We start from the raw sequence: 143,502 nt of genomic DNA on the forward strand, positions 1-143,502 counted from the left end.
CGGAATTAAACAGATTATTGTGAAAGAGACAACAGGAGAAGTAAACGGACCTCTGACCCTGGCGTGATTGATGGTCACATCCTTCCGTACTCTGCTGATTTCCTGGGAAAAAGTATTTATGTTGTGATGAGAGCGGCTGAAAACCCCCTGAAATACAGGAAAACATTGCAGTGTCTTCTGCAGACGATATCATGGTTTCCTGTACGTGGAAGGGTCAGATATGCACCGCAGCTGATAGCTGCCCTTAGTGGATGTCTTACACGGGTGAAACCTTGACATCTGACAATAACCTATAATCTAGCCGTGGTAACGCACTCTCAGATTGCAGGGAAGTCAGTCCATCTAGTTGGACAATCTACAGTTTGCTATAATAACCCAATTTCCAACTCCATTTATTAATGGGTCAATGTACGTCCTAGCGGGAGCCCGCTCCATACGCTGCGTATGTCCGCTGTATATTATGTTCTAGAGGGAGTCCCAATTGCACAATCTACAGGGGGGAGGGGCTTATGTACAATAAACAAAAAAAAATAAAGATTTTTGGTATCACTGTCTCTGTATTGTAAAAGTCTGAACTTTTACAAAGTCATTTATCCCCACGCTAAATGGTCAAAAAAGAGAAAAAAACTGCTGTTTTTTTTGGTGATTAAAAAGTCACATGCGCCCCAAAATGGTACCAATGAAGACCACCGCTCGTCCTGCAACAATCAAGCCCTCATACTGCATCATCGACAGAAAAAGTGTTACGGGTCTCAAAATGTGGCGACACAAAACCTAATTATTTTCAACAAAATTGTTTTTAAAAGTAGTGAAAAACCTATGAATTTGGTATCGCCGTAATCGTATTGACTTGCAGAAGAAAGTTAACATGTCATTTTTACTGCAAGGTGAAAGCCATAAAATCAAAACCTGAAAGACAATGGGGTAATTGCTGGTTTGTTTGTTTTTTTTAACTTCCCCATTTCACCCCACAATTTGTAGTTTTTCATTACCTTATATCATCCATTAAATGGTGCCATTAAAGGGGTTTTCCAGTCCTAAAAAATTGATGGCCTATTCTCAGGACTCCCAGCACCCCCCACCAATCAGCTGTTTTGAAGGGGCCGCAGCGATTCTTCCCCCTTCATGCCTTATCTGCTTGTACAGTGAATCGCCGACACTTATAGTGGCGTTTCACGGTATTACAGCCTTGACCCATTCAAGTGAAGGCTGTAATACTGTGAGTCACCACTACAAGTGTCAGCGATTCACAATGTGAGCAGTAAAAGTAATGAAGGGGAAGCGGCGCTTGTACGAACGCTACAGCCCCTTCAAAACAGCTATCCGTGGGGATGCCGGGAGTCAGACCCCAACCAATCAGATATGGATGACCTATCCTAAGCATAAGCCATCAATTTTTTTTTTTAGGATTGGAAAACTTGTGCTGCGAGAAACAAGACCTACAGGTTTGTCGACCGAAAATTAAAAACGTTTTGGAAGGAAAAAACAAAAAGCATTATATGAGACATTTTTTATAATGGAGGTGGTTTCCAATCTTTGGCTCTTCAGCTGGCTCAAAACTAAAGGCTTTCAGGACATGCTGGGAGTTGTAGTTTTTCAGTAGCCGTGAATAATTTAGTGCAATGTGGTAACTATCATAGCAACCAAATTCCTGCTTTTTATTTTCAAACCTGTTTTCTTTGTTTTGTATCTAGCTGCTATGGGTAACACTTCCATGACTGCGGCTCATTGTCTTCAAGAGTATTTTATTGAGAGCTTCTATGTTCTGTAGTATTGGTCCTCATACACGAACCGACGTGGGCCGTGTAAACGAGCGCCGATCAATGAGACAGCTCGTTGATCGGTGCTCGTTTGCTCCTTTCACAAGGCGCTATGTATGGCGACGAGCGATCGTTACCACAATCACTCATCTCCATACATTTCCATCATGTCGGCAGCGCGTCTCCATGTTTACACAGGAAGATGTGCTGCCGACAACGATAATATTTCATGCTGCATAAACGATCAGCTGACGAACATTTGCTCGTTCATCGGCCGATAATTGGCCCATGCAAAAAGGTCTTTAGTCACCCGCCCCTCATCCAATTTAGTCAATGCATTAATGTCCTGAGGCAGGAAAACTTAAGGATGGTCAGATAAATTGGATTACACCGAGCAAATTACGATTTTTAGGGTATGTGCACACACACTAATTACGTCCGTAATTGACGGACGTATTTCGGCCGCAAGTCCCGGACCGAACACAGTGCAGGGAGCCGGGCTCCTAGCATCATAGTTCTGTACGATGCTAGGAGTCCCTGCCTCTCTGCAGGACGAATATCCCGTACTGAAAACATGATTACAGTACGGGACAGTTGTCCTGCAGCGAGGCAGGGACTCCTAGCATCGTACATAAGTATGATACTAGGAGCCCGGCTCCCTGCACTGTGTTCGGTCCGGTACTTGCGGCCGAATTACGTTCGTCAATTACGGACGTAATTAGTGTGTGTGCACATACCCTTAGAGTTCCCTCGGCTGTCTAAGAGCAGCGATCAGCGAGACAGCTTGTTATTCAGCGCTCGTTTGCTGTTATCACGCGGAGCAATGATTGGATATGTATAGGGACGAGCGCTTGTCCTCACACATTGTTGGCTGCGGCATCTCCCGCCTACACAAGGAGACGCGCTGCCGACAACAAAGACAATTCTGCATAAAAGAGCAGTTCAGTTGATGGACGAGCGTTTGCCCGTTCTTTGACGGTTGCCTTTATCACACGGAGCAATGATCGGGAATGAGCGTTTATATGAAGACTTGTTTGTCTGATCTTTGGCCCGTGGAATAAGATCTTTATAAATGACTGATAACAGTTCAACTTTATCTGCAGAAAGGAAACGATGAATTCCTAGAAGGGTTGGTTTAGTCTTATTTTTGGCCCCTATAATCGCTGAATATTTAGTCTTTGCTATTTTCTGCTGGGATCTGTTCCCAGTTTTGGCAAAGAAGTCTACAGAAGGAACATGGACCAAAAAATGCAATCATGTAAACGAGCCCAAGAAATCTCAATCTCTAGCACACAAAACAATAACTTTTAATTAAGGCGCAACCATCTTCTAGAAGCAGGTGGGGATGTCACGATACCAGAATTTGGACCAAAACTATACTTTGCCAACAGTAATAAAAATTTTTAAAAAAGTGCCATTTTCTGATGAGGTGCGTGGTGTGAATTTTAAACCTCCATGTGCCTCACAATAGTAATTAACCCCATCATGTTCCTCAGTCATAATGGACATTGGGTTAATGTGTGAGGTACATGATGGGGTTAATTACTATTAATGTGAGGCACATGGAGGTGCAAAATTCATAATACCTCGTGCCTCACAATAACAAGCGAAAGAAAGCAGTTTATTTTAGAACCGCGTAAACATCATAAATGACGCTATAAATGTTATTACGGTCGCAACGACACAATGTATTTTATATATTGACTTATTTTAATGTTTGTTGTAAAAAGTGTGTATTTTCTTTATTTAACATTACTTTAATGTACTGGCATATATCTATATACTGATAGTACACAGGCAGTTGTTAGGACATACCTTAGCATGCCTTAACAGGTAATATGGTCAGACAGCCCTGGGATCCTTCAATGGACCCTGGGCTGTCTGCCCATATATGGCATGTCCCTCAATCGCATCATAGGGATTCTCTGTGATGCAATCCAAGGGGCATCCCCCCCCCCCTTCTCATTTTCCCCTTGAATGCTGCAGTCAGCTTTGATCGCAGCATTCAGGGGAATAGCGGCGGAGATGAGAGGTTCTCTGATCTCCGCCGTTAGAGCCGGGCTATGATTGTATTACAGTCATGAGGGGGGAGGGGTTGTGTTTTTTTTTGTTTTGTTTTGTTTTTTAAGGGGACCAGACAGCTCTCCTGACTCGTCTGTTTTAGTAAATACTTACATTTCCTTTAGAACAATTCTGTATAATCCATTACGCTGTTATTCTTCTTGGAAATTGACAACTGAGCATTTCCAGTCCTATTGTCCATGGGGCATGTGCCTTTCAATCAGCGTATAGGGACACAACCCTATTGACCAGAAGAAAGATATTGCCCAATTGTTAATTTATTCATACATTTCCCGGAGGAATAACTGAGGAATGACACAATGCAGTGTTCTAAAGAAAAAGTCTCCAGAACTGTTACTTTTTGGGAAATAGTCGTTACCAAAACAGGTGGCAGGAGTGGACAGGACCTCTTTAAAAGAAACAGAGCAAAACTGATACCGTTACTCCTAGTGGAGGGATGCCAATATACACCAGAGAGTCCCTGTGTCATGCTCCACCCACAGCATCACATTAGCTTTCTCCAGAATATTTCTGTAAATGTGTGGTTTTATATATGAGAGGATCGTATAGGTGGGGATCCCCCCCCCCCCCACACAGATCACTAAAATGAAGGGGCTGGTGCATTCCTCAGAGTCCTTCTAGTCTATTTCACAGCAGCAGCTGACTTGGTACTTTAGAGTACTCCGTTCTCTCCATTACAGAGATTGTGAGGGGGCTCAGCCCCCAGATCTCCCACTCGTATTTTCTGGCACGTCAAAAGAAACGAGAGAAAAAAAAAATACCAAACAAATAAAAGCTCAGTATCGGCTGCTACAGGTTTAATCAAACATAAGACATTTTATAAAACAGAAAAAAAAAAATCAAAAACTCAACCTGCAAGTAGTCACTGATTTGCATATCACCTCACAAATAAAACTACCTACAGTTTATAACACAACTTATTCTTACTAAACTTCATGTAACAATCAATCTAAATCAAACAACACGGCGTTCTCAAACTTGAAGGCACATTGCGTTCTGTGGTCGGAGGGGATGTGGGCGGAGCCATCTGAGGGATCGACTTCCTTTAGGATCTGCTCTGTGATGGAAGATTTGGGTGTGGGGTGTTTGCGTTCCGTACCCTCCGGGAGATCATCCTCATCAAATTCTCCGACTGCTGTAATCTCTTTGAAGCAGATCCCCTCATCTTCCTCGGAGAAGTCATCTGTATCCAGCGGCTGGGCAGAAGTCTGTGCAGTGGGTGAGGTGTGACACGGTGGCATCGCCAGGTGTGGACTTTGCTGTCCTTCCTCTGCTGTTTCACCAGTGTCAGATGGACCTGAGTTGTCTGACTGACGGCTGACCTGCTCCGGCACCTCGATCACTTCTGAAGATTGTTCTTTATCAGTCGGATAATGTTCTTCTTCCAGTTCAGGTTTCTGTAGGTGAAACAAACAAGTCGTGAATTATTCAATAGGAAAATGTTGATCCTGTTACACTTTACTGGGGAAGGTTTTAGGGTCTGTTGATTTTATTTTTTGAGACAGAGCGGTTAAGAAAACGGCGGTGGGGCAGAAGATTAGCGCTACGCTAAATAACTGGAGGAATCATTGCGTCACAAATGGTCTAATAGACACAATGCATTTCTATCATTTTTCGGGCTACGCTGAACAGTTAGGGTATGTGCACACACACTAATTACGTCCGTAATTGACGGACGTATTTCGGCCGCAAGTCCCGGACCGAACACAGTGCAGGGAGCCGGGCTCCTAGCATCATACTTATGTACGATGCTAGGAGTCCCTGCCTCGCTGCAGGACAACTGTCCCGTACTCTAATCATGTTTTCAGTACGGGACAGTTGTCCTGCAGCGAGGCAGGGACTCCTAGCGTCGTACATAAGTATGATACTAGGAGCCCGGCTCCCTGCACTGTGTTCGGTCCGGGACTTGCGGCCGAAATACGTCCGTCAATTACGGACGTAATTAGTGTGTGTGCACATACCCTTACTGCCAAGTTTCCCCAAAGGTTACAGCTGTCCGCTGTGGGGGGCTCAAAACACACACACTTATGGGAGTTCGGCCCCATGCACACGACCATATTTGTCATCAGTAATTACGGACCCATTCATTTCTATTAGCCACGGACACCTTTCAGTATTTTTACTGATGGGTGTCCGTGCTGAAAAAGTTATAGAACCCGTCCTATTCTGGTCAGTAATTAGGGCAAGGACTCTCCCATAGAAGTCTATGGGAGCTTCTGTAAATACGGACGGTATACGCATGTGCATGGTATACCGTCCGTATTGCTATGCAACATGCTGATGACAATTTGCATCCTCCCTCTTTTCACAGACCCGTATATACATATGGAATACGAACCGTATTTACAGACACCCATCCGTATATACTGATGAAATAACGGATGCCTACTGATCCGTATTTACGGACAGTATTTCGGGATAGATGAAAATACTGTCGTGTGCATGAGGCCTTAGGCCCCATGCACACGACCGTGCCCGAAATTGCGGGCACGGCCAGCTGTCACCCGCATTTTCAGGCCGTGCTCCCATACTAAGTATGGGAGCACGGCCCGCAAAATGCAAAAGAACGGACATGTTCCATAATTTTCTGAACATTTCTACGGCACGGACGCCCATCCATAGCGCTACGGAAAGATGTCCGCGTTCAATGAAAGTAAATGGGTCCATTTTTGCGGTCCGCAAAAACTGAGGGTTTTTTTACGGTCGTGTGCATGAGGCCTTACAGAGTAGCTCAGTGGTTTCCGGATCCCTGATCACCTCTGCAATGATTCCACACCTGGATACAGCAGTCATCTCACCAGACAGGGTCTCGAGATTGGTACCCGCATCTATCAGACATTTATGGCATCCATAGGGATATGTCAAATGTCTGAAATCGTAATACCCCCTTTAAAACATGGCCGCAGTCTGAATGCAGGCTACACCTCGATAACTTGTGTGATCAGAATACGCCAATTGTTCAGGTGTTCTATACATACACAACACGCATAGTAAGAATATATATATATATATATATATATATATACACGCTATTCCGTCACAGCGTTCACTTCTACTCCTCGTCTTAGGTCAGGGCTTACGTTCAGCTGGATGTGGGTCCTTCTGTCAGTCATGTCCAGGACATTTATCAGCGGCTGATCCTCTAGAGTTGACCATGGAATAGTAGAAGGGCGTAAACCACTTTCTAAGAACTCTGCTACATTGTCTTCATTAATAAACCTTCTTTCCTACAGATTAAAAAAAACAAACAAGTGTCGGGTAACATCCTGCGTAAAACCGCGTACACACAGTGGGGATTCTCGCTAGTTAAACAATGAGAGGGTATTTGTTAGGGAAACCTGTTTAGTTTTACCCCCAGGGAACCAACGTGATCACGTTACCTCACAATGGACAACCCCTCAGCTGCTTTGTTTCCATGACTTTCGTTAACGTAGGCCTGGGAAAATAAAATGCAAGAGCAGCACGGATAAGGGGGATTCGAAAAAAAACTTCAAACCCCTTACACATGAAACTCAGGAGGTCTGCCATGTTAACCTAATTAAAAATGGCTGCTTAGATGTACCCGCCCTTCCTACAATATATTTAGCTGCTTCCTCCACATGCCGACAGCTGATTGGTGACCTGCTGAGCAACAGTAAATGTGATTGGTTAACACCCCTCTGAAGCTCCAACTTTAAAGGCCTTGTTCCCACAGTGCAGATTTTGAATGCATTTTTTAAGCCCAAAACAAAAAATTGGATCCAGTGGAGCAGACCTATAAGACCATCCTATATATTTCTAATATTTAGGTTCTGCTCCTGGTTTTGGTTGGAAAAAAAAAATACATGCAAAATCTGCAGTGTGTGAACAAGGCCTAAGGACTCCTTCACACGGCCATATTACCACGTTCCATGACATTGTATGGACAGAACTAGTGTTTCTAGGGGAGAATGTCGCCGTACATAAGACGCCTGATTGAGTATTTACAGCAGTACATAGAGGCTGTACGGCTCAGTAAGTTAAATTCAATTACAATATACTTTTGGAGGTAAATCACTGTAAGGATAGGTTCACATTGTGCGTTGTTTTTTTCATTTAGATTGATGAACGCCCTTTGAGAGACATGGGAGTTGTATCTGCCAAAACAAAAACCACATGCTAAAAACCCCGCAAAAAAGCACCGTGTGAACACAGCCTCACTGTGAAAGATTACGGTACTTTCCTATATACCAAGGTAATACAATCAAAATGAAAAACAAAATAAAAATAGCACTCGACGCCACAAAAAAAATAATAGATATAGATACACATAGAGATACACACACCCCAATAGACCTACTTATGTGCTAGTAAATACCCACCCAGCCTCTTAATTGCATATACCCACAAGATCTAATATATCTAAGATTGATACAAAGTATATATAATAAACAGGCACTGGATAAACCCAAAAATAAAAGTGAGAGAAAATAAAATAGCGCAATAAAATTCAATGTTGACCCAAATCCTGATACATATATACTGCATGGCCTTTGCGGTATCGGTTATTGCTTATAGCTCACCACCAATAGATGGCAGCACTATCAATACGTAACTGCATGTGGTCAACTAAAAGCGCAACTTCTTAGGGAACTACAAATACTGCAATCCCTGAAGTTAGTTTTACAACTTCATATACCAGCCGGGTCAATAATAAAGCTGGCCATACATTTTGGATATCTGTTTAACTACTGCCATAAGGAGAAAGAGATAAGCCACAGTAATACCACGCTAGCGCCGCTTATCTCCGGCAGGACAAAGAATGGCACAGGTTGAAATCTATAGTTGCGCCTCTCACCAGATGGTTCACATCCAAGTCCCCTCCCCCCATAAGTATGGACATCCAGATAGTTTGCACTCTTCTGACCATATAAATGCTGTCCACACTTCCCTCTGCTGGGATTAATCCCTATTGTGTGGGAAGACGGAGTGGAAAATACACCCAAAACCCAACCCCAATAATATGTGTCTTACTATTATAGAACATAGAATTACCTGCATAGAATTGCTATTTACACCAAAGTAGAGATTTTTCCATAGTCCAAAGCACTCCGAGGATTTGGTCAGCTCAATAACCATGTTGTCCTCCGATACATTCACAGCAATATCATTTGTATTCAGGTTATACTGCGGCAGAAATTCTACAAATAAAACGTAAGGGATGTTGGTAAACGTCACGCAAAACCGGATTTCGCACTGGTAGCTGCTGACTTCGGAACTTATACTGTGCTCATCAATATCTTTCACATGTATGACCAGAGTCAGCGACGTGGCGTCCTGGCAACAAGTGAATATGGGGCATTCGGGAGGGTCCTGGCTCAGGGAACTTTGTTGGTCACTATCTGCCGTTGTATCTTGAGTCTTTTCTGTTGTGGGGGGCTCCGTGGTCACGTTGGGCTGGGGGGAGATTTCTTGTTCTTGGCTGGTGGGTTGATTTGTTGGTTCAGACTCGGACGTGTGATCCTGCATCAGTTTGAGGATATTCTGCTGGACGACGGGCACCGTAATCACCAGCTGCTTCTTAATCTTATTGAACTGGGCCGCCCCCCGCTCGTCCTCCACCAGGTACGGTAGTTTGAGCTGCAGTTTATATGCCGGTTTCTGGGATTCTAGTCGGAGATTCTTTCCTTCAATGTGAAGGTCGAGATCAGAAGCGGAGCTCAGCAAGGGCAAGTCTACAGTAATCACCAGCTCCTTCGGCACCGGACTGGGCGCAGAGTCCCTGGCGTCTCGGTAATCCTGGAGGTCCACATAGGAGCGGTGTCTGATGGTGTAACGGGGGACGGTGGGCTCAGGGCACAGCGTTTTACATTCAGCATGGGATTTATTGGGCGGGTGCCGGCTGTTTTTCCGGCTCTTGTTCTGATATTCTGGGACGTCATAAGGATAGGGGAAGCGGAGCGGGTCGTTGTGGTCTTGCAGTTTGGGGGTGTCTCCAGCAAGGGGTTTGCGGATCACAGTTGCTTGCGGGACCCCCTTATATTTTTCACTCAAAGTCCGGACATTTCTGGTATCAAGAAGAACATTGAATTGCTGGGACACGGTGTCCAGGGCAGTGAGATCCACCATGGAGCGGAATTTATCATTCCTGGAGGCCAAGAGTATGGTGTCCGGGTGGAAGACTACGTCATAGATTACCTCCTTGGTGCCCCCTGGACTGAGCTCCTCTCTAGGGGGCGTCAGGGTGCAGGGGAGGCGCCAGTGCTGTCCAGACCGGCCTTCCTGGTCTGTGCCGGGCTCACAGCGCGGTTTACGGACCAACGGGTTACTACACACGTTGAGATAACACGTCTCCCGCCCATTCACGCTCGTCTGCAGCACATGCCCGGGCTCCGGGTGGATGAACTGGATATTCACCCCTCTCTCCCGCTCCATCTCACTGATCTCCTGCTCATAGCGCCGCCGGTTCTCAGGATCGCTGATCTCCTCCGCATACTGTGAGAAAAGCTCCCGGAACCTCGCATCTTGGAAGGCGGTTTTAAACCGCTCCAGCTCCTCCGAGGTCACGTTGAGCTCCTCCAGCTTCGTCGCCATTCTACTCTACGACTGATCACCTAGGAGACGGGCGCATGGTGATGAGATCAGAACAGACCTGCGACTAGGCAGTGATTGGCCGAGGCGATAACACGTGGTGCGGAAGTCATCCGCCCAGCCAATAAAGACAAAGCATTGCATTGGTTGACATAGTGAGCAAACACCGCGGTTATTTACAGAGGAAGCGCGGCTAGAGAACGGAACATGTGCACGTACATGGGATGTGTAGATACAGGCATGATGGGAGATGGCTCTGATCGAGAAATACAAGTCCCAGTATGCACTGCGGTAACGTGCCTCCACAGAGATCTACAACAGCTGCAGCGCTTCTTATGCTATGTTTAGCGTGGGCCACACCTGTTGTAGCGTTATATGCCAGCAGGGGCTGCCAGTCATGGAGGTAATGGGAACAAATTATGACCCTGTCACATATAGAGTGAAGATTAGAAAGTGGCCAAGAAAAAGAAATACCAACAGGAAGAAGTCACAGAAATGATCTTCAGAATAGTCTTCAAGATTGAGACAATCACAGGCGGCACAAATAGCGGTTGTCTCATCACATCATTCAATTTCAGAGGAATCGCTGTGAGGTCCTGCTCCCGAGAATTCTGGGAAACAGTTGCTTTCGTTTTGTTTTTTTTAGGGGTATGAGGCCTTGTTCACACAGTGCAGATCTCACATGTATTTTCTAAGCCAAAACTAGGACCAGAACCTAAACAGAAGAAATATACAGTCACGTCACATTATTATGATCACCTCCTACTTTAGACGTCGGCAGCGCGCAGCCCATGTAGGAAGTGATGTGTCCTGGCTTGGTGGGTATATAAGGCGTGTGGTCGGCTGTCTGGTCACATATTACTCGTTGTTGTCATGGGTAACGGGAGATTTATCAGAGTTGCTATAAGGGATGATTATTGGTTTTCGGGCCGGGGTGTCAGTATTTCTTACACAGCGCAGTGTGTGAACTGTTCGCGTGCTGCTGGGGTGAACGTGTATCGTGAGTGGACAAATGGCAGCATTGGGAATAACCGAGGTGGAAACTGCGGAGCGCCACGTGCCATTGATGTGGGAGAACGTCGGCTACGAAGAGTGTGCGAGTGCCGAACCACGCGCTACAGTGGAGCAGCTCACCGCGAATATCAACCAGGGGGCTACCGGACATGTCTAACACAACAGTTCAGGGAACCCGACTGCGTATGGGGCTCCAAAGCCAACGGATGGTCACTGCTCCTATGTAACAAAGGTGCATCGGGGAAAAAAGGCTTCAATTTGCACGGCAGTATCGGAATTTGACCACCGATGATTGGCACAGGGTTGTCTTCTCCGATGAGTCACGGTTTCTGCTTCATCGAACAAACACCCGGCAATCATTGCTGGAAGAACACAAGCCGGTGGCGGCAGCGTTATGGTCTGGGGGATCCCAGCAAGGCAATGCGACATGTGACACAGCTAGAAATTTCCGACAGTGGCTGGAAGAGCACGACCAAGACTTCCAAGTACTTCCCTGGCCCCCTAATTTGCCAGACTTGAACCAAATTGAGCACTTGTGGGACCTCGATCGTCTTGTTTGCTCTATGGATCCTCCCCCACGCACCCTCCAGCAAATGTGTGATGCTCTGCAGTCAGCGTGGCGCCAGATACCGGAGACCCCCGACCAGCACCTTATTGATCGTTCCCAACCCATCTAGCTGCTGATGGTCATAATAACGGGACTCAACTGTGTATAAAGGGAGGTCTTCTAGCTCTACTCTACTGAATCTAATTCTGGTTTTGGTTAAAAAACAAAACAACAAACCACATTCAAAACCTGAACTGTCTGAACAATGCCGGAATAACAGTCCAAGTAATACAGCGACAGCTCAAGTGCTCCAGAACGGGAACTGCTGCTAGCCAACAGTTAACCGATCTGGCTTATAGAAAGAGGGGGGGGGGTGTCAAGTGCAAGGGAATCCCCCCGTTTTTACATGCATATGTCCTAATAGGGATAAGGACAGAGGTTGTCTGAATAGGGAAAACCCATTTTATGGCCTCATGCACACACCAAAGCCATATGCACAGAGTATGTATGGTGGCACACAGTCCATACAGCACCCCAACCTCCCGAGAAGGCAGGCAGAATATGGGTACGATCAAATGATGCAGTCACGTTGGTTCGGGGTTTTTTTTTTTTTGCCAAAAATGCCACAAATTTGCAAAAACTGCTGGAAATGAACTACAGTTTGACTGCAACGTGTGGACATACCATATCTGTGAAAAACTGCACCTAATGGAACAGCCCCCATATATTTTTTTTTTCCCTCTGATCCTACAAATATCTGCATACAGAGGGATTATCAATATCTATTGCCAACGTATTACAGATCTACAATACGGATATATATATATATATATATATATATATATAGCCTAAGTTCACACGTCGCAGATTCAACACAGATCTCATCTTTTCCATTGCAAAGTATAAAATCTGCAGTGAAAAATCCACGACATGTGAACTCGGCCTAAGCCCTTATCCAGACGAAAGTGTGTCAAGTTGGCCGTGAAAAACTGCCTTTTGTCACGGCCAATTTGCATCCGCGTGGGACCAGTTTTCATACACTTGATTATTGAGGGATCCGTGAGAACAGCCAAAAATAGGACGTCTCATTTTTTCACGGGCCTTCACACGGTCCGTTAAAAGAACGGCCGTGTGAATAGCCCCATAGAAATACATTGATTCTTATGCAGCCGTGTGACGGCCGTTAAAAAAACCATCCGTCACACGGACAATTTCAACATTTGTCTGAATAAGGGCAAAGACTTTTATCGGATCTTGATATATTCGCTGCTTCCAGACACAGATTCAGCCTATTCATTTCGCGTCGATTGGGGTGCAGTGCCCTTATGGAACGCTCCTCCCAATGATTAGATCTGGGAGCCACCCAGTTCTCAAGCCCTGGTGGTTTGCTTGCATTACAACCAGGCAGATCCCAGGGCACAGAATTCGTACGGGTTTGGAGGGTTAATGAAGATTATGGGCACTTTGCCTTTGGACCTGTAGTAAACCACATACTAGTGCACCTCCTGTTTGACAGATGTTTGTTTTTTTTCTTTGGGTCAATTAAAGCACACAAAAAAAAAAATAATACGACTGAATATTTGTATTGCCCCATATAGAAAATTCTTAGCTGAATGGTCAAAACACCAGAGAACAGGATGAATGCAGTCACATGTCTACATCATGTGAGGTCACTGCAGTTCTATCGTTTAGATAGATTTCCCAATGTCTTTTATTCATTAATGCATTTACGCAAAATCTATATATTTTTTTCACTCACCCTTTGCTAAGCAGTGACTTTAAATATGCTTTACAGATTAAAGGGGTTATCCGGGTTTTTAAAATTGATGGCCTTTCCTTATTAGGTTGATTGAGGTCCAACTCTCGGCAACTGCAGTGATCATACGCGCGCCGCAGCCTCTTCATTGTTTACATAAATTTCATTTTCGTTTGTACTTGCACCCGCTGTTACATTCATAGCGGCTGTGCAAGGTAATGGGACAATGCTGCACAGCCGCTACGAACGTAGAGTGAGAGTTAGACCCCTACTGATTTATTAATGGCCTACCCATCAACTTTAAAAACCCGGATAACCCCTTTATAATATTCAACTTGTCAGATCCTTGTTTTCACCCGACAGCAGATAAACACATATATATATATACACACACACACACACACACACACACACACCTGTAATGTATATAAACAAATGTCTATAGTATTACAAGCCATTGTAAATATTTCATGTAAATCTTTTGCATCGATTGTGAACCCAGTGTAATACATTATACAGAATTATTTATTACAAAACATTTTCTAATTAGCCAATACATAAAATACAGACAGAATGTACATTAAAAAAAAAAAAAAAAAAACATTTTTTTTTTTTTTACAGAGAGGGTCCTAAAATCTTCTGTCGCCACAAACTTATTTTCATCATCCAGTCAAACGCTCTGCAGTTTGCTGAAATACAAATATATGAATGTTACTTTATATCATATCCGGCGTATGTGAGAACTACTGATATAATTTTGATGCGTTGTGTGCTTCCATAGATCCATACAGTCTAGTGTAAGAAATAAAGGAGATCTGGTACAGGCTGTTGTGGATCTAAATCTTTCATGAAGGTCACGGATTTCTCACCTAATCTAAGGTCATGGACTATCTCGCCTGGCTACCAAACACTCCAGGCAGCCCCTCCCTCCCACATCGACTTAGTAACTAGAATTAGGGAAATACGTACAATGGAACATATGACGGCCTCTATTGACAATGAACTGGACAGGTTCAAAGTGGTGTGGGATCCGTGGGACAAGTATTGGATACAGGGATCTCAAGATTAGGTGGTAGGTGGAGCTCCGACTATCCCCCCCCCCCCTCACACCCTTAAACCCCTGTGTTTTTTCCCAAATGTTTTGTCTGTCTATTGAAAGTTACTGTCTTACTATGTGAATTGCATGGCCCTTCATGCTGCTCTAAGTTATATGTATGTTTTAGAAAAATTTTCAATAAAAACACAGTTGAAACCAAACACTCCGGGCCTCACTGGCAGATCCGGAAATGTGATCACCTGGTAGGTTCTTATCTCGGGAGAATCACTTTACAAAGCATCAGAGTGTGACGACATGTGAAAGTTAATTTGTTCCCGAACAAATAAATTACCACTCTCCAATATAATGCTGAGCCAGCGAAGGTAGCCGATGTTAATGGTGAAGTGCATGTAACCGGTCATTACTTTGGTGTTGTATAGTAGTTGCATTTAACCTGCGTATTGCAGACCACTCCCGACCAGATGTCTCATTAAGGCTACATTCAGACTGGGAACGTCAGCAACCTCGGATGTGAAAAACTGAAGTTTTTCACGTCCGAGTTGCACCCATGCAGGGCGCGTTGTCACGGACTAGTCTATGGAGGGATGCGTGAGACGCAGCAAAATAGAACATGTCATATTTTCTCACTGATCTTTCACACGCTCTGATGAAACAACGGTTGTGTGAACGGTCCCATTGAAATACATGAGTCCGTGTGACTGCCGTTGGTTTAACGTGATACCCGCTCGTCTGAATGAGCCCTAATGCAGCGAGTTCTGTCCCTTGCACTACAGCTGTAAACTGAGAAACATCTGCAAAGACTTGTAACGAGGGACTCTTACCTGTCTTCCGCTGTTCTATTGGATGGGTAATAGACCTTAAAGGAAAATCCACTTCTTGGAAATGAACCCTGAATTAAAAAAAATAAAAATGGAGCAAAGGAACTCAAATAGTTACATTACATAAAGAAAGAAACCCCCTACCTCAATGCAATGGACTGACCGATGTTTTTTGAAAAAAAGTTTGTAGTTCGTTTACATAGATTCATATTTTATTCTTTTAGCATGATCAGTATTATGAAGCTTGAAGAATACTTGCCTCACCTCACAAAGACATTTTTTGGCCATATACCCTCAGACTACAATTTTACTCATGGTTACGTTCTGCTGGGGAAAAATATTAAAAGGGGTCTCTGACCCCCTAAGAGTAACGTCTATTGTACCCCAAATATCTAAAACTAACAAAATGCAATATCGATCTCGGCAGATCAATGACAAATAGTACCTGGACATATGAACACAACAGTTAATCGCAGGCAGCATTGGTAACGTGCTGTATCAACTGATATCACCTCTGCGGCCAGCGATTGGTTGTTACTAGTCACGTGTCCATGTACAGCAAATCATTACGAGGCAGGAGACCAGATCACTTGCGGCCCGGAATTAAAACAACGTTCTTAGATGTCACAACCGTCCTGCATCATCCAGGCGGAGTGTGACCGTTTCCGTAACCCTCATAGGAATCAATAGAGAGCAGAGTGCCCACCTCCCAATCGGTTCTCCCGTGAATGCAGTGGCCACCTGAGGGCAGGTGAACCCCGTTCTGGAAATAGATGCGGGTCCCAGAGCTTGAACCCACATCTATCAGACATTTATGGCATATCTTATGGATAGGCCATAAATGTCTAAGGTGTGAGTAACTCTTTAAGGCATATCTTAGGAAGCACGATAGCTCTTTATGGGATTGCCTCATGAGAGACTGCTTGTTACTTTCATTTTTCCAGAAAAATGAAGAATCCTGCATTTTCGGTGCTACTTTGCAAATATTGAGAGCTGAAATGGTCTCCCTCCGTTCTCTGCCATAGGCAAAACCAAGTAATGGTAACAAAAAGGTTTTCTTACAGGGTTGATAGTGAGGCATTCTGTATTCGAGATGGAGAAAGGATCGTATTTATCTGCGATGACTACTAAATCAGGCAGAGGATATAAGCGCAAAGCATAATCATATGCCCAGTACACCGGACTGACAAAGAGCGGAAGAGGCGTCAAGTGACCCTGAGACAGGATCGTTTTCACAAACTACAAAATGAAGCAAAAGGGGAGAGAAATGTTAATGAAACGTAACACACTAGACGATGTAAGAAAACTAGTGAGGACGAGAGCAAATAACATACATGATTTGGAATATCCAAACTGCTGCTAGGGAAGCGCACACAGTTCCTGCACATTTTGTTCACCAGATCCTCCCGAAACACGACAATTTCCTGTGTGCAGTATTGGATTCTGAGAATTGAGAGAAGTTACATTAAACACAAGGCTGGTCATTATTGCCAGTTACTTACCCATCATTCATTTTGAGGGAAGGTTTTCCTAATGAATTTCTATTTGGTGTTTCTATGGAAGTATCACATTTAAAAATGGACTGCATTGGGTTCATTGCTATTGCATTATACACTTGAATGGCAAAATTGGTAAAATAAATCCAAATATTCAGTCCCTAAACGGATTATCTGGATTGGAGCAGATGTCAATTCAGCCTGTTATTCACATACGAACATCCCATGTGCATGTATAATACACACCACACATATTTGTAATTAAACTTTTAAAAACCATTTGACATGTCAGAAGTTTTGATCAATGGGGGTCCGAGCACTGAGACCACCACTGATCACGTAAAACACCGCTCGCTCGGCTTTCCGAGGAAAGCCGATCAGAAACTAAGTGGCACAGCGCTCACCCGAGCGCTTCTGCTGCTTCGTTTTAGAAATCGGTGGTGGTCTCAGCGCTCAGACCCCCACCGATCAAAACTTCTGGCATGTCAAAACTTTTTTAAAAGTTTAGTTACCATTTAAGAACTGCATAAAGTCACAGACAACACTGATAAATATCTGTACAAACCAAGGTATGATTTAAGTGACAAGTTAACCCCACCTGCAAGGATTTGTAGTGAAAATGGAGAAAGGCACTCGATGTCTAAAGTCCGCTGTAATGTGTTCTGCGATAGGAGGCCTGCAGAAAATGTTACGAAAGAAAGAATTAAAGTTCAGCAAAAATAGGATTTACTCACAGTTATCCATGAGTAAATGATGAAATTAGACAGCAAAATATGAACCAACATTGAGATGTAATTCTACCTGGGCAGGATGAAACCAGGGCCGGGGTCCTCAGGACCAGGTACAAACACAAACCGGCTGCTGTTAAATGTGAAACAAAACAAACATTTAAAAAGGGAAAACTTCAGAAAGTGATGGATCTGTGTGAAAAAAACACATAGAAACATCCAAGAATAAAGCAAATAAGAAAGGTTTACCTTTTGTGTATACTTGGGTACTCACATATCACATCTGCGAGAGTCTTCAAAGAGTCTAAAAGTTCAGGGGGGAGAAATTAAAAACATTCCCTAAAGTTTCTTTGAGTAACAAATAACCGTGACCAGAAATAACTAGTAAACATACAAACCATCAGGAGCCTCTGCCATTTAACAGATAATATAAATCATATAGTCAGACGCTATTGTGATATTTTCGTTTTCTCATAAGTCTATGGTTCTAGTCACACTACTGTCTTATAGATACAATATCATGTTACAGGTCATCCATTTATCAGATGTAAATAAACCAGAAAGCCATCAGCATGCAGCATGATCGAAAACCAGAATGATCAAGTATCCGTTGTATAATGTCCGTGTATTTTCTCATGTACACTAATGTACCTTTCAGTGACTGATTTTGATTTTTCCCATAGGGCGCTGAAGAGAAATTGCCACAGAAGATGAAGCAAGTTGGCGGAGCTGTGGAATAGCCTGAAAAGAGGTAAAAATACATTTGCGGCTTTAATATAAAAATATCTAAAAAGGTCACGGGTTGCCTAATTTAATGAGTTTGAAAAGACAGCTGGCACTAACTAGGCGAAGGCAGATTTTTTTTTGTGTGTCTGTGGGGGGGGGGGGGGGTGTTTTTTTTTATCAATAGGTCACTGTGCACACTGATTGAATTCAATTGAACGAAACCTAAGGTCACTGCCTGAAGAGAACGATTAAAATTATTTTAATAGTATTATTCCTAAAATTGGCTCTTAAAGGCCAAAAGTATCTAAATGCAGGCACAAGCAGATGGTCAGAACGTGTGAGATAGGTCTATGGGTGATCGATGATAAACCCACAATCTCTATTTATGATATAACGGATACACTAAACCAACTGCTACAAAATAAATCTACGCGTTTCAGTACCACGTGTTTTAGTGGCACATCTGATAAAAAGGGCGGCCATTTTTATCAGAGTCGTGCACATGCCGGGAGGCTTTTCCAGTACGAAAATAGGGCTAACCGGCATGTAGCGAAATTCAATAACATAATCCCTGATGATGTACCACTAAGACACGTGGGACTGAAACGCGTAGGATTATTTTGTAGCAGTTGGTTTAGTGTATCAGTTATATCATAAATAGAGATTTATAGGGTTTATCATCTATCACCCATAGACCTATCTCACACGTTCTGACCATCTGCTTGTGCCTGCATTTAGATACTTTTGGGCTTCAAGGGCCAATTTTAGGAATAATACTATTAAAATAATTGTAATCATTCTCTTCAGGCAGTGACTTTTTTTTTTTATCAAGGAGTAAAATGGCTAACAACTTGCTCAACAGTTACTATAATAGATGTATAGAATGCCAAAACTACAGTTACAGTCCATAGGAACACATTGCGTTGCACGTAGGTGCTTATTTATGAAAATCCCAAGAAAGTTGCGAGACTTCTAATTGAATCCCAGCCTACGTATTATACTAGATGACTGCATCATTGTAATTCCCAATCAGCAGGAGCAATGCGGATAATACAGCAGGTGGAGAACTATTCCCCCTTAGTGTTTAAAGCTACTTTTTACAATCCCTCCGTTCACGGAATTTGAATTCACCACTACGGCCGACAAGCTCTACCAAATCCTAATCAAAGGAGTGAATGACGGAAGTATACTGTGGCACTGCCGACTGCTTACATTTCAGTGATTAGTATCGAATATCTAATCATCCTGCCCAGTGACCGCCATTATAAGTTGTATGAAGGGGAAGGGTCTGTATCGAACATTCAAAATATTATTGCGGTCAAGACTGAAAATACCTGAGAACATGACATGAAGTTTCTCCATCACTTCCACCTGATCCAACCACAGATCAGACAAAATCACAAACATGGCGTCCTCATTCTCCTCTTCCAGTTGTTTAAGTTTGACTGAAGCCTTCACGGATGTTGCGGATGGTCCACCAAAGAAATTGGTATTACCGTAATATGCCCTAAGAAAAAAATGATTGAAAAGGGATTTTACCTGTACAAGAAAGACTATGCCCCATTTTTCACAAAGGAGGGAAAACCTGGTGGTTGATGTTTCTTTAAGGGTTATTCCTATCCGATCCCAAAGGAACTGCAGCACAGCTCCATTCAAGTTAGTGGGGTCGTGCTGCAGTCCCCTGCACCGCCACAGTGAATTGAATCTCAGGATCGGCAATCAGACCCCAACCGATCAGAAAGTGATGGCATATCCTAGCGATATATGCCATCACTTTGTGACGAGACTAACCCTTTGAGGAATGATATACTTTCACAAATTGATCAGTTTAACAATAGATCTTACATTTCCATAGCGCTAAAACAATATTATGAGTTGCCCCAATATATTCAGAAGGCAAATTTAATGCAACAATAAAAAAAAAATCTCCTTACCGTGTTGTGCTGGAAGGTTCAGTGGGAGGAAATCCAAAAGCATTTACATAAAATACTTTGTCTTCATACCAGCCTGCATAAAAAACAAACAACATATTACATATCTACTCTATAGAGTAACGAAACAAAATCATGACGTGCTGTGATCTTACCTTCTGATAAAACAAAGCAGGACTCGGTGTACAAGCCGCTATGGAACTGGTGCAATGATGTTAAAGAAACATATTACTAAATAGCCAAAATACAGTAGAGAGAAGAAAAAAAACAATGCAACGATGTAAGGGTCCTGAACACAACCGTCGACGCAACAGCAGCGTTTACGTTTTTGTAGCAAACAATATATTTGTGATATTATAAACGTATTTTTACCTGGATACAGGTTAGCGCCACTTTTTTATATTTGGGTCAAGTTTGCAAAACGCTGGCAATATAGAATGCCAACCCTGCAGCCGCTTGGTTAAGATGCTGGGCTAGACAGCCAACTCAAAAATTGCTAGGAAAGAAACCTAATATTTGGTACGACTTGAAAAACAGACTCATTACCGTCTAAAGGATTGAGACTGGTGAGAATGAGGGTATGTTCACACGCACTAATTACGGACGTAATTCGGGCGTTTTTGCCCCGAATTACGTCCGAAAATAGCGCCTCAATAGCGCTGACAAACATCTGCCCGTTGAAAGCAATGGGCAGACGTTTGTCTGTTCACACGAGGCGTATATTTACGCGCCGCTGTCAAATGACGGCGCGTAAATAGACGCCCGCGTCAAAGAAGTTACCTGTCACTTCTTTGGCCGTAATTGGAGCCATTATTCATTGACTTCAATGAATAGCAGCGCCAATTACGTCCGTAATGGACGCGGCGTTCAAGCGCCTGCACATGACGTTACGGCTGAAATTACGGGGATGTTTTCAGGCTGAAACATCCCCGTAATTTCAGCCGTTACAGACGCCCTCGTGTGAACATACCCTAATGGTAAAAACGTGTTTGCATGTACGGTACAATGGAGAAGGCAAAAAGAATTCTGTGTAACATTCAAGTTATGGTTTATAGGAACACACCAAATAGAACGTGATCCATAAGAGGGCATGTCATTGTCAAAATTTTAAAGACATAAAATAAAAAAAAATAAAAAAACTATATATATATATATATATAAATAAAAGAAAGGATATTGCTTTGCTGAGATCAAGCTGAACTGTTCCAGTGGGATCTTCCAGGAAATATTTTCCCTGTCAATAGAACATAAAAGATATTAATACAGATCAAAAATCAAGACCAATAAATTAGTGATTTTCATCAATAAAGTATATTAACTAAATACAACAGATTCATCGCTACGTTCAGGCCGGTCAAATAATTAAACAACCATCACATCCAGAAGTGCTGAATTACTGGCAGTTTAGTCAAGAGTGTGTTTTTCTCTCACCTCCTTCAGCTGCGTTATCATTCCGAGTACAATCACATCTCCCAACTTTGATGCACTGCCTAAGAGGTTTTCAACAGTTTTGAGCTATAAAAGACACACACAAAAAAAAGAACTAAATATGTCACATCTGCGTAACTATAAATGGCTTTATACAGGGGGATGTATATAGAAAAGCGGCTGTCTCAACAGGACGATCCCTTCTCTTTAGAAGGCTATCAAGGCAATTAGCCAATATCGTAAGGGAAAGTTGGGGAGTCGGAGATACCTCTCTATGAAGTCCGTACGCTCTAAATAAGACATTTAAACAGCGCTTGTCCAGAGTCCAGCAATATGTCCCTCCATTATACCTGAAATTTGCTTCTGCTCTCATCAGGGTTCGCTCCAATGACAGGCGGTGTGAAGAGCTCATGTCTGTGAGTCCTCTGTAATACACAAAACGCACATCAATTCTAGATCACATGTAACCATCTTTACTGTACAAATACAGAATTCATCCTTCCACTTGAAATAGGAATTTCCTCCCACATGTATCTGCTTATAAAAACATGCATCTGACTATCCTAAGGGGTATTCTAGTTTAGCAAATCATGTTTAATTGTTGTACAATGATATGTTATGTGATTTTCTCATATACTTTATTAAAGCGTCCCTCCGGTCCCAGCACAAAATTATAAATAATGACGGAGGTTTATAGAGTTATATTACCTGGTGCCCTCCAGTTGCGCCCCTCTGCTGTGGATCCGCTGCGTTGGGGTCCCCTCTGTGTTGTCCCAAAATGGGCACAGCGCTTTTCAGACTGAGTCTAAGACGTTCCCTTTGTTCTCTGGTTGCCCAGAACTCCTCACGTGAGCAACTCTGGCCAACCCAAGAACGGTGGGAGTGTCCCAGACTCAGTCTAATTAGTCCTGCAGCCATGTTGGAACACAGAGGGAACCCCAATGTGGCAGATCCACAGCAGAGGGGCACAACTGGAGGGTACCAGGGAATAACTCAATTTTCCCCGTCATATTCAAAATGTTGTCGCGGGACTGGAGGGTCGCTTTAATTTCTCAGCTCTGCTTTTAATTATTTCATGGGACTCTTCATTATTTACTCCCAGAAGCGGAGAATCTGGCCACCTCCTGTGATCATCACACAAGTTGTTGTGTAGTTACTCAGTATCAGAAACAATAAGGGCAGGTAGTTACATTTCGACATCCAGCCATCTCACCTGCTGAAGTATTGTGTATCTCTCTCGGAATAACTCTGCTTTGTCTCTCGCACTGCCGAGCAGGTTGGGTTCAGGATAATTAACTATTTTTATGCTGCAGAACACAGGAAAATGTATGCAGATACGTAAAAAGTTTAAAACAAATCGCATGTTTACAGAACTACACGGTGAATGGTTTCGTTATTACAGCGCATCTAATGAATGAGAAGCGGTGGAGTATACGGGCAATTGAAATCATTTTTAATTTAAAGTCTCCTTTGTGGAATATGGAAATGAACAGCGATAAAAAAAAAACAAAAAAAAAAAAAACAGATTCACTCACGGCAGGAATTTCTTTCTTTCGCAGTTATAGATGAATCGTGGGATGTCGTACGCTCCAATAATGTTGAAGATGTGCTCTCTGGAACACACAAAAAGAAGATAGGCAATCCAACGTAACACATGACCAGTGGTGGATTAAAATAGTAAATATATGGTCCATAATATGTAAATCATTACTACAGTCATTGTTTTAGTAATGTGACTTAACAGAACTCAACTGGACTACCTAATGGGGTTGTTCTATAAGGACCAAGTCCCTATGCCCGGTTACAGAATACAGACGTCTGGAAAGAGAGGCTCCCACTCTGAAGGACTGAGCACAACCATGTATTTCTTGGTTGTCCATGTATTAGAATGGGGGCCATGTAATACGAAATTTCTCCTGCAGCAAAATATGTGGCCATCCGCCGCATCCTCGAGCAATCACAGCTGATGCAATAGAATTTGAGAGACTTTACAGTGTATAAGGGGGGATATCTCATCAAGACAACTTCTCTTTAAGGCCTGATTCACACGAGCGCTGCGCATCTCAGACATGAAAAACTGCAGTTTTTCCCGCCCGTGGTGCATCCGTGCTCAGCACTGCGGTACGTGATGTCACGCATCCCCCATAGTTGAGAGTCTGTGGAGTGATGCGCGAAAAGAACGGACATGTCCTATTTTCCCACGGACCCTTCACACGGTCTGTTGAAACAACGGCTGTGTGAACGGCCACATTGAATTACATAGGTCCGTGGGACGGCCGCTGTTTCAACGGCCGTCCCACAGACGTTTAACACGTACGTGTGAATAAGGCCTAAAATTAAGCTTCTAAAACCTCTGATGATATCCCTAGGGAATGCGCCGGCTGGCCATACGTTGCACCTGCAGCGGCCACTGCTGGTGAAATGTTTTATTACAAATTCAAATATTTAGTCGACCATATAACACAGTGACCTGCGTTTTGTTAGTGGCGATCCACTCTGAGGAGTCCTGAGTGGGGCACTGCCCTCTATGACATCCATACGACCCATCATTTATTAAACTGGTCCTTCATAGAATAGTTTCTTCTAACCCGACCAGCATTATAAAGTTGGGGCAGATTTTGGTAGTTAAAGGGGAATTATATCTGCAAAGGGAATGATTCTGTCCTTTCTTCCGATGTATTTTCTTGCCAGGGTCTATTCATATTATACTTATAAAATGGATCAGGCCAATATCCCCAGGAATGATCATAAACGTTATCTTACATGGTTTCATCACACGTGCGGCTGCATTCCTGTACTGCGGTCTCCACTGCCGACTTCTCAATCATGTTAGAAGACACTAGAACGTTGTAATAGTCAATCAGAGAACACACAGTATATAATTATCACAACAACGATACCAAGTGCTCAGAAATATTAAAAAAGGATTATTTCCGTTTCTACAATGTCCAAGAGCATAATTCCAAGTCGCCATTTAAAGCCGTTTTCCTGAAATAAATTTTTTTTTTTTTAAAAAAAAGGGGGAAATGCCATAAAACAATTTAAAAAAAAAAACACAACGGGGAGAGAAAAAGCCACGGCGCCACTTGGTATGGATCAAGAAGGTGGTGTAAGGTGGTGAAGAAATATAAATGCTCACCGTGTAGGTTAGAAGAGTTGAGCACTGGGGTCCACGAGGTAGCTGCTGCCAGATCCGGGCCGGTCGCCAAAGGAGACCGCTTGGGTACGAAATTTGCAGATAAAAACAAGGATCTATACGGCGCTGCTGGTTTGTAGTGGACACATGGAAATCCTGAGATCGGGTAATAGTTTTGTAAAAAACTGTTTTAATTGCAACGCGTTTCAGCACCGAACCGGCGCTTTCATCAGGCATAGGTTTACAGAAGGAAAGAGGCAGGTTTATATAGCGCCAGTTCAGACTGGATAATTGCTCAGAAAAAACCGCGAAAACACAACATCAGGTCAAAGTTCAAAAAAATGTGTATATACAATCAATAGACGAATCATAATATAAATACATGGATGATAAAAATAAAGATAATAACAAATAAAAAATAATAAAAGAGGCTGTGTACTCAACAAAAGGATCGTAGCAAGTTAAAAACTAAATTGTGTAAATAAATGTCATCGTTTTATTCATATTTTTATTAACAGGAAAAATGCATAAGGTGTCATGGGAAAAATGGGGTGGGTAAACGTTGTTTGACTAAGGGTTTGTATGTATTGTTAGGAAGTGATACTGTATGTTATGTTTAGTTTACATGTCGCCACGGAGACCAGAAGGGTAACGGAAGCCGAAGCGCTCCAAAACCAAGTGGAACGCAAGATGGAACGCAAAGCGCGAGAGGAGGAAGGGAGGCTCAGGAAGGACCGTCGGAGGCTGACAGACCGGGACAGAGTGTGAGCATCAGACGGTGGGTGAGTGAAAGATGATTACCAGATATCAATGTGTAGCAGGGACTAAGATTAATAGGTAGGTCTATTACTTGTGGGTATTGGTCGTGTGTCCACAACAGGAGGGTATGTTTGACTCCGTGTGGAAAAAATGGAACATAAGTTAGTGTAGTAGAACATGTCATGCTGGGAAGATCTGAAGGATAGAAGGTTTAATTAATCTAAGGATGATTCTGTAATATCATTCAGACCCAAAGGGTGAAGAGTGTTCAATTTAAAAATCCAATAGTTTTCTCTCTGTTTCAATTTGCTAAATCTGTTTGGGACGTCACTGCTGATGTGTTCTATTGGAGTAATATTAATTTTATTGAATTCGCAGTTATGCATACGGAAAAAATGTCTAGAGACACTGTGCTTGAGATATCCGTTATTTATATTGAAACGATGGTTATTGATTCTGGTTCTCAGACACTGAGTGGTTCTACCAATGTATTGCAAATGACATGGACACTCTAATAAATAGATGACAAAAGAACTGCCACAATTCAGCAGAGACTGTATACTGAAAGTTTCATTGGTGACTGTGGATGTGTAATTCAATTTTCTGTGGCTAATGGACTTACAGCAAAGGCAACGTGAGTGTCCGCATCTGAAGGACCCTTTTATACTAGAAAGAAAGTCTGTGTTGGTAATAGGATGTTTATTAATTCTGCTGGGGGCCAAAATGTTTTTAAGGGATAGGGACCGTCGGAAAGTAATATTTGGTTTACATCGTAGTGCGTTTCTTAAATACGGATCAGTCCTGAGGATGTGCCAATGTTTGGAAAGTATGTTCCTGATTGTTTTGTTACCCCTGTTGAAGGTGGTGATGAAATTGAGATGGGGATTAGTTGCACCCAATTTAGGAATCTTAGCTGAGGGATTGAGGCAAGATATATGTGTTAGCTTAGAAGCTTTTAGTCGTGCACCTTTTATGAGGTTTTTAGGGAAACCTTTATCTTTGAACCTTTTTTCAAGGACCCCGCATTCTTTGACAAAGTCGTTGTTAGTACTACAGTTTTTTCTTATCCTACGGAATTGCCCAAAAGGTACGTTTTTCAACCAGGGACGATGATGGGCGCTTCTGAAGTCAATATAGCTATTGACATCGACTAGTTTAAAATGTGTCTTTGTTATGAATTCTTTTTATTTGTTATTATCTTTATTTTTATCATCCATGTATTTATATTATGATTCGTCTATTGATTGTATATACACATTTTTTTGAACTTTGACCTGATGTTGTGTTTTCGCGGTTTTTTCTGAGCAATTATCCAGTCTGAACTGGCGCTATATAAACCTGCCTCTTTCCTTCTGTAAACCTATGCCTGATGAAAGCGCCGGTTCGGTGCTGAAACGCGTTGCAATTAAAACAGTTTTTTACAAAACTATTACCCGATCTCAGGATTTCCATGTGTCCACTACAAACCAGCAGCGCCGTATAGATCCTTGTTTTTATCTGCAAATTTCGTACCCAAAAAAAAAAAACACAAAATCATTACTCACATGACCAATCCACGGCGCTCCGGTGCTCTGCGGCGCTCTATGTTGACAGTGCTGCAGCGATGACGTTGGTATACGGGTAAGTCATCGATGCAGCACAGTCAACAAAGAAGCGGAGAGCACCGCAGCGGCTGCGCTGGATTTGGTGAGGTGAGTAATGGGTCTTATTGTTTTATAGCATTCCACCCTTTATCCGAACTAAGAAAACCCCTTTAATGATTAGAAGAATTTGGGTGCCCAGGCACGCTGGGGTCATGCGCCTTGCGGCTTGTACAGGTAAAACAAATAATTTCAATGTGCTTCACCTGTACAAGCAGCGCGGGCCGCATTGCAAGACCGCAGCAATGTGCGGCAAAACTGCAACTGCAGCACAGAAACAGCATGAAGGGGCACCCTTAAAGGGGAAATGTATACAAAGAGATAGATACAGGTCAGCAGATCACATTGGTGAAGTCTGGGAGCTCCGAGCACAATGGTCACATATCATTTCCTTTGCCTCCACCACAACATACCAATGAAAGCAACTATTGGTTTGTATGGAAAACGGGGCAAAGGAAGGTGCACTATGTATCTACAGCAGTCTACGGACATCGCATTACTGCACCACGGAATACAGCAGTGTGCACGAGGCCTAAAGCAAGTAAGGTAAAAATAAGATACTTACATGGCTGCTTCTCCACGGCATCGATGACACTGTCTATGACATCCTCAAGTTCTACTTCATTTACAGACCTCAGCGCTTCACTTAGGTACTTGCTGGCCTCCCTAAAAAGAATACATTCAGGTGAAGAGAATACACAATTTCTTTGCACAGTTTTTTAATTAAAGAATATCTGCACTCCTCAAACTTTTGATAGGTCATAGAGACATATCAAAAGTTTGGATCGGTGGAGGTCCAGGTACCGAGACCCCCAACGACGCTGAAACGAAGAAGCAGAAGCGCTCAGTGGAGCACCCGGCATCCCCGGCTGTGATCAGCGCTCCGTCAGGCTGAAGACGGCTCATGTGGACATTCTAAAAACATATCAAAAGTTTGCTGAAAGTGCAGTTACTCTTTAAAGTGGCACAGAGCACCCCTTAATATAGGAGCCGCCACGGGTCCGTCCGTAGAATCACCCAGAAAACAGCTGATTTTACCAGGGGAAGCCGAGGATAGCCGGACACATCCCCCGCAGTGGCCACTGATGTATGGCTGACTGTGTAACACCCGCTCAGCTCTGGCGTATAGAGGGGGTCCTGAGCAGGGAACCCCCTCTACCATATCCATATGCTGTAATATGGGCTTTATGAGACAACCCCTTTAATGTCTGTCGGAGTTCTTATTGCTGGACCTCTAGCGATGTCAAAATAGCTCCTGGCGGGTCCCGACCAGCATCTGAAGTCTGCAGAATTTCGATCATTCCTGATATAAGTTATCACAAAAAATGGCTCATCGTAACGTACGACCACCGCGCACACGCGTCCTATGTATCCTCCCCTAGAACGCTTCCTTATACCTCTGCACGGAGTCTGATGGAGCATGCCACCATTTTTTTTTCTGGCAGGTTCGTACAGAATCCGAAAGAAATAAAATCCGCAAATAAAGCGCAGTCATAAGGTTGTGTTCTAGAAATGAGCGAACCGATTGAATTTGGTCCAAATTTCCCAAAAGTTTCTGATTCGCCAAAATCCCATTCCCGCTTCACCAACAGCAAAAAAAGCAGGCGTTGAGGGATGATGTCGTTTTGTCCCATGTGACCAATGCAGCCTGTGATTGGCTGCAGCAGTCACACGGAACAAAATGACGTCATCTCAGAAGGCTAGCAGGGACGACTCGATACGGAAGACCAGACGAGGATGGAATCAAGTGCCCGATTTCCCTGTCTGACTCTCCGAAGTCTTCTAGGACTATATGCAACTTGGACATCAGTCAGACGGGGCAATCGGGGCGCCGTCTATTCAATCCCAATAAATTCCCCGCAAGTCGCGTTTCAGGAAACTCGCTCATCTTTACCCTGTACACATCTCGGTCACAGATTCCATCCTATTTGACGTGAAAAATAACGACACATTCAGCTATTTTTCCCGTCAAAAAGACAGTTGTTATAAACAGAAACCAGGTCAGAATTTTATCATATACTTAGTGCAATTATTGAATGGGATCTTTCATGGTTAACTTCCAGAGGATGAAAATCTGTCTGGGTCACGTGATGGACACACAGGTGCAGGGCTCGTTACAGTACAGTTATCAGAGCGCTCTACTGTAACAAGCCCTGCACCTGTGTGATCACACGACCAGGACAGACTTTTATCCTTTAGAAATAAACAAAAGGACAAAATACAATGACAGCAAGCAGAGGTGTTTAAAAAAAAAAAGCTAGAAATTGAAGCACAAACTATAATAGAAAGTTGCAGAACTTTATTTACTGAAACTGAAGTAATACATAATTACACATAACCTATAATCACACCATCATACATCAAGCTGCACACTATATTAGGGTTACTCACGCCCGCAGTAGGAGGCCATGCATTTTAAAGGCGGAGGAGACTTTACTCTTCAATCTATCAGCTGCCATCTCGAAATGTTCGCGCCAAACCCCACAGACAGCTGTGATGACGTCATTGCACTAACATCCGCTCTAGAACACGAATAGACTGACACTAGAGTAGACACTTTGTTTTCCTCCTATGTCCGCATGATGTCGCCATTTTGTCGAAGACCAAACTTTGCTAGGCTCTAGTATGCATTGCATATGTCATTTTTTTTCTTTCGCCACCAGCTTTGATATAGTGCGTGTCTATAACCAGAGTGTGATTACCAACAGATCTAGGACTACAAGTTCCAGCCTAACTTTATACTATCCTCAGCATGACCTGCATAGAACAACAAGCCCGAACATGCTCTGTGTAGAGCAACAATTCTCAAAAGAACAATACTCCCACACATAGTATAGGACTACGGAGTCGGTCATTTATTGAAATATATCTCTCTCTCTCTGAGAAGAGACGTTATTTATAAACGCGTCAGGTGGTTTGTCCCTCGCAGCCACCCGTCCGTCTGTGTTATTACTGTACACGGGATGATGTTGACAGTTGGGGATCACCTCAGACTTCACTGACAGGTTATGGCCGCTGCACATCGCTTCTGTGTGGCGGAGGAGAGGAGCGGTCACTGCGCTGCCGTGGACCAGCACTGTCTCTATGTATGGGGGGGATATGTGGTAAGAGGTGGCCTGGAGCTCTGTGCAATTCACACTATGGAGTCATTTATGCGGTACCGGCAGACACGCTGGTGACGCATTACCTCAGGTTGACCTAATTTGGGCGGGAATTTGGTCAAGGATCTGTCCAACGTTCTCTGACAAATCTGTAAACCCCGGTGTCAGTGCCACAAAACATGACCTGTGACTGAAGGGTGTTTGAAATATGCCCCCCCCCCCCCCCCCCAAAAAAAAAACAACAACGCACAGACTGGTTATCTTGCCGTTGCCCATAACTACCGATTTCATTTGTGTGAAGTGCCGCAATCCTGTCATACAACACGACAAAACGTATAAAAAGGGCTGGGGGGGGGGGGGGTCGTGCTTTACCTTGTAAGGGCTCATTCAGACGAGCGTAATACTCGTCCGTGTGCTTGCGTTGAAATCACTGGCAGCACGCGGACCCATGCAATTCAACGGGGCCATTCACGCATGCGTTGTTTATCACGTCGCGTGAAACACACTGCAATTGGTGCGTTTTCACGCACCCGGTCACCCATTGAAGTTTATGGGTGCGTGAAAACCACGGACGCACATTCGCGTGCTGTCCGTGTTTCACGCATCAAATGCATAGAATGGCAGAGAAATAAATGTAAAAGAAAAAATGAAGCGCTTGCAGGCACGTAATAAACCCAAGCCACACGCAAAGCACACTGATGGCAACACGCAACGCGCACGGACAAGAAATGTAGGAAAAATGCTGCGTTTTTTACACACGCAAATCGGACACGCTCGTCTGAATGTAGCCTAAGGCTAAATTCACACTTTGAAAACGGCGTCAATTTAAAATGCAGAAAAACTATGGTGGAATTAAAAAAATGTTTCCATTCCCCTCAGAGGAAGTTTATAAAGTTATGTACCCCAAAATGGTGCCATTAGAAAATACAACTGGTCCCAGAAAAAAATCAAAAAGAAGTTATGGCTCTTGGAAAGCGCGGAGGATAAAATAAAAAAAATGACCCCAAGAACGCGGCATTAGAAAGGTCAAAACTAACCGCGGCGGAAAGCGGTTAAAGTCAATGGGAGAAAAATATAGATCCAGTCGTGAGTTTGTTCTCTTTAGGCTTTGTTCACACTTGCGTCACTATTTCCGTTCTGCTCCGTCATAGAAGCAGAAAATAAACAAGCGCCAAATGCGTCGCATGGTGGACACCAACGGCGCCTGACGGAATCCATTGATCTATTTCCGACAGGACCCAAAGATAGAGCATGTGGAGTTGTTTTATTTATTTTTTCAATCAAGATTTTTTTTTAGTTCTCTTAATAAATTTCATTGTAATGTATGCGGGTATGTTCACACGCCCTATTTACGGACGTAATTCAGGCGTTTTACGCGTCGAATTACAGCTGAAAAAACGGCTCCAAACCGCCGTAAAAAGACGGCCGCCTCAAAGAAGTGCATGTCACTTCTTGGGACGTAATTGGAGCCGTTTTTCATGGACTCCAATGAAAACCAGCTCCAATTACGTCCGTAAAAGACGCCGCGAAAACGCGTGCACTTGTCAAAACGTCTGAAATTCAGGAGCTGTTTTCGCCTGAAAACAGCTCCGTAATTTCAGACGTATTTGGCGTTGTTGTGTGAACATACCCTGAATCTCATGCCACAACGATGCCACAGACTTGTTACTGGATGAGATGTCCATCTACAGCGCCAAATCTTCCACTACAAACCCCTCCCATTGGGCTTCCTTCACACACAGTTTTAGTGTGGCGTTTTTATGGCCCAAAAAAGCCCTAAAGTTTTATAGTAAAATAGTTTATGCGTTTTTTGTGGCGATTTTGCTGGCTTTTTTTTGCAGTTTTACTACCTGCGTCTTTTGTAGGCGTGTTGTTTTTTTTACATTGCTAATCATGTTTCCCAGATCACGTTATGCAAAGATTTTTCGTCGCAACGCGTTTTATTCCGAAAAAAAAACGCCATAATAAAACATCACGCACATTGACGAGCACTTTTTTTTTAAAAAAAAAGGGACCTAAGGAGGTCTGTGGGAGAAAAACGCAGATAAATGCTGAAAACAAAAACAAAGCCAGCTTGGCAGATTTTAAAAAAAAACGCAAAAGAAATAAAAAAGTCACCAAAAAAAACCACACTGTAATGCGTTAAATAATTCCCTATTGACTTCAAGTTAATATCTGGCCGCTGCGTTTTTGCGTCAAAAAAAGCCACTAAATACGTGACATTTTTCCTAAAAACGCTGCATGTGAAGCCACCCCTATAGGGGTATTCCGGCCTTGAAGGTTTATAACCTATCCATGCGATAAGTGATATATTTTTGATTGGCGGTGGACTCCGGTTCCTCACCACTCCCCGCCCGGCAGGCAGATCCCGGGGGGCACCTGGTGCTTATTTTTTTTATACAGGACTAAATAAAGATGATATTTCTTCTACAGACAATTGAAGAAAATGAGGTTTATCTACCACACGATGAGATCTGGGTCTATGACACTGAAAGTGGTTTATGGTAAGTAGTCCTGGGTGTTATGTAATGTATACATTCAGCTTCATATGTGTGTGTATATATAATTATTCAAGAATAATTATTCAAGAATTATACCTTCTATCTACTCAGTGTTAGGGCAGATACAGACGGACGTTGCGTTTTTGCGCGCGCAAACAACGCTGCGTTTTGCGCGCGCAAAAACCATTTGACAGCTGCGTGTGTCATCCGTGTCTGATGCGCGGCTGCGTGATTTTCGCGCAGCCGCCATCATAGAGATGAGGCTAGTCGACGCCCGTCACTGTCCAAGGTGCTGAAAGAGCTAACTGATTGGCAGTAACTCTTTCAGCACCCTCGACAGTGAAAACCTGTTAAAAAAAAAGAAAAGGTTCGTACTTACCGAGAACTTCCCTCCCGGCCGTTGCCTTGGTGACGCGTCCTTGGTGACGCGCCTCTCTTGACATCGGGCCCCACCTCCCTGGATGACACGGCAGTCCATGTGACCGCTGCAGCCTGTGCTTGGCCTGTGATTGGCTGGAGCTGTCACTTGGACTGAATTGTCATCCCAGGAGGTCAGACTGGAGGAAGAAGCCGGGAGTTATGGGTAAGTCAGAACTTCGTTTTTTTTTTTACAGGTTCATGTTTTTTGGGATCGGTAGTCACTGTCCATGGTGCTGAAACAGTTTAACTCTTTCAGCACCCTGGACAGTGACTAACTCCTGACGTCGCGTACCGGACATTTTTTTGCCGGGTTCGGCCAAAACGAGTTCGGCCGAACCCGGTGAAGTTCGGTTCGCTTGTCCGGGTTCGCTCATCTCAAAGACACTCTGTTTGGATGTTCGGAAACAGAAAAGCACGTGGTGCTTTTCTGTTTACATTCATCCTTTTGACAGCTGGTGTGCTGTTTCAGTCGGTTCGCACGGAAGTGCTTCCGTGCAACCTGCGTGGTTTTCACGCACCCATTGACTTCAATGGGTGCGTGATGCGCGAAATACGCAGAGTTATTGAACCTGTCGCGTTTTGTACTTAGCGAACAAACGCTGCGCAAAAAGCACGGACTGTCTGTACTGCCCCATAGACTTGTATTGGTCTATGCGTGGTGCGTGAAAACCACGCGGCCCGCACGGACCGAATACACGCTCGTGTGAATCCCCCCTTAGGCCTCATGCACACGACCATAGCCATGTGCACGGCCATAATTTTCGGGTCGGACAGCCGCGGAGTGTCACCTGCGGGCCACCCGCAAATCGCGGGCCGTGCACATGGCCACGTGCATTAACTTCTATGAGCCTGGATCGCAAAACACGGCCGTAATAAGACATGCCCGTTCTTTTTGCGGTTCAGGCTCTTGGGCCATGCACGGACCGTGGAAACCACGGTCGTGTGCATGGGCCCATTGAAATAAATGTGGCCGCAATTCACCCGCAGATTCAATGGGCCCATGCACACGGCCGTGGCTTCCACGGTCCGTGCATGGCCCAAGAGCCTGAACCGCAAAAAGAACGGGCATGTCTTATTACGGCCGTGTTTTGCGATCCAGGCTCATAGAAGTTAATGCACGTGGCCGTGCGCATGCCCGCGATTTGCAGGGCGGCCCGCGGGTGACATTCCGCGGCCGCCCGACTTAATAATCACGGCCGTGCACATGGCATGAGGCCTTATTCTTTTCTCTTGGTTGTTAATTGTAGGCGGATGCATCTAACAGACGGTGACCTGCCCCCCTCCATGTCCGGCAGTTGCGGGGTGTGCTTGAATGGAAAACTGTATATATTCGGTGGATATGATGATAAGGGTTACAGCAATCAGGTAATGTTTGATTTTGACTGACAGAAAAGCATCTACTATGTGCGATCTTTGCGAGCTATCTGCCTGATGGCTCCCTACCAGAGCTGTACACAGAAATCATAGCGCCCCACAGCAAAGCACAGAATGGCTCCCATTCTCCATTAAGGGTATGTTCACACGCTGAGCCAAAAACGTCTGAAAATACGGAGCTGTTTTCAAGGGAAAACAGCACCTGATTTTCAGACGGTTTTTGAGCAACTCGCGTTTTTCGCGCCGTTTTCGCGCCTTTTTTTCTGCTGTTTTCAATAGAGTCTATGAGAAAACGGCTCCAAAAACGTCCCAAGAAGTGTCCTGCATATAATGTATATAAGTGTCCTGCACTTCTTTTGACGAGGCTGTATTTTTACGCGTCGTCGTTTGACAGCTGTCAAACAACGACGCGTAAATGACAGGTCGTCTGCACAGTACGTCGGCAAACCCATTCAAATGAATGGGCAGATGTTTGCCGGCGTATTGGAGCCGTATTTTCAGGCGTAAATCGAGGCATAATACGCCTCGTTTACGCCTGAAAATAGGTCGTGTGAACCCAGCCTGAGAGCTCTGCCAAAAATGATTTTATTAAAGTTCATGTCTATCATTCCGTTTATTAGGTCCAAAATTATCTGCTGATTAAATTTGTATTTGCGGGCTCTGTTTTCGGACTCGATAATTGAAATAATTTTGCCCACTACTAGTAGGGGGGCTAACTGCATATGGATTTATACAGCTTGTATTGAACTCAATGGGATCTGTATGAAAAGAGTTCCTACTAGTGGCCCCTGCAAGTTCACCTCCCTCCACGGGCCACATAGCAGTCGTGTGCACGGCCTCTATGGTAGGTTTGCTACTGTACTCTACTCAAGGAAATGTTATATACTTTTCGATGATGGAATGATAATCTGGCACTTATCAGTTCTTGTTAGTGTTGCATTAAAGGACATTTCTTATACATATGTTATACAGTAGTATTTTATTACATGAAATTGTCTATTTTTTGTTTGTCTTATTGGTGGACACAGACCGTGGCAGGGGCGTAACTAGGAAAGACTGGGCCCCATAGCTAACTTTTGACTGGGCCCCCCCTCCCATGGGTGCCACACACAGCCCACCTTGTAGATAGTGCCCCCTGTAGATTGTGCCATACAGCCCCCCTGCAGACAGTGCTATTCAGCCCCCCTGTAGTGTCACACCCCCTTGCAGATAGTGCCCCCCTCCCCCTTGTAGACAGGCCCATACAGCCCCCCTTGTAGATAGTGTCCCCCACCTCCCAATTGTAAATAGTGCCATACAGCCCTCCTGTAGATAGTGCCCCCACCTCCTCCTTGTAGACAGTGCCATACAGCCCCCCTGTAGATAGTGGCCCCACCTCCAACTTGTCTATAGTGCCATACAGCCACCCCAGTAGATGGTGCCCCCACCTCCCCCTTGTAGATAGTGCCATCCAACCCCTCTGTAGATAGCTCCCTCACCTCCCCCTTCTAGATAGTGGCATACAGCCCCCCCTGTAGATACGCCCCCACGTAGATAGTGCCATACAGCTCCCCTGTAGATAGCACCGCATAGCCCCCTGTATATAGAGCCACACAGCCCCCCCCTGTAGATAGCGCCATACAGCCCCCTCTTGTAGATAGAACCCCCCCCCCCCTGTAAATAGCGCCTCCCAAACAAATAAAACAAAAAAACTTTATACTCACCTAGCTCCATTCCCACGACGAACGGAGCTCCCCCAAAACATCAACGACAAGATAGTTGTGTAGGACGGCGTGATCCAGTGACGTCATCATGTTGGTCTGCGCAGGGTTCCTGTCCCTGCACCTGATAGGCTGCAGGCCGAATGGCCTGTAGCCTAGTAAATGGCAGAGTGGGGAGATCAGGGAGATACGCAGACACTATTGTGGCGTCGCTACCGCTGTAGCAGCTATAGCGGCTGCATCGGCCATGCGATGGCCACTGTCGGCGGTTGGCACTGGCCTCCTCATGCCACGGGCCCCATAGCAGCCGCTATGGCTGCTACAGCGGTAGTTACGCCACTGGACCGTGGGTATATGCTGTTGCCACTAGGAGGCATGACACTAAGAAATAAAGTATTGATTCCTCCTATAGGATATACCCCTCCTACAGAGATTGAGCTAATTCAGTCTTCGCTAAGTGTTTGTAGGAGGCTGGTACAGCGGGCTATCTTTGCTTTTTTTTTTTGTTAGTTTATCTTTTCCTCTGTCTTTCAGCTGGAAAACAAGGGCAATGGTATCCCCCTGTTTTTCCCATCTAATGTCGGGCAGGTGGAGCGGACACCACTGCACTGTTGTCCCCGTGCCAGTGAAGACAAGAACGCAAGCCCACCAGCCTGAGGGTCACAGTGGAATGTGGTGACCCCTCTACTGCCATGTCAGACACCAGAGGAGAATCCTCCTGACAGGCGACTATTTTAACTTACTATGCTTGCTTCACATTTGGCTAAAAATGTTCATGTGGCCAGCCTACTCTTCTTTGCGATGCATGCCGGCCTCTGAACAAAGCATCCATGCCTCCATCAATCCCTCTTTGGACTTTCCATTCATGTCTTACTCATAGGCCCCAAAAATGGGTTAGATCTTCTAGTTCTGGCTCACCATCTGTATCTCCTATCTCGTCAGTCTCGTCCCTGCCCCTTTCTGGGGAGCAGTCTACTGCTTCCTCCCCTCCTAGTAGGATTTTGTCTGAGGGAAAAATTTCAGCTTCCATCTCAAACTGGTTGAGGAGTAGTCTTCCAAACTGTCATCTACAGTGGACAGTTTCATCAAAGCTGTCTGAGACATCACACAGATCACTGACCTCGAGCTTCCCTCCTCACCCGAGGCGATCACTTTCCGCCGACCCACACGGTCCCACAAGTCCTTTCTCTCTAACTCAGAGTTTGAGGAATTGGTCTCCAAGCAGTGAAAACTCCCTGACAAGAAGTTATCCTATATTTCTCGGTTGGATCGTATGTATCCCTTTTCTCAAGATATCGCCTCCAAATGGGCTAAATCGACAGCGGTAGACCCTTCTCTCCCTCATCTAGCCAACACGATTACTATTCCCATGTGGATGCAGCCTAGAATCTTTCTCTATGTTCTCTTTTGAGACTACTAGCTCGACCTAGTGAGCGATTCTTGCTACTGCTTGGCTCAGCAGTCTCCATTGAATAGGTTCACTAACTTTGTTACGGTATTCTCTCTGGGGCATCCTATAAGGATTTGTTGGACCTCTACCATCAGCTCTCTAGTGGTACTAAATATTTGCGCAGGGACTTTCTGGAGGCTGGACGCCTAGTGGCCCGTGCCTCGGCTTCTATTGTTGCTATCCACAGAACTTCTTAGGTATGACGTTGGACACCCTGTTGACATGGGTGTTACTTCATCCAGAAAAGTTGTCCTCCAATAGGGGGTGAGGACTTCCGCATGAGAGTCCTGGGCACCGTGGCAGGTTTGATTAAGGTCATTCCCTTGGCCAGTTTTACTCTAGTCCTCTTCAAAGGACAATTCTCTTCTGGTGGAACCACTCTCCTGATTACTTTGGCTGACAAATCCTTCTTCCCCGGAATGTACGACAGTCCCAGTTGGTGGTTCTCATCTCCAGCCATCCCTTTAGATTCGCTCCTTTCTCCCACTCCACTGGCAGGTCATTTCCACAGAAACAAGTCTCCGAGGTTAGGGAGGGACCTTTGAAACCTCACGACACAGGGCCTGTGCCTGATTTTTTTTTATCAATCTCCTGGAATTGAGGGAGATCTACCTGTGTCTCCAGCATCGGTTGCCCAGTCTGAGTACAGACAGACAATCTCACGTCAGTAGCCTATCTGTATCACCATGGAGGAACATGGAGTTTAGCAGCAATGGCGGATTCTGGAGTGGGCAGAGCGCCACATTACTGCCCTTTCAGCAATGCACATCCCAGGGTTCGAAATATGTGTTGTGGTGAGTGGTCTCTCCATCACAAGTTGTTTGATCGGACATGTTCCAGGTGGGGCAGGTTGGACGTGGACTTGATGGCGTCCAGGTTCAACTGCAAGGTTCCCCAATTCATATTTCGGGCTTGACATACAAAAGCATGCGCGGTCGACGCTCTGTCTACATGGGACCAATTCAACCAGATTTATCTCTTCCCCTACTTCCATGGTGTCTCTGGAGAATCAAGGTCGAGGGGGTTCCGACCATTCTCGTGGCCCCAGTCTGACCATGTTTTTGTTGGTACACTGAAGTGGTGGCTCTTCTGGCCATTGCCCCTCTGACACAATCTACTCTCTCAGGGACCTCTGTTCCACCCGAGTTTACAGTGGCTATGTTTAACTTTGTGACTGTTGAAGCCTCAATTTTGAAAGAGCACAGGGTTTACCGGAGCAGGTGATCAACACTATGTTGAAGGCTAGGAAGTCTTCTTCGGCTGGTGCGAGGATCGGAATCTTTCTCCCTTGATTTTTACCCTGTCCAGGGTTCTGTCGTTGCTCCAACAAGGGTTGGATCGCGGTCTTGCCCCGGGTACACTTAAACGGATATTTCCAACTTAGACATTTATGGCAGATCCACATGATATGCCATAAATGTCTAATAGATGCGGATCCCAGGTCCATCTAGAATGGGAGTCATATGACCCCTGCCTCGTCTGGTGCTGCAGCCACAAGCTGCCGACTCCAGGCAGGGACTGGTAGAAAGAGAGCGGCGCCTGCGCACAGCTTTCTTCATTCTGTTCAATGGGAGTTACGGAGACAGCCAACTATACGCGGCATCCTGTCCCCTAGTCCCCCCATTGTCAGCTTGTGGCCACTGCACCTGACGAAACGGGGGCCGATTTACCCAAGTTTTCAATATAGGTGTGGGTCCCAGAGCTGGGACCCCCATCTTTTAGATATTTATGGCATATTCTGACATATTGTTCCACAACAGTTCTCCCGCCAGGGTGCGGAAGTGGATGGCGTACTCGCCCACGGAGGTGTCTCCTTGGCGTATGTTAAGCAAGGAAGCCGCTGCAGATGAGACTCGTCCGGGCTCCTCAAACACCATGCGAAAAGTCCAGAGGAAGTCCTGGAAGTCACGGGTCTCTGATCCTTGTCTCTCCCAGATAAGATTCGCCCATGCAAGAGCCTTGCCAGTGAGGAGAGAGATGATGAAAGTGACCCTTGCGCCATCAGACGAAAATGCCCTTGCATACAGGCAGAAGTGGATCTGGCACTGGTTCAAAAATCCACGACAGGTACCTCCATTATAGCTGTCAGGAAGTGGCAAATAAAAACGGGGATCAACACTGCCAGGAGGTGTAGTCTGAGGCTCAACGCTTCCAGGAGGTGTAGTAGGAGGACCGGCAGCTTGTGCCTCCTGCCGACGTGCGTGAATGTTCAAGGCCTGGAGGAGTTGGTCCTGTCGAGACCGGAGGTCCAGCATATCTGCCCCCGCATTTCTTGTGACGTCATCTTGGTCTTGGATCGACCAGCGGGGTCCATGGCCTGAGCGTACTGTCACGTTGGGTTCGTGGACCCACTGGACCGTACCGCCTTGGCGGTATGTCAGCTGGCCAACAGGGCACAGGAAACAGTCTATAGTTTGTATAGGGTACCTGTGGCAGCTCGGACAGTAGCAAGGCAGGCTCAGCTGGGACTAGGAAGCAGGCAGGCGCCAGGCGTGGTGTAGCAGGACAGGCGTGGTATGCAGCACAGCACGACTAAAGCTCAGAGCTCAGCACGGCACTTGACCAGGATAGCACAGGATACAAGATACAGGTACGGGAAACACTGGGAACTGGAAGACACTAGGAGACCATTTGATATAGACAAACCAGGATACGACAAACAACACTCAGGCATGGGAGGAAGGGGCTGGGACCTTCTTATAGCCCAGGGTGCTCTGGGAGCAATGAGCTCAATCTCCCACCTACGTGCGCTCGGGCTTCTTAAATTGAGCTCGCGAGCGCATCCTGGTGGTCACTGTGGAACAGGACGGCCGTATTTGCAGACATCTCTGGAAAGAAGGGCGTCGACTGGATGGAAGGAGTTTGTGGTCAGCGACCACGGATGTTACACATATGCCATAAATGTCTAAGAAGGAAATACCCCTTTAAAGGGCAGGTGTCTGCGTTATCTATATTCTTTAACAGGCCTTTGGCGTCCAAAACTGATTTTCAGACCTTCTTGCAAGGGGTTGCTCATGCGGTTCCCCACTATCATTCCACACTTCTACATAGGATTTGACCTTGATTTTAAACATGCTGCAATCGTCTCAGTTTAAACCTCTGCAGAAGATATCCTTACGTCTCCTCACCTGGAAGGTGGTGTTCTTCATGGCGGTGACCTCTATCTCGAGTGTTTCTGAACTGACAGCCCTATCTTGTCATTCCCTGTGGTCTCCTCCTTCCACTTTAACGTGGATAACTTTTTCCCATCCTTCTGCCCGTCTCTGATGCATTTTAAGGAATGCTCTCTTTACAATGTGGATGTTGGCAGTGCTTAGCGGGTCTACCTATACCTCACTTTCTCTTTCTGCAGATCTGATTCCTTGTTTGTGCTTTCCGGAAGGTCCGAAGAAGGTTTTGGTGGCCTCTAAGGCTACTATCGCCTGCGAAAATTTGTTTCGACTATTTGCGAGGTCCACCGGGTCAAGAGGACGGAACCCCCATGGCGGATTACGGGCCATTCCACTAGTGCAGTTGGTGGCTCCTGGGCTGTGCGCCATCAGGTTTCTGCTCTTCAAGTGTGCAAGGCGGCTGCCTCGTTGTCTCTGCACATGTTTACCAAGTTCTACAGGGTGCTTACTTTTATTTCAGCGGATTCTTCCCTTGGTCGCATCTGTGGAGTATACACCGTCCCTCTATTCTTCTGTAGCCACCACTGAGGACCCCTTTAGGACGTTCCACGGTCTGCTTTCCCCCAAGGAGACTAACTAGAAAAGGGGAGTTTTTGAGTAATTACTGTAAAATCCTTTTCTCTTCCAGTCCATTGGGGGACACAGCTCCCTCCCACTAGTTTTCACAGTTGACATAGTTGTCCATTGGAGGATTTTCTTCTCTCTGGTTGTGATATTTGTTCTTTGCCTTGTGTTCTGCCTCTTCTACTACTTCTGTACAGATTAAATTAGCTCTGTGTCTGCAGGCAGGGTATATCCTGTAGGAGGAGTCAACACATTTATTTTTGTTAGTGTTACGCCTCCTAGTGGCAAGAGTATATACTACGGTCTGTGTCCCTCAATGGACTGGGCAAGAAAAAGATTTTACGATTATTCAATAAATCCCCTTTTTTTGTGGGTCTACCTCTTCAGCTGTATTATGTGGATCTGCGATCTGGCACTGGAGCGTTCACATGGCAGCAAGTGAAACATTCGGAGGGTCAACCACCGACAGCTCGAGACAAGCTTTCCTGTTGGGCTTATAAAAAACAGTAAGTGAGCAGCGGACACTACACATTGTCCACATTGTGCTGTTGTATTTTACATTACAGTTTAGGCAGCAGTAGCACTTACTTCTCTTATTCCACTTTTTTGTCTTTGAAATGTTACGCTAACATGGCTTAAATTTGTGTAGCAAATAAAAAAGCTACACTAGGGTCCAACTGCACCCAAGAAATTATCCCAAAAGTGCAGGTTGAGGGACTTTACTGTTATCGAGCTCTTTCACACATAAGCACCAAATTGAACAATTATTCTCCCTCCTTGTCAATACCATTGCTAGTATTAATTATGTCCATTTTTCATGCAGGTTAATCTATTTTGGAGGCTATGGATGCCGAAGACACAACGAACTTAATGATTGCTTTGATGTTCATGATGCATCATGGGTAATAAGACGGTTTACGCATTTCATTCCCTTATACAAACTATTGTTTTTTTAAACGATTTAGATCTGGCTCACTTTTTAATTTTATTTTTTTTTGCAATTTTGTAATATACTTTGTTTCACTGCCTCATTCTTTTTAAGACCACTGCCTGTTGTCGGTGAATGGAAGCATACTTGCTTATATCTAGGTCCAAAAAAAACGTGTCCTGTTCATGTCCAACTGACAGAGGTGCATGATTTGTTACTACATAGTGCTCTGATACATGTGTGTGTCTCTAAATGTAAACAAAAATGTTCACATTCACTGACCAACAACAGAGATCTTTAAAATGGTGAGGAACTGAAACACAAAGTAAACTAGAAAATATCATAACTTTTCATTATACATTGATTTAAGCACCATCGTATGAAAAGTAAGGTGCCTCATTGGCTTGAAGTTCACATGGTCGCTACTCCTATCGACACTACTGACTGAGAGGCGCCTTTATTTTCATACAGTACACGCTTCTAAACCGCACTGAACGGGGTTTAGGGGTGCCGCAATAGCACCCACTGATGTCAGTCTGTCCGGTCAGCCCTTTGATTCCACATCATTCCATTGATGAGTGAATCCAGTTGTATGAGTCAATGTAAAAGCAGAGAAAGACTTTTCATTAACTGGACTATTTGCAGGAAGGTCAAATGTTTTGGGGATGGAACAATGACATCCATGTATTTGACACAGAGAAACAAGCCTGGATACAGCCACTGGTAAAAGTAAGTTTTATGTAGTATATATCGTCTACCCTTTGTATATAGCAAGCGTCTTCTAACAATCTGTCCTTGTCTTATTCAAGAACACCCCCCCTCAAGCACGTGCGGCCCATTCCTGCGCCCTGTTAGGAAATAACGGATACGTGTTTGGTGGACGTGTACTGGTCAGCTTCACTTTGTACTAGAGCTTTAATATAGGACTTTGTTCACTAGAGCTACTTGAATTAATCTTTTTGTTTATTTCTAGCAAACACGGATGAATGATTTGCACTCTCTGAACTTAGACACATGGACTTGGTCCGGAGGGTAAGGGTAATTATTATACGGAAAATATCAAACAACCACATTTTGTTTTTCACAGCGTAAACAAATGACAGACTATCTAGAGGGTACATTCTGTGCATCTGTTGTACCTAATGATTGTGTAAGCCTGGCCTTACTCGTTCGTCCGACAACTATTTCTCCCGATCCCCGATACGCATGCACACTCAGCTCGGTCGGGCGTGCATGTATTCTGAATGAGGAGAGGGGGAATAAGCCGCTGCGAGACACCTCTGAGAAAAGTAGATCCAACAGCCCCATCGTTCTCTCCCCTGACATCTAATGTCGGGGTACAGTTTGGAGAACTCATACACATTGGATGATCGACAGATCCTGTTGAAATTTACAGGTCCGGCCATAACTAATGTGTATGGCCAACTTAAGATCAGTCACAATCCTTTTAACAATAATTGGTATTTCAAGTGTATTTTGGAGCTGATGAACAATACTGGTCTTTGATAACAAGGTGTGTACCGTCACGGTCAATCATCTTTATTATGGGACACTTGCTTATCTAAGAAATATTGTATCATTTTAGATCAAAATTGGCCTGCTTAGGCTAAGTTCACATTCGCTGGTAGCAGGTCAAAAATACCAGAAAATATATAGCACAGCACGCAATGTGCAAAGAAGAAATTCATAGTAGCCACTGCACTTTATTAACCCTCTGGTCCCTTAGCTCTAGTGATCAGTGGAGGTCTCAGTTTGCAGGCCTCCACCGATCATTAGGTTCATATTCATAAGGCATGTTCAAGCAATAACTTCGTACATTGGAAAATCACTTTAAAATCTCTCAAGTAATTGTCTACAGGGTCTCAATATAGGGCTGTGGTCACAAAACATTTGATGACTGAAACATGAATGTAGATGATAGCTGTTCAGTCATTTTAGGGCTCGTGCACAAAGCCGTATGGATGTATATTGTACAGATCTGTAAAACGGCGCCCAAGAACTTCTATAGATCCATATTGTACCTTCATGTACCTCTGGTTTTATACGGACGTAGACAGGGTTTTTTTCTAATGGATTCCAAAGGTATTCTCCCCTCCTAGAAGCATTGATTTTGGGGGAGAATATGGTACCTCGCAAAGCCATTACAGTGACAAAAGGACTGTTGATTAGTTGTATCCGACAAACGCTCCTTTTGTACAAGTATTATACGTCTATATACTATTTTTGGCGTATTTATAAACTACCAACTTATTTCTCAGCGCTGCTTCTAATTCTTCCAAATGTATTATGTTCTCTTAAGGATCCAGATTACCGGAGAAAAACCACATGGCAGGTCATGGCATACATTAACACCTGTCGGAGATGACCAGTTATTCCTTTTTGGCGGTCTGAGTGCTGAAAGTGTACCACTAAGTGAGTAATTACTAGCCAATCCATGTGTCAGATATAATACCCGTGATCCGATGCACGTGGTTTTCGGTAGTTCTGACAGTAGACATAGGGCGAACCATGCAGTGTATATATATATATATATATATATATATATATATATATATATACACACACACTACCATTCAAAAGTTTAGGGTCACTTAGAAATTTCCTTATTTTTGCAAGAAAAGCACACTTTTTTTCAATGGAGATAACATTAAATTAATCAGAAATACACTCTATACATTGTTAATGTGCTAAATGTCTATTCTAGCCGCAAACGTCTGGTTTTTAATGCAATATCTACATAGGTGTATAGAGGCCCATTTCCAGCAACCATCACTCCAGTGTTCTAATGGTACATTGTGTTTGCTAACTGTGTTAGAAGGCTAATGGATGATTAGAAAACACTTGAAAACCCTTGTGCAATTATGTTAGCACCGCTGTAAACAGTTTTGCTGTTTAGAGGAGCTATAAAACTGACCTTCCTTTGAGCTAGTTGAGAATCCGGAGCATTACATTTGTGGGTTCGATTAAACTCTCAAAATGGCTAGAAAAAGAGAGCTTTCATGTGAAACTCGACAGTCTATTCTTGTTCTTAGAAATGAAGGCTATTCCATGCGAGAAATTGCCAAGAAACTGAAGATTTCCTACAACGGTGTGTACTACTCCCTTCAGAGGACAGCACAAACAGGTTCTAACCAGAGTAGAAACAGAAGTGGGAGGCCCCGCTGCACAACTGAGCAACAAGACAAGTACATTAGAGTCTCTAGTTTGAGAAATAGACGCCTCACAGGTCCTCAACTGGCAGCTTCATTAAATAGTACCCGCAAAATGCCAGTGTCAACGTCTACAGTGAAGAGGTGACTCTGGGATGCTGGCCTTCAGGGCAGAGTGGCAAAGAAATAGCCATATCTGAGACTGGCTAATAAAAGGAAAATATTAATATGGGCAAAAGCACACAGACATTGGACAGAGGAAGATTGGAAAAAAGTGTTATGGACAGACGAATCGAAGTTTGAGGTGTTTGGATCACACAGAAGAACATTTGTGAGACGCAGAACAACGGAAAAGATGCTGGAAGAGTGCCTGACGCCATCTGTCAAGCATGGTGGAGGTAATGTGATGGTCTGGGGTTGCTTTGGTGCTGGTAAAGTGGGAGATTTGTACAAGGTAAAAGGGATTTTGAATAAGGAAGGCTATCACTCCATTTTGCAACGCCATGCCATTCCCTGTGGACAGCGCTTGATTGGAGCCAATTTCATCCTACAACAGGACAATGACCCAAAGCACCTCCAAATGATGCAAGAACTATTTAGGGAAGAAACAGGCAGCTGGTATTCTATCTGTAATGGAGTGGCCAGCGCAGTCACCAGATCTCAACCCCATAGAGCTGTTGTGGGAGGGGCTTAACCGTATGGTACGCAAGAAGTGCCCATCAAGCCAATCCAACTTGTGGGAGGGGCTTCTGGAAGCATGGGGTGACATTTCTCCCGATTACCTCAGCAAATTAACAGCTAGAATGCCAAAGGTCTGCAATGCTGTAATTGCTGCAAATGGAGCATTCCAAGACCAAAGCAAAGTCTGAAGGAGAAAATTATTATTTCCAACCTTGTCAATGTCTTGATTATATTTTCTAGTCATTTTGCAACTCATTTGATAAATATAAGTGTGAGTTTTCATGGAAAACACAAAATTGTCTGGGTGACCCCAAACTTTTGAACGGTAGTGTATATATATATATAAAATAAAATGTGTCTGTTTTAACTATTTCTGGGAAATCCACTGCTATATATGATTTATTAGATGCCAGGACTGTAGTGATGATTTTGGTACATCTTTTACTATTTATATATTGTTACTCAGGTGATGGATGGATCTATAACCTCAAAACCAATGTATGGACACAGTTTAAACACTTATCAAAAGATCAGCCAAGGTAAGATGTTTCAGAATCCTATCACTATCCACCCTAATAGCCATGCATATGAATGAGTGATCCCATGTCGCTGATCTACTATGCTATACTGCCTGTGCTATATGTCTATAGTACGCAATGCCAGATTTGTGATGTGGTGCTGCTTTCGGTCCTCAGTAATTCTACATAACAAAAAATTCATCAAAACTGGTGCAGGAATCAATCGGATTGCTTTTTTCATCTTCAAAACTGCCTCGGAAAAATGAGTCGAAATCTGATTGATTGCCTTTGGTAAATGACTCTGCACCAGTTTTGATAAATGTCACTCATTGAGTTTATTTACTGCAAATTCTGATTCAATGCATTGATCTCTATAAAGGCTTAGGTTCATTTCATAGACTGCACTTATAATAACATTGCCACAAAATGCCTTTCCTATCACAATCAGTGCATCCCGGTCCTATATCTGGGGCATCCCGGTCCTATATCTGGGGCATCCCGGTCCTGTATCTGGGGCATCCCGGTCCTATATCTGGGGCATCCCGGTCCTATATCTGGGGCATCCCGGTCCTATTACTGGGGCATCCCGGTCCTGTATCTGGGGCATCCCGGTCCTATTACTGGGGCATCCCGGTCCTATATCTGGGGCATCCCGGTCCTATATCTGGGGCATCCCGGTCCTATATCTGGGGCATCCCGGTCCTATATCTGGGGCATCCCGGTCCTATTACTGGGGCAACCCGGTCCTATATCTGGGGCATCCCGGTCCTATATCTGGGGCTTGCTCATGAAAAAAGAATAATTAATACCTAATACCACTCGTTTTTAAGTGTGACCGCCCTCAATATCCCCCAACGTCACACTCACAAGTATCCCAGAAGCTGAGATGTGAGGGGATATTTTGCAGGTTCCTCACACTGCAGAGCTGTCCCTTTGCCTGGCCACGGCATGGACGGAGCATTGTGGTCACCGGTGATTTTCTTTCTCTGACTAAGAACAGTAACTCTAAAAGGTAAAAAAATAAAATCATTTCTTACTCCTTGAGCAAAAGAAAATGACCCCCCCCCCCCACTTAGCTCCCTTTGAAGTAGGGTAAAAGGACAGCTAAAGCAACGCTACATTATTGGGACCCCCATCAAACATCTCCCCATGTTTTAGCTTTGTGGACCCTGGAGGAGTGGAACATTAGGCTTTACTGCGGTGGCACCTTATTTTTATAGGTTGTAAGTGGAGTTTTGCTATAAATTGTACAATAACAATATTTACAACAGAAACATTACATACCAGAAATTAATTTACTTGAGCATGTTATGTTAATTGTTGATGGCACCTACTGGTTTCCATGTGCATGCTGGGTATGGGAAACTGGCACTGGCAAAGGTATTGCATGGCTGGAATAATGTAGACGGTATTTTATATTCTGTGTCAATAACCTGCTTTGTTAGAATGTTTAGGTTTAGACGCTAAGTTAGAACAGCTATGAGGGCAATCTAGGAAGGAATGAGCTATAGGATATCAACCAAGTCAAGGCAGGACAGGCTTACACCATCCTACTGAAGGAACTTGTCCAAGGGAGAGATGCCCTACTAACAGCTAGGACTCAGCCAGAGCTACCTGCGAGGAAGAGGTGAGGAAGGGCATCTGTCCACATGCTTATACTTCTCACAACTCGTAATGACAAGAATAATCCATAACAAAGTCACTATTCCAAATAGGTGAAATGGTCCTAAAGGACGGCTTTATTAGAAAAATACATGTTGATGCATCTATACCCGAACATAATGGGGAAGGGCGCCCACTGTTATTATGTTCTAAGTATTTACTGATATCATGTCATTAATACTCAACATTTTATGCCTTAACCCTATTAAAATGCTGTCCCAAATGTCCAAGATGTGGCAAATAGGGTGGAATTGTTTAATTAAAAAAAAATAGTAGTCAGATTGAACGGGCTGTTAGTTTAGACATCAATCCATAGACTTCTCATCTCAAGTCCACTGTGACCAGCAGAGCATCTGAGGCGAAACAGGGATCAGACTGGTTATATTTCAACCGTCCAATCCTATTGTTTCCCCTGTGAGCAGCACTGCCTGACGTGTCTTATCACAGCCTATTCCTGCTCCCACCAGAGAAATCTCACGCAAACAGCATTTTTATAGGGAAGATAGCTGTTTAGCCAGCAGTCATGACCCTGATAAACATGAATGTTTAGCTTTACCGAAGGTGGATGTTATTTCACTGGAGCTGAGGGATAAGCGGCTGACAAACACTACTGGTGCCCCTTATCCCACAGAGAGACCAAGGGTTCTCGGGGAAAAAAAAAATATTTTCCCTGATGGCTGAGGGTCATCCAAACGCATTAAAGTGTCGGTCCAGTTTTAGACTCCTGCCCAAACTAACATCGGGCGTGGAGATACGCTCTTTCATGCTGGACGGCACTGTTGCCATGGCAATCTTATGACGCCCGGAAAGTATTGTGCCCGGGTCCAATGCTAGTTCAGGCGGGAGAGTATAACTGGACTGACACTTTAAATCTTTCAACATTAATGTAAATTGTTTGGCCATCCTAAATTGTGCACTTACACGCAGAGATTTTTTTTTGCAAGGATGGGAACCAGAAAATTGAATAGAAGCCTTGGTTTTCCTGTCTGATCACTAGGGCTACATATAGAGCTGGCGAAAAACTCTGTGCCTATGACCAGATCAATTCTAGCATCCTCATGAAGGTCACTATAGATTGTCTTCTGATGCTGTGCCACTCCTGTCCAAAGGTTGTGTGTGGTATTGCAGCTCAGCACCATTCACTTATGGAGCTGAGCTGCAATACCAGACACAAACCATGGACAGGCGTGGCACTGTTTCTGCAAGATGCTGTTGTGTTTTTCTAATCTTGTGCAACCTCTTTAGGTGGCATCTTTATATCATAAACATAAATTTTATCTGTAATTTGCTTTGGACTTAGTAGGGGTGATAGTTTATTACTATCTAGGGGTTGCTATAGGGATCCTCCGTGGCGACGAACGCCGCAGCCGCTTCATAGCTTACAAGGCACATTGTCGGACACATCCGCGGCTTTGCCTGGGATTGCAGTTTCGGGCCCCTTCAGGTAGCTGATCGGTGGGGGTGCTGAGTGTCGGACCCCCTCTAATCTGATATTGATGAACTATGCCAAGGATAGAAAATCAATATAAAATGCCTGGACAACCCCTTTAGTAATTAGAATATGTAAATGGTATTAACAGCAGTAAATTAACTTACTAGTCTTTGTTTGATTTCTAGACTATGGCACACAGCCTGTCCGGGGAAAGATAATGAAGTGATGGTGTTTGGTGGCAGTAAGGACGACCTGCTCTCCATAGACACTGTTAGTATACAGAAAATATATATCTCTCTATCTGTATTTATTTATTTATTTATTTATTTATACCCCATCAAAATGGATTGAGTCTGATTAAAAGTGTGAGTGAATGCAAACAGACCACATAGAAGATAATAGAAAAAAAGACATGTGAACAGCCAGCTAAAAAACTAAAGAGAAATAAGGTGCACAAAGCAAATAACACAGAGGACAAATTGACCTGGGGGTAGAGACTAAAGGGGGTTTTACACTGGCCGATTATCATGCAGACAAGCTTTCATAGAACGCTCGTTTCCGATAATTGTCCTGTGTAAACAGGGCAGCGATCAGCAGATGAACGAGCAAACGAGCGATCATCTGCTGGTCGAATCGTATTCAAATATTATCCTTGTCGGCAGCACATCTTGGTGTGTAAACAGGGAGACGCGCTGCCGACATGATAATAATGTATGGGGAGGAGCGATCAGAGTAACGACCGCTCGTCCCCATCCATAGCTCCGTGTGACAGGAGCAAACGAGTGCCGATCAACGATGTCGCATTGATCGGTGCTCGCTGCATCGGCTGAATATCGGCCGGTGTAAAATGCCCTTAAGAAAGTAAAAAATGTTGGTGGATATCAGATACATAAGACCAAAAATGTATTAGTTTGAAAACCCTATAGCTGATGATAATGGAAATATTTGTAGGGTCAGGGTATTTTTACATGCGGCAGGTTTGTTGCAGAAAATCATGCACGGTTGCGGAAACAATCCCATTCAGATGTATGAAAGTCATTTTCAGTCACAGAAATTTCTACAACAAATCTGACATGTGTGAACATACCCTTACCAGTCAAAACTCCACTTAATATAACCAAATAGTACAACTTCTGACTGCAGAAATAATATATTTTGGCATCTTAAAGGGGAAATCCATTTAAAATCATCTTCTGATATGTTATAGATACATGTGAGAAGCACATTCGTCATGTCTGTGATCTCAAACCACCACTGATTTCCTGAATACAATGGTTCTATAGAGAGATCATACTCCTTTGACAGTTCTCAGAGATTCCTAATACCTAAAATCAGACACAACATCTTCTTTCACTGCACAATTACGCTGGAACAATGAGAAGTGTATGACGCTGATTGGTCACTGATTGGTCAGCCTCATACACTCCTCTGTACAACACCCACTTGGTCTAAAGTAAAAACACGCCCAGTTGGTCATTAAGAAAGTAATTAGCATAAATCTAAAATTGTGCATAACTTGCTCAAAATTGATCGTTTTTCAAAATAAAAACCACTGCTGTCTACATTCCAGCGCCGATCAGATTATGTAGGAGACCGGGCATTTATAATCTGGTGACAGAGCCTCTTTAAAGGGATTGCACAGGATTAGAAAAACATGGCTGCTGTCTTCCAGAAACAGTACCACACCTGTCCACAGGTGGTGTCTGGTGTTGCACAGTTCCATTGAAGAGAATAAGCTGAGCTGTAGAGGTGTGACAATGTCTTTGGAAGAAAGCAGCCATGTTTTTCTAATCCTGGACGTCCCCTTTAAATATTGTGTTGAATTTCAATTAACTAAAATATCTGAGCAGTGCCAAAAGGGTTTTATGGTTCTATATAGACCTTTAATTCTGGTGGTGGTCCTACATCAGACTTCGCTAATGACATACCAGAGGATCATTTGACTGGATTTCCTCTTTTAGCATTGGTTGTATAACTTGTGAGTACATGTCTGTCTTTTTCTCTGCAGGGTCATTGTAATGACTTGCTTATCTTTCAAACACAGCCGTACCCACTGCTCAGGTGAGAGGAATCTTTTCATTTTCATCCTGTCTAAAGGCTAGTCTTTAGTTTTGAATGTTGTATGATGAACCTTGATATCACTCCGGTGAATGGGACTGAGCTGCAGTTCCAGGCACAGCCGTATGTATGGATATTGATGGCCTATCCTAAGGATACGGATACTTTTCACTATTTTTTCCTGATTGTTCGCCATTGATTGGTCACATCCTCTCTATTTGTCCTTCCTGGAAGAACCTATACATTGCCATACAATCACAAAGGGAACGCACAAACTACAGGCAGATGTTGCCACGATCAGATGAATGAATACCGGATTGATGCAGTTGTATGCTAGGATTGTATCACATGTAATCAATCCTGAATCGTGGATTTAATTTTTGTTCTTCAGGTTGTGTCTGGACAGCATTGGGAAAAATGCTTTGCAATTAAGAAACCAATTATCCTGTTTACCCCTAAAGCTGCTACAGCAAGCCAAGAAGAGGATCACGTTCTGGACCGCGGCCAGGTTTCGTCAGAGCAGGAGGGAAAGTTGTTACGAAGTCAATAACAACAAGACCTGATGACGGCAAATCATACAAAGTGACTGTTTACACTTCTGACTTTAACCCTGTGAGGGAAGCCTAAGCGTGAGATGATGAGTTACAGGGTTGGTTACATGTTGTGTAGGAATGTTTGCAGTAGATAACTGATGCGTAACATTTTTCATGTTTTCAAAATGTTTTTTTATAGTTGGTTGCAAGTGTTAATTTCACATATAGCAGGAAGCTGGGAATTGAAGAAGGTTTGTATACCTAATGCTGACTACATGCTATTAATTGGTCATTTGTCGCAAACCGCAGTAAGCAGATGTGTGGCTGGGAATGGCTATATTGGAATATACAGTCTACTGCACAAATATGATTCATTGGAGGTTGAGCACCCCACCCCTCTCCAATTGACAGTAGTGATCAGCCATTAACATGCACCTTTAAAGAGGTTCTGTCACCACATTATAAGTGCCCTGTCTCCTACATAAGGAGATCGGCGCTGTAATGTAGGTGACAGTAATGCTTTTTATTTAATAAAACTATCTATTTTTACCACTTTATTAGCGTTTTTAGATTTATGCTAATGAGTTGCTTAATGCCCAAGTGGGCGTATTTTTACTTTAGACCAAGTGGGTGTTGTACAGGGGAGTGTATGACGCTGACCAATCAGTGACCAATCAGCCTCATGCACTCCTCTCCATTCATTTAGGCAGCACATAGGGATCCTGCTAGATCACTATGTGCTGTCTTATACTAACACATTAACAATACTGGAGTGTTTAGACAGTGAATAGACATTCCACGGGATGTCTATTCACAATCTCTGCACTTGGTTACTGTTTCTATGGTAGTTACAGCAGAGGAAGCGTAATCTCGTTGTAACCTGTCATTTACAGCGTAATCTCGCAACATTACGCTTCCTCTGCTGTAACTACCACAGACAGAGTAACGAAGTGCAGAGATTGTGAATAGACATCCCATGGAATGTCTATTCACTGTCTAAACACTTCAGTATTGTTAATGTGTTAGTATAAGACAGCACATAGCGATCTAAAAGGATCCCTTTGCGCTGCCTAAATGAATGGAGAGGAGTGCATGACGCTGATTGGTCACTGATTGGTCAGCGTCATACTCTCCTCTGTACAACACCCACTTGGTCTAAAGTAAAAACACGCCCATATAGGCATTAAGCAACTCATTAGCATAAATCTAAAATCACTAATAAAGTGGTGAAAACAGATCGTTTTATTAAATAAAAAGCACTGCTGTCACCTACATTATAGCGCCCATCTCCTCATGTAGGCGATAGGGCACTTCTAATGCGGTGACAGAGCCTCTATAAGCTGGCCATGCACTTTAGTTAGCTGTCAGCCAAACGATCATTCGGGCGACAGCTATTCCTCCCAAGAGAGAAGGGTGAAAGCTGCCGTCAGAAGAGTCGAGGCGTCACCATACACATTAGATGGGTGGCCGGTCCGGCCGAAATCGTCAGGTTCGGCAGATTTACATCAAATGTGTATAGCCGAGCTTTAGCTCTTTCTATTGGCATGCCCATTAAAGGGGTTTTCCAGGCCCATAAATATGTGATCGGTAGGGGTCCGAGTCCCGCTACCCCCACAATCAGCTGTTTTGAAGGGGCCACAGCGCTTGTACGAGCGCTGCTTCCCCTTCATCCCCTTTTTGCTTACTGAGTCGTCGACACGCTTGTAGCAGCGGTTCACAGTATTACAGCCTTCTCCCAGTCAAGTGGATATTGTAATACTGTGAACTGCCGCTACAGGAGTGTCGACGACTCACAGTGAGCAAGTAGAAATGAAGGGAAAGAAGCGCTCGTACGAAACAGCTGATCAGTGGGGGAGTCGGACCCCGACCGATCAGATATTGATGGCTTATCCTGAAGATAGGCCATCTATTTTATGGGACTGGAAAACCCCTATAAACTAGATTTTATCCAAATTTCTACGGATGATTAACCTCCCGGAGTTATTCTCCATGCTATTGAAAGGAGAATCCACCAAAATCATCTTCAAGTGGATCTGTCATGTCTCTCATGCTCTAAGGGCAGCATAGGATAGAGGGGGAGATGCTGAGCTCCCGACATCTCGTTTTCTGTTATTTGGTTCCATTATTTTATGTAGGAAATTGTTTAATTCTGACCGTCCTGCTCCACTCTGTGTGCGCGGGGAAGGAGGACTCACAGGCTTTCTCTGGCCGCAGGTAAACTGCTTTTCATATGAAAATACTGAATGAACCCACGGAAAACGATATATCCCCGATCTCAGCATCTTCTTCTCTATCCTATGTTGCCCTCAGATAGGGCAGCGTTTTGGGTGGATTTGCCTTCTAATAATAGTCCTGATGCACTTTAGTCCAGAACAATTGCTCACCTGCGTTTTTTTCTGCACTACGGTATTTATAGAGAATACGTCATAGTTCGGACATTTGGAGACGTTCACTATGAACCAGTGGGTACAAATGGAATGAGGTCATTTGTGGGCAACTTTTTAGGCAGCCATTTTATGGGCTGAAATATCTTTTTACAGGGAACAATTACCTCATGAATCTACATTGGGTTTCTTGTATTAACATGGCAGCACCTCAGGGACTGATACTGGCACCTGGTCATGCGATTAGACTGTACCCAGGATGGACATCTTCTCTGTGATGACAGGTCAACTTATGTTTGCTGGCCCTTTAAATAATACGCCGTGGCAATTATTATAGGCACAACGAATGGCACATCTTAATCTCGTCCTTTAAGTATTGTAAGTTAATTTAATGTCACAAATCGTAAAACATAAATATACACAGGCGCGTTATCCTGTTTTATTTCCCAGACTACTCTTGGGTTTATTTGAAATGTGACGTTTGTATATCTTGTTCATTTTCTGTATCGTTTGTTAAAAAGATAAATGTATATTTTATATATTTTCAAATTTAAGGGGCTAAAGGGTTCACTATGCTATTTAACGGGGGGGCTTCATGAAAGGCATTGTGTTGGGGGTCCAGCAGAGTAACCGCAACTGCCTAGAGAATGAGCAGGTCCATAGAGGTGACTACGATAATGAATGATAGTTACTAAGCCCTATGGATAAGAGCATGCACGGCCATCACCCACCTTTCCAATGAAACGGGGACCTACTCATGTTCAAGACTGATGGGGCTTCCAGCTGCCAGACCCCCAATAATAGGACTTGTATGACACGTCTGACGTAAGTGAGAACCTTCGTAGTGCTATCTTCTAACAAGTAATGGTACAAAAACACTAAGAAAGTCCAATGCATCTTCAGCATCCTAATAATGTACCTGTCCCCTCTCCTGACATGTCTAGTTTAGTAAATAATAATACTGGAACATCTTTTCATTTAACAGTACGTTGGGCTGTTCCTCTGTTATTCCTCCTAGAAATGTATGAATAAATTGACAGCTGGGTGTTACCCTTCCCCCTGTCAAAGGGGCGTGTCTCTACACAGTCTCACTCTGTCACCACTCATTGGACATTGTCAGTCTGTGTAGGGACACACCCCCAACTGGTAACACCCAGTTGTCAATTTATTTATACATTTCTAGGAGGAACAACAGAGGAACAAGCCAATGCAGAGTACTAACAAAAGATGCCCCAGAATACAATTCTTTACTAAAACAGACATGTCAGGATAGGTGACAGGTTCTCTTTAATGTTATTTTTGTTGCATAATAATTAAAGTGTTTGTAACTTTAAAGGTGTGATGTCATTTGTGTAGTGTGACCTCTGATTAGACATTAGATACATGTAATATAAGCATTTCTTAGTGTTTTCTTGGGCTGTAATACCGCTGCATTTTAGTGTCTGTAGTAACGCCACAATGCCCGGACCTCCCCCGGTTCTGCTAATCGTACTTAGATCACCATATAAACTGAGGTCCTCTTCAGCAGAACTCTGGGAGGTGCGAGCATTGCGGCTGTGTCACAGTCAGGTGAAGGGCACTGGATTAGGAGCATCAAAAAAGCGACAACTACATTGGGTTCTATTTTCTGGCATCTAGAGAAGTTGTCACTGCCCTTCCCCCCCCCCACACACAAATAAAAGGAGCAGGAAGATGAGATTGATTGAATGAATTGCGGATTCCCCACCCTTAAAAAGCAGGAACACGATAATCACGTTCAATAGGGTTAGGCCGGATTCACATGAACGAGTTCGGTCCGTGATATACACGAGTCCCTGCCTCGCTGTCCCATATTGTAATCATGTTTTCAGTACAGGACAGTTGTCCCGCAGCGAGGCAGTGACTCCTAGCGTCATAGATAATTATGATTCTAGGAGCCCGGCTCCCTGCAGTGTGCTAAGTCCGGGAAATGCGGCCGACATGTGGACTGTATATCACGGACTGAACACGCTCGTGTGAATCCGGCCTTAGAGAGAGCACCCAACAGCATCCAGGTATTTGGTTTTAGGGCCTGTTCACATCAACGTTCAAGTTCCGTTCAACCCTTCCGTCAGAGGAACCAATGAACGGAAAGCCGAACGGAAACTATCGCTTCCATTTGCATAAAGTTTCAGTTTTTTTCACGGAAACAATAGCGCAGTCGACAGTAATTTTGTTTCCGTAAAAAAAAAATAATGGAAACTTTACGGACGGAAAAACACACAAACGGAAGCATTACCATTGAAATCAATGTTGATGCAAATGGAAGCGATAGTTTCCGTTCATCGGTTCCTCTGACGGAAAGGTTGAACGGAACCTGAGCGCTGATGTGAACAGGCCTTTACGTGGAGTGTCCCTGTAGAAAGACGGTCCAATCATGGCAGGTTTTATTGATCTGATATCATTGTTTTCTTGTGGTGCTGCTCAATTAACAACATGGGTGTAGTAGTTCATAGCGCTTTAGTCCTATCTTGTATGTTTCTCCATTAGAAAGATGGAAGTAGAAGATGAACACATTTATGCCACTGATATACCGCAGATGACATGGTTTTATCAATGTCTGCCACTAGGGGGCGCTGGACTTTCAATCCTCTGCCCTTATCTATCATGGCGACCAAAGCACTGTTATTTACATGCGTCTATTACGTGTAACGAAGGCGACTTCAAGCTGTGACGAGTTCCGTTCGCCCAGGGATGGCGGATGACAATGAGGACCCCCCTGCTCAAGTAGTGGAAGATGAGGAGGACGACGAAAATGATGATGATGAGGAGGATGCAAGACCCGGTGCCGACGACAGTCTCCCGGCAGAGCGGAGCGGTCACGTGGCTGTCACTGACGGAATCCGAATGTTTGTCTGGGGAGGATACAAGGTGACAACTGTTGTGTCTCTTACAGTGTCACTGACGTGCTGCTGGGAGTTGTAGTCCTATAACTCCCTGTTATACGTTGTCCGCACTAGTTTCTATATAGGAAGTCCAAAGACTGAAGCAGTTGCCCATAGCAACCAATCAAACTGCAGCTCTTATTTTTAGAAGGCCGTTTGAAAAATGAAAGAAGTGATCTGATTGGTTGCCATGGGCTACTGCTCTACTTCATGACTGCACACGATTATATGCAAAAGGCCTAGTCATAAACAAATTGTGTAATAGTAGAGCTTTATCTAAGGTTTATAATGGCCGTATACTGTTTGGTGGCAGTATTATTCGCTATTGTGAAATCAAACAGCTATTGTAACTCCTGCAGTGCGACTACATTGTACCCAATATAACCGAACTCCCATCATAATGTCGCTCCTCTCCTCCTCCATGTCAAATCTAAGACCCTGTTGAAATGATGTTTGTGATGTACGGTTAGCGTGTACGCCAGGAAAGCTCCCGACGCACACGCTGAACTTATCCATAGGCCTCCGTTAGTCTGAAGAAAGACAAAAGAGTTTATTTTTTGCCTCCCTTGGGCTGGAATACGTCTGCATACTCTTTTTTTTTTTTTTTTTTTTTGAGGTATGGAATAATGTAGAAGACTACGCTATTCTGTACAACGTATCCCCCAAAAAGTGTATATATCAAGTGCTTTTAACTTGGAAGACTACGGGTGACAGATGCCACTGTATGGCATACGTCACAGGCATCCGTTAAACGTATGTATATGAGACCTTTTCGATAACTTTTCATAACGTATAAGTTAAAGTGTAGCTAAACGTTTGACAAACTTCTGACATGTCAGAAGTTTGGATTGGTAGGGGTCCGAGCACTGAGACCCCCACCAATCTCTAGAATGAAGCGCTCGTGTGAATATTGAGCCACTTCGTGTCTGTTCGGCTTTTTCCGGAAATAAATGTATTGGTGTACGGACTCAATAGAAAGTCTATGATCCCGTCCTCTGATACATCGGCTTTCCGGAAAAAACCGAACACATACGAAGTGGCTCAGTGCTCACACGAGTTCTTCAGCTGCTTCGTTCTAGCGATTGGTGGGGGTCTCAGTGCTCGGACCCCCACCAATCCAAACTTCTGACATGTCAGAAGTTTGTCAAACATTTAGCTGCCCTTTAAATGGATACCATTGATGTTTATGGGTGACAGATGCGTAACAGTGACATCTCACCCATAGACTATAATGGTATCTGTATAATGTATACGTCATTAAAAGTGTCGGTAAACTTTGACGTATACGTCAAACGTATACCATAATAGCCTATACGCTTTTTACGGCGTATACGTTAAAATGTAGGCCTAGAAAGAAATATTTGGCGTTAAAGTGGGAGGGCGATAAATGACCAAAGCCATATATCATCTACAGCGGACAGGAAACGTCACGGAGTGACAATAGTGCGCCGCACAGGGTGATGATCCGCTGTTGCCACCCAATGTATGCACGGATGGTGACTATGCAAAATGTCAATAAGATTTTTACAAATCTCCGTCACACTGGACTCTGCGGAAAACAAATAAAAATTGATGGTCTATCCTTAGACTAGGCCATCAACTTGTGATCTGTGGTGGTCTGAGGAAATCGAACCCCACCAATAAGCACAAAGCAGACGTCGCAAGCGCCTCATCCCTTTATTGTTTAAATCGGCACAATTGCTTGTCTGTATGGGCATCTGTGACTGGTACCCCAGGGGCACCACACCCCCTTATTGTGTTAATTCACGAGGGTCCTGTAGGTCAGACCCTCACCGATCAGAAAATTATGGTCTATCCTAAGGCTAAGCCATCACTTTTTAAGTCCCAGAAAAGTTTGTTTCCATTTTTTTTCTGACTTCATTTCGCTTTATCTTCCCAGAATGCTCCTGTGCGAGGATTTTATGATTTCTATTTGCCACGGGATGAAATCTGGATTTACGACATGGTAAATGGGGTGACCTGGTGAGTGTATATCAGGACTGTTCTATAAAATTGTGTTGCAAATTTCCATTATTTTATGACTCAAATGTATCTGTCCCACGACCACCCCAACCACTTTTACTTTTATAACCAGTACGTGGTCCAACCTCAGTAACTTGGTGGTTTTGATGTTTTTTCCTGGCCTATTCAACTGTGCCCTCTCCCCTACTGTGCCAGGTGTATAGGATGGATATGTATATGACTAAACCTATAATGATTCTCCAATTGTTTTCCAATTCCTATTCATTGTTGTCCCTTTAAGTCTCGTATATTGCACTTGATTTGCCTCCAGTGGTTTTTGTGTTGTTGTTCTTTTTGTTTTCTGCCTGAATGATATTTGTAGTTAATATTTCCTCTAATTTCCAAGTAAAATGCCATTATATTGCAGGCAGAGAAGGAAAACCAAGGGAAATGTCCCACCATCTATGTCTGGCAGCTGTGCCATGTGTGTGGACGGTGTGCTATACCTGTTCGGAGGTCATCATGCCCACGGAAACACCAACATGGTCAGCATTGAACCTGTGGACTTGCTTTTAAACAACTTTTGCTAGACCAGAACATCTTTTGTGTCTACTATTGCCTTTTCCAATTCGTCAAAAGTGGGAGCCATCGGACCAAATTCCACATTTGAATTGCTGCAAAGCATCTTGGGAATTGAAGCTTTTTTTCTTTTTGTGCCGTTAATCCTGATATTTTCTTTTTTTTTTTTTTAAATTTCCTTTACAGCTTTTCATGTTAAACCTGAACTGTAGAGATGGTGATCTTTTCTGGGAAAAGTTAGAGTGTAAAGGAACTCCGCCATCGCCAAAGGATAAACTCGGTGTATGGGTTTATCAGAACAAGTGAGTATCTATATTACTATAAATGCTGATCTTCTCATATGTGACTTTTTAGCAATGTTTAAAGAAAAACAAACTTTACGTTCTCTGTACCGGACGCGAGTCAAAGTTTTATTTTTTTTCCCTCTTAAAGGGGTTGTCCAGCTTAGAAGACTGATTTCCATACAACTTAATAGGGGATTCTTAGTTAATAGAGAGGGTTGTCTGTTCAGGATCCTCATCTCTTTTCCAGAGTGGAGAGCGGTAACAAAGAGCGTCTCCCTCTCTGGAGGACCTGTCCTGTCCTGCATTACACAAACAACCAGTTGATATGAATGGGAACTGTGTAATGCTTAATTTCACCTCCGGTGGTGCTGCAGGGAAATTAGACACTTACTGCCAGGTTTCCTCACAGATGACCGCTTATGACAGATTACGGTTTACATTTTATTGTCCAGGGACCCTTCCAACAAGTAGAGATTGTCCAAAGCAAAGAATTTCTTTCTTCAGAGAGTTTTATTGCTGTCTGTGTAGGCTTCAGCCCTCTGTTCTGCCCAATTCCTTATATCTCACTTGTATGGCGGATTGAACTCAATAAAAATAGAATAAAAAATTCTTAAAATGTAACTAAACTTTTAAAAAAATGTTTTACATGTCATAGTAACATCAGAAGTTTTGATCGGAGCACTGAGAACCCCACTGACCGCTGAAACAAAGTGAAAGGAGTGCTTGGATGAGCGCTGTACCGCTTCGTATCTGATCAGCTGTCCTCGGGTTTGCTCTGGAGCGGAGTGCAGGCTCAATAGAAAGTCTATAATAGAAGTCCTTACACTGCTCCGAGGAAAGACGATCGGAAACTAAGCGGCACAGCGCTCGCTCAAGCGTATCTTCCACTTAGTTTTAGCGATCGGTGTGGGTCTCGGTGCTCGGACCCCCACTGAGTTTTTAAAAAGTTTAGTTACCCTTTAAATACGGTAAGTGCACAGAGGTCCCTTCATCAGGCTAGAAATTATTGACTTTAATGGAGTTGTCCGGGCAGGGGGCAGTTTTTATACTGATGATTTTTTGTATTTTTTTTTACATAAGTATTTAAAATCACATACATACAATTTTATATATCGTATTGTCAATAAAATGTCATTGGCATTAAGACTCTCAATTCTTATTCCAGGCTTTTCTACTTTGGTGGATATGGTTATTATCAAGAAGATTCAATCGGAACCTTTGAGTTTGATGAAACCTCTTTTGGAGTACGTATATCAGTAACGAATATTGATTATATTTCTACATGTTGCATCCGAGGCCTGATTCACATCACATCTTAGCCCTACGTTTATCGTGTACGTTTTAACATGAGAGCCTATGTGTGAATGCTACTAGTGTATGGCATCCGTGTAAGGTATACGTTACAAGTATACCTCAGGGAGCTTCCCCAGGGCCAGAGCCCCCGTCAGAGCTTTTGGTAGCGCTCAGCTTGAGGACTTCGGCCATTTGGAAGCCCCTGACGTCACTGCCTATATATGGACAGTGAAGTCATGGGCTTTCAACTACAGTCCCCGGCCAGAGCATCGGAAGCGCTCTGGCCAGGGACTCCATGGCTGGACGAACCACTGACGTCACGGTCCATATATAGACCGTGCCGTCAGGAGCTCCTTCAGAGCGGATTTCCCAACCAGAATGTTGCCGACGCTCAGCCCAGGGATTTGGGCGTCTTAAAGCTACTAAAGACCATATATGGATAGTGATGTCCATGGCTTTCCCAGAACCGTTGTCCCCAGCTAGAGCGCTTGCTTAAAGTAGTGCTCTGCCAGGGGAGCTCGTGCGACATATCCCACTCTATGCCTATACAGCGGGTCACGTCGTTACCTACCATCGGGGTTATATGTCGGGATTCCTCTCGATGTATACCTCCAACGAAAGGAGAATAACGCAATGTAAACTAGGTCTAATCGGGAGAACCGGGTGTTTGTTGACCCATATTGTTCAGTAGAAGACGGGCTTCAGCCACATTGGGCAGGGAAATTACCCCACATGTGCAGAGTTCTCCATTAAGGTTTATAGGAGTGAAAGGGTTTTACCGAGATTTACATTGATGGCGTATCCTTAAGATAATCTATCAATGTGTGATAGGTGAGCGTCTTAACCGCAGAAGAAAGGGGCAGCGGAGCTCAAACGCGTATGGAGGTCTCCGTGACCATGTAAAACCCATCTAAGCTTTGTGGCTATGTCATAAATGTATTTTGAATACCCCTTTAATGCGTAGACACTGCGTGATGCCCCCACACTACTGTGACAACCCACCAGTTTTCCTGCTGGCACACGGGAAATGCTTTGTTTTGCCCATAATGGCACGCAAAGTCGCTAAGTAGTGACATTGCATCTGTTTGTATGGCACATCCATGAGTAGCATTCAAGTTATTTCAGTGGGGGAGGGGGATCAATATATATTAACTAACTCCTCTCTGATCGTTGATTTCCAGAACGCAGGAAATCCAAGGGGTTGGAATAATCACGTCCATGCGCTTCATCTAGACAGCTACACCTGGCATCGCATTGTAACAACGGTAATATTTACTGACGTCAATTAGAGGGATTAACTCTGTATGAACTGTGCAAAAAAAAAAAGATTTTTGCTCACATATCCTTGTGATCCAGTAGAGCAGACGATCCGCTCGTGGCCTTTCAAGTGTAATTCATTTCAGATCACAAAAAGAACACCGTCCCAAGTAAAATCTGCCGCCCCCTTATTTCTTCCTATATCTGGAGAACATGCGCTGGGTTTATACTCCATATTTCTCTCCTGATCACAAATCTTCTCTACAGGGTAAAAGTCCCTCTCCACGAGCCGCTCACGCCTGTGCCGCTGTTGGAAATAGAGGTTATGTGTTTGGTGGTAGATACCGGGTGAGTACCGCTCTCTACAGCTGGGTGACTTGGGAACATTGGGAGAGTTTTTTTGCAAACTATTTTGATCTTTATTTTCCAGGACTCCAGAATGAATGACCTCTATTATCTCAATTTTGATACCTGTGAGTGGCATGAAGTGTAAGTTGTTCTTTCTTTATTTTTTTAACCAGTAGATTGAACTTCAGGGTCGCCTGTTGTCAGGGCTGGTAGCTATTTTGTAGACCGAACTACACAAAAATCCTACGACCCCACAGCATAACAAACCCCACACCCAAAAGGGGAATAAAGCAAGTGAAACTGGATATATATGTAAGGGCAGCATAGTGTGGGGATATATCCGCTCTCCTACTAGCCCAAATGGGACAAAAACATATTGAGCCATTTGGATCATAGGAGCTGTCAAAAAATACAGCGGACTCCTAGTTGAGTCTGGTGTATTCATGAGGGGATAACCCCCCTTCCCCCAAACTCACATCCAGTGATTGACAGGCTGTATAAATAATAGAATTCTGGCACCTGCAGCCACCACTAGGTGGAGCTCACGGTATATGGATTTATACAGCACCCAATTTAACTAATTTTTGAACACTGCAATGACTCTGGTAAGCTCATATTTGACAGTATCTATCAATAGCTAATAGTAAACATGCATCCATCACTTGCTGCCGTGACAACTAGCATGTTTGGTTTTCCCATCCACAATATCATGCCCACGTTGCATTGCACTGATTTGTGTTAATTTGCTTTGTTTATCCAGTCACAAATATGTAGCTTTACAATAAAAGGTGCCTAACTAATCATTATCAGATCTTTATTGCATTGTCTAGACATTAGAAATTGATGGCCTATCCTCAGGGTCATCAATATATGATCGGTGGGGGTCCGACTCCCTTGTAAGAGCGCTGCTTCCCCTTCATTACTGTCACTGATCGTACTGCGAATCGTCAACACACTTATAGCGGCGATCCCACATGAATGGGAAAAGCTGTAATACTGTGAACCGCCACTACAAGTGTGTCGCCGATTCACAGTACGGAGCAGGTAAGGCATGAAGGGGAAGCAGCGCTCGTATGAGCGTCGCAGCCGCTTCAAAACAGCTGATCGGCGGGGCTTCTGGGAGTCGGACCCACACCGATCAGATATTATTGGCCTATACTAAGGATAGGCCGTCAATTTCTTTTGGCTGGACAACCCCTTTAATTCCTCCTGTTCTTTTACTGCAGAATACCTCAAGGTGTTTGTCCAGTGGGGAGGTCGTGGCATTCGTTATCACAAGCTTCCCAAGACACCGTGTTTCTCTTTGGCGGCTTTACTACCGACAAACAACCTCTGAGTAAGTGATCGATGTGAGTGATGCGATCAATAATGCGCTCTGGCCAATATACAACTGTTTACATGACCTCAATGTATATGAAAAAGAAAAATTCCAGTCCTGATATTCTTACCAGCCAGGTATAGCACCGGACTCCCCAAGCCGTCCAATCCCAGAATATAGGCTGCTGTAAGTGACCTCTGTATTCTGCACAGGGTGCCTAGACCTTAATATCACAATGACTGACTGTTATTTTAGTAAATTGCTCATAATGCAAATTCCTGATCTATAAAGTGCCCCAAAACGAATGCTTCGCTATAATGTCGTTCATATCCTGTACTTACATTATTGCAGTTCAAGTCACTCTTTTGCTATACGTTATGGTTTTATATAGGTTGGCATTTGCAGCCTGTCCCAGTGTTTCAGGGACCCGTATACCTCTGCTCTGGTGGTGATGTAGTGGACAGTGCAGAATTGGATGCGGAGTGTCCTGTAATAAACCAAGCAGACGATGCAATCTCACTATATAAAAGCGATTTTTGTATAAAATCCAGAACATCATGACGTACAGGAGCGTGTGATATATCTGTCATGTAGTTGGAGGAGTTGGGTATGACACTGGCGTAGTTCCTGCAGTCTTACCCTCACTTCTTCACCAGTAATGATCCTTCTGTATTTCTTATATTTGACGGCGTGATCTGTGTTCAGGTGACACTTGGATTTACAGTATTAAAACGAACGAGTGGATTCCCTTCCAGAGCTGTCATGCCGGAAAACCGAGGTAAGAAGCGCAGCTTGTGTGATCGTTTTTTGGGTTCCGTCGTTTCGAGTGAATGTGACAGACGATATGCAGTTATAATGTTTTTGGGGGAATTTTGCAATCTATCCAGATATGACTTGGTCAAAGGCACGTGGTCAACCCGATTTACAAATTTACATTTGTACTTTTTAATCATGTTCAACAGTAAAGTTTATATTTGAGTTTTACATTAAAAAGTCATGTTGCTTCTCATTAGGTTACCCCTATTAGGCTATGTTCACACAAGGCAGATACGCTGCGAAAAGCCTATACGTACTTGTAGTCATGGTGACGCATCCCAGCCTCCTGGGATGTCGTTTCATCCCACGTGACCGCTGCAGCCTGTGATTGGCTGCAGCAGTCACATGGCATGAAACGTCTTATAAACGGGTCAGTTGTTTTTCTTGGTGGGGGCGGGGTTGTTGGGACATGTCGTTTCTGCTCTTTTGCTGCCTCCCATTACCAAGTATCTCACAGCTCAGGTTATAGGAATATACTAGGGAATCTGAACATTCAATTCCTTTATCTCGCAATGGTTCAGTCAAGGAGAACCTGCACTGTAAGGCCTCGTTCACACGCGTAACAAAAACGGCTGAAAATACAGAACTGTTATCAAGGGAAAACCGCTCCTGACTTTTAGCTCTTAAGAAACTCGCGTTTTTGGAGCTGTTTTTCTATTGCGTCAATGGAAAAACGGCTCAAGAAGTCACATGCACTTCTTTTTACTCGCCATTATTTGAAAATGAGGTGGTTTTAGACCGCAGAATTGCCCTGAAAATCACCTGGTTTTGCAGTCAGTGTGAATAGAAATGTAAAATATCTGAATATCTTATAGCATTCATTTTTCTACATAATAACGGACTGTGTCTCGCAGGTTGTGGCATTCGGCATGTGTCAGTAAAGAGGGTGAAATATTTGTCTTCGGAGGATGTGCCAACAATCTACTTGCCCATCACAAAGCGGTAACTGTTTACATATTTTTATTCATGATTTATACAGCAGTGCAGCGTTAATGGTTATTTTCATTAAGTTGTTCATTCTCTGGTCTTCATAGTGACATGTTAGAAGTTTTGATCGGCACTGAGACCCCCACCGATCGCTAATACAAAAGCAGCAGAAGAGCTCGGGTGCGCGCTATGCCGCTTTATTTCTGATCGTCTTTCCTCGGAAAGCCAAGCGAGCAGCGTACCGGTTCCTAAACTTTCTATTGTGCTCGTACACCGCTCCGAGGAAAGCCGATCAGAAACAGAGTGGCACATCGCTCACCCAAGCTCTTCTGCAGATCGATGGCGGTCTCCGTGCTCTGACCCCCTCCGATCAAAACTTATGACGTGTCACTAAGACATGTCAAAAGTTTTTGAATAGTTTAGTTACACTTAAAGGGGTTCTGTAAATATGTTAAGTGTCAGCACATGAATTACTAACACTTTATAATATACATTGTGCAAAAATTCTTCTGCGTCTACAAATTAAACCGTAAAGCAGGGAGCGGTCAGAGCGGCAGCGAGCTAATGAACGGACGAGCTGCCTTCATTACAACTCAATGGACCAAGGACTGTCTGTATGTTATTTTTATATATATATAGTCCGGTCGGCCAATCACAAGGACACACCTGCAGCCGCTCCCTTCCTACCTGTCAATCTGTAGCTGCTTGCAGAACGGTAACACAATGTATATTACTAAGTGTTAGTACTTCATTACATATATTCATTACTACAGAATCCCTTTAATGGAACACGTCGGATGGTTCATCAGTATCAGCAACTTCTTATACAGGAAAGCATTAGCGGAGGTTTGTATCCTCTGTAGTAGATCTATGGAGATTCCAGGCTCATCCTCTCTTCTTCCTCGACAGGCTCATAGTAATGCAGTTCTAGTGTTCTCTGTACAGCCGAGGTCTCTGCTCAGGTAAGTCGCTGCGCTATTCAAAGGGGTATTCCCAACTTCAGAAATTTATGGCGGATGTCTAATAGATGCGGGTCCCAGCGCCTAGATCGAGAACTCAACCCCCGTTTCGCCTGGTGTAGTGGCAATAATTCAAGTCAGGGACCAGTGTGGAGAAGTCTCGTCATTATGTTGTATAGGAGATAAGCAAACAGCCGAGCAAGCGCTTCTCGGCTGTTAACTCCTATACAACAGAATGAAGAGAGCGCGACGCCCCCCCCCCCCCCCCCCTTCGCACCAGGTAAAATGGCAGACCCCCGTTCTTGATATAGGGGAGGGTCCAAAAGCTGGGACCCACATCTATGGCATATCCTGTAGCTATTCCATAAATGTTTGAGAGGGGAATAACCCGTAACTCCCGGGGAATAGAAGATGTGGTAAAATAATTTTAAGCGTCCTGTCCAATGTCTCTCTTCCTGCTACTAAAAGTAAATCCTGTGAGTTTTGACGTGTCAGAAGTTTTCTAAAAGTTTAGTTACCCTTTAAAATAAGCATGCATGTTTATGGGGAGATCCTAGTCTTGGTTAACAACTTTCTAATAATCCATTAATCTGATATTTTTTCCTCCCCCCCCCCCCCCCCAGACTTTCCCTAGAAACTGTGATTTCCCTTAAAGAGATCCTGTCCGACTCGCTGGATTGTCTCCCTAAGCACTTACTTCACTACGTGCATCAAAGGTTTGCGAGTGTTAACACGTGCGGCTCATGAGGAGGAGACCCCGCGCTGTATATAAGGGACGTGGTTTTGTGTTTTAGGATCCTTTCCTGGAGATCTTATTTTAGTGTAAATATGTTTAATAAATGTGGAGAATTCGAGACGTTCTTGGTCATTATCTGGGAGCGAGCGTGGTCTGTTACTTTATGATTCCCGGCAGCGTTCAGGGGGCCGTTCATTATAATGCACAACTTTACCCCCTTTAATTTTGCGCTAAAATGACAAAGCCACTTTTATTTTCCGAGAGTTCAACCAAAATAAAGAAACGCCAAGATAAAATATGTTTTTTATTTCAATCTGAATTCTTATTCTCAGGAGAAGCCTCCCATTCCCTGGTTTCCAAAATTAAAACCACAGAAATATGACATCATAATTACATTTATTATAATACTTTCTAACAATCTCTGGTATATTATTAAAAATGAGAATGAAGGATTGTGAGCGGCCACAGTGAGAACTACACAAGGGATAGTCCCGAATTAGAAAAACATGGTTGCTTTATTCCAAAAACAGCTCCTCGCCCGGCTACAGGTTGTGTGTGGTATTACATCTCAGACCTATTCACTTTTATGCTGCTGATCTGCAATACCAGACACAACCTTTGGACAGGGGTGGCGCTATTTTAAGAAGAAAGCAGCCATGTTTTTCTTATCCTCGACAACCCCTTTAATAGCAACTTACATTTAATGGGTTTAACATAATGCAAACTTGCTTGAAATATTGTCAGGTTCAGGGGGCTTACAGCCGCAATGTTTAACCCTTGTGTCCACAACAAGCCACGTCTTCAGGATTTTCTGCTTATTGATCCATTTGCAGCATCATGAAAACGTGGCCTGTTATAGAAAGGAACATGGAACGGACAATAGACAACCTTTAGTCTCAAAAAAAAACAAAAACATTTCCACTCCCCATTATATCATGTAGGTGCAAATCTCGATAGCTCCCTATTTACACATATGAAGGGGTCATTTCTTCTTTGCATTCAGTAGGTTGGGTGCCGACACCTTCACTTTTCCCGGCATGTTTCTCGATAGGTCGGTGTCCTGTTCAAAATGTTAAAGACGAGAGTCATGGGGCCGTGTTCATTATACAACCCCCCCACATTACAGGTAAGGGACTGTCTACAAACACGCACAAGTTCCTCGCCTTCCTCAGACATGAGCTCCGGTCTGTGGGCTTGTGACACAATCTTCTATACAGCACTTACCGCCAGATGAATAGTGACTGAGGGTATGGACGTAATCAGAGCTCAGAGCAGCAATGTGACGCGTTATGGAGCCTCAACCGAATAGTTTAAATGGTATTTAACCCCTTACTAAAAAAGCCGGCGCGGTGATCCGCTGATCGCTGAGAGTCCGGCCTCTCTACTTTCTGGTGATTAGCGGTCATCTCCCGGGGAAAATGTAGCATCACACGTCTACCATTCAATCTGGCACACACAGGGGACTCCTGAGCAAAGGATCCCCATTTCTATTAAATAGAAAAAGTTTCCGTTTTACCTACATCAGCGCTGGATCCAACCTATCTTTTTTGCTACCCTTTAAGAGTTGCAGCGACGGAAAAATTCATTCTAAAGACCTGAAAGGTTCTGATGCTATGATGTCCCCTTCTGATTCCTGTCACCTGCTGTGTTGTCATTGAGGCCCTGTATGGATCCAAATCACCAAATCCATCAATATCTACAGCCCACGTGGCGTGGATCATGGCAGTTACCTGCGTATTATGTGCGGACATTGATGGATTTGCTGCTTTCTCACCGTGATGGTTCTGATCAGGACCATAACGGGGACAACGGAGGTTATAAAGGTGCAGCGGACACGACATTATATTTATACCTTAACACTTCGCAGTAAATCCTTCTCTCTGCTGTTGGTGTCCTTGGAATGCATGAAACTGTTCAGGGCTGTTTTAGCAGCTGTAAAAAAAATAAAATATATATATATAATTATAACTCAAGACTTTGGCATCTTGTACGACAAAAACAGCTGCAGAATATGCTATATTTCCAGTAAAAACGAATAGTCCTGTCCCCATAATGAGCAATCCTCTGCGGGCGCATCTCGCTGCAACAATGTATTGTGGGGTGAAAAATTGCATGATTTTTCTTAAATATAAAATGTGGCATTCAGAACAACCACATCTAAAACCCCTGCATGTTAAGCCATGCCCCTTTTTGTTAAGCCATGCCCCTTTTTGTTAAGCCATGCCCCTTTTTTCGAGAGACTTGCACAGTTTTTAGTTAGACGCCTTTGCTTTATAAATAGGTTGAAGCCTAAATGTGCCAGAAATCTGCCACGTGTTGGCTCATTTTACAACAAAATCTTGGTACAATCTTACCCCAATGTGTAAACAACGCCATGATCCTCAGGTGATCTGTACCCATATATTGGGCACCGCATAATGAGCAATTCCAAGAAGAGTAAATGCACAATGGTTGGATTTGCTAAAATTCCCTGAAGAATCATGGTTTGATTTAGTGCAGATTTTCACCCGCATTGGCCACTGTGGAGAAGAGGGTATTAGGAAAAAAAAAGAAAAAGGCTACTATGCTGCCCTCCCCTGGCGCTCCCGTAGCGATGCGTCCCTGCTCCCCGGGCTCGTCCCATGTGATGCTGCAGAGGTCACATAGGACGGATCAAAACAGACCAAACCGAGGACCATGGACGCATCGCTACGGGAGCGCCAGGAAATGGGAGGAAGGTCGTGTTTGTTTGTTTATTTGTGATTTTGACTGCGAAAACGCCGCTATTCTGCAGAAAAAAAAATTCAATATTCGTCGTGGATTTCACCTTCCCCATTGAACTCAATGGGGCAAATCTGCAACAAATTCGCAACATTCTGTAACATAAATTGACACGCTGCGGTCTAAAAAAAAATCCATCTAAAAAAAATCCACGTCATGGGCCAATTTCTGCAGGGAATTTTCCGCAGCGTGTGGATGCAGCAGTGATACGCTGCAGATTTCTCCTCCTGCAAATCTGGAGGGTCTTCGGGTGCCTTTACACAGTGCGTTTTGCGGCGTGGTTACACGTGGCTGTTATGGATTTGTTATTGCGTTAAAAATCACTACATTTTCAATAAATAAATCCGTTTGTAATCCCACAGTACATTGCCACAGCCAAGCGCACCGTATATTAGTACCCGAGGGGAATTGCTCGTTAAGCAGTTGCCCAATATATAGGTTCACTTCACCTGAGGATCATTAGTTTCTTATTTACATGAACATTTAACCCTTTCCATTGTGGAATCGCCGTTTGCCGTAAATAAGGAAATAGTGGTGTTTTTTTTTTACCTTTTCCTTTCTTTTGTGTTCCTGGAGTTAATTTCACCTTGTACCTAAAACAGAAGGTACAACGAAGCTGAGAGAGTTACCAATGTAAACGGGAAAACCGGGGCAGTGTAAAAACCAGCCGTAGACGTGAGGAACGTCACCTGAACCTGCAGGAAGGACAACCGGTCCAATTCCCCATGAATTAACATTTCTGGAACATCTTTTCCTAGAACTGTGCATTATGCTATCCCTCGGTTATTCCTCCTGTAAATGTATAAATAAATTGACAACAGGGCGTTGCCATTTCCCTCATCAATGAGGCGTCTCAACACACTGACACTGTCCAATCAGTGCTGACTGTCAGACAGGGTAGAGGCACACCCTATTGACAAAAAAAATGGTTTCAATTTATTCATACATTTCCAGGAGGAATAATGGAGGAAAGGCACAATGGCGTTTAAAAAACAAAACAAAACATGCCCCAGAATTGTTATTTCATAGGGAATAAGAGTATTTACTAAAACAGACACGTCAGGAGAGGAGAAAATGGCAGATTTGTCGTACCAACAAGTCCTCTGTAAGGGTGACCTCTATATTTGAGACTCCTACGGTTTTGTGGCCAATTATCGAACTATGAGATGTGCAAATCCGCTGATATTAATTCCAAGCTTAAAACACGTACGAGGGATCCGCTTTACCGCATGTCATTTTAGATCAAACTGAGAATCAGATCGCAGGAAGAGGTGTGATGTAATCTCAGTATTCGTTTCATTTCAGAGGGGACGACAGGGTTACCAAAATTAGGTTGGATCCTAAAGAGATGTGGGATTAGACTGGGGCTGGACCTGGACCTGGACCGCATGCACAGTCCCGCTCCATTCACATAGGGCACTCCACTACCCCCACTCTCGGGATCGGAGGGGTTCCCAGCAGTTGGACCCCCACTGATCAGACATTTATTACCTATGCTAAAGATAGGTGATAAATGATCATAATGAGAGAACCCCTTTAAAGGAACTCTTTGCACCCAGTTGTCCTTATTGCTCTTCCCATCTTGTGTCTCTCTGGTTACAGTTTATAAACCAGTCCTGCGTAGTCCTAATCCTCGGGACGTCACTCCACTCCCTCTCCTACTGTCTATATGTTAATCCATAAGAGGAGGAAGAGGGAGTGGAGCAACATAAGCCCACAGGATCAGACTACATAGAGATACATAGGAGCTGTGAACACAAAACGGGAACATATTTATAATCAGGACTATTTGCCTAGTTGGTTCATTTTTGTATTCTATATACATTGGAGCAAAAAATTAATAAAAAAACAAAATGATTACAAAAGTCCACATACCCTTTATGTCTCAGACGCACTTCCTAGATTGGAAATAAGACAATTTCGTGATTTCAGATTAAAGCGGCGGTCACTAGTTTAGCAATGCCCAATCTCCTCACTAATCTAATAGGCGCTGTCACACTGATAATACTATTGAAAATTGTGTCCCAAAAAGTTTATTATTTTAAAAGTTATGAGCTTTTTTTTCGAAATATGCAAATGAGGCTATACTAGCCAAGTGGGTGTCAACAGCAGCGATTCTTCGGAGGTGGAGCCTCCTCACTGCCTCTGACGCTGTCCTATCAGCATGAAGCTGCTTCACACAGTGTGAGAGACTGAGGCTGGAGGGAAGGGGGATCACTTCAAATAGCCATATCTCCGGCTGTGGACCACCTAGAACAGCGGTTCTGGTGGCATATGAAAAAGGAGATCCCAATCTTTCATATGGCACCGGGATGTGAAACAACTGGAGATATCGTCAGTTGACTAAACAGTCGGGAATGGAAGCTGTATACTATATGATCAGGCTGTGTTGCTGGGCAGGGAAGCGGGAGAAGCGGTGATGCTGATTGGATGTCGTCAGACAGAAAACATTACACCGCCCAGAGTGAAAAGAAAGAGTTGCCTCCTATTTGTCTATTAGAGCCACATTAGCATATCTAGAAAAATGCTCATAACTTTGCAAATAATAAGTTTAAAAAAATAAAATAAATCACACCTCAGTTATCAGCATAATGGCGCCTATTAGATTAGTTAGGAGATAGGCAATTGATAAAACAGTGACAGATCCGCTTTACATTTAAATTTAGGATTATTTATACATATACGAGACCAGATAAATACCCAGGTGCCAGTGTGAAGGAATTTGGCCGTTTTATATCATTATACATACTTATAACTGGTCATGGCAGTGTACGGGGCACAGACTGGCACAGAGAATAGCAGAACGTCCTCTGCATCCGGCTGCCCGGTTAGAGAATCCAATAGATTTTCTGCTTCCTGCAACAATATCAGATACAGAGACACAACGAATGATGGTTTACAATGGTGCAACGATAAACTGTATTGGAGCAATAAATCCCAATCCATTGTTCCTAAAGTTTGTGATTTCCCCCCCCCCCCCCCCCACCCCCCACCCCCCCCATGTAAAAAGTGCATAGTGAAAAACAAAGAAAATCCAATTTCCCAGCATGCCAAGCGGTGATTATACACAGTGACGAGCGAGTCAGTTCTAGAACAGATACCTCTGATCCTGGAGCATCTTGATCTCCATCATCCTGCAGATAAAGAAGATTATATTATATATCGGACTATATAGTAATAATAAGAAGTGGAGAAAAAAAATCAAGAATTTTGGAATGCGACGACGTCATAGTAAATAAAGTCCCGCACCTTGTCGTCCGGCTGCTCCTCTAAGGTCAGGTCTTGTACGTCTTGGGTTATGAAGACCTCGACCGATCCCTCTTTCTTCCCGGGGCCGCCTTTTCCCTTCTGCGGCTGTTTCTTTGCAGATTCTTCCTTTGTTTTTCCTTTCTTTCCCTTCTTGCTCTTCTCTTCCTTGGTGGTCCCTGCCGACTACAAAGCAGCGATGCTAAAACTTCCATCACAAGAAAGAGACCCCGCCATGTAATTCAAGCAAGACCTTACCCCAAGCAGCTGCATGATCAGTTCTCGATCTTCATCATCCTGGTCCTTGTACTTTTCCTTCATCTTCTTCATTTTACTCTGACGGGATAAGAAATGGAAAGATAAAAACGGAGACTTGTCTGAAATGTAAAGGTTTCCGTCGTCCGTAGCAACTACGAAGTTGTCACCTGCCATTTTACAAATGAAAAACTAACCGAAAACATCCATATGTTTGCCAAGGGCAACATCACCTCTTAAAGGAATTATCTCAACCAGACGATCCATTCCCTGAAAAAAGTCGCCCCAGCTGTTCACCGCAGATCTGGAACCTCGGCAATCCGCTGATAGCAGCCGCTCCAGGGAAAATGTAGTATTATACATGGCACCCACGCAAATGAATAGGCAACCATGTAATACAAGTCTGGTATAGTGCGCCCCCTGCTGGCCAACCTGTGTAATCATTTCTGAGCAGCAAAGAGGTGAACAGCGAGGCTTGAGTACTTCCTAATCCAGTATCTTCGAAAACTATTACTCCTCCACCAACATTTATTTCTGTTATTTAGTAGACAGCAAACCAATCATAGAGAAGACCAAGTCTGTACCACATATACAGGATGAAGAAGCGCCGCTCCCACACAGACCAAAAGGAAGGTCTTTGGCAGAGCGGAATCAGGCGCCATTTTAATGTGGACCGGAAGCCGCGGCCAGACAGTAAGATGACGATTTCCGGTCGCGGCTTCCGGCCATATGTTTAAGGCAGCAAAGACGCAAGGAATAGAAGCGGAGGCGGCGGCAGGAGAAGGTAATTTATGTTTGTATATGTGATGTGTGTATTATGATCGTGTATTATATACTGTCTGCTGAGCCCTGTATCTAATCCTCCTACACTGTGCAGTCGCTCAGAAAATGGCAGCACACAGTGTAGGAGGTTTGAAGATTCAACCCCCTCCTTTCTCCTGGCACTAGCCAGGATAAGGGAGGGGGGATTGTGTGAGGACACTAGAGCGAGTGTGTCTACCCCAAATTTGCAGCATAAAGCAATGAGGTTGCTTTACCACATGCCAATGCTGCAATTTTGGGAATTGCTTCCTCTAGTGACCAGCACATGGAGATGTTATAAATTAGAATCTAATTTATAATATTTCCTGACTTGTGAAAAAATGAAAACAATGTGTAATCATTTATATACTGTTTAACTGAAAAAAAATATATAATAATTTCTAGCGACACATTCCCTTTAAAAGTAAGGAATAGATCGATGTGGAACTAGAGACAATTTGCTATTCAAGTGTCCGAGAAAGCTGTAATAACCAATATGTGACCCATCTAACGAACGTCATCAAGCAGCGGGCAGAAGCACCCGCAGTACGGATAGGAAACATTATACATGTCACGAGTCAGCACCTTTTGTCCTCTTTTCAATGGTTGTGGCACTGCGCCCCCTTGTGGTGCACTCTGGGGTACGGCCACCTCGGCTTTCTCTGCATTTTCCACTGGCTTGGTTTCTTCAAAATCATCTGGCTTCTTTTTTTTCTTCATTTCACTGAAAAAAAAAAAAGAGAATTAATAAAAAACAGAACAAATTTCGGAGGCCCCAAATACAATTTTTTTTCATTCACAGTGAAAAACAAGAAAATATTCTTACAATTGTATCTAATGGAACAATGACACCAGCTCAGCATGTTTAACTTCAAGGACGTAGGAAGGTTGAAAAATGTATCCTAGTCCTTACTTAAATTGGGGATCCGAGCACGGAGACCCCCACCGATCGCTAAATCGCAGCAGCAGCGCTCAGGTGAGTGCTCGGCCGCATTGGCTCTGCTGGGCTTTCTGTTGAGCACGGGGTGCAGAGGCTCAACAGAAATTGCAGGTAAACAAAACAAAAAATCCCTGTAGCCATGGCGACGCGTCCCTCTGACGTCCTGGAGCCCGGCCTCCCAGGATGAAGTTTCATTTATGAACGTTTTTCTACGCGGCGTGTGGATGAGATTTGTTCAAAGCTCGTCCACTCTGCTGCTGCTGTATTCTGCTGCTGATTCTCCACAGTGAAATCCGTTGCTGAAGATCCGCAGTATTTACGAAAACACGTGAACCCGGCCTCAGCGTTTTAGCGATATTGGGGATCTCAGTGCCCGGACCCCCAGCGATGAACAAAACTTCTGACATGTCACTATGACATGTCAAAAGTTTTATGAAAGTTTAGTTACACGTTAAAGTCCATTTCTCATTAAAAAAAAGTGTCAATATACCGGATTAGGGGTTGATCCTCCTTTACCTCACTTAAAAAAGGACCAATCTGCCCTCCGGACTTGTCTCTTTTGATAAATTATTGTCTCTCCCATAAAATAACAATACTGGAGCAACTTTTAAAAGAACTCTGGATTGTGCTGTTCCTCTGTTATTCCTCCAGGTAACGCATGTATAAACAACTGGGCGTTACTATTCCCTACACACATTAACCCATATTCATCCCTTACCGTCTCTCTTTAGCAGATAAATGTTTCCGACCCACTGACTTGTCATTCTAATGGGGGAAAGTGGAGAAAGAGTCACAATTACAAAAAAAAACAAACAATACATTGAATTTATAGATATTATGCAATAAACAAATCTCACCACCGCTGCGGAGTCTCCAGGTTGTGCTACAGCTGCTCTGTTCAGCGTCCTGTGTCGTATTAGAAAGTTACACCAGGGGTTAGAAGAATCGAGTATCCCATTTGACCAGTCAAACAATAATGTAATACATAGAATACTAATCTAATAATAGAGCCGGTGTCCATGAAGCCCTATAAAAAGCTGCAGTACCTCTTTGTCTGAAGATGGGACAGGTCTATGGAGGTATCAGGGTAGTCCATTCCCCCTTCTTCTTCTTCTTCTTCCTCCTCCTCCTCCTCTTCTTCTTCTTCTTCTTTCACTGTGGCAATATTTTCTGTAGAATGTGAGCTCGCGGCGTCGCTGTCTTCATCAGAGTGCACATCCTCCGAGACGTGTCCATGTCTGGGATCATCATTGATGTCCTCTGAATTAGGCTCAACAACATCCTTGTTGTTCTGTGGTCTGTCCCCTTCATCGTCTTCACTGCTGCCATCTGTGTCCTCCTCTAGAGCTTCTGGAGTTGAAAAATAAAATAAAAATGACTTTCCAAATTCTACAATCATGACAAACTGTCCAATGATGATGAATTTCTGAATACTACAAATTTATAAATGCAATTACAATGAATAAAAAGAGCAGATTTCAAGCGTAACACCGCCTCTGTGCAGTAGATGGCGCATATCTGCTAAGGGATTCTATTAAAGACAAGTGTAATACCTCCTGTCGGCATTAGATGGCACTAAACATTATACTATATATTTATATGTGACGTATTTACTTTTCAACACTGCCTCACCCAATGGTTCATTTTCTTCCGCAGCCAGCTCTGTATTACGACTTGTAACACTTTCCAGATCCTCATCCTGTACTTTGACCTTGCGCTCTCCTTTATGTCTCCAAACACAAGGCTCGTCCACCTGAAAGAAAAGGTCATGTCCTCAATAGCAGCTGCATTGTGTAACAGCCCAAATAGAATCCTTACATGAACTAGTTACAAATAACCCACTAAGTGCTGCCCCCTACTGGACAAAGGTTATAAACCAGTAGATACACAACAAAAAGAAGTAATAAAATTAAAAATTAATCTTGACTTGTTAATAGTACAATTCCCCGGTCCGGAAATACAAACCTTAAACAGAAACCCAAATCCCATCATCAAGTAAGAGGGTGGAAGGAAATTCTTTTTTCCTAAATGGAAGGTTCCAGATATAAGTGTCACAGTGCAGACAATGTAGACAGAAGCGATCTTAATAGATTCTATCAGATTCTTAGAGGCTGCTGATATCACAGATGTAAGGCCGACAATATGTCTAATCCCTTATGCAGCGCCTGAAGGGGACGTGACCTCCTTACCTCTGATCATAAAGCTGCCGGTCGTCAGGTACTCTCCTGTTGGAGCCGTCTTGGACACCTGAATAAGGGATGGTAGGAAGATATGACGTCAGGGTATTTCTCCAGCATTGCCATAAAGCAGGTTCATTCAGTAGTACAATACCTGATTATGATTGACCCACCAGGCGCTGGTAATAACACGGGCATCCCAAGCAGCACTATAGCACACGGCCATAGTGCCAGCTTCAGTCAGGGTGCGGGGTGGCACTGGCTCGCCTATGTAAAAACACATTATTAAAATAGGTCGGATGCACTCAGGTTACACAATGATAAAAAAATGATATATAATATATATATATGTAACACTTGTAATTGAATATGTGGTTTCCCTGTAAAGAATAGAAGTCAATTGTATTTGCCAGCTTTTTTTTCACAGTAATATGTGCTATATATCTGTAAAGTGTCTGATAGGTGGGAGTCCTAAAAGGTGAGGAACCCTAAGTCTTACATTACAAGTGCTATAAATATGGCCCCTAGGAGGACGTGAAGCTAAGGAGAGATGGCTGCATGGGGACCCCTACCGATCCTATGGAGATACCATAAAGGTCTATGGCTGAAATACCCCTTTAAGTTATTATTTCCTAAATCTTAGAATATGAAGAACTTCCTCTAATTGTATAATAATTGTATATTAATGCAATAAAAAGGATAAGATCATGAGATCTCGGTGTAGTTTGTTACCTGTGAGATTTTTAATGATGCAGCTGGTGGCACCGTGCAGGTCAGCATGCACGTATATGTCACCTATAGAGACATAGAAACACCAGTCATTGTATTATCAGGCACAAAACATTACAGTGTAATATATATATAAAAGAAATAATATATTACACACACATTCTCTCCTCACAGCAGCGGATCTTCCACTCCCCTCTCTGTGGCTCAACCCTTAACCCTCAGTGCTGTCCGCAACATATCCACCCCCTCCTCTAACAGACGCTGAGGTAAAGGGTTTGTCTGGGCTCGGGGCGGTTTTTCATACTGATGACCTATCCACAGTATATGATCGGTGGGGGTCCGACACCCAGACTCCGCACCGATCAGCACTGGATGTTATGCAGTGGTCGGTGCCGGAAGCAGATGACTCCGGCCACAGTATAAGCTGCAGTACTGCTCCTATTCAAGTGAGGCAACTGCAACAGCTGATCGGTGCGGTGTTACGAGGGCCAATGATTGGGCAAACGAGCGCTCATTCCTGATCATTGCCCTGGGAGACGCGCTGCCGACATAATGGAAATGTATGGGGACGAGCGATCGGAGTAACAATCATTCATCCCCACACATTACTGATCAGCGCTCCTCGTATAAGGACCCTTCAACTCTCACTGGCGTGAACAAAAATTTTTTTGGTGGGCAGTAAGAAGGGGTCCGGAGCTCCAACAGCACCAATGATGATCCGATCCTGTTGCCTAGCAACCCTGAATATATGGAAATCCAGAACCTATCAGGTCCCATAATGCTGGACCAATACTGTATATACATGTATTATATATGTACAGACTAAGTAATAGGTGAGCGGGTGCTGACCGGGCCGCAGGTATCGCTTCACAATCATCTCGTTCTGTTGCTGGTCTCTTCCAGCGATCACCAGGTAATTTTCAGAGCTGATAAACCACAGGAATTTCTCAAACCTGATGAAAAAAAACCAACAAATAAACCTCCAAACGTACAAGAGCTGCCGCGCAAGAAACGCCAGAACCGCGCGCAAACAAATGTCCCTGCCACCGTGCGACTAGAATACAGACATCGCGGCAGATTTACGATTCAAAATGCGGCAGAATTCTCGTGTACACGCTGCGCACTCCACACTAGACACGGTGCCGCACTGCGGCAGCAAAGGGGTGTGGCCTAGTGAAAAGAGGTGTCTTAAAGGCACAGCAAGGCGCCAAAATTTTGGTGCAAAACACTGGCATAAACTAAGCCAAACAAGACGTGATATAAAGAAGAGTGAATGTCCAGCAAGTGCGCCAAATTTATCATACAAACATGCCGCACTGTGATAAGTTTGGCGCATGTTCTGACTGCCTGGTCTAAGTTGACACTGTCCATAACTTCAGTATTAATAAATCTGCTCCGTTATCTCCTTCATGGTCCTGCACTGCTCCCCACTCCAACAGGAACCTACATACCGCCATCTCTACCGCAGTCAGAAGAGATCACTGATATGTTGTATTCTGGGATAGTGCCAAGAATCAAGGACTGTCTCACGGACTCTGGGACACTTATTTGTCATGAAATCGGGAGAACCCCCAGCGATGAGAACGGGGGAGCACAAGTCCCACGAAGCGCTCCATGTGATGTAGTGCAGGTGCGATTGCTCGACCATTCATCTCTATGGGACTTTCGATCCCCCATTCTCCTCATCGCTGGGGGTCCCAGAGGTTGGACCCCCAGCGATTACACATGTATTCCTTATCCTGTGGATAGGGGATACATGAGTTTTGTAGCAAAGCCCCTTTAATAGGTCAGTGATCTCACCAGTACACCTTCCTGGCTTTCTGAATAGTGCTGACAGTCTGCACCTCTTTCAGCGTCTGTTTGGTCTTCTTTTCTGCGGACTTGAATGCCTGGAACATAAAAATATACGTATTCACATCTATAAAGTGTGAGCTCTTTAATCCCAATTTATGACATAGTCCGGAGCAATTCCAATCAGATTGAACAATCAGGTATTAACCAAACCCCCAATGGAAACCTGTATGACATCTGGGTATAGACTTTACCTTTTCTGCCGCTTCCACGGTTTTCTGAGTTTTTTTGGCCGCATGTCTCTTGTGATCATAATACCTGCAAATACATAAATCAGAAGAGGACATAAGATCTGACGGAAGGGTTTTTATTGTTGTGAAAAGTTTTATATCACTGGCAGTATTCTAACATACATTCAGCCTCTAGGGGCAGTATTCTAACATACATTCAGCCTCTAGGGGCAGTATTCTAACATACATTCGGCCTCTAGGGGCAGTATTCTAACATACATTCGGCCTCTAGGGGCAGTATTGAATAAAAGCCATTCCATAGGATCTCACTTTTTGGCGTTGGCGTAGGCAGACAAGCTGAGGTCCACATCCACCAGCGTAGGTTTGTTCTTCTGTGTTTTCTTTGGTTGCTGTTTTTTTTTGCCCTTTTTCTTCTTTCCTTTTGGCTCATCAATTTGCGGTTTCTCTTCTTCTTCCTCATCTTCTTCTTCTTCGGATAGAGTGTACGGGTTTCTACATATAGATCAATAAATATGGTCCTGTTAATAATCTGACTACAAGGGTCAATCAAAAAAAGAAATCAAGTCCCTACTAATTCCCTATTGGGCTGCAGCCTTGACCCCTCCACCTTCATTGATGCTATGGACACAGGGGCAATAACCGCGCTGCTGGACGTATACAATAGCGTTTCATTTATATTAATTTTTATTTAGTCAAAAATGCAGAAAAAAAAGTTCTGCTGCAGTCTTCATTTGATATTTTTTTTACATTATACACCAATCATAAATGATGCTATAAATTTATTCTGCAAATTCTTACGATACTAAAAAGGGTATATTATTTTATGTTATGGGACTTATATTGAATAAAGTATATTTATTGTAAAAAAAATGCCCAGCTATGTGTATTTTTTACTTTAACTTTACTTTTTTATACTTTTATTTATTTATTTATTTTTTAAATCCCATAGGGTGCCATAACAACAGGAAATGTGGTCAGACAGTCCGGAGGTTCTTCAATGTACCCTAGGCTGTCTGTCCCTATCTTATATGGACCTCCATCGCATCACAAGGATTCCCTGTGATGCGATCAAAGGGGAATCCCTCTCACGCTTTCCCTTTAAAATGCTGCAATCAGCGTCGATCGCGGCATTCAAAAGGTCAACGGCGGATATCATAGGTTCCTCGGATTAGAGAGGGGCTGTGTATTACAGCCATTGCCTTCTGCTTCTGATTGAACGGGCACACTTACCATATGCCCGGGCAATCAGCAGGATGAGCGTACTCTTCTACCGTCGGTGATCAGTAAGGCTCTGTTGGGGGCCTCCGTCACAGATCCGGCAGAGGTTACCGGAAACTATAGCGCAGCATGCTATTCTATGGTTTCTGGTATAACCACGGACACCCTGACGGAACCCTTTAAAGTCAATGGGTTCTGTCTGCCGCCAGTGGCGTCGGTGCTGCAACGGAACCGTCGCCTGTGGTTTTCCCTTTTTCTGCTTCTCTGACGGAGCAGAACAACAGAAAGCAGCAACGCAGGTGTGAACAGGGCCTTAGTAGTATATACATTACAAAGCGCTTACTTCAACAGCATGGTGATATGATTTTTCTGTAGTTTGAGTTCTTTGATTGCGAGGGCAACTGGGTCTCCCTCAGCCTGCGCCTCCTTCACGATGAGCCCAATCTCCGTCCAGTCGATCTGATTGGCCAAAGCGCTACGTACGACTTGCACGGCACGATCCACAATGTCCAGGTTCATTTCAATGAGCTCGCCTTTCGCTTTGTCAATTTCCTACAAGTTTATGAGATATAAGATGAGATGTCAGGCACCCCTCCCCCACACCGATGCCACGAAGACGCACGTACCTGAGCACAATGCAGAGATTCCAGCCGCTCCTCGTGGTCTTTACGCACGTTGTCCAATTTCTTCAATGCTTGTTTCTCCTGTTGGGAGAAGGGGAAGGAAAAGTGAAGAAGCGGATGTAAAAAGTTCTGTGTGGACTTTCAGAATTTCTGGACTATCGGATGCTGGTTCATAGGAATGACACGTACCTGGTGCAGGGCTTTTAGATCGATCTTCTGACCTTCCAGTTTGGAGTAAAATTCGTCAACAGCCTTATAAAGAAACAAGATTTTATTAAAGAAATCAAATCAAATCCATGTATAAATGAGCCCCATGTAAATATGGAATTCAATACCGAAGAAAGGCTGTGGATCAAATTGGGGGCAACATAAAGGCGGCTTCACTGCAAAGATCATAATGCAGCCCACCTCTGTGTTCCACCACCCCTCCACTGACCACCAAGGGCAGCAGGACCCAGTGTTCATTCCCCCACCCAATCATTTCCTTTGTTTGATCTTTTCTTGCAGATGGTGCAGCGTCTATAGAGGGGGGAGCTCCGTGGAGGTTTTACCAGGTATTAGAAAATGGTACCCACACCCTTGGTGAAAATTATCCAATCCATTTGTCTTGCTAATCGAGGACGGTAAAGGGCCCACGTACTATAAATCCGAAAAAGTAATGCCCACAGAGGTGAAACATTGGATATTGACCCCCTCATTACTCCGTCATGTAGCAAATAGCAGGAAGGTACGGCTCAGATACATCATGCGATACACATCATGTGGACGCACCTTATCAAAAGTATCGAATTCCACATACGAGAAGTTTTCATGCTGCGTGAAGAGAAACGGGTGAAATTCCTCGTACCTAAAAAAAAATATAAAACAGCAATAACTTTCCACAATGCCGGATGCAAGACGCCTGTTAATACATAGGGATTATAAAATCTAGTGCAAAGAAGACGCGGCGGCGATGTCCATAACAACCCATCAGAGTGCAATTTGAATTCCCCAATTTGTGCTATGAGGGTGTAATCTGATTGGCTGCTATAGTGTAGGTATTGCTCCATTACACACATATACTTTACAATACAGATTGCTGTTAAAGGGGTTCTCCGGGCATTTTATACTGATGGCCTATCCTTAGGATAGGTCATCGATATCAGATTGGTGGGGGTCTGACTCCCGACACCCCACCAATCAGCTGACTGAAGGGGCTGCAGTGGAAAGCGCTGTGGCGTCTTCATAGCTTACCACGCCATTCCCATCTGGAGCGGCTGTGCCTGGGATTGCAGTTCTGGTCCCATTCAAGCGAACGGGACTGAGCTGCGATCCAAGGCACAGCCACTACCGATGTGTACGTGCCGGGTAAACACTGAAGAAATCGTTGCTGTGGCCCCTTTAGTCAGCTGATTGGCGGAGGTGCCGGGTCCGACCACCGCTGACTTGATATTGATGAATAGGCCATCAATGTAAAATCCCCCGGAGAACCCCTTTAATACCCATCTGTAGCTGTAGGACTCTAACAGCTATGAAACTACAACACCCAGCGTGTAGTGATAGCATGCAGCTGTCAGGGCATGCTGGGAATTGTAGTATCACAACCACTGAAGGGAGATGGCTAGTGGTCAGTAGTACAGATATATGGATGGATGTTCTATGCTCACGTCAGAATATCTATAGAAGGTTTCTCCGGCTCCAGGCTCGGCTTTTTCTCTCTTTTCTGGATGATGTAGCCCTGTAAGATATACAAAAAAAATGTGAGGAGGACCCGGAGGTGGAGATTCTTCTTTTTTATGGGGGGTCTGGGGTATAAATTATCTTAGGGGTCTGAATGAGTTTAGGGGTTTGGTTTTCTCTCTAACAAATAATAATAAATCTTGATGTAAATATTTCTACCGTTTCCTAGACATTTACAAGACGCCACCTTTACTGTTGGTGTTCAGCTCGACCCAGGTGAGCGGACCCTATGAAAACTAATTAACTCCCCCTTATCTAGACTAATACAACAATGCTGACAATGAGTAATAATACTGATCAATAAATCCCCCAAATTAAGTTACGTGTAACTGTGAAGTGTTGGGGTTCGGCCGGCTTTTATCTAATGTGTATGGTCGGGCTGACACCAGACACAGAAAAGGGGACCCCAGAAAAAACACTTCTGGTCTGAGGCAAACACTGAAAATAATAACTTCTTACCTTTCCCTTAAAATGCAGCGTATCGTCCATATATTCCTCCGCCTTCTTTAAAGCCGAATGCACTTTTTCCAATTCTAGAAATAAATAGCAAAGACACAGAGTTGTAGAATTCATTGCAAATAAAATAAAGTGCACGGGGACGGTGAAAATAACAACCAAAAAAAGCGAACAAAATATTGCAAAGGAACAGACGTGTTTTCTATAGGCAGCGCTGACCTTATATTGGATGGCCTGTGCGGTACCTTCTGCTGGCCTGCCCTCCCACCATGATGTAATGTCATACAGGAAATAAAATACCACCACGCAGCGCTCAAATACCACCACGCAACGCTCAAATACCACCGCACAGCGCTCAAATACCACCACACAGAGCTCAAATACCACCACACAGAGCTCAAATACCACCACACAGCGCTCAAATACCACCACACAGAGCTCAAATACCACCACACAGAGCTCAAATACCACCACACAACGCTCAAATACCACCACACAGAGCTCAAATACCACCACACAGAGCTCAAATACCACCACACAACGCTCAAATACCACCACACAGCGCTCAAATACCACCACACAGCGCTCAAATACCACCACACAGAGCTCAAATACCACCACACAGCGCTCAAATACCACCACACAGAGCTCAAATACCACCACACAACGCTCAAATACCACCACACAGCGCTCAAATACCACCACACAGAGCTCAAATACCACCACACAACGCTCAAATACCACCACACAGCGCTCAAATACCACCACACAGAGCTCAAATACCACCACACAGAGCTCAAATACCACCACACAACGCTCAAATACCACCACACAGCGCTCAAATACCACCACACAGAGCTCAAATACCACCACACAGAGCTCAAATACCACCACGCAGCGCTCAAATACCACCACACAGCGCTCAAATACCACCACACAACGCTCAAATACCACCACGCAGCGCTCAAATACCACCACACAACGCTCAAATACCACCACACAGCGCTCAAATACCACCACGCAGCGCTCAAATACCACCACACAGAGCTCAAATACCACCACAGAGCTCAAATACCACCACGCAACGCTCAAATACCACCACACAGAGCTCAAATACCACCACAGAGCTCAAATACCACCACGCAACGCTCAAATACCACCACACAACGCTCAAATACCACCACACAACGCTCAAATACCACCACACAGCGCTCAAATACCACCACGCAGAGCTCAAATACCACCACGCAGAGCTCAAATACCACCACGCAGCGCTCAAATACCACCACACAACGCTCAAATACCACCACACAGCGCTCAAATACCACCACACAACGCTCAAATACCACCACACAGCGCTCAAATACCACCGCACAGCGCTCAAATACCACCGCGCAGAGCTCAAATACCACCACACAGCACTCAAATACCACCACACAACGCTCAAATACCACCACACAGCGCTCAAATACCACCACACAACGCTCAAATACCACCGCACAGAACTCAAATACCACCACACAACGCTCAAATACCACCACACAGCGCTCAAATACCACCACACAGAGCTCAAATACCACCACACAGAGCTCAAATACCACCACAGAGCTCAAATACCACCACGCAGCGCTCAAATACCACCACACAGCGCTCAAATACCACCACACAACGCTCAAATACCACCACACAGCGCTCAAATACCACCACACAACGCTCAAATACCACCACACAACGCTCAAATACCACCACACAGCGCTCAAATACCACCACACAACGCTCAAATACCACCACACAGCGCTCAAATACCACCACGCAGAGCTCAAATACCACCACGCAGAGCTCAAATACCACCACACAGAGCTCAAATACCACCACACAGAGCTCAAATACCACCACGCAGAGCTCAAATACCACCGCACAGAGCTCAAATACCACCACACAACGCTCAAATACCACCACACAACGCTCAAATACCACCACACAACGCTCAAATACCACCACGCAGCGCTCAAATACCACCACACAGCGCTCAAATACCACCACACAGAGCTCAAATACCACCACGCAGAGCTCAAATACCACCGCACAGAGCTCAAATACCACCACACAACGCTCAAATACCACCACACAACGCTCAAATACCACCACACAACGCTCAAATACCACCACGCAGCGCTCAAATACCACCACGCAGCGCTCAAATACCACCACACAACGCTCAAATACCACCACACAGAGCTCAAATACCACCACGCAGAGCTCAAATACCACCACACAACGCTCAAATACCACCGCACAGCGCTCAAATACCACCACACAGCGCTCAAATACCACCACACAGAGCTCAAATACCACCACACAGAGCTCAAATACCACCACGCAGAGCTCAAATACCACCGCACAGAGCTCAAATACCACCACACAACGCTCAAATACCACCACACAACGCTCAAATACCACCACACAACGCTCAAATACCACCACGCAGCGCTCAAATACCACCACACAACGCTCAAATACCACCACACAGAGCTCAAATACCACCACGCAGAGCTCAAATACCACCACACAACGCTCAAATACCACCACACAACGCTCAAATACCACCACACAACGCTCAAATACCACCACGCAGCGCTCAAATACCACCACACAACGCTCAAATACCACCACGCAGCGCTCAAATACCACCACACAGAGCTCAAATACCACCACACAACGCTCAAATACCACCACACAACGCTCAAATACCACCACACAACGCTCAAATACCACCACACAACGCTCAAATACCACCACACAGCGCTCAAATACCACCACACAACGCTCAAATACCACCACACAACGCTCAAATACCACCACACAGCGCTCAAATACCACCACACAACGCTCAAATACCACCACACAGCGCTCAAATACCACCACACAGCGCTCAAATACCACCACGCAGCGCTCAAATACCACCGCACAGCGCTCAAATACCACCACGCAGCGCTCAAATACCACCGCACAGCGCTCAAATACCACCACACAGAGCTCAAATACCACCGCACAGAGCTCAAATAATACAGCCATATGTTGCTCAAATACTACCATCATACAGCACTCAAATAGCGTCATACAGTGACTACTGGTCCCGGGCTATCAGAGGCCCTTATTGACACCGCACACCCTAAGGCCGGCCCTGCTTATAGGAACATCAGCATTTATAAGGCGAGTAAGCCCTATTAATCAGTCACTGACCTGTGTCCCCTGTCAGCTGGTCGACCTTGACGTTGCTGGACAACCCAGATTTAATCAGGCAATGCTCTATAAGGGTAGCGCCATATGCTGTATAAAAAACAAGAGCGCGTTACAGTCCGGTTCTTGCCGCGTCAACCCATTACTAAAGGCTGTAAAGCTACTTACGTAGATGCGGATTAAGGATCCTCTTCAGCTGATCCCCCTTTTGAGCATTTTCTATAATTTCTTTCAATCTGATCAAAAAAGGATTAATCAGGTAAAATAAAAAAAAGTTATATGACCCCAAAAGTCAATAGGTAGAGCAATAAAGGGGGAATTAAGAATATAATAAAAAAAATAATAATATGCCTATATCTCCTTTAGGGCTTAAAGGGGAAATCCAGTTTAAAAATATTTTAAATGTTACGGTAAGATGTCAAAAGTTATCGGTGGGGCGTCGTGGATTCGGACTCTAGATGATTAACACCTTCCCGACCGCCCACTGTCTTTTGACGTCAGGCGGTGCGGGTGCTTAATCTACAGAGACGTCTTTTGGCGTCGCTGCAGATCAGGCTGATGAGCGCTCGTGTGAGCACTCATCCTCTAAGCAGGAGCTGTTACTAACCGCTCCTGATCTTAGAGCAGCCTCCTGAACACAGCTGGGGTCGGCAAACATTCGGACCCCAGCTGTGTAACCCTTTGATTACCGCGGTCCGTGACCGCGGCATGATCAAAGGGAATTTCCCTCTTTGATCGCATCACCGGGATTCCAGTGATGCGATCAAACACCGGGGAATTCCTCTGCAGTCAGTCCTGGGGACCTACAAAGGACCCCAGGGCTGTCTGTTCCGTGTGCCTGCTGTTCGGGCACACTATGTGCTGCCCGATCAGCAGCCTGTGTCATAGTGACACAGTGTAATGTATTAGCGTACAGAAGTATGCTAATACATTACAAGTAAAAAATAAAGTTACAAATAAAGTTGTTATCCCTTGATGGGATTAAAAAAAAAAAAGTAACAAAACAAGTAAATAAATAAAAAAAGTGCCAAAAAGAGTCTTTATTTTGCATTAAATAAATTTTATTGCCCCTACACTAAATAAAAACAAAAAACCTGCGCATATTAGGTATCTACACGACCGTAATAACCTGAAGAATTAATCTACGGGTTATTTAGCGTGAAACGTGAACGGGATAAAAAATAAACAAAAAAAACTATTCCGAGAATCGCTTTTTCCTATAATGACGGCGTAAAAAAATAAATTTTTACCCCCAAACTGTGGGAAAAATAAAATACTATTTCTCTCGCATAAAACAAGGCCTCATACAGCCACGTCAATGAAAAAATAAAAAAGTTATGGCTGCTGAAACGCAGAGAGGCAAAAACGGAAAAATGTAGCTGGTCATTAAGGTCTTTTCAGGCCCGGTCATTAAGGGATTAAAGGAGTCGCAGTCGTTCCGTTTTAAATCCATGTGAAAATAATAATAATAATAATATAAACTTACCAGGAGGCTGCTGTATGTAATAATAAAATCAGTAATAAAATCAGTAATATAATTATCCGGGTAGACCTCACCTCTCCATAGTGAGTAGAGGTTCACGGGCTTTGGCGTTATCCACAGGGTAATGTTCTCGAACTGCAAACTTTACATCATCAGCCTCATCTGTGCGAAACCGAAGAATGTTCAAGATGAGATACTCGTGGTCCGTGAGGACGATGTTCCCCTGGGAAAACCAAATTAAAGGGATCGTTAAGGATCAGAAAAATAGGTCTGATTTTATAACAGGAACAGCGCCACTCTCGTCCATGGGCAGTGACTGGTATTCCATCTCATATCCAGTCAAGTAGAAAATGATACAATGAAGGGTAACCTAATGTTTAAAGAGAACCTGTCACCTCTCCTGACATGTCTGTTTTAGTAAATACTTGTATTCCCCATAAAATAACAATTATTTTCTTAGAATTCTATGTTGTGCATTTCCTCTGTTATTCCTCCTAGAAATGTATGAATAAATTGGCCAACGGAGTTCATTTGGCCTCCGTCTGGGTACCTGGTATATCTTTTTTTAAAGTATGGAATAGTGTAGTAGACTACACCTTTCCATCCAGTGCGGTTAAGGCCCCATGCACACGACCGTAAAAATTAGACATAATTCCGGACCATAATACGGTCCGCAATTACGGTCCCATTCAGTTCTATTGGCTGCAGACACCTTTCCGTATCGCTACAGATGGGTATCCGTGCTGTAGAACTGTGCCTGGAATTATGGAGGAGCATGTCCGGTTTTTCGTGTTTTACGGGAGCACGGCCGAAAATGCGGGCGGCCGTCAGCCTAAGATATACTGTAGACGGGGTATACACATATTATAGACATCTTACCCGGTCATACAGCTCAACGATAAGATGATAAGCTGCTTCGTCTGAACCAAACTGGAAGTCCACGATCCTGTCCACTCCGAGCTGATTAATACTGACCAGTCTCCTGGATCTCAAATGTTTCCGGCACTGGATGATATTGGGATACAGAGTCCATTGTAAGTGATCAAATGGAAAGAACAACGGTCGAGACGGCGGAAAACAATCACTAAAGATATATACGATGTAGAGAAGGGGACTGATATTACATACAGGGAACAGGACCAGTGATGCAGGCAGTAGAGCCCCGTTTCCATTGCTAAAAATACTGGTCCATACAATAAATAGACAGGGAGGAGAGGAGGGGGATGCAGCTGCAGGATATATAGGGATCAATAATCCCTACAGCGGTTTACATTTCTTTTAGACCTCATAGGGTTGGTATGAAATAAATGCCTCCAGGGTAGTAAGTTAAGTTGGGGTACAAAAGTGACTGGAGAGATGAGACTGGGGTGCAGAAGATAAGAAAAGGGAACAGTAAATGACCAGCAAGATATTATTTTTCTTTGATCAAACCTTCATTGCGAACCCAGACGGCATCATGTTCTTGGGCCACTCAAATTCCGTAGTGTGGATTCTGATGCCGGACTCCACGAGAAGCACGGCTTTAAAGTCAGGCCTGGGGAGATAAAAGGTAGGTAGAATATTTCATTTTTCGTTTATAAAATGTTCTGCAACTTAACATAATTCTCTGCTTGCTGTCAGTGAATAAGGATATTCTGTTTAAAGGGGAACTGTCATTTTAGGTTTTTTTTGTTTTGTTTTTTAATGTCTAGGGAATCCGATTTCAAGAAATATTGCAATATACTTTATTAACCAATTCAGTCTCCTTTCATTGTAAAACTGCTCCTGAACCTCTGCCCCGATCCTCAACTACTGGCCGTCGCTAGGGAAAATCTGCATTTAGTGCCATACACACGGAATACAGCCACTCTGTGCGGGGGACGCGTCATGCTGCCTTCTCCTGAAACCCGATGCGCACATTGTTTCCCCCAAATTGTTGGCAGCACATCCAATTTTTATGGCTTCATAAAAGATACGATCAGACGACGAACGAGCCGTTCACATAGGCCAATAATCAGGAATGAGCGCCTGCCCGCTTGATGATCGGCCTTTATGTAGCGCTACGTCCCCTTTCCTACAGTGCCGCTGTGCAGGGAAAAACTTTGAAGGGGATGCAGCTCTTAAAGGGGTATTCCTAGCTCATATATTTCTGGCATATCCACAGGATACTGGTCCCACCTATATCTAAAACGGGCCCCCCTGACCACCATTCTTGCCTTAACCGTTGTTGCTGGTCCTTGGCCACTGAGTTACGGAACTTGGGAGCTATGGAAACAACGTAGACCAGCTCTTTCCATACTCCCAACCCCCTCAGTCAGTGAGTGGCCGAAGAACAGCGACAGAAGGTAGAACGGGGTTCAGGGCGCCACAGAGGGGGGACCCGCATCTATCGGACATTTATGGCATATCTTGTGGATATGCCATGAATGCCAGAGATGGGAGATACCCCTTTAAGCAGCGCTACAGACCTGTCAATCTCAGGACCAGTCCCAGCAGATGGACTACCACCAATCAGAAAGCGATGGCATATCCCAGGACCCTCCATTACCTCTAGATGTCCACAGGGGGTAATTTTATAAGGGTTTGCGTAAGGCCACGTGCACGCACCCATATTAAGGATCGGTAATGCAACACCCATAGATTTATATGTGCCCATACTGTACAAATATCTGCTTGATGTTATACACCCAAAAAAATAAAAAAAATGCTCATAAACACACTATACTACAGAGGCCCCATACAGCAGGGCTGCACGTGACCACAGGTGCAGACTCCACAATACAGGGTGTGTAAACTCAGCACGTCCATGTCCTTCTACCTTCTCCTGGACAGACGGGACGTGGAGGAGCAGATCACTGCCTATCTGCAGGCCCTACAATCCAGGCTTCCTTCAATAAACTTTATTTGTATAAACCCAGGGAAACAAATGACATATGGTATTGTATAGCCAGTAATGAAAGCTTAGGACCATATACGGTCTCCCTGCATATAATAAATACATCCGCACGTGTTCTAATACGGCGAATTACTAGAGTACACTTACTTCTGCAGGCGAATGAGGTAGGTCTTCGTATCCACATCATAAACATTGTACACTCTCATCCCCAGGAGGCTATGAAATAAGGAGCATACCGTTACCACACATATCATACACTATAGACAGATACCACTATGTATTACACGGACTCATTCCGAGTACTGCCACTTTAAGAGGCTGTCAGCGTCTCCCCTTCCCCTGTCACCTGTCACTGAGCTCTGAGATGACAGCCCGGATATCTATGGTACTAAATCTGTTCTTCATGTTGTTCTGGGGTCAGTCACTTCTTGTCACTTCTTTCCCCACTGCTGCTGATCCCCAGCTTGAACTCACTGCCTCACATGCGCACATAACAACGGGTGCCTGGCAGGCTCAATTCTGTATAGCGTTTGTTTGTTTGTTTTTTTTCTAGAGTCTAGCAACCTCGTGTGGCCGCATGTAGAATGACATGCAATAACACCAATTTCTTTTTACTTTCACCAGTAGAAGGCAGTCACGCTCCCAACGGCTTATCACCTTAGAATGTAATAACCTAATTTGTATATATATAATTACGAATATTATTTATAAATGTCAGGTCTACTTTGAGCTGGACTAATGGACTGATATGTATGCAAAGTTAAAATAAAGTGGCTGCACTCCAGTGGTTATTATAACATGGTTTATTATTAACAATGTTTCAGGAATAAAAAAAAAAAGAGAGTCTGTGTCTCACTGTGTTGTCCAGGCTGCTCTACACTGACTATTCACAGGCGCGGACCCACTACTGATCGGCACGGGGGTTTTGACCTGCTCCGTTTCCGGCCTGGGCCGGTTCACCCCTCCTTAGACAACCTGGTGGCTCTGAGCTCCCCCAGTGTCACCATATTGATACCAAACTTAGTGCGGACACCCGATCGACATAGCGCAGGGCAGACCAGAACTCCTGGACTCAAGTGATCCGACAGCCTCAGCCTCCCAGGCAGCTGGGATTACAGACGCACGCCACCGCGCCCGGCAACAATAATACACTGCTCTGATATACTAGAAGCTGGAATGTACATGACGTCAATATGATAACAGCGACACCTAGTGTGTAAATACTGCCAACTCCCATAGATTACAGGCTGAACGACCACTACATTCACATACAGCGCCACCTGGCGACAACTGACAGTATCGCTGTAATTCTGTAACTCCTCCCAAGGCGGGCTCTGTACAGTGACTGACAGGTCTAAGATGCTGCACATTGTCCAATAAGAAACTATTTGATGACGTCGCTGACTGATGATGCTGAGGTGCTCGAGAGAAACTTTGCTGTGGTCATGTGACGTGAGGGCGTTCCCCGAAACGACCAGGGACCTGCTCCTCACTGCGGCGAGTACGCGCTGAGGGGTTATGTGGACGAGCCGGTCCCTGGTGCCGCCAGCAGAGGGCGCTCGGGGGAGATGGGGGAGGACATGTCACTCTTCAGCCGTAGAGCGGACACTATGAGGGGACGCGCCGCATAGCGGAGCCCGGGGAGGGGATGTTATCCAGGAAGAAAACCAAGAAAGAAGTTTCCAAACCTTCCGAGGTGCAGGGGAAGTACGTGAAGAAGGAGACGTCTCCCCTGCTGCGGAGTAAGTGGCCGGGGAGTGGAGGAGGGGGCGGAGAGCGCCAGGAGGTGGGGAAGGGTCGAGGCAGAGCTGGAGGGATCAGTGTAAATACGATCCAAGTATGGGGTCTCCATAGAGAGGGAGCGGGATGAGTTCCTGCGGGACAGTGCGGGGTGATGGAGGGTGTGATCACTGGTAAATACTGCACATCCAGGACGTGCCAGAGCACAAGTTTATAGCGAGGGTGAGGGGGCACGGGGGTGGGTGTAGGATGGGTGAGGGGGGCACGGGGGTAGGTGTAGGATGGGTGAGGGGGCATGGGGATGGGTGAGGGGGGCACGGGGGTAGGTGTAGGATGGGTGAGGGGGCACGGGGGTGGGTGTAGGAGGGGTCTTGGGTGTCTACAGTGCGGGTAAGTGGGGTGACGGATGTTTGCAGTGAGGCCAAATGGTTTTGAGGTCCTCCGCAGTGAGCATGAGTGGTATCAGGGGTCGGTAGTGAAGGTGAGCGGGCACGGGGGTGTCGGTAGTAAAGGTGAGCGGGGTCGGTAGTGAAGGTGAGTGGGCACGGGGGTGTCGGTAGTGAAGGTGAGCGGGCACGGGGGTGACGGTGGGGAAGGTGAGCGGGCACGGGGGTGACGGTGGGGAAGGTGAGCGGGCACGGGGGTGACGGTGGGGAAGGTGAGCGGGCACGGGGGTGTCGGTGGTGAAGGTGAGCGGGCACGGGGGTGTCGGTGGTGAAAGTGAGCGGGCACGGGGGTGTTGGTGGTGAAGGTGAGCGGGCACGGGGGTGACGGTAGTGAAGGTGAGCGGGCATTGGGGTGTCGGTAGTGAAGGTGAGCGGGCATGGTGGTGAAGGTGAGTGGGCACGGGGGTGTCGGTGGTGAAGGTGAGTGGGCACGGGGGTGTCGGTGGTGAAGGTGAGTGGGCACGGGGGTGTCGGTGGTGAAGGTGAGTGGGCACGGGGGTGTCGGTGGTGAAGGTGAGTGGGCACGGGGGTGTCTGTAGTAAATGGTGACGTGACACGGGGGTGTCGGTAGTGAAGGTGAGGGAGACCTCCTTTATGATGGGGATTTGTCCTTAGTTACCAGGTAATTGGCGCAGTCTCCTCATATGCGAGGCTTGTTGTTTTTTGTAGTATACGGTGCACCAAGGTTACTGGAAGTGGCAGGATGGCTCTGAAATGACAAATGTCCTCAAGCTTTCCATCACTTTCACACTACAGTGTTCTCTTGTCAATGATCACATCCCGATGTGGCGGCGTGCCAGACCTGAGAAAAGTGGCGCACATGCCTCCTCTATTATAGCTTTGGGTGGAGTTTTCAGTGATCTCCAAAGCCTCGGCCCAGACTGTGGTGTTGTATGGAATATATTTTAGGGACACTTTCAACCCACCGTTCCTTGTAAGTCATTGGCTTGGCCGTTGCACTTTTCTACTGCTGCAAAGCCACATATGTTCCCATTGCAGTCATCAGTTTCACAATAGACTTCTCCAATAAAATTACCTTTAAGTCCGTAAACTTTACTCACTGATTTCTAAAAGCTTTCCATCACTTTTCTGAAAACCTGACATTGATCAATAGCGTGCCCCATGTTACCCAATTCTGAAGGTGGAGAGATTTAATACACACACACATGTTCTAGTGAAGTTTTGAAGGATCAGCTTCTCTGGGATTTAGAGGAACGTTATGGGTTAATACCCATTTTGCTTTGACAACTGAGATCTGCTCTTATTACTCAATATTTACAAGCGCACCGCCTGTCCATTCACCCACAATCTGCTTGTGGATATTGCTTCATCCAACGTGAAAGTTATTTAAACTATGCAATGGCAACTCGTGCACTTGAAGTAGTTCAGAGATTACCGACTTTGTGCTATCCAAGTAATGGCAGAGTGCACAAAGTCTCTACTTCATAAGAAATGCTAGAACGGAGCAGCAACCATCTCAACAGTGACATTTTTATAGAATTTAGTGATAAATAGTTGATTCAGTAACATTATTTATTTCCAACTAAACCATGTAATACAATAGGCAGTTCTAGAGATTTGCTAATTATAAATGAATGTGTCTGCAGCTTTAACTCTTAAAGGGGTAGTCCAACAATATCAACCTCTGATGTGGTAGTCAGACCTCTCAGTAGCTCTCTCTGGTCAGGGTTTATGTCCTAAGTGTGGGTGAGTCTGGTTGCTCCCTACCAATGGATATGTGCCCACACATAGATGTCTGACCACCTGTTGACTTGGCAGCAATGGACATCAGTCTCTCTGTCTGTGGGCACAATCTAGTCAACTGTTTAAAGGGGAAATGCTGGTCTGTAGAGTTTTGATTTGACTTTTCTGCCACCATTGGTCCCCCACAACATGAACTAGGGCTTACTGGCTGCACTTCATAAACCCCCTCCCCCACCCTGCTGCCTGTAAAGACATAAAGATGCACCCATGGGTGATATCACTATGCATGACTGGGTAACTATAATTCAACTAAAGGTCCTTCAAGCAAACACCTGAAATAACCTCACAACCTTGTTCTTGCTTTCAGATCTGATGCCTTCTTTCATCCGCCATGGGCCAACCATACCAAGACGGACTGATATCCTGCCAGCAGAACCGGCTCCTTCTCAGTATAATGCCACAGGGGACGGGATGGTTTCTAGAAACCAAAGTTTTTTGCGGACTCCGGTTCAAAGACCGCACCATGAGGTTATGCGCAGGGAGAGTAATAGACTTTCTGCTCCATCCTATTTGGTTCGGGGACTGGGGGATGTCCCTAGGGAATATGGATCCTCTTCACAGTCTTTCTTGACGGAAGGGAATTCTGCTCTGGAGAACGGGGATGCAAACTCAAGGTTCTTCTCAGACCACCGCTATGATGGACAAAGGAGGAACCAGCTTGGGGACCGTGCACACGAAGACTACAGATACTATGAACACGGGGGCGATCACGTACAGAGAATGTTGCATGGACCAGGCCGACATCCCGCAGGTTAGTGGAAAAGCCCTTTAAGTTTGCAAATTACTGTCATTCAAGGGATAGTCGTCTAAAGTGAACCAGCTAGAGACCTGTGCTGTATCCTTGAAATGAGGAAAGCCTTTTCTTTCTGGATGTTACTTTCATTTTGCGAATGTTTACTGTAAGATTGCTTCTGTAAACCCATTCACTTTAATGGGGCTGAGCTGCAATACCAGACACAGCCTATGGCTAAAGTGGCGCTGTTTCTAACGGGTTAGCCCGACTGGTCCGATCCCGCAGTAGAACAAATTGCTGAAAAAGTTACTGCTGGCAAAGATAGAAAGGTGCCACAACACGCAGAACATCGCAGCTCGTTGTATATGAGGATGTGTAGCCCCAGACCGGTCAGTGTGCCCTTATTCATCACCAAAAGTGCCTACAATGGGCATAAGAGCATCAGAACTGGATCATGGAGCAATGGAAGAAGGTCCGGCTAGTCTGATGAGCCACGTTTTACATCATGAGGATGGACGGGCGCGTGTGCGTTGCTTACCTGGGCAGAAGATGGCACCAGGATGCGTTATGAGAAGCTGGTGGAGGCAGTGTGATGCTCTGGACAACTGTACCGCTCAGTGTGAAGGAGCGTCTCCACGCCGATGTTCGTTTGGGCAGGAGAGTATAACTGGACTGACACTTTTTAAAGGATCTGCTGCTAACATCTTAGTGTCAGATACCACAGGACACTTTCAGAGATCTTGTGGGGTTCATACATCAATGGGGCAGAGCCGTTTGGCGGCCGCACAATATTAGGCAGGTGGTTTTAATCTTATGGCTGATCGAAGCTCTAAAAATCTGGAGCTTCAATTTAAGACAAAAGAAAAGCTGCGGTAGGGGATGCCATTTTTTTTTTTTTGTAGTTTCCCTTTAAGGCTCCTTTTGCAGTAACCTTTAAATCTGACTGTTCTCCAAAAACAACAGTGATGTGCTCATCTTCTGGTATGAAATGACCCTTTCAGGAATCAGATTCCTCGGGGAGGGGCATATACGACTTTACATTCCCGTGTATATTATAAACTGCTGGTCGGGTGAATGAACTTCTTAAGCCATACATTTCCCTTGTCCCACATTCTTGTAAGTGTATAAGACTCTAATAGTAATACAAGCGGTGTGATCAGCATCGTCCTAGCAGGAAAGTAACGTCAGTGTTTTATATTCTGGGTCAGGTATCGGACGGATCGCTGCAACCTCATTAGGAAACCTAACAAGTCACAGCTCAGAAGACATGCCCCTTCCAGGAGGGTGGTCGGTGGACTGGACGATGCGGGGGCGAAAGTACTACATTGACCACAATACCAACACTACACATTGGAGTCACCCGCTGGAGAGGGAAGGACTGCCCCCTGGCTGGGAGCGAGTGGAGTCGGCAGAATTTGGAGTTTATTATGTGGATCATATTAATAAACAAGCCCAGTACAAGCATCCCTGTGCACCGAGGTAAATACATTGTATTCATTCTCCTCAAAATACTTAAAGGGTAAGTAAACTTTTGACATGTCATAAGTTTTGATCGGTGGGTTTCCGAGCGCTGAGACCCCCACAGATAGCTAAAACAAAGCGGCAGAAGCGCTCGCGTGAGTGATGTGCCGCTTAATTTCTGACTGGCTTTCCTCGAAAAAGTCGAGCGAGCAGTGTACAGTCTTATAGACTTACTACTGAGCCCGTACGCCACTGCGAGGAAAGCCGATCAGAAACAAAGCGGCACAGTGCTCCCCTCCGCATTCGTGATCGGTGGGGTCCCAGTGCTCAGACCCCCACCGATCAAAACACTAACATGTCAGAAGTTTTTTTTTAAAGTTTTAGTTACCCTTTAGGGGAAATGTCTATCAGTGGATTAGGAACCAGTGACAGCAATGAGGCACTTACAAATATACCTTGGGGGTGATAAATTGCTTTGTGTGTGGTATTCATGGGGCATTTGCCATTTTTTGGCCAGTCAGATCGTAGGTTCACCTCTTGTGGAGCACAGATGGAGCTGCGCTTGTGTATGGAAGTGATGTGCCAATAGAGCAGGGCACTGCCCAAAATACTATTCGCAGATCACTGGTCACACCGTTCATGGCAGCCTGTATTCTGCCGGTACAAATGTAGACAGATAGGAGGTTGTAAAAGCAAACAGGGAAGCTGTGCAAACATTTTCTGCATTTAGATAAGTCCCTGCTCTATTATCAGATCGTTACTGCTCCTATAGCGAGTGATTCCATTATGGAATCGCTTTATATGCAGTTGTCCCACATAAGTGTTCTGCACTTTGTCTAATCGCATTATGGTCTTAAAATGGGGCCGTCCAGGAAAGACGTTTGCATGCGAACGCTGGATCTATCGTGGCTGTTTATTGCATCCCTGTATAAATACATTCAGGGTGGAAATGTTTTAGGATGAAAGCAACAGATGGATGGGCTCTTATTATATATGTGCTCGTTTGTCCTGCAGCATCCCCCGTTACGACCAGCCCCCTCCCCTCCCTCCTCCTGTAACTTATCAGCCGCAGCAAGTGGAAAGAAGCCAAGCGCTCCTAGTCCCTGCCAATCCATACCATACGGCCGAGATCCCAGATTGGCTTCAAGTCTACGCCAGGGCCCCTGTGAAGTAAGTTTGCTTTATATTTTGCATGAGGTCAGGGTGATCTAAGCCATAAAAAACTGCAGTATAAGATTCTATGACAGAATCATCCATCTTCCAGTTATCGGCTATTTTATCACATATAAATCCCTTCCTGTTCCTTCAATTTCTGGGTCTTTGTATGTTTGTTGGATCTGTATTTTGTGAATTGTTTCTGTTGGATGGAACCCATTGATGATTACAATATCCGTGCTGCATGTGTAACCAGAAACGTCCCGCTTATACATGTAGGACTATGGGTGAGTATAGGACCTAATCAGGACAGGGCATGCTGTGGGTAATAGATTGCTGAGCATGCTGGGATTTTTCTCTACTGATAGCAGGCTATATACTACTGTAGTTGTGTGCGCCCCCCTTTTGATCATGGGTAGGTGCTCTAGTTTTTGGAAACTCGCCATATCTGCTTTTTGGGAAGCACCGCAACAGGGAAAGCAATGCATAACAAGACCATAATGAATGTCAAGCTCTCCATTGTGGATAATGGGCATCCTTGCAGTCCTCCAGGAACAAAAGCTGCACTAGACATGGCTCTCCACTTTAGTAAGTAGATAGAGACCCCCTCCCTGTCAGCTAAATATGTCCAAAAACAATCTAATGAACTCCTTTAAAGGGAATGTGTCATGTCAGCTGTGGGGGTTTTGGTGTGGCGGCCCCCACAGATCGTCAGCTTGCTTTGCCCTTCAGAGCACCATGCCTTTTATCTTCGTAGCTCAGATTTTGATATCCCTGATCTATACTCTTGGGCCTGAGCTATGGCAGAAGTTAATCCCACTTTGCTTTGAATAGTTCATAGAAAAACAAAGCTCCCATAATTCCTCCTACAGTTCCTCCTGCCAAACCATAAATGAAATGGCTGATATTTGTTATTAAATAGATGTTTCCGCTAATCATAATGAATCCATCCACTTGACCTTTTGTATTTTTTTTATAACTTTTTGGAATGAGAGGTTTTTGTGGGACTGTGATATTGATGGTTTTTCCTTAGGATAGGTCATACATTTTAAATCGGTGCGGGTCTGACTCCCAGGCACAGCTCCAGACATTTAGTACTGGCTATGCCCGGTATTGCAGCTCACTGCTGTTCAGTCCCATTCAAGGGACTATACTGCAGTACCAGGCACAGCCACAACTAAATGTATGGCGCTATGCCTGGTAAACAGTGAAGAGGTGCGCCACACCCCCTTCATTCAGCTAATCGGTGGAGCTGCCATCTGGATAGACCATCAATATCATCTCGGAGAACCTCTTTAAAATGTATTTATTGATTTTTTATTTATTTTTTCATATGTGTTTAAGTGTATGCAATTTATATTTTATGCTCTACTTGTCCTTCCACTGAAATGTATTCAAATGCTAAAAGGGGAAGTTTGTCAGCACTCCCAGGGTGTATGCGGGCTGTCATGTGGGTGTTTTGTACCTCGGTATGTCCATCGGTGACCTATACACAAGATTGATGAACATGGAGCTGAGAGGAGAGCATGAAATATTTGTGTATAATGTGTTCAGGTGACAAAGTACATTCCTCGTAGCCTCAAAATTGGCTGATAAAGGCCACGACTCCCTGTCCCCAGTTACAGTAAAGCAGTTCTGAAGCAAAAACTGCTGCTCTAAAAAATAAAATGCTGTGCAAAGAACAGGAAACTTTTTGACCAGCTGAAAGTTTTGCAGCTATTTCATGACTTTCCCCTCTAAGCCCCTTTCATCCATCCAACGGAGCAAATGAGGCTTTGCAGCAGCCAACAACTTGCCAACGATGCAGGATCAGACTACACAGGGTGTGTTTGTAGTCTGTTACCTCGGAGACACACAGGTCTGCATAGGAGGATATATTTAATCCAGACCCTTTACAATGTTTCAGTTTAGATACATTGGACCAATAACAAAAATGGGTGTAAAGATGTACATAGCCTTTACATGTGTCAGTTACTTCCATTTTAAAGGGAACCTAATTATTATATTGTAGTTATTATAGCCGTGTGCGAGTGATTTCCATTTTAGATGAAGCTCCTTGCTTATTCTCTAGACACTCACGTCCCCACGGGCAGGCAGTCAGATACTTCTGTAATTAAGCAATTCTCTTTAAAGGGAAACCTCCATTATATAGGGTGTACATGATGAGGGTGTTATTGGCTCCGTTAGATTATTGCACATTTGTAGTCCAAGTGAGGAGGCTGTGCCTTTTAATTCTAATATCACATCAGCGCTGTTGATATGACTGCACATGCGTTCTACAGGCTCCCTGTGTGTCTCAGAAGTGATCTAAGCTGTGTGTGTGTGTGTGTGTGTGTGTGTGTGTGTCTCATCTGTAGGATACGTTGTGGCTGCAAGTATGGCCGCTAAGTAGCTGCTGGTTTCTTACAGAGAGCTGCACTTGAAGTTCTTGGGCCCCAATGCAAAATCTGTAACAGGGCCCCTCACATACAATTTGCTATTTATAATACTGGGGTCTACTTATGGGGTAGAGGGTCCTTTGGGCCCCCTCAGGCTCCGGGGCCTGGGTGCGACTGCTACCTCTGCACACGCTATAGCTGCGCTCTGGACTGCAGAGTTTGTATAGATATGTTACTGCTGTCAGGTTATACATATAGAACTGCAGGGTACTGCTATATGTCCGGAAACAGACCCCCCTCCCCTCCCTTTCTTTTGTCTAGTTACTGGCAAGGTAATGAGGTATGCGTTTTGTGCTTGGGGGCAGTTGGCCGTATTGTGAGGAAGTCCCGGGACACGTATACAGGATTTGCCATGGGCATGTTTTGGGATAGTAGGAGAACAGACATGGTTTGTGTACAGAGCCTTCATTAAACAAATATCCTTTCACTAAATGAACTTCCTTATTGACATTAGGCAATACTTCCTGTGAAATTTAAAGGGGTTGTCTGGTAAAAAAAACATCTAATCTCTTGTGGAGAACAGTTACAAAGAGCGTCTCTGGAGGACCTGTCCTGTCCGGCATCCCACAGACATTGATATAAATGGACACTGTGTAATGCTTAATTTCGTCTGTGGTGGCGCCGCAGGGAAATCTAACATTAACTGCCAGGTTTCCCCACAGATTACAGCTGATCGCTGGTGATCCCACCAGGGGAACACTTTGTGATTTGTTTATTGTCAAAGGACCCTTTGAAAATACAGCCTTTTAAAGGTATTAGGAAAACATTTCTGCCAAGAACAGCGCCACAACTGTCTGAGTTGTGTCTGGTATTGCAGCTTAGAGTCTATTAAAGTGAATTTGGCTGAGTTGCAATACCTCACACAACCTGTAGGGTTGGTGTGGCCTGTTTATGAAAGAAAGTGGCCTTTTCTTTTTTTTTTTTTTTTTTAATTCTGGACTCTTCAGAGCAGGGTGTTCAAATTAAATGTTTTCTTGAGACTCGGGTAGATAAGGTCTCTTCCTGGGATCGGATCCAAAAGGGAAGATGGGTTTACAGCATATTGGTGATCACCTTTTGATTTATCCCATGTCATGGAAGATGCATTTACCTAGGAGTCTGAAGAGGCAACAAGGCACGTAGACTGTAGTTACATAACCGCATGATAATAACAAAAGATACAAAGACAGATAAATAGAAGCACGTTGGTAATTAGACAGGCAGAGCAATAAGAGGAATGCAGCATAATAGATATATATGCTATTCAGGATCTCAGGAATGCTGAGTGTCTGTTCCTATGGGCACGGTTATGTCTGCCAACACGCGGCAGATTTATTGCAGACATTTCTGCAAGTGTCCCATGTATCTGAATGAGGCCTGCAGAAATCCATAGACATGCTGCAGACTAGAGATTCACGATGCATCGAAACTTTGATACCGTGCACCCTCAATCGGCTTGATACCGTTATTTCATGTATTCCGATACTCGGCTGTGCGGCCGCACAGCTAAGTATAGTAAGACATGCATGTAGTTAGAGCGGGGCTGCGGCTGTGTGATACAGCCACTGCCCCGCTCCTGATTCCTGACAAGTGTGCGCGCGTTCAGCATGATGTGATGCGACCAGCGCTGCACTAATGAGCCCCGGCACTGAAGACAGAACATGGCGGCCGCACACTGAAAAACACCCCCACGTTCTGTCTTCCGTGCCTGCTCCGATGCTCATTAGTGCAGCACTGGCCGCATTACCTCATGCTGACCGCGCGCACTTCTCAGGAACGGGGCAATGGCTGTATTACACAGCCGCAGCCCCGCTCTGACAGCAGAGATTAGAGAAACCTCATCTCCGCCGCTATTCCCCTGATCAAAGCTGACCACCACCGCAGCATTCAAGGGGTAAATAAGGGGGATGATCTTTGGATGCGTCATGGGGAATCCCTGTGAAGCGATCGAGGGACATACCAAATATGGGCAGACAGCCCAGGGTCCATTGAAGGACCTCCGGGCTGTCTGACCTTATTTCCTGTTGTTAGGGCATATTGAGGTATGTCTTAACAACTGCCTGTGTACTATCGGTCTACAGGCTAATGTACTGGTATATAGATATATGCCAGTATATTAAAGTTAAAAAATATAAAAAAAAGTTAAAAAAATATATAGGTAATGTTAAAGAGGCTCTGTCACCAGATTATCAAATCCCTATCTCCTATTGCATGTGATCGGCGCTGCAATGTAGATAACAGTAACGTGTTGTTTTTTTTGTTTTTTTAAAAACGATAATTTTTGGCCAAGTTATGAGCAATTTTATATTTATGCAAATGAGCCTTTCTAATGGACAACTGGACGCGTTTTCTCGCATTTCCAACTGGGCGTGTCTTGTGTTTTTAGCAACTGGGCGCGTTTACTTCTTTTACTGCATAATCACACTGTGCTGTGGATCATGCTGGGCTGGAACAATGAGAAGTGCAGGACACTGATTGGTCACTGATTGGTCACTGATTGGTCAGCCTCATACACTCCTCTGTACAACACCCAGTTGGTAAAAAGTAAAAACACGCCCAGTTGTCCATTGAGAAACTCATTAGCATAAATCTAAACTAGCTCATAACTTGTTCAAAAATTATCATTTTTCAAAATAAAAACCACTGATCTACATTACAGCGCCGATCAGATTATGTAGGAGACAGTCTCTTTAAATACAAAAAACCCTTTTTTACAATAAACAGTCTCAATACATAAAATATACACATTCGGTATCGTCGCGACCGTAATAACACATTTATAGCATCATTCATGTTTACGCTGTTATAAAATAAAAAACTGCTTTCACTTATTATTATGAGGCACGAGGTATTACGAATTTTGAACCTCCAAGTGCCTCAAAATTAATAGTAATTAACCCCATCATGTACCTTACATATTAACCCAATGTTGGCCATTATGACTGAGGAACGTGATGGGGTTAATTACTGTTAATGTGAGGTACATGGAGGTTCAAAATTCATCACACCACGTGCCTCACATCAAAAAATGGAAGAACTTTTTTTTATTACTGTTGTTGGCAAAGTATAGTTTTGGTATTGAGTATCGCTATACTACACGAAGTATCGGTATCGAAGTACAAATTCTGGTATTGTGACAACCCTACTGCAGACACCATCCCATTCAGTGATTATCACTCTGACATTTCTGCAACAAATCCAGCATTTATTTGACCTAGATAACACAGAGGACAAATTGGGGACTCCTATCATTCCAGTTTACCAGACGTAACTGTCCTGAGTAGTAGGTAATTGCAATGTGAGGAATTTCCCAATGTATTTATTAGGTGAACTCAAGGTATAATTTGATTTTCCTGTCCATTGACTCATTTGACAGTAACCTGTGTACCATCGGCAGACAATAGACCATGATCTATAGAGGAAAAGGGAATTGTAATCACCCTCATCCTCTGCGTTTTTATCGTTCCTGATTGCAGCTGGAGTAATTTGGCTAATAAAAGTATATTCGCGATGTGCACATAATACGGTTCTCTATAATTAAACCCCTGATGCCGCCAAACAAAATGCAATTTACAGTGTAACTAAACTTTCATAAAACTGTTAACATATCATAGCGACATGTCAGAAGTTTTGATCGGTGAGGGTCCGAGCACTGAGACCTCCACCGATTGCTAAAACGAAGCGGTAGAAGCGCTCAACTGAGCCGCTCAGTTTCTGATCGGCTTTCCTGTGCCGCTTTGTTTTAGCGATCAGTGGGTGTCTCAGCACTTAGACCCCCATCGATCAAAACTTCTGACATGTTACGTTTAAAAAAAAAAAAAAGTTTGGTTACCCTTTAAGTATTTTACCTGGAGGTTCTGGCCCTTGAAGGACAAAGCAGTGGTGGAAAATATACAGTGAGACGAATGACAATTCAGACATCTTCTTGATTCTGATGACCAGGACTTACTATATTCCACTTGGGTCCTCCTGCTTAAAGGTCGCCATGAATTATGCAATTCTTCTGAACACGTGTTTTTCTTCCTACTCGCAGATATGACCACATCTTAAAGTGGGAACTCTTCCAGCTGGCAGATTTGGACACGTACCAGGGCATGCTCAAGCTACTGTTCATGAAAGAACTGGAAAGGATAGTAAAACTGTATGAAGCCTATAGACAGGCACTTCTCAGCGAAGTGGAGAATCGCAAACAGAGACAACAGTGGTACGCTCAGCACAAGAACTTCTGAGAGACCCCCCCCCCCGCTACCCCCTATATTCTTCTCAGGACTGGAAATGATCCCCCTTTTTTTGTGTTCAGTGCCTTGGACAAACATTCCTCCAGTAAATACTGTTTTTATTATCCATAAAGGGAAACTCATGGAAAATAAAGTTTTGCCTGGGATGTTAATTGTTAAAAGGTTTAATAAGGTTTTCTGAGCCAATGATTTTAAGCTAAGCATCTTTTTCTAGAGCGTGCAACCTATTTATGGAGGCAGCCGAAAACAATATTCATCAGAAGGTTGCTGCTGAATTTATAATCTATATTAGAATATTGCCTGAAGGCGCTATATGGCTGTTTGGCCTGTGTTTGCGTGGTGAATGCATGGGTGACTATAATGTGCCCACTGGTGGCTGCAGGCCAAATAGAACAAACCATCAATGGCACAAAGACGTCGGACCTAAAATAATTTGCTGGTTTATTCTCAACAGGTGACATTTCGGTTTGAGAACGGCGACACAGCGCGCTGCAGCGTTGTATGTCACGTGGTGAATAAACCAGCGTGTTATTTTGGTTCTGTTGTCTTTGTGCCATTGATGCTCCATTTAGCCTGTTCCTGTAGGGGTTAATCAGTCCCTGGGGAAAAGTGCAATGCAACCCTGACTAGTGGTGAGGAGGGATGCACCGAACTTCTTATTGATGCCACTGGTGGCTGCAATCGCACAGGTAGCATTGCTGTTTCTATATGGACTGACAGGGAAGAGTCGGCATCCTTCCAGGTCACCATAGTCGGTACAGTGAAGTTACCTATGCAGCCGTTATTTTAGAATAGGGGTGCGGGTCGTGTACTAAAAGTGCAAGTTCATATACGGTGAACTGGTTAACTGACCTGACTAGTGCTGTCTCCCTGATTCCAGCGATGGTTTTTTTTTTTGTTTTTTTTCCTGGAACCCCTCCCCCGAGTCATGGCCCACTGTTGTGTTGGCTTCCTCTATGCTAATTTGCTGTAGTTAGCCAACAGGGCGTGAGCTACCCTCAAGCTGCTTCACGCTGATTGGGCAGCATCAGAGGCAAGGAAGCTAGCTCCACCCTGTTGGCTAACTATAGTAAATTAGCATATAGCGAGTCGACATAACTGTGGGCCATATCTATGGAACAGTGGGGTCCAGGAAAAAAGGAAAAACCGCTCTGGGATCAGGGAGACCGCGCTATTCAGGTTAATCATTTCAATTTATGACATAGCGACCGTTATTTTTTAAGTCACTATTAGTGGTGCGTGTATATATGAATGATGGCCGCTTACAAAAGTTGTCAAAATTTGCACCAGCAAAAAGTTGTCAAAAGTGGTCTCGTACATCCGAGATTTTTTGCATAGGTTTTATAGCTGAGATTTACTATGCACCAGTTTCCTACTTTCAAATTTTATGTGGAAACTTATTTTATACATGTTCCTCAATATGTCGGAAATTTTTTGATTTCTTTGCAGCGTTCATAAAGGGGGTTCACCATAGGCAGCCATCAGAACCAGCTGCAATTAATATTTGGACGTCCTTCTTCCAATTCTAGGCATCGATGAAGTGGCAACGGGGAGAGCTCTATCCTGGATGTTTCATACAGAAAGTTCTGTGTTACAGAATAGGAGCTTCTGCACATTGAGGTCCTGGACGTGCTCCTGTGCATTGCCCCAGCATGAATGGCGCAAAGGTGGAAATGGAGTGGCTTTTTCTAACCCGATGGGGTTCGAAAATTGCACCCCATCTTGACTGGGCACCCTTTTATTAAAATGTACAATCCCCTTACGGCCTAGAGGGGGTAACCGTTAGACTAGAGCAGAAACGACATGATATGGGCTCTAGCTGCTACACACTCTTTCTATTTTGTATGTTTTTTTTTTTTATATCTACAGGAGTCTCTTGTAACTGGAAATAAAGTGAGATGATGTAGCAGAACGGTGAAGAGATGGTTATTAGTTCTACAGTCAATGTAGGATACAACCTCTGTCTCTATTGGTTTCTATTCCTTGTCTGCGTGATTGTTCCCTGCTCTGATTGGTCCTCACAAATGTTCTAGATGTGTAAATTCTGTATATTTATTGTGAACATCAAACGGAATATACTGTATCATATACTTTCACAAACTATGTACTATGCAGGTGGGTTTTTTTTTTAATGTAAGAAAGCACAACTTTTTTTAACCTTTTGTGTATCTGTTACAATTTTCCTGAGGGTGTGTATTGTCTTTTTATCTATTCTTAAAATTCTGTGAATATTAAATATTTCTGAAAAAAAACCTCAATGTCTCACATGCATTGTGTATTTGTTTTTTGCTTGTAATATCTTTTTGATTTTTACACGTTGCTTATTTTTATATTTTTGTTTTTTTGGGGGGATGGGGGGTTGTTTGAGGAGAACATGCAATTGGATTTCAACTGAATGTTTCCCTTGGGGATAAACCAAACTACAGAACAAGCAATACAGACGTTCTCTCTCTCTCTCGGCTAAAGCATATTTGCAGATTTCATTGTGAGCTGTATAACGCATTGTTTTCCATGCTGCTTAGAAAAGGCAGGTATGGATTCCAGAAAGTGTGGAAGAATAATGTTTTCGACTGTCTGGTTCCTGTCACTGCTTTTTAAAGGAGCACCAATCCTAAAAGTGTGCAGCTTATAATGTCACCCATACTATGTATATGTTTCTGGAGGTTCTCCGAACGGGGGATATGTGAGAGAAAATATTGATTGTGGGGGGCAGGGATATTCCCGGACTTCCGGTCAGGCGTCCCATTGAAAAACAAACACTATAGTCAGCCTTTCCCAAGCTTGGAATGGTTGATAACCGGGAACAATACATTCCATTCAACTGTAAATATAGATAAGACGCACTTTAGATTTAGTGTCCCTTTTAAAAGGACGGCCGTGATTAAACTGCTACATGTGAATTGGCTCTTTTATAAGTTTACAGGGTCGTATAAAATGATTTTTCCGCTTCGTGCATGTAAATTTTCAACTCCCTTGTGTCCTGTACAGACGGATGTTGAATATATATGAATTGTAACTCAAACAGAGGTGTGTTTACTTTGGATGTAGTAACCTGTGTTCCTTTAGCAGCGTGACCACTCTGCCCTGAATCACTAAGAACTGGTCTGGCTAAGTAAACCTTATGACTAACTACGGTATATAGGCAGCCATGCCCACCTACAAGGAGTGAGATATATTAGGCAGTAAGTGAAGAGTCAGTTCTTAAAGTTGATTTTGTTGGATGCAGGAAAAATGGGCAAGTGTAATGATCCCAGAGAAAAGCTAGCATAAATTGCTGAAAGAGTTAAAGGGGTCATTCAGTCATAAGAAATTGATGGCCTATCCTCAGTATAGGCCATCAATATCCTGATTGGTGGGGTCCGACTCCTGGCACTCTCATCTGCTATTGGCTGTTTTGGATGGGCTGCGGCGCTCATACGAGCGCTGCTTCCCCTTGGTTCCTTATCTGCTCGTGCTGTGAGTCGCTAACTCACTTGTAGCGGCGGTTCACAGTATTATAGCCTTCTCCCATACAAGTGAATGGGAGAAGGCTGTAATGTGAACCGCTGCTATGAGTGTGTCAGCCATTCTCAATACGGGCAGTGAAAGTAATGAATAGGAAGAAGTGCTCATACGAGCGGCATGGCCTCTTTAAAACAGCTGATCGGTGGGGGTGCTGGAAGTTGGACCCCCACCGATCAGATGTTGATTGCATATCCTGAGGATAGGCCATCAATTTCTTATGACTGGACAACACCTTAAATGCTGGCTATGATAGAAAGGAGTCCGGACACAGAGAGCATCGCAGCTTGATGTGTAGCCCACAATATTAGGCAGGTGGTAATATTATGGCTGATTGGTGTATATTATAGTACTGTGCAAAAGTGAGCGACGGGTGAAGCTATAGTGGGTGCAGAGGCCCTGGTGCCTGAGGGGCCCCCTGTTACATGAGAATACACCAGTACTATAAATGGCCTGTTACAAATTTTGCATTGGGCTCAAGAGCTTCGAGCTTTGTCTCTGGTCGGAGACCACTTTTTTGTTTAATTCACAGCGCTAATTAAAGGGTCTGGCCACTAATAGTAAAAATAACATAAAATAGGTAGATATTTGCCTTACTAAAGTCATTATGTCACCGATTTCAATTAGCAAGCACTGTAAACACTGGAGACCCGCTGTCTCCTCATCCACGTCACGGGATAGCACATGTATAGGAGGAAGCCAGACCGAAGGACAAAGGTGTCGTATGTTCATATCATGTGACTACCTCGTGCTTCAGCTCGGACATCTGATTGGTCAGAGAACACAATTATCCATTTCCACAGCAGGAAGAGTCCGCTTCAGGAGGGAGGATAAGACCTAAAAAATGCAAATTAGACAATATTTCTGGATCCGCTACATCTAATATACATGTACGTCTGCCTGAGGAGGGATCCAGATTTTCGTTATCTTTTTTTGCAATGATAGGTGCAGGGTATCATAAGGCCCATAGAAGGTCCCACAAGGTCTTATGGCACAACGAACATCTCTCAATTGTTTTTAATGTACGTTTATAAAAATGTTTAAACATCTTCTCCATAACCAGTATGTTCCATAACAACAAAATATACAATATAATAATAAATACAAGTGTACAGGCAGCGTCAATGCTTGCAGCAATACAGACCGCCTGCCAATGTGATCACGGAAGGAATTGCAGGGGGGGGGGGGGGTGTCGGTTCCGTGCTCCGTTAAGGTAACATAAGCTGCTACAGGACTGTGATTTACTCTATTATAAACAGTGTGTGTGTAAAAATAATGAATGAGTTTCCGCATAAGCAAGATATAGGTAAATGATAGAATTACACACAGTTGTTTAAAAATAAATTAGCGAAAGCCAGTGTAGGTTTACATAGGTGTCCCAATATTTAGCTAGTGTTCTGATGGTACCATCACGACACCCCATGTGAGGAGCCCTGCAATTAAAACGTGTCAAGCAGTGTCAATCCTCCTCGACGACTGTGATGGTAGAACGTCCTCTCTTGAAGGCCATGATAGCGTTACCATTAATATTTACCAGTTGGTGGACACAAGTTCATGCAGCTTTGACTGTGGGACTCTTAAATGTTCTCTTGGCCTGTGGTAGACCTTTACATGTTCTTCTCGTGGTTTTCAGCAGCCTCAGTTTGTTGAGAAGGGAAGGCGTGGTGATACAAGTGTCTGTGGGTCGCAGCGGCGCTGTAAAGCTTATAGAGGGCCTACAAGAGAGCAGCAAGAAATTGCAGTTATGACATAAAATGGCTAAAATGTCTCGTCTTCTGTATACCATGCAGAGGGACATTTTGCAGGTGTATACAAAAACTCGCAAGATTCTAGAATATATTTACCATCAACGTTGGTTAAAAAAAAATTACTCCTGCCCAATGCACGACTGTATATATGTACGAGAACAAACAACGAATAGACAAGAACATAATGTGTTACAGGAGGACAATTTCCTAACTGTGTGGTGCTGGCGGGAGCATGAGAATTCAGTGGGACAGTATATAGCCCATATACTGACGAGAACATGCACACTGTGCTAAGGCATACCCTAGAGCAGGGGTCAGCACCTTCGGCACAGCGGCTATTGAGAAACTACAACTCCCAGCATGCCCCGACAGCCAAAGGCTGTCAGGACACGCTGAAAATTGTAGTTTCACAACAGCCGCTGTGCCGAAGGTGCTGACCCCTGCTCTAGAGCCTAAAATCTAGAAATCGTCACCATATTGAATACATTAAATCACTCAATGAATTCAACGTGGCACAGATTACTGCGCATGTAGCCTATTCCAGATGATGTATTACATGGAGTATCACTGATCTGTTGTTTGTAAATTGAAATCAAACACATATTTCATACGTAAAATTAGTAATATAATTACCTCGTTGGTGCTTCCCTTTTTTTTAGCAGCAATTGAAAAAGAAAAAAGACATGAATTTTTTTAGACATTGGATGAATGTTTTCTGTAGGGATCAGTTAATATCCGTCATATACATGTTAGTGGGTTCATATGTACCCCCTCTTATATGACTACCTGCATTCAAAAGAGATGAGTCCACGCAGCTGAAAGGAGCCAGTAAAAGGGGAATAAACTTTTGAACCCCAATCTAGCGATTGACAGCCAGTTTAATGGTTGCAAAAGCCCCACTAACAATAGCTTTGCTACTTAAGGGGGTTTTACACGGGGCGATTATCGTGCAGACGGGCGTTCATATAGCGCTCGTTGCCGATAATTGTCCTGTGTAAACGGGAAAGATCAGCAGATGAACGAGCGAATGCTCGATCATTTTCTGGTCGTATCGTTTTAAAAAAAGTAAAATATAATTGTTGTCGGCAGAACATCTACCTGTGTAAACGGAGACACGTCTTGCCGACATGATAACGTATGGGGACGAGCGATCGGAGTAACGACCGCATGTCCCCATCCATAGCTCCATGTGACATGAGCAAACAAGCGCCGATCAAAGATGTCTCGTTGATCGGCGCTCGCTTCATCGGCAGGGCCCTCCAACTACTATGTGCCATTTATGATAGCGGAGAGGCCTTTCAAGCACTAGCACCCAAATGCAACTGCTGCCTCTCCACTCGCTATAGCTATGCCCCTGCTTTATTAGGGCATCTTTCAGATATTATAATTTATTTTGTAGCCTACAAAAGACTGTTGAACTGGTCCTATGTTCCATCTCTCTTCATCTCTTTCATAAGACAATAAAGCTGTAATGGGAGTTGTCTGGCAACTTTCCAAAATGGCAAACCCTACGCACATATGCAGTAATACAAAAACTAAAATCGCTGCACAGCAGGTTTGCTGTTCAGAACTCTTGAAAAGTTGGATGCCAACTTTGTGGAAGCTGTAATAGTCACCACCTTAGTTGTCACCAAACTTTCCCAAAAACTAAGAAAGACAGAATATAATTTTTAGTCCCTCTTTACCATGACCTGCTCTCCATTTATCACATAATCGTTCAGTATTATTGCGATTTAGCATTTAAGATTGTACTAGTATAAAATATACATAGGGAATAATACCTGATCCCAAAGTGCTGCAGCGACTTGATCTATGACTGCTCCCAGCTCTCGGTACTCGCCTGAGTATCTGATATATGCCCATGTACATAGGGTGATGAGCGTGAGTCCCATAATCATGTTACATAGACTAGCGATAATGTCCAGGCCTATGAAGCCGGTGACTGCGGCCAACACATATGTGATGAATATAACCACGAACAGTGTGGCCGGGGTGCGAGCGGCATGGAATATATTCTTGCTGTCATTGTGCTTGATATATTGGACATAAAGCTCGTCAATCTCATTCTCTAGTTGCTGGAGGTATCGTCGGCTGAACTCTTCACCCCCCATTTTCTTCACACCTCGGAAGAGCTTTACAGAATCTTCTTTCAGCTCCTGATGCTTATGCTGCAGATCAGTGGGTGCCAAAAAGGGTTTGTCCCCCCCACACACCTGCGTAGAGTAAAAAGTGCAAAAGGTTTAAAAATCTTATTTCCTGTGGGAAAACCATATATAAATTGTTCACATTTATCTCTCCAACAAGCTTCCCTTAAAGTGACACATAGGAAAGACTGGCTGGGATCAAGTAAAGCTAAAAGGTGCTTGACCATAAACACGGCTACCGTCTGTGGTCGCACCTGTTAGTTACGGTTGACTCCAGGCAGTCACTTCTCTACAAAGGGCTCATGCACACAGACGTATTACAGTTCTGTTTTGTAGGGCTTCTATTGAGGTGCATGAGCCCTCTATTGTACCTCTATTTGACTCTGGTTTTTATATGGAAGCTCTTTCTGTCGGATTCCCATTTAAAAAAAAAGTTTCATGCTCCATTGGACTTTGTATGTGCGCAGGTGTTCTCCGTACACACAGAGTCCGTTGCAACCCTTGCGGAAGTGCACAGGGTTTTACAGCTCCGTACTAAAGGAGATGTAAAGGCTCTGTGCACTGCGGTACAGGCTCCGTGCCAGGGTGCAAGGAAGCATGATCAAGAGTGAGGGTATGTGCACATGACAACGCCAAATACGTCTGAAATTACGGAGCTGTTTTCAGGAGAAAACAGCTCCTGAATTTCAGACGTTTTTACAAGTGCAGGTGTTTTTCGCGGCGTCTTTTACGGACGTAATTGGAGCTGGTTTTTATTGGAGTCAATGAAAAACGGCTCCAATTACGTCCCAAGAAGTGTCCTGGACTTCTTTGCCGCGGGCGTAATTTTACGCGCCGTCTTTTGACACTAACGCGTAAAATGACAGGTCGTCTGCACAGAACATCGTAAGACCCATTGCAAGCAACGGGCAGATGTTTGCCGACGTATTGGAGCCGTCTTTGCAGCCGTAATTCGAGGTGTAAAACGCCTCCATTACGTCTGAAAAGAGGTTGTGTGCACATACCCTAATGATACAGCAGGGATCTTTTGTGTGTCCCCTTTAAAATTAATCATAAATCAAAATAACTTTATTTGGTTTATACTAATAGCGCATGTACAAATTCAGCAATATGTGCCATCCTTTGGACATGTAATAACAGAATAAAATTTATATTCATGTAAGAAATCTTAACCTAAATAATTACTTTCACAATAGAAACATTAGGTAAAATACTAATACCAGGCTCCATTTTTCCTGACACATTCAGCCCTAGAAGAGATAGCATTGATCAGACGTGCCTGTACACAGGACCCATGCTGTAGTCTGTCAGTACAGCACTATTATTAGCACGTGGCCCTTATCTAGGGTTATGTAGAACCATTCTGACAGACTTCAAAATAGATGTCATGTCTCTATTCTTACCTCTTCCATTTTCTTATTATACAAATCTTTTGCTGTGGCCACGGCTGCCAGATTGTTTGCTTCTGCTGTAGCCTAATTTAAAAAAACAGAAAAATAAAAAACACAAAAATCAGAGGTGAAGTAAGCAAAAAAGCATCTTGTAATTCTCTAAAATGCTGTTATTTTTCAATGAAGTGTATTGTACATCTATTTTGTACTCTTTTACTCACAGCGCATGGATAGTGGCAGCCATATCTTACTGAACCAATATTTATGAGACTCATGCCTACAAGTTTTCTACTTACAATTAATGCCTTAAAGAGCAGTAGAAGTAGTAGAAAAAAGTTGTCACCCAGATTCCACTTATGGGCACTGCAATGTTTGCCAATACTAAATGTAACCTTTGGAAATCTATTATCTGTAAAGGCCCATTTACACGTGCCAAGGATCGGACAAATGAGCGTTCATATGAACATTTGTTCCCAATCATTACCCTGTATAAACAGGGCAAGGATCAGCCAATGAATGAGCAAACGCTCGTTCATGGCTGATCGGCTGATTTACGCTGCAAGTAAAATGATCGCTAGCGAGCAGCACATCTCCGTGGGTAAGACGGAGATGTGCTGCCTACATTATGCAACTGTATGGGGACAAACGATCGCTCATCCCCATACATAACCGATCATTGCTCCTTATGAAAGGAGCAAATAAGCGCCGATTAACATGCTGTCTCGTTGATCAGCGCTTGTTTTCACGGTCAATCTCGCGCCATATAATAGGACACTTCGACCAAGATAACTATTGAAGGAAATACGCGTTGAGTGCTGCATAATTTGCCTGCACTTTTGATGAGCAGAAACACTAAAGGGGTTTTCCAGCCATTAAAAATTGATGGCCTATCCTCAGGATAGGCCATCAATAGCTGATGGGTCGGGGTCTGACTCCCGGGACCCCCGCCAATCAGCTACAGCAGCGCTTGTACGAGCGCTGCTTCCCCTTAATTTCTACTTGCTCACTGTGAATCTTCGACACGCATTTAGCGGCGATTCACAGGTATTGCAGCCTTATCTCACATTGAAGTGAATGGGAGAAAAGGCTGCAATACCTGTGAATCGCCGCTAAATGCGTGTCGACGACTCACAGTGAGCAAGTAGAAATTAAGGGGAAGCAGCACTCGTACAAGCCTTTCGAAACTTCTAATCGGCGAGTGTCTCGAAAGTCGGACCCCGACCCATCAGCTATTGATGGCCTATCTTGAGGATAGGCCATCAATTTTTAGCGGCTGGAAAACCCCTTTAACATTATGTTTTCAATGGTGAAATATTATTGGTTTGGTCCTGGTTTGGTTGACACGGCTAGAGCTGGTCATACATTTAAGATGCTAACAGTTGTTTCGCCGACTCCACTATAAACATGCATGCTTGGCTCGTGTTTATTTCAATGGGGGGAGAGAGAGTACATTGCATTGCACTTGTATGCGACTCAACACGTCCGTACTGCAAGAGCTCCTAAAGGTATCCATACACACACAGAACTTAGCCGAACCGGACGATTTTGGCTGGATCTATTGTGTATGGAGAGATGTCAATGGAAAGAAGGATCGGGCATGTTGGATTTCAATAGAAGTGTCTGGCAGCGGCTTATTGCTCTTACCCTATTGAAATAAACATTCATCCTTAATCATATGTATGGCCACCTTTAGGCAGAAGTCGTGACAAAATCATTGTCTAGCCCCAGCCTCATTAGTCGAGTCTGTCACCCAAATTACTCGATAAGACTATACATTTTCTAATGATAGTAGGGTGTCTTTATACTGTTTATGTATGTAAAACAAACTTACTTGTAACATTGACTTTGGGTGTGGTAACTCCTCTCCTTGATATATCTTGATGTAGGCCTGTTATAGAATAAAACAATTTTATGTCAATAACTTGGCATAGATGACATGGGTTCAGAATTAGATTTACAAATAATGTTCAGTAACTCTACAAATACTTTTCTTACCTTATATTGATACTTACCTAAAATAAGTCTTAAGGCCCTCTTACACGTTCCAATGAGCGGTCAAACGAGCGCTCGTACGAATGCTCATTCCGATCATTGCTACGTGTAAACGACATAGATCAGCTGACGGACGCGCGAAAACACTTATAAGTCGGCTGATTGAATCTTTTATGTGGCCATAAATATAGTCGCTAGTGGGCAGCACAACTGCCAATAAGATGTGCTGCTGACAAGATGCAAATGCATGGGGACTAACGATTGTATTAAAGGGTTTTACCAGAGTCATAAATTATCATCTATCCACAGGATAGGTGATGATTTTCTGTGACCCCCACCGATAGTGAGAACAGGGGTCCCAAACCCCTAGATCCTATGTATTGCACCCCCAACAGTGAGAAGGAGCTTGAATGGAGCAGCGTTCCAGCATGTGCCTGGCGCTTCATTTAAGGTCTATGAGAATGACTGAAACAGTCGAGCGCTCTACTCAGCTATTTCTGTCATTCCCGTAGACTTTGTATGAAGCTGAAATGCGCATGTTCGACCGCCGCTCCATTCAATGTCCTCCTCACTGTGGTCGAGCAGTGAAGAGGAACAGGGGGGCCTTCTGACGATCAATGGGTGTCCCAGCGATCAGAAAATGATCACCTATCCTGTGGATAGCTGATAATTTATGACCCTTTAACGATCATTTGCCCCCATACTTCTGATCATTACTCTGTTTAAATGTAGCAAACGAGCACCGATCCACATGCTATGTTGCCGATCGACGCTCGTATACCGGTTAGGAAATCTGCCCATGTAAAAGGGCCTTTAAACTCTGCTCACATGCAAAGATGCATTCAGAATTGTGCTGGCTGATTTTTTAAATAACGAGCAACAGTGAGAATTGTAGAACATCATCTCAGGTAGGCCACTAAGGGAGCACCATATAACACATTGTAAGCAGCAACCAGAAGAATATGGAAAAAGCTCTATAAGTAATTGGAGTGTAAAACAAAGTATTTGCAGATTCATTGAACATGTAGGTTATAACCATAAAATGCTGCTCAAGGGTGAACCTAGATTGTAAAGGAAGAACTGCATCACACAAGTGGGCTAATTTCAGCTATGTTCACATAGGCCCCATCATTCCCCTTGGATGCAAGGACACAAAGATTTGTACATTTTCTGTGAAGTTAAATCCTTTGAATACAGAAAATACAACATAGCGCAGCATCTGTTCCCATACGTGACACTATAATAAAGAAGCAGCAGAGAATTCATTGTACAATACCTCAGACAGCAACTCTTTTTGGACAAAAAAAAATTTAATTAAATTTCCTGGAAAATGTGAGTAAAGTGTATACCAGTGTATCAGAACTTTCATTTATTACTATGCAGACTGTGTACAGCAATAAAGGAGGCTCGTGTGAATTTTAGGATAATCTCTAACTACAAGTTGCCTGTTTGGCGCAACGCTGCAAATGTTGAGCACAGAAGGTTAATATCCACATCAATAAACACATTATAAGTCTGCATGAATGTATGGCAACCGTATGATCGCAAGGAAAAACAGCCAGACTCGTCAATCTGGATACAATAAAGGGTATGTTCACACACACTAATTACGGACGGAAATCGGGCGTTTTTGTCCCGAATTACGTCCGAAAAATGTGCCTCGATAGCGTTGACAAACATCTGCCCATTGAAAGCAATGGACTGACGTTTGTCTGTTCACACGAGGCGTATATTCACGCGCCGCTGTCAAATGACGGCGCGTAAATAGACGCCCGCGTCAAAGAAGTGTCCTGTCACTTCTTGGGGCGTAATTGGAGCCGTTATTCATTGACTCCAATGAAAAGCAGCGCCAATTATGTCCGTAATGGACGCGGCGTTCAAGCGCCTGCACATGCCGTTACGGCTGAAATTACGGGGATGTTTCCTCCTGAAAACATCCCCGTAATTTCAGCCGTTACGGACGCTGCCGTGTGAACATACCCAAAGAGCTAGGTGACGAATACAAGGTAAGGCTACATGCACACGACGGTTTCTATTTTGCGGCCTGTAAACAACAGATCTGTTGTCCGTTTTTAAGGTCTGTGTGTCACGAGTCATCCATTCCGTATGTACCATAGGTTTGACTTGAATGAGCAAGACAGAGCCGCAAACACGGACAGGAATAGGAGTTTTGCAGTCTGTCCCATGGCCCCCTCCATGCAAAACATGGTAGTGTGCATGGGGCAATAGAAATGAATGGTTCAGTGTGTTATCCGTTAAAAAAAATGGATAGCACACTAACGAAAACAATGGTTGTGTGCATGTAGCCTTAGGAAAAGGAAACGGTTGTTTAACTTTGTTCTCATAGCACAGAGGGCATCATGCACACAGTAAGGGTATGTTCACACAGCAGCATCCGTAACGGCTGAAATTACGGGGGCAGTTTTCAGGAGAAAATAGCTCCGTAATTTCAGCCGTCATGGCATGTTGAGGCGCTTTTTCGCCGCGTCCATTACGGACGTAATTGTAGCTGTTTTTCCATGGAGTCAATGGAAAATGGCTCCATTTACGTCTGACAGGCACTTCTTTGACGCAGGCGTCTATTTACGCGCCGTCTTTTGACAGCGACGCGTAAATTTACGCCTCATGGGAACAGACCAGCGTAAAACCCATTGCTTTCAATGGGCAGATGTTTGCCGACGCTATCGAGCCGCATTTTCGGACGTAAATCAAGGCGTAAAACGCCCGAATTACGTCCGTAAATAAGCCGTGTGAACATACCCTAAAGCTCAGAGACTGTGCGGGGGCATACAGGGATCCTACATCTCTTTACTATAGAGGAATAAGCACTCCACATGCTGTAATATGGTGCGGATTCTATAAAGATGCATACAGAGATGCCATGATCTAGCGGATGACGTATTACGAAAGTATTCTGCAATGTTTTTAGGGGAATACCTCTGTAATACGGGAACTATAGATCAGCACACCGGGTACCTACGACTCTGTAATCCGTTGGAACCTCGCGTGCTGCCATACAAACTCAAAGCATGTGGCTGTGCTGTGTGCATGAGGCCTAAACTGCATAGAAAAGGAACACATTTGTTTAACAGATGTACGGAGTAAGTGAATAAAATGTCTATTTGAGTTATTAATGGTTATTCCATACTGCAGGTCATTTTATGCCACGTATAAAGCCGGGTCATATGTTCCTTATCCATACTGACAGACTTCCAATTGTCCAAAAAATTAAATACCTTGAAATATTCCACCAGACCACGGCAAGTTATTTTATTGCCATTAATTTCTTTAACATCCAAATTTTCTGGGCTCAACAGCCATGGTATAAAAACTTTCAAATGCCTTATAAACTCTTCATCGATCTCTGTAAAGACAAACGCATCTTTGTATTTAACCATCCTGGCCACGTTAGAAAAACAAATATCACGTAACCACTGGACGTAATGTTACTACATACATTATAATAGTACCCAATGACATTACGGTCTGTTTACTACCAATTTGTAGACTGATGAAAAGTAGGAACAAAGCGAATGATAACAAGGATAACAAAAGGTATATGTGACCCACCTTTTAGTTTGCCATCAAATTTTGGATTTGTGGCCACGGTGAGGCCTGGATGTGGCAGGAGAAAGCAGGAGATGTTGGTAAAGCAGGAGTGGATATGTTTTCTCACATTCTGCAGTTCTTCGTGTTGGTTTTCGGATACCTGGAGTAAGCCAAAACTACAACTGTATATTTCATGGTCTTGACAATCACAAATACACATGTTCATACACAAGCAACTTACGGGATGATGGCCCCAAAATCCACAATACAGTTTGAAAATGACTATAGACAATAGATATTTGTTGGGGGATCCCATCGGATCTGCTGACAATCTATGGAGCATGAATCAAACAAGTTGATTTTTAACCCATCTGATCCATTTTTCACCTGAGGATAAGCGGTGACAACTGATTGGTTGGACAACTGTTTATAAAAATAATAAAAGTTTCCATAACTTTTCCAATTAGTTTATATGAGTCCTTTAGTATTAAGGGTTCCCAAAATGTAGCAGGTTGATCTGAGTCAAACCTGCACAAAATCTGCAACAAATCCGCAACATCTGAACTCAGCCTAAAGCTTTTGTTGCTCTTAGATCAGCACGAAACTCCTACGTATTTCAATATTCACTAACCTTAAGCCGTTTTTCTAAAAACTTTGATCCTCCATCGTCCCCGTAAGGGAATTCATATGGAAAGCTCCAATCACGTACAAGAAAAATCAAAGACTGTAAAAAAAATTATACCATAATAAGTAATAAATTAATAACTTTTTGTATCAAATCTGTGGACGCAAGGATTAATGCTTGTTCAAAACCTGGCAATGCAGTGAGTAAATCCCAATAACCAAGAAGTATAAAAGCTGATGAGGATAGCACACGGACGCATTCATTTATACGGCCCCATGCACACGACCGTGATGTTTATAGATCCGGGTGAGGGCCACAAGTCCAGGCTGCAAGAACTCAGGACAAGTCATTTTACGGTCTGTATTTGCAGCACGGACTCGACTATCATGCATGACTATCCCTGTATATATATATTTTTTATATAGATGCCTGTATCTGATGTGCCACTGTTTCATGCTATGTAACGAATTAAAATGTAATACAATAAAACGAAGATGCAAAATATAACATGTGACCCGCAGCAAAAAGAACATTAAAACTGACCATTAAAACAAAAATTTGATCTGGCAGTGAAAGTATTTAGCTGTCCACAGACATTAGATTGCTGTTGACAGATCCTAATGTAGACAATCTAATGTCTATCGGTGCCACGAACAGGCATCTACTGTCACATAATAAATAATATAGGCTGAATTCTACCAGTACTATACAGTATATTCCCCCTAGATAAGCAGCGCCAGAAGAGCCTTCTTGCTCCATAGGAAAAATTACACATTTGGCCACAAGGAATATGCGTGTTATTGAAGGAATTGTTCATTTTAATTGGTGTCTGACAGAACTTTCTATGAGCAGCTTAAGATCGCAGTCAATTTTTTCCTCTGCTTCACGCTCCATCTGCGCATCATTGGTCCCAGATCAGAAGAGCTCCAGGACAAATTATGCAGCAAATCAAGAAAAATCATCTGCTTTCAAAAACAAATGTCTTTTTCTCACATTTTGTAAATCAGTGACCAATAACTAGAAGCAGCAGCTTTATCGGGAAGGAGCAGCTCTCATATATTATAAGTGAGAAGACATTCTGTGGATGATCCCAGCTTGACCCGCCCTGGGAGCTCGCCTGGGAAGATTTCCAAAATAACTTGTGATTGGAAACATGTGCGACAAGACATGACACCGGCCATCTCCAAAACGTCCTAATCCCGTTCTTCATAAATAAAACATGTTTGTGACATTTCCTTCCGGCTATTTCTGCCCTGTGCCAGGAATAATCCGTGACAAGTATGTCAACACATTAAAATGCATCGTACGTAAGCAGACGGAGCTCCATATGCAGATGAGGAATATAATAACAGGAGCAGCACAGCAGAAAATAGACCTCACCAGGGCCAGAAGGGTGCAAGTCTCCAGGAATCTGACTTCAAGATCCCACAGATACAGGAAAATTAGAAAAGAGGCAGCACTCCAAAGTAAACCTCAACTGGTTTATTCACCCATATGTGCAAATGATGAATCCTTTGCACATATGGGTGAATAAACTAGTTGAAGTCTACTATGTAGTGCTGCCTCTTTTCCAATCTTCCTGGACATGTTGATGGACGTTCTAAGGGTAAGTTCACACGTGCACGTCCGTTATGGCTGAAATTACGGAGCTATTTTCAGGAGAAAACAGCTCCTGAATTTCAGACGTATGGCATGTGCAGGCGTTTTTCGCTGCGTCCATTACTGACGTAATTGGAGCTGTTTTTCTATGGAGTCCATGGAAAACGGCTCCAATTACGTCTCAAGAAGTGACAGGCACTTCTTTGACGCTGGCGTCTTTTTTACGCGCCGTCTTTTGACAGCGGCGCGTAAGAAAAATGACCGTCGGCACAGAACATCGTAAAAACCCATTCAAATGAATGGCCAGACGCTTTGGAGCCGTATTTTCGGACGTAATTCGAGGTTAAAACGCCCGAATTACGTCCATAAATAATGCGTGTGAACTTACCCTAAGAGGGAATCAAAAGAACACCAGGAGCGCCATTAACCGGTGTGTAACAGTGATAGCTAAACACAGGAGAATTTTTAAAAAATTATCCCAATTAAAAATAAAAATGTCATGTTTTGTGAAATCTAACAGAGAATTTAAATTTTTCATTATGGGACAACGATTGCGGGTGCTCCCAACAAGGAGACCTCCCTTTGTATTTGGGGTAACTGTAATCTGAGCTGAGGTATTCCAAATTCCCATGTAATTAGTCTGTGTGCAGCTGGAAATGTGATTGTGAATAAGGTAACTTACGTGAATTCCCATTAATATTGTAAATCATTATGATGATCATAATCAAAAGAGCCGAAGAGCATAAATATAAAATATAATCAGGAGCGGAGAGAACATTGATGGGCGTTTCTATCACATTCAGGGTGTTTCAGTGTTAACAGAGAACAGCCATGAGCTAATCTGCGTATGACGAAGTATGGGAAGAATGTGCCTGAAATATCATTAGAAAAGTCTCCTGAAAATTGGGTCAACAGCCCAAGCGACTTCCATTCCTTCAAGATGAGAATCTGTATTGGAGAAGGAAGTCGGCATCTAATAGAGGGGGCCTGGAACTAGCAGGCAGTTGTTTTGTTTGGCACATCAGTGCTTGCTGGCTGCAGCTGGAGCCCTTCTGTATTAGTGACAGACTCCTGGCTCCAGAACGCACCCAATCCCAGTACACTGAGTCAGCGGAGCTACGAGCCGAGAGAGGGATTATTGGGAAGGTCTTATCTGTATAGCATAAAAGTATAAAATGTACACCATTCACATCACATATATATTATAAACAGTCCTTTAATCTGGCATCATTTTTGGATAATCCACAGCATCAAAAGGCAAGTGGCTTGAATATACAGTTCCCACATATGCCCTGTGTGTGCTACTATATCTGTTCATTTTTCTATGGGACCCTACTGCACCTATGAGTTCATACGGAGGTTTTTTATATTGGATTTCATATGAAAGTAGGGACTGTCAGTCAATTTCGCTGGGTAAAACCTACAGCATAAAATAATGTGTGTAAAGACCTTGATCGTGGTACTGTGTATCAGATTTCTATAGAAGCATTTCTTGGAATTGTTGCACTTATTTACATGTTGACTAGAGTGAACATATCCATAGAGTCTAGACGTGGCGGAGAAAATCCACAGCAGATTTTGCAGCAAACCCACAGCAAATCTGCGGCAAAATCCGCATGTGTTAAATGGCAATTTTACATTGAAAAAGGTGAAATCCACGGCAAATAACACAGCAGAACTGACATACTGCGAAGGTGAAAACCTCATCTACATACAATGTACTCTAAATTGTTGTAGATTTTCGGTGCAGAATCCACACTGAAAATCTGCAACATGTGAAATCACCCGGAGGCTGAGTTCACATGGGGCGGATATGCTGCGTAATAGCACGCAGCGTTTCCACCCTGTGCACCGCAGGGTATTCCGGGTGAAAAAGAGCACCAAACTGTGGTGCAGTTTTTCGCCCAGAATGTCCGCTGTGGAAAACTGCAGCACTTACCTGGCCTGCTAGCCAGCCTGTGATTGGCTGCAGCGGCGGTCACATGGGATGAAGCGTCATCCCAGGACACCGGTCTTCTGACGTCATTCAGGACGGCCTCCTGGCATGATGTTTTATCCCATGTGCCTGCCGCTACAGCCTGTGATTGGCTGAGACGGTCACATGGGATGAAACGTCATCCCAGGAGGCCACGCTGGAGGGAGGAACACAGACTCCTGGCTAAGTATGAGATTAATTTTTTTTCTGAGTATTGTTTTTTCCGGCGGAATCAATGCGAACCCGCTGCAAAAGACACAACATCTGATATTTGTTGCGGAATTTACCTCCTCATTGAATTCAATAGGGAAAACCTGCAACAAATAAGCAGCGTTTACGCAAATACAATTGACATGCTGCGGAATAAATTTCTGCACCGCAGGTCAACTTCTGAGCGTTTTTTCCGCTCAGTATTTACTCAGCGTTTGGATGAGATTTGTTTTATCTCATCCACTTTGCTGCAGATTTTCAAACAACGAATTCTGTTGTGAAAAATCCGCAGTATCTATGCAATGTGTGAACACGTAGTAGTAGTGTGCAAAGCTGCATTGGGAAAGAGTGCCTGTACGGCCAGACTTTATCAACATTAGTTACTTATTGAGTTCCATTACTGAGCTCCCAACAGTATATGCACAGATAGAATAGTGACATCTACTGGTGACAAAGATTTGCAAACAATGTGCTGTACATGTGCTTACTAACTCACAAGTCTGAAGCAGTCTCCCAATGAATAATCACAATAATAAAGTCAGTTTTAACTGGAGTCTCCCCTTAATAGAAACACAGCTATCCAGTAAATAGCTGACAGACCTGGAACGGTTTCAGGAACGTTTCCTCCATAGCCAGTCTGCCATATTCTGTGAAGAGCTAGACAAGGAAAAAGTAAATACGATAGTTAAAAAAAAACATACATACATTGTATATTATATGATTATAATTGGGGGATCAATACTGAAATATTAAACCATAGTAAAGGGATTAATGGGAGCCTAAAATGTCCCAAAACTGTCTAAATGTAAATGATTATTACTTTTATTAATAATAATAACAATAATATAATCATAAAAATAATCTATACTGAGGCTCAGAATCCATATGCAGTTGGTGGGCCTCCTTCACCTATGTCCTTTACCTTTCTTTGCATTTTCCTTCAAGTTCGTTTCTATACAGTAGTGTTATTATCGAAGCAGAATAATATGTTTAATGCTGTTACCAAGCTGGAATAGCCACAGTTTTCACGGTATACATTTCTCAGCTCTGTACTATATGAATATCTTGTGTAGTGTGAGTCACACAAGGTTGTTAGAAGTGTCTGAAATGGCATCCAGCAAAGAAATAGATTTATAAATCATATATTTGCTTTTTTTATTAAAGGGTTATTACCATGACATAAAGGGATGGCATCACCTACAACCCTGAGAATGAAGGGGCCGCAATGAAAGGGACGGTTTAAGCGCTGCGGCCCCTTCACTGCTTTTCCCTGCACAGCCGGTATGTGTGGATTACTTTAAGGTTACAGCTGGGTTCACACACCCTATTTACGGACGTAATTCGGGCGTTTTAGCCTCGAATTACGTCCGAAAATACGGCTCCAAAGCGTCGGCAAACATCTGCCCATTCATTTGAATGGGTCTTACGATGTTCTGTGCCGACGGTCATTTTTTTTACGCGCCGCTGTCAAAAGACGGCGCGTAAAAAAGACGCCTGTCACTTCTTGAGACGTAATTGGAGCCGTTTTCCATGGACTCCATGGGAAAAAAGGTTCCAATTACGTCCGTAATGGACGCAGCGAAAAACGCCTGCACATGCCATTACGTCTGAAATTCTGGAGCGGTTTTCTCCTGAAAACAGCTTCGTAATTTCAGCCATAACGAAGGCTGCCGTGTGAACATACCCTTACTGCTGCAGTTGATTACTTTCCTGTGGTAGATCTGTCTGGAGTAAACAGTGAATTACCTGCAAGTGTTGCAGATCATCTTCTTGAACATTCTGTGACAAGTTGTAAACCTTTAATAGAAAAAAAAAATGAGTAAAGTTTAGGATAAACATTCATAACATATTTACTACATTTGAAAGGGGGTCTTGTTCTGATAACCAATTTCAAATTGCAGGCCCTCCCCGATTGTAGCAGGTCTTCCTCCTGCAAATGTTTATGCTTCTCGTAATAAACGGCCAGCCATGTAGTCCTTCAGTCGTGAGTGTTGTGCTAGACATTGCTCTTTTTTTAAAGGAACAGTGTCATCACAAATTTTTTTTTCATATGTTAAAGATGTTAGTGCTTTATTAAAAACGTTTATATTTATTTGTGTGTTTGTGTTTTACTTTTTCTTATTTTTACACTTTTTCTTCCCTATGGGGGCTGCCATTTTTTGTTCCATTTCTGTATGTGTCGATTAACGACACATACAGACATGGAATACGGCAGCCACAGTCCCATAGGGACTGCGAACGGCTCCCGTCCCATCCACTTCTGTGTACGCCGTCTGTGTGGGAACTGCGCATGCGCCGCTCCCACACAGTCCAATTTGAAATTGGCGCCGTCCGGCGCCATTTTCCTGTGGACCGGAAGTCGCGGCCGGACAGTAAGATTACTACTTCCGGTCGCAGCTTCCGGACTTGTGCACTTGGACCAGCGGCAGCAGACGGAGCGGACGGGCCGGAGGGAGCCGCGGCGGCAGGAGCAGGTAAGAGATTTCAATGTATGTTCGTGTTTGTGTACGTTTACTACTGTATGTAAACCTACTACACTGTGTGTTAGCTCAAAAAATGGCGACACACAGTGTAGGAGGATAGACCGTTCAAACCCCTCGTTTATCCCGGCACTAGCCAGGATAAAGGAGGGGGGGATGCTGAGAGCTCACTAGAGCGAGGGCTTTTTACCCAATTTTGCAATGCTGCAATTTTGGGAATAGCTCCATCTAGTGACCAGAAATGGGAAATATTATAAATTAGAATCTAATTTATAATATTTCCTGACTCGTGAAAAAAATAAAAAAAATTTGAACAATGTTTAATCACCTACACACTAAATGTTTAATTAAAAAAAAAAAACATGTTTTTCTGGCAACACATTCCCTTTAAAGAGACTTTGAGTAATCTGTACCTGAATAGAGCTGATCATCGTGCTCAGAGCAAAAACTGTGGCCGAGTCTCTCAAAGTTGACTGACTGTCAAATGTCCCCTGTGTGTCCATCAGCAACACCGCCACCTGCAGGACAAAAACAAAGTTTATGCAAAGTAGTAAAGTTTGCCAGAATCTGAAAGTCTCTGCACTAGGTGTATCAAACTCGACTCTTGACTGACATTTTAAGATATTCATCAATTTAAATCAACACTGTAAATGTCTAGCTTTACTTACCTTGTATTGCTTTTTAGTTATATGATGTTTTATTGGCGGTGCAGACAAAAATTTTAATCTAGAAAATCAAGTGCATCCCTTAGAATTAATCGCATGTGCACTCTTCAACTCTTCGAAATACATCACTAAGGGCTTCTTCACACCTCCGAAATACGGGTCCGCGTGGGAGCCATGCACAAAGTGCCAAAGCCAGGATAGGATTCTGTCATGTAAAAACAAGCAAACCTTTCCCAAAGAGGAATGCTTTCCTGCTTTCACATTATAGGATTCAATCCCGTGTTTGGCACTACATATATGGCTCCATATAGATCTGTATTGCGAAGATGCTGTGGTCAATTGAGATTACATAGTCCTTACAAAGCCCTGAAGCTGTATATAACAACTCCCATGACCATCATTTATAATGGTGGCACAATTACCATATTACAGTCCAGGATCTTCTGCCAACTTAAAGTGTTCCTCCAAAGTTACTCTCCCGCCCGATCTGACATCGAGTGTGAAGAGCCGTAACTGTACGCTGGGCGGTACAGTTGTCGAGGCAACCATACGATGCCAAGTGAGTATCGTGCACAGGTCCAATTAATTATAACAGGACCCATACAAGAGACTCGCTGGGCGTCATACAGTTGCCTGGGTAACTGTACCACCCAGCGTGTAGTTACGGGTCTCCACGCCCAATTTCAGATCGGGCAGGAGTGTAACTTTGGAGTGACACTTTAAGGGTACGGCCACACGGAGCGGCCCCGACGCGGTCGACAACCGAGCTGGCACTATGGAGGAGCGGCTGTCAAATACCTCGTTAAGGGGTATTCCGGTTACATGCGCATGCGCACTGCCGCTCCATTTTTTCGCGGTTGTTAGCCGTGTTGCGACCGTGTCAGGGCCACTCCGTGTGGCCCTACCCTAAGGGCGCATGCACACGACCATTTGTATTTTGCGGTCTGTAAACAACGTATCCGCAGAACACGGACAGTACACGGATGGCATCTGTGCGCGGTTTTCATGTCGCCCTGCACTTGAATGGGTGAGACTGAGTCGCAAACACGGACAGAAATAGGACCTTCTCTTAGTTTCTCAGTCCCACGGCCCTCACACGGATCTGTGAAAACCATGGTCATGTGCTGGGGGCCATAGAAATTAATGGGTCAGAGTGCTATCCATTCAAAAAAACGGATAGCACACTGACAAAAACAAGGGATGTGTACATGAGCCCTAAATTCAATTTGAAACAACAAATTTGATACAATGTAAAATTTTCGGAATTCTTTCACCTTTTTCCCATCAGGTTTGTCTACCAAAAACACTTCACTCCATATCTGGATTCCTGTAGTCTCTCGTTCAGATCCGCCTCTCCATGAAAAACCAGACAGCGGTGCGTTATAATCTCCTAGCCAATCCACAGGCTCCTACAAAGAAAGTTGTACGGGGTTAACTTAGGCTTCCTTCACATCTGCGTCGAGACTCCGTTCATGGGTTCTGTCGGACCTTTCTGTCAGGGGAACCCATGAACAGAAACCAAACTAAAACAATTGGAAACCATAGGTTTCCGTTTACATCACCATTGAATTCAATGGTGACGGATCCGGTTCAAATGGTTTCCGTTCGTCTCCGTTGTGTAAGGGTTCCATCGTTTTGATGGAATGAATAGCGCAGTCGACTATGGTATCGATTCTGTCAAAACAACAGAACCCAAACACAACGGTGACAAACGGAAACCATTTGAACCGGATCCGTCACCATTGGTGATGCAAACGGAAACCTATGGTTTCTGTTTGTTTCAGTTTGGATTCCGTTCATCGAACCGGACGGGAAAGCTCAGACAGAACCCATGAACAGAGTCCCGACGCAGATGTGAACGAAGCCTAATACCGATACTTGTTTTGTCAGAAAGATGTGATGTGTGTAACATTTGTTGTATGCCTCCGATTTTATAGACGCAAACAGATCTTTTTTTTTCTATCAGACTCTGTAGGGATCAGATGCAGTACTATGGAGCTATTCTCCCCTAGACGCATTGCTGTATGGAGCAACATAATGCGACACAGAGTACCTACAACCCCCTAATACAGAGCGGCAGGGACTCCGGTAGTATGTTGAATTCCACATATTAAAAGAAAAAATAGAGAAGACCTTGTTCTGATTTACATAGTATAGAAAATAAAAGAACTACTCTCAGAGATTACACTATATTGGATTTCCAAATCAATTATCTCTTCGGAGAGAATAGTAATACCAGATACATATAAATAAATAAATACCGTTTTATACATGTATCGCAGCATGAAGTCCATGAGGAATGACTTTCCTTTCCTAAATGCTCCGGCTACTGATACGGCCACAACCTCCTTATCTCTCACAACTTCAGAAAGCAGAATTCGGTTTAATGCCCCTTCATCCAGCTCAAAGGAATGGTCGTCTTTAACCACCAGCACCTGCACGGGTTGAGCTTTTTTCTCATATTCTTCCTCTTCGGAACTCCAGTCGTAATTACGGTCTGAAAACCCACCTAAAATAATGAGGAGCCAACAGAAGCTATGAATTGTTAGCGGTAGTAGCGGAAACTGGTCTGTGTTTTTACAATATTACTAAAGCTGGCCATAGACACGCAGGTAAATGTTCAATACGATCGATCATGTACAGAGAAACAAAGCAATCTTTGTCTGTTTTACTGAATAATTGTATTCCCCATAAAATCACAATTCTGAATTCCTCCTAGAAATGTATGAATAAATTAACCACTGGGTGTTACCATTCCCCTTATCAAAGGGGTGTATCCCTACTGAGACTGGTAGCACTGATTGGACATGGTTAGTCTGTATAGGGACACACCCCCAACTGGTAACACCTAGTTGTCAATTTGTTCATACATTTCTAGGAGGAATAACAGAGGAACGGCACAACGTAGAGTTGTAAGGAAAGATGCTTCAGAATAGTTATTTCATGGGCACGTATTTACTATAACAGACATGTCAGGAAAGGTAACAGGTCCTGTATAAAGAGTATGTATACTTTTACCAGTTTTGTATTGCCCTAATGCAATTATATTAAAAATGTTTTAGCGAATTTACCAAAGTAAATCCCTACACAGATCTACACACGGCTGATTGTGAGGGTCATATTGAGCAGATCAGCTGGGTAGTACCACAAGTCCCAGCACATATAAAGATTATTCTACCTTACTACTTTCATGGCCATGTATGTCTACTTCAGCAGGGTAAACTTGCGGAGCACCCAATTTGAGGGACCCCCATCGATGGCCGGTTAGCTCAGTTGGTTAGAGCGTGGTGCTAATAACGCCAAGGTCGCGGGTTCGATCCCCGTACTGGCCACATTCTTTTTTTTTTTTTTATGGTATGTTTTTAAATAAACATATTACACTACCATAGAGGGAAATTATACCACCAATATAAAAATTAATTTTCTGATAACGCATTGTTGCTCTGTCCAAAACCAGTCCTGTACATGCAGTCTGGTCAAGTTCCCTTTGTACACTGAAATCAGGATGTGGTCCTACAGGTCACACAAAATGTACAGGAGGACACAGGTTCTGACAAGCAGATGCGATAAGTCAGAAAACCAGAAAATGTTGAAGTAACTAATATAATTAACATTTACATTTATCCTCTACTTTCTACCTTCAGAATTTGTAAAAATAAGTTTCAGCATCGCCACCTAGTGGTGTCTTCATGCAGTAACCTCTATGAACATATATTCTATACAATATTCTTTTCTACATTTCAGTATATACCAAAGGCGTAGATATAAGGTGGTGCAAAGGTACAATTTGCAACCAGGCCCCCAAGTACAAACTTTTTCAGTAAACGCCAGGGATGTTGGGATATGATTGATATCCCAACATCCCATGGTGGCTACTAAACAAATTTGAACCAGTTACATCCGTGCGTCCTGATGTTCCAATGCAGCATTTGCAGCCGACGCCTAAAGCAAACGCTCCCCTGCAACATTGAGAGAAGCGCAGCAAAATACGCACCATATTCTGCAGTAAAAACCGCAAGAAATGGTGCGTTTTTCCTGCAGTGGAATGTCTGTTAGTTTTAACGGAATTGCTGCAGAAATGTTCTGCAGCAATTGCATTACGTGTGGACAAGCCCTTATAGATCATTCTGTGGCTGGTCCTGTTACGTGAGGACAAGCCCTTATAGACCAGTCTGGACACAGGGCAGCCGGAAGAGCAGGGGTGTGTATAGTCCTTTTTTTCCCCCACACTGGTTAATCCGGCCAAATATTCACACCAAATAATTTTTTTCCCCATGTTAGACATGTCTGGCAAAATCCAAGTGGATACTAAAGGTCGCGAGCGCATGTGCGCGCAACTCTCTCCATTCTGTTCAATGGAAGTTACGGAAACAGCAGAGCAAGTGCTGCTTGTCTGTTTCTGTAACAACCATACAACACAATGGAGGAAGCTGAGCGCATACACGACCTTCTCTCCGCCTCGATTTTGCAGCCAGCAGCCGCCGCACCGGGCAAAACGGGAGACCCACATTCTTCATATAGATGCGGGTCCCAGGGGTAGGACCTGCATCGATCAGATATTTATGACATTTCCTGTGGATTTGCTATAAATGTCTAAGATGGGAATTCCCCTTTAAAGCACCATTTGGTGCGAATATTCGGCCGGATTTCTCTGCGTGTTCTGGGTCGGATAAGATGCAGACTTTTCCGCAGTGTATCCGTCCCTCTGCATTGAAGTAGCCCCCAGATAAATACAGGACTGCTACCTGCTGGCCGGGGGCTGGAGCTCTGCCAAGAAGTCATTGACAAAGCACAAGTGGATTTATTGGCATCATTTATAATACCAGGCATTGGTGCAGCAGAAAATAACACAAATGTTGTCGTAAATGTCTGTATCATCTTCCAAGTTATACAGAGATAGAGGAGAAGGGGATATGTCGCTGTATAAAGTTGTACATACATATAAAGCTAAATCTGATCAGAAAAGACAATTATGAATAATTATCGTTATTTGTAAGTTACTAAAATGATCGGGTTCTATGCACTGGAAATTGTTTCCATCGGTTATAATAATTGGGGACCTCTAACAAATTTTATATTAGTTGATACTGATACAGATAAAGGGCAAAGTGACACATGCCTGGCCTACCAAAGTAAATTTGCCATTCAGGAGTCAAGGAAAGCTGGGTTGGTGCTATATTAGTTGATACCCATCTTTCCCAGAAACATATAATAAAGGAACAGCAGAATAAATTGTGTATCTGTATTTTTATTTTTTTACATCGTCCTTGTCAGTCAAGCATTTAAAAAAATTCTACCAGACTGTTTTCTTATTTCTCTCTGTTTCTAGGAGAGCTGGGTCCATACAATATGGCTGCCATTGCACTTGCCACAGGGTTTTCCACTAAGTTCTTCCAGACGCCTCTAATTCTGCCCAGTTGATGTCTAGAGAGCGCCGTATAACCAGACAAATATGCCATTCAGGACCTTGGGAAAGTTGGGTGACGACTGCTATTGGGACTGTAATGCAACCACATTGATTGTCACACAACTTTTCCATAAATATATATAATAAATAAACGTGGCCGATTCTGAGCCAACATCATCTGGTGGCACACAGAGCGCCTACAGCTCCATAATCTGGACCCATCTGGCGCTGTACACGGTCCTAAGGCCCCCGATTTGACAATTAGGTGGGGTTCGAGCAGTATTACAGCTTCCTTGTTATTAGAAACACTCATTATCAAACACAAAGATTGCTGTAAGATTTCTGTGCAATGAAGCGCGGCATTCACCAAGAATGGTGAGATTTATCTGTCTGCACATCGGAGGCCCTCAAGGCTAAGGGTATGTGCACACACACTAATTACGTCCGTAATTGACGGACGTATTTCGGCCGCAAGTAGTGGACTGAACTCAGTGCAGGGAGCCGGGCTCCTAGCATCATACTTATGTACGATGCTAGGAGTCCTGCCTCTCTGTAGGACACTGTCCCGTACTGTAATCGTGTTTTCAGTACGGGACAGTAGTTCCACGGAGAGGCAGGGACTCCTAGTATCGTACATAAGTATGATGCTAGGAGCCCGGCTCCCTGCACTGAGTTCAGTCCACTACTTGCGGCCGAAATACGTCCGTCAATTACGGACGTAATTAGTGTGTGTGCACATACCCTTAGAGGATGGGGATATGAAGCCTGCCCAGGCCCAGCCTGCATCTTATAATTTGATGATAAAACAATGATGTCTTATACTGTACCGTGAGGGCCAATCAGAGTTCACCGTAGCCCAGGACGTAGAGCGCAGGCGCTAATAACGCTGAATAATGTCCTGTCTCCTGGCAGAAGCAAACGATTAATCTTATAGTTGTCTATCCCAAACACGCCACCTAAATGTTTCCCAACCAGGACTGAGTTGTTATGTGTAGAATACATTGATCCTGAATTCAGCTCTCAGTACTGGAAGTATTTGTTCTATTAATAAATAGGAAATCTAATCCAGTCTGTAAGGAAAGGGAGGCGTTGTGAAACATTATTGATTATTATGGATGCCGGCCTTACCCAGGGCAGGTAAGAGAGACCTCAGGAACCTCAGAATCCCTTTAGTTAACATAAAAGCTATGAAAACTGTATTTTAGTATGTTGTGATATGATTGCTTAAAGTTACAGGCCCAAAGCCTCAAGGCCCTTTTACACGGGCCAACGATCAGGCAAACAAGCAGTCATACAATTACTAGTTTCCAATCATTGTCCTGTGTAAACACTGGTTCATCGGCTGATCTGCTCGTTAAGGGTATGTTCACACGAGGGCATTACGTTCGTAATTGACGGACGTATTTCGGCCGCAAGTCCCGGACCGAACACAGTGCAGGGAGCCGGGCTCCTAGCATCATAGTTATGTACGACGCTAGGAGTCCCTGCCTCGCTGCAGGACAACTGTCCCGTACTGTAATCATGTCTTCAGTACGGGACAGTAGTTCCACAGAGAGGCAGGGACTCCTAGCGTCGTACATAAGTATGATGCTAGGAGCCCGGCTCCCTGCACTGTGTTCGGTCCGGTACTTGCGGCCAAAATACGTCCGTCAATTACAGATGTAATGCCCTCGTGTGAACATACCCTTATGCTGCATATTATCATTGTCGGCAGCACATCGCCGTGTGTAATTAGGGAGATGTGCTGCCGACATGATGGAAAAGTATGGGGACGAGCGATATAATAAACCGTAATTTACGGTCGTTTCTTACGGATATGATGTGATACGATTGCGACTATTTTAGGATGCGATTTGCTTGCGAGTCACATGCCATTTAGGATTTGCAACATCCAAAGGACACCTAAAAAAAGAAAAATCGCCGACAACAAGTTGCAGTCGTGCAACCAAAAATCCAGCAGGTTTCTGTGTGTTATCAGCACATTCACAGTCAGTACTTGCAACATTGGGATATTCAAGCAAAGACATGTAGCCCTGACCTAAGGGCTGCACTACCGAGAGATTCTGATAACACGACAGGTCTCCTAATTTTTGTAACGTTGTCACCTTGTGTGAATCCGAGTCACCATCCGCATTAATAACTACATCCTGCCTGTCTTGAATAGTGACACTTATGTATGTATATGTGGGGACATCAATGTATTTGATGATTTGGATCCACACAAGGTCTCCATGACATCTGACAGAAATCAGAAGCGGACATGTTGTCATCAGAATCTCTCAGTAGTGCAGCCTCAGGTTTTGGGCCTGTAACGTCAAGCAATCATATGTCAACATAGAAGTAAGATATCTGGTAGGTCTCCTTTAAAAGTCTTATATGTGCAGATCAAGATCACAAGTCAGGATTTATAAAATCTCCATGCCACCCATGAACGACCCTAGAAATTAAATAGTGCCCTGCATTCCTTCTACTCGTGTACAATGCACTAACGACAGCAGATATTTCATGTATGACGTCCAATTAGTGAAAATGACAAAACTGCGGTCTGCGACTCTCACGTAATAATACACTGCAATGTTTTATATTCTCCAGAACTTTGTATATTCTATAAATATGGAGCCTGTGTTTTACCACGTCCTAGTTGTTGCCGACATTAAAATAAGTGATAACAGTAATACAGGCCATGGAAGGCTATAGTGGTTGATTGTGTCATTGATGGGATTTCTATATGGAAACTGAATGTCTGCAGTGCTGAGACCCTCCCTGCACGGCACATACGAGGAACACACAGACTAATGGATTTTCCACTCACAAGTGGTGGCAAACACTACGGGGCAGATTTATTGGGGCTGGCGTTCGATACGTTCGCTAATAATAAAAAAAAGTGCGTCGGAGTGAATTGTGGAAAATTTATTAAAAAGTGCATGCCCCCTAATAAAAAAAAACGGTGCATATTGGACTATCCTAAGGTTAGAAAATGCGTAGCTTTGAGCCAAACTTTGCACCATCTGTACAAAAAGGTGGAGACCACGCTCACTCCGGTATATCCCACCCTCTATTCAAAAGTGAGCGCTGAGAAAAGTCGCAAAATTTTCTGCAAATATGACGCGCGCCATGATTTGGACGCCTTTCAAGCCGAAACACAGGACGCAACGTTCTTGAAAATTTTCCCCATGAGTATTACGCTACCAATGTAAACCGTTATGCACAAAGAGGTTGGAGTGGTTGACAAGTTGCATAAAGCCGGTAAATAATAAGGTCCATAGATAAACAGCGTCTCCATAAATCACGTATTTACCGTCATAGCCAGTATTAATAATACATCTCCCCCCCGTGGATAGAAGTCCTTGAGTCTGTCTGTCAAATGGTGAAAACATTTTCTTCAGCTTTTTCTTAGTTATATCCGTTTCTGGGAAAGCTGGGTGGCAATATGGCTGCCAATACAACCCCCACAGGGGTTATCATCAAGGTTCCCCAGGCTCCTCCATATCTGTCTAGTAACCATGATTTGATTTTCAGGACTTCAGGAAAGCTGGGTGACTACGTCATATTAGTTGTCATCCATCTTTCCCAGAAACAGATAGTCATAGTGGCAGGATACGGTTTTAACAACGCGCTATCATTGCTGGCTGGACACTGCCATTATGACTCGGGACTGATAGCGGAGGGTGGCAAGGATGACATATGAATATCTTATTAGCAAGCATGGGTATGGCTACCAAACTAACATTGGCAGCAGAATAATCACCTATGTAATGACAATAGGCTACTATAAAAGCCAATGACGTTTCGTTAGCCGCTGCTGCTGCAGAACCTCTTGAACAGCAGCCCTGCCTAACGTAGAATGCACATATTATCGACATGTAATTCTGACATTTTTGCAGTTTACCTTTCACAATCTCACTGTTGGGTGTACGGAAAATCGCAATAAATGGAAAAAAAGGATTATCCTCTCGGCAACGTCCTGATCCGGTATCATTAACCCCCTGCTCCTCGCCAATCCCGATGTCACATCAGTAAAGCAGCACAATGTACTATAGACACGGCAAAAAATACAATGGAACACACCCAGGAAATAGACTGCCGTGTACCTGATCCTCTGCGCACCACTGGCAATCTGGAAAAAGAGACCCCCATAGAATTAGAAGATCATACTTACCCCAGCTGTTTCTTTCTTTGCGGTTTCGGGCCATGGCAGGGTGAGGCTGTAGGAAGCAGGCGGGCGTGAGGGGGTCTGGTGATGGAGCCTCAGCTGCTTCTGCAGGATGAGAGGATGCCGAGAGGAGGAGGAGGAGGAGGACCAGTCACGTGGGAACGAGAGCTCTGTGCAAAAATACACAGCAAGAGAAGACATCAGACACGACTAATATAGATCACAACTTACTATCACTATAGGACTAGGCTGTAAGGAGAAAATGGCCATAAATACCCAAGTCAGGACACCCTGGGGCAGATTGATCAGTGAAGGGGGTTGGCGCCATGTCATTTGAGCGATGTCTGAGACGTATTCTTTTAAACGTCTCATGAGATTGTCTCTACTGCTACAGGCTGGTATAAAATGGGCAGTGGTATTGTTTTCTGGTCTTTATCCCACGGGCTTCTCTATAGGACTTGAAAAACGCCGGGAAAAAAAACAAGTTACAAATGTAATGGATTGAAAAAACGCCACCAAAAACGCTTGTAAAAAACGTAATTGAAATGAATGGCTTTTTTTTTTTTTTAAAACAAGCAGAAAGTGTGTGTGTGAATGAGGTTGTCAAGGATTAAAAAAACATGGCTGCTTTAAAAACAGCCCCCCATGTTTTTCTAAGGGTACGTTCACACGCAGAATCAAGAACGGATGAAAATGACGGAGCGGTTTTCAGAGAAAACAGCCTCTGATTTTCAGGTGCTGTTGGAGCTGAAAACAGTTTTTTTCAGGCGTTTTTGGAGATGTTTTTCCCTTGGGACAATTAAAAACAGCTCAAGAAGTAAAATGCTTGCTTTTACTGAGCGTTTTTTTTATGCGCCGTTTTTTTAAACTGACAGCGTAAAGAAACGCCCCATCTGAACAAAACACAGTTTTTCCCATTGAATTCAATGAGCAGATGTTTGTAGGTGTTTAGCTACCGTTTTTTAATGGCGTAATTCGAGGCGTTTAAACCCCAAAATACTTCTGAAAACACAGCGTGTGAACATACCCTCACCCTGTATACCCCACTGAAGGAGGCCTAAGCTGGGTTGACATGTAATGGTCAAAATGTAGTCTGCGGCAAAACTGCACCATTTTGCAGCAATTTAGCAAAAAATGCTTTTATACCATGATTTGTGAATAAGCCACCCCCCACTACACTACCGCCACCCCCCACTACACTACCGCCACCCCCCACTACACTACCGCCACCCCCCACTACACTACCGCCACCCCCCACTACACTACCGCCACCCCCCACTACACTACCGCCACCCCCCACTACACTACCGCCACCCCCCACTACACTACCGCCACCCCCATTGGTAAGAAAAAAAATCCAAAGAAGTGTTTTTCGGCCGGCGGTGCACATTTCTCAATGGTGTCTTATAAGAACGACATTTTACAATGGAAAAATTTGCTTTTTAATTTGCACCAAATTTATTGGAATGGCGAAAACTATAAAATAATTTAGCTGTAACTCACAACATACTAGACACAGTTCCACCGCCTCATGGCAGGATTAGGCTCTGTTCACACCTATGTCATGGCTTCCGTTTATAACAGAAGCCACCGTGCTCTGCAGGATCAGTCACACGAAGGCTACAAATGGCACCCGACAAACCCTTTGACTTACCATGGGGTGCTCTTAAAGAAAAAATTTCAGCATGTGTCACACGGCTTATTTTCGGCCGAAAAATCGGAAGCAGAACGCCTCCAAACATCTGCCTATTGATTTCAATGGGAAAAACAGGGTGTTCTGTTCCGACGGGCCATTTTTTTACGTGGCCGTTTTGAAAAATGGCCGCGTAAAAAAAGTCCGCAAAAAAGAAGTGCAGGTCACTTCTTAGGACGTTTTTAGAGCCGTTTTTCATAGACTATTAAAAACCGCTCCAAAAACACCTGTAAAAAAACACCACGAAAAACGCGAGTGGCTTAAAAAACGGCTGAAAATCAGGAGCCGTTTTGAGTTTGGGTGTGAACATACCCTAAGGCCTCATGCACACGACCGTGTTTTTGCGTCCGCAATTCAACCGCAAATCCACGGGTAAATTGCGGACCCATTCATTTCTATGGGCCCATACACACTATCCGTGTTTTCACGGCTCTCCGCATGTCCGCACATCCGTGCCGCAGAAACTACGGACATGTCCTATTATGGGCCGCAAATGCGGTGCGGACATGCCAATAGAAGTCAATGGGCCCGTGGAAATTGCGGATACACCGCCGTGTGTCATCCGCAGTTTTGCGGATTTGCGGAAGTGTTGCTAGGCGACGACCGGGAATGAGTTCTGTCGTCATCATGTTTTACCTAGGCTTTTTATTTTTCATCCGCATTTTGCGGATTACATACGGATGAACTGCGGAGGACATACGGATGAACTGCGGATGACATTTCACGGAACACGGTCCTGGAATTTGCGGACCAGAAAAACACTACGGTCGTGTGCATGAGGCCTAAGTGTTGGGGTATTTTCACACGGCCTATTTTCAGACGTCTTTTGGGCCGTAAATGCCCTGAAAAACGTCTAAAAATACAGAGGCTGAACGCCTCAAAACATCTGCCCATTGATTTCAATGTGAAAAACCGCGTTTTGTTCCCACGTATGTTTGTAAATACGGCGTGTAAAAAACGCCTGGTAAAAAAGAAAGTGCATGTCACCATTTTTTGGAGCGGTTTTTCATTGTCTCAATAGAGATATTTTTCGTTTGCCGTGTGAACATACCCTCGATGTGAACTCTTTTAGGAGAACTGACATTCAGAGCCCCGGCAGTCGTGCGTATTCATGAGCTGCCGCTAGCTCCGCCAACTTCCCACTGATTGACAGTCGTCTTCCTATGCACAGTAATAAAAAGACATGTCAACCAGCGGAGAATGGGTGGAGCTAGGTGGACCCTAGTGAGGAGTGGGCGGAGCTCGTGGAGAGTGGGCGGAGCTCGTGGAGAGTGGGCGGAGCTCGTGGAGAGTGGGCGGAGCTCGTGGAGAGTGGGCGGAGCTCGTGGAGAGTGGGCGGAGCTCGTGGAGAGTGGGCGGAGCTCGTGGAGAGTGGGCGGAGCTCGTGGAGAGTGGGCGGAGCTCGTGGAGAGTGGGCGGAGCTCGTGGAGAGTGGGCGGAGCTCGTGGAGAGTGGGCGGAGCTCGTGGAGAGTGGGCGGCGCTCGTGGAGAGAGGGCGGCGCTCGTGGAGAGAAGGCGGCGCTCGTGGAGAGAAGGCGGCGCTCGTGGAGAGAGGGCGGCGCTCGTGGAGAGTGGGCGGCGCTCGTGGAGAGTGGGCGGAGCTCGTGGAGAGTGGGCGGAGCTCGTGGAGAGTGGGCGAATTCGGGTGGCAGCTTATTAAAGAGGCTCTGTCACCACATTATAAGTGCCCTATCTCCTATCTTCGACCAAGTGGGCGTTGTACAGAGGAGTGTATGACGCTGACCAATCGGCATCATGCACTCCTCTCCATTCATTTAGACAGCAGAATCGCGTTCTTACTAGAACATGATCTGCAGCCACATACACAGCGATTCTGCTTGATTAACGTTAATCCAGTGTCCTGATAAAGAATACACATGAAATCCAGCCTGGACGTCATGTGTACTCAGAATCCTGACACTTCTGACTCTTTTCTGTGAGATTTCCAGCAAGGGAAACGAAATCTCGTTTACCTCCGTAATCTCGCGAGATTTCGTTTCCGTTGCTGGAATCTCAGAGAAAAGAGTCAGAAGTGTCAGGATTCTGAGTACACATGACGTCCAGGCTGGATTTCATGTGTATTCTTTATCAGGACACTGGATTAACGTTAATCAAGCAGAATCGCTGTGTATGTGGCTGCAGATCATGTTCTAGTAAGAACGCGATTCTGCTGTCTAAATGAATGGAGAGGAGTGCATGATGCCGATTGGTCAGCGTCATACACTCCTCTGTACAACGCCCACTTGGTCGAAAGTAAAAATACGCCCACTTGGGCATTAAGCAACTCATTAGCATAAACCAAAATCGCTCCTAACGTTGTGAAAATAGATTGTTTTTTTAAATAAAAAGCATTACTGTGACCTACATTACAGCGCCCATCTCCTTATGTAGGAGACAGGGCACTTATAATGTGGTGACAGAGCCTCTTTAACTGTGATTATGTTCGTAATGCCTCATGCTCACGGCCGTATTACGGCTCCATACAAATTATACGGAGATGTAATTCCATAGAAATGTATGGGGTCCTACTATATGTCTTCTCTGAAAAGGATGTTTAGGGAACACTTAGTAAAGTAATTAGTCTGGGTGAGGAGTTTGGCGCCATCGGTCACATGCACATAGCGAGGTGTACTGGCCGCAATGCAGCCGATCAATCACCTGTGGAATCACTCGTATAAACGATCCCACCAGCAACAGAAGAGACTAAACTGGCTGAGTCGAGTTCATCCGATCATGCCGCGCACACGTAATTTACCAACCTGGACAATCACGTTTGTTCGGCCAATTTATCCCAGGTGAATGGCGAGAAGTACGGGAGTTTTTTGCAAACAGTTCTTGAGGCCTTATAACTCACCAGACACGACAAGGTGTTATACGATTACTTGAGTGACAATTCCCCTACAGAGTGAATTCGCGTTAGGAGCGTTCATTTATGGCGGTGGAGAATTTTAGGTTTGCCACTGTTAGGCCTCGTTCACACTGAGTTTTTTGCAGGAGGAAAATTCTGCCTCAAAATGCCGTTTGGGATTTTGAGGCAGATTTTGACCTTCCTGTACGGCATTTTCCGCGTTTTTCGCTCACGCCCATTGAGTGCTATGGGCAAAAAACTACGCTAAATACGCTTTGGCTGTGTTCACATGGAGTTTTTTGCAGGAGGAAAATTCCTCCTGCAAAAACTGCTCCAGACGGTTTTTGCACAGTGGTTTGACAAAAACTCGTCAAAACACTCGTCGAGGCGTTTTTTCCCCTCTTACTGACTGATTGAAATGGGGTTTTGGATGCGGAAACCGTCTCAAGATGGGTCATGATGCTTCTTTTTACCACGACGCGTTTTTTTTACTCGCGGTAAAAAAACTCGTCCAACTCCCATTGAAATCAATGGGAGGCATTTTCGGGCGGTTTTTGAGGAGTTTTGCGG

General features: G+C 44.1%; 7 protein-coding genes, 1 long non-coding RNA gene and 1 other non-coding gene across 19 annotated transcripts in view; 5 read left to right on the plus strand and 4 right to left on the minus strand.

The window, feature by feature from the left end:
• Positions 1–4,618: 4,618 nt before the first annotated feature.
• Positions 4,619–10,433, minus strand: DNAAF2 (dynein axonemal assembly factor 2). Its single transcript, XM_075844014.1, has 3 exons — positions 8,856–10,433; positions 6,923–7,069; positions 4,619–5,239 (listed from the first exon to the last, which is right to left on the minus strand). Exons 1-3 carry the CDS (start codon positions 10,392–10,394, stop codon positions 4,787–4,789), a joined length of 2,139 nt encoding a protein of 712 aa, XP_075700129.1. The 5' UTR covers positions 10,395–10,433; the 3' UTR covers positions 4,619–4,786.
• Positions 9,544–23,590, plus strand: LOC142664730 (uncharacterized). Its single transcript, XR_012851362.1, has 3 exons — positions 9,544–10,794; positions 18,491–18,558; positions 23,452–23,590. It is a non-coding gene; the product is annotated as an uncharacterized LOC142664730 (long non-coding RNA).
• On the minus strand, positions 14,216–30,928 carry POLE2 (DNA polymerase epsilon 2, accessory subunit). Of its 3 annotated transcripts, none has more exons than XM_075844017.1 (19): positions 30,901–30,928; positions 27,993–28,093; positions 24,656–24,731; positions 23,428–23,505; positions 23,106–23,199; positions 22,243–22,317; positions 21,896–21,979; positions 21,642–21,698; positions 20,620–20,668; positions 20,468–20,540; positions 19,868–20,040; positions 18,459–18,548; positions 18,057–18,111; positions 17,881–17,940; positions 17,678–17,755; positions 16,918–17,026; positions 16,646–16,822; positions 15,587–15,654; positions 14,216–14,397 (listed from the first exon to the last, which is right to left on the minus strand). In XM_075844017.1, the coding sequence occupies exons 3-19, from the start codon at positions 24,718–24,720 to the stop codon at positions 14,379–14,381; spliced, it is 1,404 nt and encodes a 467-aa protein (XP_075700132.1). In that variant the 5' UTR covers positions 24,721–24,731; positions 27,993–28,093; positions 30,901–30,928; the 3' UTR covers positions 14,216–14,378. The 3 variants fall into 3 exon arrangements, with proteins under 3 accessions (XP_075700132.1, XP_075700131.1, XP_075700130.1); XM_075844016.1 differs by lacking the exon at positions 30,901–30,928 and adding an exon at positions 30,615–30,690; XM_075844015.1 differs by lacking the exon at positions 30,901–30,928 and adding an exon at positions 29,819–30,594.
• KLHDC1 (kelch domain containing 1) lies at positions 30,102–53,141 on the plus strand. 4 transcript variants are annotated; one of them, XM_075844018.1, is made up of 14 exons: positions 30,104–30,531; positions 32,962–33,032; positions 34,697–34,814; positions 42,095–42,213; positions 42,531–42,609; positions 43,281–43,364; positions 43,445–43,525; positions 43,609–43,667; positions 44,935–45,047; positions 46,932–47,004; positions 47,891–47,995; positions 50,263–50,347; positions 52,086–52,138; positions 52,527–53,141. In XM_075844018.1, the coding sequence occupies exons 1-14, from the start codon at positions 30,436–30,438 to the stop codon at positions 52,696–52,698; spliced, it is 1,308 nt and encodes a 435-aa protein (XP_075700133.1). In that variant the 5' UTR covers positions 30,104–30,435; the 3' UTR covers positions 52,699–53,141. The 4 variants fall into 4 exon arrangements, 3 of the variants coding, with proteins under 3 accessions (XP_075700134.1, XP_075700133.1, XP_075700135.1); XM_075844019.1 differs by lacking the exon at positions 43,445–43,525 and having other exon boundaries at positions 30,102–30,531; XR_012851361.1 differs by lacking the exons at positions 52,086–52,138; positions 52,527–53,141 and adding an exon at positions 48,429–48,610 and having other exon boundaries at positions 30,103–30,531; positions 50,263–50,348.
• A 4,515-nt stretch (positions 53,142–57,656) lies between these two features.
• Positions 57,657–68,552, plus strand: KLHDC2 (kelch domain containing 2). Its single transcript, XM_075844023.1, has 13 exons — positions 57,657–57,941; positions 59,856–59,938; positions 60,345–60,462; positions 60,683–60,798; positions 61,946–62,024; positions 63,255–63,338; positions 63,598–63,678; positions 63,761–63,819; positions 64,905–65,014; positions 65,702–65,774; positions 66,667–66,754; positions 67,649–67,701; positions 68,322–68,552. The coding sequence occupies exons 1-13, from the start codon at positions 57,765–57,767 to the stop codon at positions 68,443–68,445; spliced, it is 1,245 nt and encodes a 414-aa protein (XP_075700138.1). The 5' UTR covers positions 57,657–57,764; the 3' UTR covers positions 68,446–68,552.
• A 173-nt stretch (positions 68,553–68,725) lies between these two features.
• On the minus strand, positions 68,726–93,502 carry NEMF (nuclear export mediator factor). Its single transcript, XM_075844022.1, has 33 exons — positions 93,345–93,502; positions 93,146–93,214; positions 91,555–91,657; positions 91,003–91,128; positions 90,198–90,346; positions 88,809–88,876; positions 88,644–88,730; positions 85,404–85,477; positions 84,872–84,942; positions 83,997–84,072; positions 83,415–83,477; positions 83,229–83,306; positions 82,946–83,154; positions 81,694–81,876; positions 81,388–81,451; positions 81,143–81,231; positions 80,192–80,295; positions 79,346–79,408; positions 78,768–78,880; positions 78,626–78,683; positions 78,402–78,460; positions 78,069–78,189; positions 77,483–77,786; positions 77,294–77,342; positions 77,155–77,201; positions 76,082–76,220; positions 74,699–74,776; positions 74,444–74,626; positions 74,296–74,328; positions 73,944–74,050; positions 71,744–71,787; positions 70,287–70,366; positions 68,726–69,494 (listed from the first exon to the last, which is right to left on the minus strand). The coding sequence occupies exons 1-33, from the start codon at positions 93,401–93,403 to the stop codon at positions 69,417–69,419; spliced, it is 3,228 nt and encodes a 1,075-aa protein (XP_075700137.1). The 5' UTR covers positions 93,404–93,502; the 3' UTR covers positions 68,726–69,416.
• Positions 93,503–94,422: 920 nt separating this feature from the next.
• SAV1 (salvador family WW domain containing protein 1) lies at positions 94,423–107,104 on the plus strand. 2 transcript variants are annotated; one of them, XM_075844024.1, is made up of 5 exons: positions 94,423–94,740; positions 97,256–97,699; positions 98,890–99,160; positions 100,157–100,312; positions 106,748–107,104. In XM_075844024.1, exons 1-5 carry the CDS (start codon positions 94,647–94,649, stop codon positions 106,941–106,943), a joined length of 1,161 nt encoding a protein of 386 aa, XP_075700139.1. In that variant the 5' UTR covers positions 94,423–94,646; the 3' UTR covers positions 106,944–107,104. The 2 variants fall into 2 exon arrangements, with proteins under 2 accessions (XP_075700139.1, XP_075700140.1); XM_075844025.1 differs by lacking the exon at positions 100,157–100,312.
• A 4,351-nt stretch (positions 107,105–111,455) lies between these two features.
• The window catches only part of ATL1 (atlastin GTPase 1), a 33,119-nt gene continuing 1,072 nt past the window's right edge, over positions 111,456–143,502 (minus strand). For 3 of the 5 annotated variants that reach the window (XM_075844029.1, XM_075844027.1, XM_075844026.1), the window contains exons 2-15: positions 138,398–138,561; positions 131,093–131,340; positions 130,106–130,240; positions 128,580–128,684; positions 127,433–127,483; positions 126,287–126,343; positions 121,909–122,001; positions 121,299–121,437; positions 120,965–121,092; positions 117,568–117,624; positions 115,749–115,820; positions 113,983–114,414; positions 112,835–112,849; positions 111,456–112,168 (exon numbers count right to left, since the gene is read on the minus strand). In XM_075844029.1, the coding sequence (XP_075700144.1) occupies positions 112,061–112,168; positions 112,835–112,849; positions 113,983–114,414; positions 115,749–115,820; positions 117,568–117,624; positions 120,965–121,092; positions 121,299–121,437; positions 121,909–122,001; positions 126,287–126,343; positions 127,433–127,483; positions 128,580–128,684; positions 130,106–130,240; positions 131,093–131,340; positions 138,398–138,431 (1,674 nt within the window). In that variant the 5' untranslated portion in view covers positions 138,432–138,561 and the 3' untranslated portion in view covers positions 111,456–112,060. Of the gene's footprint in view, positions 112,169–112,834; positions 112,850–113,982; positions 114,415–115,748; positions 115,821–117,567; positions 117,625–120,964; positions 121,093–121,298; positions 121,438–121,908; positions 122,002–126,286; positions 126,344–127,432; positions 127,484–128,579; positions 128,685–130,105; positions 130,241–131,092; positions 131,341–138,397; positions 138,562–138,667; positions 138,837–143,502 lie in introns of those variants that run through there. The other 2 variants (XM_075844028.1, XM_075844030.1) reach the window with 2 other exon arrangements.
• TRNAI-AAU (transfer RNA isoleucine (anticodon AAU)) lies at positions 132,090–132,163 on the plus strand. The gene has a single exon. It is a non-coding gene; the product is annotated as a tRNA-Ile (tRNA).

The sequence above is a fragment of the Rhinoderma darwinii genome, chromosome 12, assembly GCF_050947455.1.
Source record: "Rhinoderma darwinii isolate aRhiDar2 chromosome 12, aRhiDar2.hap1, whole genome shotgun sequence".
NCBI lineage: Eukaryota > Metazoa > Chordata > Amphibia > Anura > Rhinodermatidae > Rhinoderma > Rhinoderma darwinii.

Bases quoted from the DNA above. Each gene is read 5' to 3' on its own strand.
- DNAAF2 (XM_075844014.1), bottom strand. From the start codon at position 10,394: ATGGCGACGAAGCTGGAGGAGCTCAACGTGACCTCGGAGGAGCTGGAG. The intron at 7,070-8,855 runs GTAATTCTATGT...TTTAATCTGTAG, and splicing joins TAAATAGCAATTCTATGCAG to GAAAGAAGGTTTATTAATGA. The intron at 5,240-6,922 runs GTAAGCCCTGAC...TTTCACCTACAG, and splicing joins GGACCCACATCCAGCTGAAC to AAACCTGAACTGGAAGAAGA.
- POLE2 (XM_075844015.1), bottom strand. From the start codon at position 29,886: ATGGCAGCTGATAGATTGAAGAGTAAAGTCTCCTCCGCCTTTAAAATG. The intron at 24,732-27,992 runs GTAAGTATCTTA...ACAACGTTCTAG, and splicing joins TGCCGTGGAGAAGCAGCCAT to TGTCTTCTAACATGATTGAG. The intron at 21,980-22,242 runs GTATAATGGAGG...TGTCTTTTATAG, and splicing joins AGAGCAGAAGCAAATTTCAG to CTCAAAACTGTTGAAAACCT.
- KLHDC1 (XM_075844018.1), top strand. From the start codon at position 30,436: ATGGCCGCTGCACATCGCTTCTGTGTGGCGGAGGAGAGGAGCGGTCAC. The intron at 43,668-44,934 runs GTAAGGGTAATT...TGTTCTCTTAAG, and splicing joins ACATGGACTTGGTCCGGAGG to GATCCAGATTACCGGAGAAA. The intron at 45,048-46,931 runs GTGAGTAATTAC...ATTGTTACTCAG, and splicing joins TGCTGAAAGTGTACCACTAA to GTGATGGATGGATCTATAAC.
- KLHDC2 (XM_075844023.1), top strand. From the start codon at position 57,765: ATGGCGGATGACAATGAGGACCCCCCTGCTCAAGTAGTGGAAGATGAG. The intron at 57,942-59,855 runs GTGACAACTGTT...TTATCTTCCCAG, and splicing joins TTGTCTGGGGAGGATACAAG to AATGCTCCTGTGCGAGGATT. The intron at 63,339-63,597 runs GTAATATTTACT...TCTTCTCTACAG, and splicing joins GGCATCGCATTGTAACAACG to GGTAAAAGTCCCTCTCCACG.
- NEMF (XM_075844022.1), bottom strand. From the start codon at position 93,403: ATGAAGAACAGATTTAGTACCATAGATATCCGGGCTGTCATCTCAGAG. The intron at 84,943-85,403 runs GTAAGAAGTTAT...TATATCTTACAG, and splicing joins CGCTGCATTTTAAGGGAAAG to GGCTACATCATCCAGAAAAG. The intron at 78,190-78,401 runs GTTTGTATTTCC...CTTTTCTTTCAG, and splicing joins GATTTGGGTTTCTGTTTAAG to GTGGACGAGCCTTGTGTTTG.
- SAV1 (XM_075844024.1), top strand. From the start codon at position 94,647: ATGTTATCCAGGAAGAAAACCAAGAAAGAAGTTTCCAAACCTTCCGAG. The intron at 97,700-98,889 runs GTTAGTGGAAAA...ATTCTGGGTCAG, and splicing joins ACCAGGCCGACATCCCGCAG to GTATCGGACGGATCGCTGCA. The intron at 100,313-106,747 runs GTAAGTTTGCTT...TCCTACTCGCAG, and splicing joins TACGCCAGGGCCCCTGTGAA to ATATGACCACATCTTAAAGT.